The sequence below is a fragment of the Podarcis bocagei genome (genome assembly GCF_964188305.1).
Source record: "Podarcis bocagei genome assembly, chromosome: 17".
NCBI lineage: Eukaryota > Metazoa > Chordata > Lepidosauria > Squamata > Lacertidae > Podarcis > Podarcis bocagei.
Window position 1 is genome coordinate 3,576,946 of NC_138143.1, and position 138,457 is coordinate 3,715,402.

The 138,457-nt window shown below is 48.9% G+C and overlaps 7 protein-coding genes and 3 long non-coding RNA genes across 19 annotated transcripts; 6 read left to right on the forward strand and 4 right to left on the reverse strand.

The window, feature by feature from the left end:
* Positions 1 to 1,626: 1,626 nt before the first annotated feature.
* NAA10 (N-alpha-acetyltransferase 10, NatA catalytic subunit) lies at positions 1,627 to 11,095 on the forward strand. Its single transcript, XM_081175935.1, has 8 exons — positions 1,627 to 1,790; positions 2,457 to 2,555; positions 3,864 to 3,922; positions 6,317 to 6,362; positions 6,955 to 7,070; positions 7,609 to 7,653; positions 9,189 to 9,273; positions 10,746 to 11,095. Exons 1-8 carry the CDS (start codon positions 1,770 to 1,772, stop codon positions 10,995 to 10,997), a joined length of 723 nt encoding a protein of 240 aa, XP_081032061.1. The 5' UTR covers positions 1,627 to 1,769; the 3' UTR covers positions 10,998 to 11,095.
* Positions 11,096 to 13,546: 2,451 nt separating this feature from the next.
* NUDT16 (nudix hydrolase 16) lies at positions 13,547 to 17,646 on the forward strand. Of its 2 annotated transcripts, none has more exons than XM_081177243.1 (3): positions 13,547 to 13,752; positions 15,499 to 15,787; positions 16,350 to 17,646. In XM_081177243.1, exons 1-3 carry the CDS (start codon positions 13,612 to 13,614, stop codon positions 16,418 to 16,420), a joined length of 501 nt encoding a protein of 166 aa, XP_081033369.1. In that variant the 5' UTR covers positions 13,547 to 13,611; the 3' UTR covers positions 16,421 to 17,646. The 2 variants fall into 2 exon arrangements, with proteins under 2 accessions (XP_081033369.1, XP_081033368.1); XM_081177242.1 differs by having other exon boundaries at positions 13,555 to 13,752; positions 15,499 to 15,771.
* Positions 17,647 to 22,968: 5,322 nt separating this feature from the next.
* ARHGAP4 (Rho GTPase activating protein 4) lies at positions 22,969 to 68,073 on the forward strand. Of its 4 annotated transcripts, none has more exons than XM_081175920.1 (23): positions 22,969 to 23,100; positions 38,626 to 38,821; positions 42,984 to 43,146; positions 44,085 to 44,147; positions 45,908 to 46,099; positions 47,764 to 47,892; positions 48,899 to 49,120; positions 49,199 to 49,300; positions 52,005 to 52,199; positions 52,698 to 52,782; positions 53,561 to 53,588; positions 53,829 to 53,916; positions 56,920 to 56,980; positions 57,151 to 57,228; positions 58,836 to 58,970; positions 59,478 to 59,583; positions 59,694 to 59,924; positions 60,114 to 60,190; positions 60,776 to 60,929; positions 63,726 to 63,812; positions 63,996 to 64,151; positions 66,255 to 66,336; positions 66,458 to 68,073. In XM_081175920.1, exons 1-23 carry the CDS (start codon positions 23,034 to 23,036, stop codon positions 66,680 to 66,682), a joined length of 2,922 nt encoding a protein of 973 aa, XP_081032046.1. In that variant the 5' UTR covers positions 22,969 to 23,033; the 3' UTR covers positions 66,683 to 68,073. The 4 variants fall into 4 exon arrangements, with proteins under 4 accessions (XP_081032046.1, XP_081032047.1, XP_081032048.1 ...); XM_081175921.1 differs by lacking the exon at positions 53,829 to 53,916 and adding an exon at positions 54,112 to 54,139; XM_081175922.1 differs by lacking the exon at positions 63,726 to 63,812.
* Positions 68,067 to 79,489, reverse strand: LOC308576532 (caveolin-3-like). The gene is made up of 2 exons (XM_081175936.1): positions 79,240 to 79,489; positions 68,067 to 69,061 (listed from the first exon to the last, which is right to left on the reverse strand). The coding sequence occupies exons 1-2, from the start codon at positions 79,375 to 79,377 to the stop codon at positions 68,711 to 68,713; spliced, it is 489 nt and encodes a 162-aa protein (XP_081032062.1). The 5' UTR covers positions 79,378 to 79,489; the 3' UTR covers positions 68,067 to 68,710.
* A 7,258-nt stretch (positions 79,490 to 86,747) lies between these two features.
* On the reverse strand, positions 86,748 to 89,958 carry LOC308577145 (caveolin-2-like). Its single transcript, XM_081177161.1, has 3 exons — positions 89,477 to 89,958; positions 88,962 to 89,149; positions 86,748 to 87,720 (listed from the first exon to the last, which is right to left on the reverse strand). The coding sequence occupies exons 1-3, from the start codon at positions 89,627 to 89,629 to the stop codon at positions 87,570 to 87,572; spliced, it is 492 nt and encodes a 163-aa protein (XP_081033287.1). The 5' UTR covers positions 89,630 to 89,958; the 3' UTR covers positions 86,748 to 87,569.
* A 5,756-nt stretch (positions 89,959 to 95,714) lies between these two features.
* Positions 95,715 to 102,024, reverse strand: AVPR2 (arginine vasopressin receptor 2). Of its 2 annotated transcripts, none has more exons than XM_081177175.1 (3): positions 101,773 to 102,024; positions 97,852 to 98,707; positions 95,715 to 96,390 (listed from the first exon to the last, which is right to left on the reverse strand). In XM_081177175.1, exons 1-3 carry the CDS (start codon positions 101,782 to 101,784, stop codon positions 96,188 to 96,190), a joined length of 1,071 nt encoding a protein of 356 aa, XP_081033301.1. In that variant the 5' UTR covers positions 101,785 to 102,024; the 3' UTR covers positions 95,715 to 96,187. The 2 variants fall into 2 exon arrangements, with proteins under 2 accessions (XP_081033301.1, XP_081033302.1); XM_081177176.1 differs by having other exon boundaries at positions 101,757 to 102,024.
* Positions 102,025 to 113,448: 11,424 nt separating this feature from the next.
* On the forward strand, positions 113,449 to 115,105 carry LOC308577192. Of its 5 annotated transcripts, none has more exons than XR_014003506.1 (3): positions 113,449 to 113,845; positions 113,939 to 113,996; positions 114,774 to 115,105. It is a non-coding gene; the product is annotated as an uncharacterized lncRNA (long non-coding RNA). The 5 variants fall into 5 exon arrangements; XR_014003507.1 differs by having other exon boundaries at positions 114,783 to 115,105; XR_014003509.1 differs by lacking the exon at positions 114,774 to 115,105 and adding an exon at positions 114,419 to 114,691 and having other exon boundaries at positions 113,939 to 114,013.
* An 875-nt stretch (positions 115,106 to 115,980) lies between these two features.
* Positions 115,981 to 119,689, forward strand: LOC308577190 (EKC/KEOPS complex subunit LAGE3-like). Its single transcript, XM_081177230.1, has 3 exons — positions 115,981 to 116,153; positions 117,229 to 117,357; positions 119,307 to 119,689. The coding sequence occupies exons 1-3, from the start codon at positions 116,092 to 116,094 to the stop codon at positions 119,416 to 119,418; spliced, it is 303 nt and encodes a 100-aa protein (XP_081033356.1). The 5' UTR covers positions 115,981 to 116,091; the 3' UTR covers positions 119,419 to 119,689.
* A 5,788-nt stretch (positions 119,690 to 125,477) lies between these two features.
* Positions 125,478 to 127,221, forward strand: LOC308577194. The gene is made up of 2 exons (XR_014003512.1): positions 125,478 to 126,214; positions 126,471 to 127,221. It is a non-coding gene; the product is annotated as an uncharacterized lncRNA (long non-coding RNA).
* Positions 126,723 to 128,582, reverse strand: LOC308577196. Its single transcript, XR_014003515.1, has 2 exons — positions 127,965 to 128,582; positions 126,723 to 127,108 (listed from the first exon to the last, which is right to left on the reverse strand). It is a non-coding gene; the product is annotated as an uncharacterized lncRNA (long non-coding RNA).
* Positions 128,583 to 138,457: the final 9,875 nt, after the last annotated feature.

Genomic DNA, 138,457 nt, shown 5'->3' on the forward strand with positions numbered 1-138,457 from the left:
TTCGGGTTGAGCAGCGGTCCACGGTCTCTCTCACTAACCGGACCAAGAGAAAGGCAAGAAGGAGCGATAGAGAGGAGGGCAGAGAATTCAGTTGCCAGGAGATTCCACCCCCTTCCCACCAGTGCACTGGATTTTCCTTTTTCCTTATACTCACGCGTCTTCTATGATGATCCCGGGATCGATGAATAATAAGCCGGCTGGATCCCTCTTTTGCTCCCCGGCTGAACTCCTAGGGCTTTCGATTACCGCCCGGAAGATGGCTGGGGGTCCAAAAGGATCTTCCCAGGCAAAATGGCCCGGAGCCGGCTGAAGATTTCGGGGCCCCCAGTCAGCAGCTCGGGAGAACCACAAGCCCCACGTTGGGCGCCAACTGTTACGGAAAAATCTGGGTGCGGGGTTACTCTGCCACCCAGCTCATCGGACTAAGTCCGTGGGTCCCTGCGGAAGAAAATGAGCTCAGCCGGACGCAGGAGCAAACTGCAGAAGATCCAAGTTTATTGCGCAACAGGTTCAAGGCGAGATTGAACCCAGAGAAAGGGGTGACATGAACTTTTGAAATTTCCCTCCATATCCCAGAATACAGTGCATGAAACGTCACGAATACATTATGGGAAGGTTGGGTTTCACAAGTTACATCATGAATATACTTTACACGTCATGAATACATTATGAAAAGGTGGGATTACATTAATTAGCATTTTCGGATGAGGGAGGGGGGGATATGCAGAGCGGGAAATATACATAGATACACATTTATTGAGTACCGGTGGTGGCAAGACAATGGGTCAGAGATATGCATCGTCTGCCACCTAATATTGCCTAGAGGGAAGGTTTGGCAAATTAAGAAGTTCCTGCGTACGTGACCTGCCGCTTCGGGGATTATGGAAGTAGGGATAGCATCATGGAGTCCACGGGGAACTGAGTTGAATGACACTGAGAGCGAAGAAATCGGAGTTACGGTTGATTTTATATCAATTTCTAAAGATTTCAATGATTTCAAACCCATTCTGTACTATAGGGCAAAAGCAGAAACAGAATGGATACATTGTAACAGGAGGTCCTTGGCTAAAGCGGGGCCATAGGAATAAGCGGGGCCTCGGATGTTCTTAGAAGGAAGGGGGAAAGGAGCCCCCCCCTTCCATTCCGTATCAATTATTATTATTATTATTATTATTATTCCACTACAGTACTATATCTCCTCCCTCTACGAAACACTACCATAATTTTAAATATTTTTTTTCACCGGGTTATAACGTTTAGAGCGAATCCCCTGAAGCCTGAGTTGGTCTAAACTTCAATAGTAGTTCCGCCCTTCTCTTAGTTGATTATTGGGCCCTCAACGTGTCACTCAACTCCATCGTGATAAACGATTGACTTACCGGGCCATCAATTAGGGTTCTTCCGAGCGGGAAGGCGTCGCCCCGACAGATCATGAGCCCTCGAGGGGCGGGGATTAGCGTCGCGTCTCCCTTAACTGGTCGCGGGAGGATTCCGCGCATGACCAAAGCAAGATGGAGGAAGCGGCATCGTAATTGGTCGGCGTGACTACTTTCTAGGCGCAGTCTGATTGGGTGCCGAGGAGGGCTTGGGCGGGACCGCGGTGCAAAGCTGTGCGCGGCGATTGGCTAAGCGGCTTCCCCCTCTTCTGGGGGCGGAGATGGACGCGTGCTTTCCGGCGCCGCTCGGGGACCCGCCTGTGCTCCGGCTCTAGAGGGACCGGGGGCTCCGGCCGCGTCGGGGGCTGAAGGAAGAGCGCCGCCGCCGCCGCCATGAACATCCGGAATGCGAGGGTGCGAGCCCCGGGGTGGCCCGGCGGGGGGAGCGGGGGCGGCGCTGGGGCTTCAGGCCTTTCCTAGAATGAGTGGGAAGGGATCCGCCGAGGTCCTCGAGTCCAGCCCCGTCCCACGCAGGAATCCCCGGGGAGGGTCCCTCGCCAGCACCGGGCTTTGCGCGGCCTGCTTTGTCCAGGCAAAACCGCCCTTGCCGCGAGGATCGGGTGGAGCCTCCAGGGGCGGGAGCAGCGCCCTGCTGGGCACCTGGGGGTCGAGGTGGGGCAGCCGCCACCCCCTGGCGGCCCTTTGCTCTGTGAAACAAGAAGAGATCAGCTTCGCCCAGCCTTTGGCATTGGGAAGTATAGGCTGCGGCTGGTAGTCAGCTTTGCGGGTCAGGCTGATTTGGCAAGACAGCCCTTATTAAACCAGGGAGACTTGTTTCCAGTAGGTGAACAGCCAGGTGCTGCTGAGCATGAGGTACTGGAGAGAATAGCTGTCATGTCCTACGTGGTTAGTTTTCCAGATTCGTATCTCTTGTTTCAAGATACGGTGTCTCTGAATAAGGAGGTTCTATTTTGCTATTACACACAGCAAATGTCAGTCCCACTGGGGAGGGGAGGAGCTGTGAAGTGGGTGCATCTCTCTCTGCTCTGCTTCAGTCGTTCTTCCTTTTTTCTCCACCAGCCCGAGGACTTGATGAACATGCAACACTGCAACCTCCTTTGCTTGCCAGAGAACTATCAAATGAAATATTACTTCTATCACGGACTCTCCTGGCCCCAGGTAACTCTGTCTACTTACTAGTGACTTGACAGTTGCAAAGAATAATGGGCAACCTCAATCCTTCAAAAAGACCTTGACTGCAAATCTGCTACTCCCTTTACCACCACCTGCCACCCTCTCTCTCCCTTTGTATTGGCAACTGTGGTGCTACGGTGACCCCTCTGAAAAACTCCTTCTGACCCAAGATCTCCTGGATCTCCTGCTGCCCTCCCACAGCCTTCGTCTGGGAGCTAGGCCTCTAGCTTCTGGGAGACGGCCACGGTGCCTCATAAGTGACAGGGCAAGTTTTACTAGCCTCTCCCAGCTTTAATTAGCAACACTTGAGATTTTGTTGACTCCTCAGGATCTTTTGGTTGCCCTTGGTGGTTTTGTAATGGACCTGGGCCTGTGGCTGAGTGAGCTAATCAACACTTGTTACTCTGGCATGGCATTGCAGGTAGGGAGGTCTGTACTTCAAGCCCGCCATAAACACACCAGGTGGCCTGCCCAGTTGCTCCCCAGACGGTGTCCCCGGGGCTGCAGTGGTTGTTCTTGGCTGTTCTCTTCCCACATAAAGTCAACTCTTAGCTTAGGTGGCGGTTACTTTCTGGGGATAACACGTAAAGATGAAATTGTGCATAGACCAAACACACACTTCAAACACTATCTCAAGGTGAGTGCAATAGTTGGTGGGATTGTCAACATTCAACACCCACTCCCTTAAAAATTTTTAAAGCTGAATTCATGCAAATTAAATGTGCATAAATTGCGAGTCAGCTGTATTTCCATCCTGCCACTTTTCTTCTCCAGCATATGCCTGTTACAGGTGGCAAGGAGAACATGGAGGTAGTGATGAAATGACTAAGCCCAGTGCCTGCCGCTTTGGGGACTGACATACATATTCTCAACATTTCAGCCTGTTAAAGCAGCAGCTTTCTGTCTCAACAGCCACACTCGCTCCCATATGGGGATTATAAAAATGCTGACTTGTCTGACAGAGTTGTTGTAAAGAATAAGATAAAATTCTATGCCCTCCCCAACCAACTAAATAATATATTTGAAGTGCTTTGATTACCCAAAACACTGATCTATAAATGCTAAGTAGTATTTCGGGATGGGCTCAAGCTTTGTGGTGGCTAGATGGATGGGATAATCTGTCTTTCCTTTGGCTTTGCCTGTGGAACAGGCTCCTCTTTGATCCTGCTTGGACAAGAGCCGCGTTTCCTCTCAGGACACTGCTGCCTTCTGCCATGCCTGTGGGTGGCTGTGCTGCTTCTTCCCCAAGAGAGCCCACTATGTCACTCTAACTGCCTCCTTTCTTTCCCCCAGCTCTCCTACATTGCTGAGGATGAGAACGGTAAGATTGTGGGCTACGTGCTGGCTAAAATGTGAGTAGAATCATTTATTTGCGCGGCTTTGGTATGCCTCTGTTTGTATATTTGCACTGTATCTCTTGCACTGCAGCTTCACAGGAGGCTCCAGCATAGGCTAGCAAAACACATATTTTAAGGGGTATATGCCTAAATGCTGTTGGTGCAGACTCTCACTTCTTCCCCTTTGCTGAGTAGTCCCAGCAGTTAGGGGAAGAGGAATTAAGTGGCATAAGGGTGGGCAGTGAAGCCCTCTAAATTCCACTCTGGTGGAGACCTTGAAGATCCCCCAGGTGAAGATGCCTCTCCACCATCTGGCTGGCTGGTGCACAGCAGCATTTTTTTGTTGCTGCCACATTGTGGTGCGAGTCACCTGGCTTGCATTGTAGCTCTTCAGCAAAAGAGCAGAGTCTTCTGCTGCCATGAGCCAGATGACTTGTGCAGTAGCACAGCAGCAGAAGACTCAGCATCTTTTGTAGAGTGTTATATATCACTGTACATCTTTTGTCTCTCTGACTGGGCTCCTGTGGCAAGCAGCTGCGCTGAGGTCAGATTGGATAGATAGCAATGCTATGAATGCATGCAGCCATTGGATGTGTGGCTGCTATTGCAGCTACTAGGGAAAAATAAAAGTTATTTTAAATTTATATTAGGAAATAGTGTCCGGCTACACAGTATTGTAAAATATCATGTTAACTAAAACAGATTTGAATGGATTTTACAATTTTTTTAAAATTTAAGACGGACGTAGGATATTTGATAGGACCAGCAAGCAGGTAGCTCAGCTTTTTGTATATTTCTGATCTTGATGTTTGGACAGGAGTAGCTACTTTTGCTAAAGCTTCCCTGAAGTGTGTGGTATAATTTTATTTTGAAACTGGTATAGCTGAGACCTAAACCTAATGCTGAACTAAACCTAAACTTTTAGTAGTATTTCTTCTCTCTCATCTTGTTTAGTTCTGATTCAGACATTAATTTTAAATGATTTAATAGCTGGCTCAGTTACTTTGAACTTATGCAGATACATATTGTGCAGATTGATATTATCAACTATTATTTCTGCAAAGCAAGCCTGACTGGAGTGAATATAATGATGAGTCAAGAACTTAGCTAGAAAAGTACCCTTTGCAATTGCTCAATAAGAAATAAGCCGTCTCTTGCCTTCTTAAGTTTTCTGGTGTGGCTCCGTGACTGTATTGACTCTTGGGGAAGAACCTTTAACTCGCATGGGGCAGAGGTGGTGGGGTGGCCATCCCAAGGGAAACCCCCTCATGCTCCCTAATTCCATTCAGCTGGCTCCTTCCTTCCCAGTGGGCTTCTGAGTGTGCCAGGAGTAGGCAGGCTAGTCCAGGCTCCCGGCTCCCTCCCAGCTCTGGACAAGATGGCTGGTCTTGGCACTGCCAGGTAGCTGCCGCAGAGCTTCTTCTGTCTGGTGCCTGTCTGGAACAACTGGTTTGGTGAGCTGCAAGCAGGCCAAGTGGCTTCTCATGTTCGCACTGCAACCTCGTGCCTCCCTTGGCTAACTAGTTGGTGTACAGGGATGAGACAGCGTGGCCATGGCAATGACTTCAGGCTTTGCTTCTGTCCTCTGCCTCCCTTATTCTAAGCTTCCTGTAGCCATGTGTACCTTTGGAGCATGTGCACATGGCTGCACCGAGGGGGCAGTCTGGTGGAGGCTGTCTGGACACCAGTCATCAGTGGTGGCTTGTGGGCCTTGGTAGATACCCAACCAAGCTGGGCCACTGTAATAAGGCAGTCTGAGCTAGGCTGACTGGTGAAGATTTGGCATTCTTAATTTTCAAATTTGTCAAATAGCCATAAATATTATGGAAATACTTGTACGTTGACTTACAGTGCCACCACCCTAAAAAATGTTTGGTATCAGGCCTGGAAGAAGCTGCAAGAAAACACTTAATTGCCTGATAGCAGGACACAAAACTATATTCTTTGTGCAGTAAGTAGACCAAAGGAGTCAGAAGGTGACACACAGTTGATTTGCTGAGGAAAAGGCTGAAATGGTGGAAGTGCTCTTGTGAAAACTCTGGCAAGAAATCTGGGAAAAACGAAAGCTCCAGCGTGAGGTTCTGCATTCCACTTTAGCGATATTTCTGCTTCTGCCATTTATTTTCTAAGAGAGCAGGAGTTCTGCATATTTCTGCCAGGGTCTTTTCCTGTATTCTGAGGTGTGTGTTGTTATTGTTTTAGTAAAAATTGAAAAGGGAAGGAAGGAAGGAAGGAAGGAAGGAAGGAAGGAAGGGTACTATATTACAGGTGTTTGGTTTGTGTGATAAAGAGACTGGCATTGTGGAGAAAATAGTGTTGCGGTAGTGTTGGTCTTGATGCTTAGTTCGTTACATTTGTGGGGTGTGCAAGATTGGAGCTGAACTGACATACAGTTTCTTATTTCTCCAGGGAAGAAGACCCTGATGATGTTCCCCATGGTCATATCACATCTTTGGTAATACTTTCACTTTCTATTGTTACAGCCCCCTGGACATGTTTGACAATTGAGATGTAGCAAGTAGAGAGCAGTGGCTTGGAGGGCTGGCTGTGTCTCCTCTCAGCAGGACTCAGCTTTTTGTTAGTGACCCCCCCCCCGGCACTTAAGCTGTATGGATGATGAAATACAAGGGGCAGGAGGGTTGTGAGAACTGCTGAGTGCCTAGGGATTGTTTTGTGAGAGCCTGAGCAGTAATTCTGGAAGCAGAAGCTGGAGGACAGAATTATTTGGTTCCTTCCGTTCAGGTCAATGCCCAGAAGAGCCAGTTGTGCCCCCCATGCCAGACAAAATAGTGGCCATGTGAGGCAGCGGGTTGCCATTTTGTTAAAACTTCCTTTACTGTCAATTCACTGTGATCTACAGACACTTGTGTCCATCACTGGAATTTGTACCACTGCACCAAACAGATTTTTGGCATAACATTAGTGTGGGGCACCCCAGAACTTGTAAGTTCAGAAAGTGGCTTTGTGTGTGTGAGGGAAGGAGTGTCTTAAGGCAGAAAAGTTTATGGAATGCCTCTTCCTTCTGATGGCTTTTTGTCCTTCCCTAGGCGGTCAAGCGTTCCCACCGACGCCTTGGCCTGGCCCAAAAGCTGATGGACCAGGCTTCACGGGCCATGATTGAGAACTTCAACGCCAAGTATGTCTCCCTGCACGTACGCAAGAGGTGAGTCTCTCCTGCTCCCTGTTCATCTCCACTTATGTCGGCTTCCAAATAATGTGCTGTTCTTGTTACGCAGTGGTTCCTGTGGGCATGATGCTAAGGGCAGGGTTGCCACATGCCTACCACCACCACTGTTCCAAACACTTCATGGTTATGCGCAGAGGAAGCACCTGTCCTCCCGTGGAACAGATGTGTGGTTGTCAAGCCAGTGCTGTTTCCTCTTGCCGTCCGTGTCAGAAGCAGCACCCAGTGGTTTTTGTCTTCCTTGCCTTGGATTCCTTATTCCTAGAGAGGAAGCACTGGCTTCCTATCAAGCCCCCACTCCTGCCTTCTCTTGAGCCCAAGTGAAATCACTCTCCGCAGAATCCCTTCCCAGGCTCTACCCCAGAGGCAGATGCAAATCGCAGTTACGCTGTCCTGCTTGAGGGTGTGGGAGGGAGGGACATGCAGGGTTCATTGACCTTCTTGCAGTCCCAGGTCTAGCCCCATGTTCTCTGCTGTCTTGGTTTACCAAAACTACTTTTCTTCTCTTGCTTTGCAGTAACCGAGCAGCGCTGCACCTCTACTCCAACACTCTCAATTTCCAGTGAGTACCAGGAGGGCAAGGTGGTCATGGTGGATGTTTGGTCAGAGTGAGAAGGCGGTTTGGACCCCTGTGTGGTTGGCGGAGGTCACTGGGCAGCTTTGAGCAAGTCATTCTGTCTCAGCAGAGATTGCCTCACCAACTGGTGTGGCCAAGGCTCTCTTCTGAGCTCTGTGAAGCTCTTCCGCTGGCAGGTGTGTGAATGTTGGACCCAGCAAGTAACCTGAAGGCTCCAGAGATGACTTGTGTTCCCCAAAGGTTCAGCTTGCTGTTAACTAGAGGAGGGAAACGCAAGGTTTGCTCCTCTCAGCTTTAGCTGTGTTTGTGGAAGGAGCAAAGGAGAGCCATGGAGAGTCAGACCATAGTTCATCTATCTCAGGTCTGTCCACGTCAACCTTTTTCAGCCAATAGCCTGCATTTTCTTCTGGACATCCATCCAAGGGCCACATGCCTATGATAAGAGGGGCCAGAGGCAAAGTGGGTGGAGCAACAAATGTAAACGTTACCTTTGCACCATAGGCTAGTTTCTGCACACATTCACGTCCCTCCTCCTGCTCCAAGCAGGCAACCGAGGGGTGTTGTCAGAGTTCAAGGATGCACCCCAGCCAGGCCAAAATGCTGACGGCAAGTGTGAAGCAGAGCCAGAGAGGGAGTACAGTCTGGGGACAGTGGGTGTGCCTTGGGAAGAGGTGTAGCCCGGAGAGAGACCCCAGGTAGAGAAGGGCCTTTGGGGTGCATTTGGCACTTAGCCCCAAGTTGCACCTGCTTGGTTTCTGCCGTGTGGCTGTGGCTTCCCAGGGTTCCAGCCAGGAGGCTTCCCAGCCCTTCCTGGAGATGCAAGTTATATGCAACATGTGCTCTGCCTCCGAGATGCAACTGTGTAAACCTGAATGCACAGCTTCGATTGCTGGAAATGGGGTTGAACGATGTTTAAAAACACATCTGATTAAAATAGTTGAATCTCCTTTAGGGAAATTGAACAAATTTCCAAGGCACCAGGGAAATCCCAGTGCTAGATAGGAAAAGCAGGTTAGAAAATACATGGATCTTTGAAGGCTGGTGGGCGTGTTTTTATGATCCCATGAAGGTTTTTCATCCCCATTCTAACCTGCAAATCTTCTCAAAGTCTTATTACCTAAGCATTTATTCCGAGGACAGGAGATGCATTCTTAGATTCATTTGCCATTCATCGCCAGCCGTGGGATGGTGGGAGCCCAATCTATATAGTACTTATTATTTTTTTAAGTGTTCAAAGCACTTCATGTGCACTCTCTTGATAATATTTACAACAGCCCTGTGAGGTAGGCCAGTATTGTTATCCTTATATTACAGGTCGGGGGTCTGAGGCTGAGAGACTAGTGCCCTGCCTCCAGCTGCCTAGTGAATTCATGGCTGAGGAGATTTGAACTGGGACTTCCCAGCTTGCACACCTGCCTCTTCTGCATTAAGACCAACTGTGAACGTGCTTGGGGCAGGCTTCTGGGACTTGACTGTGGTGGTTTTTCCAGTGAGGCCAGCATGCTTGCTCTTCCCACTAGGATCAGTGAAGTGGAGCCCAAATACTATGCCGATGGGGAAGATGCGTACGCCATGAAGCGCGACTTGACACAGATGGCGGAGGAGGTGAGCACGACCCTGCTGGTGCCCTCAGTGCTGGAGTGTGCGAGTCTTTGATACTCCATCTCCGCTAACTGCTCTTAAAAGGCAGTTCAAATTCTTCCACTGGTGTGGATGTTGGGACCCAGCCTGTCTCCTAGCTGTACACCCATTGCATCAAAAGTGACCCACGTAAGCAAGGTGCTTGATGGCTGAATTCCAAACTACCTGGAGACAGACAAGGCAGCCTACAAGAGGGAGTTGGAACCTCCGGCAGCCTTTCTTCATACCTTCTCAACCTGTAAAGCTGAGGGTGAGATGGCGAGTAAAGCAAAACCTAGGCTGTTAAGAAGAGGGAGAATAGGGAATAGGGTGGCTGATGCCCTGTAACCTTGTTTTGCCTATCGGCCCCTTAATGTGATCAAGCACTTCTCTCTAGAGTTTAATTTCCCCCTGCTCTTTACTTTTAAGATGGGTAGGGAGTGAGGGAAAATCACCCAATACACATATAACATGATAACATCAGACGGGTTTGAATGCAGGTATCCTGTGAATCAGCTGTGTTTGGCTGATCCAAGATGCTCATATTTTGACATTTGGATGAAGGGACGTACCTGGCATGTCTTTCCCCTTCCTCCATTGAGGCCATTTTCGTGCACATCTTTTACTAATTAATTTCACTGGTCTTCCTTTTTCATTTCTGTTGCACAGATGTGTTTTTTTAGACTGTTCACCATATTTAGCATCTAGAAAAATGGAGCATTTGCTTTGAATCTGTTGGCATATTCCATTGCTGAGGGGTCTGCTGTCAGTTATTATTGTGTGGTAAGATGATGCTTGTATATTTTTGTGATGAGCAACACAGCTCTTGGTCCTACACACTTGTTTAATTCCTTTAAAAAAAGTAAGTGTGCCCACACCTATTTTGGGACGCTGTGTGTTCCTCCTCTGCTGATGTACACCTACGCAAGAGTTCTCAACCAGATATACTGAGACAGACAAGTGGAAAACTGCAGCAAAGCTAATCTCTGCTTGCAGTTCCCCTCCATTTTGCCAGGTTCTTGTTTGTATCTTTCAAGTTCTTTGGAGGCTGTGTGCCTCCCTCTCCCCTGTGCTGGGGTGCTCATGTAGCCAGGCGGAAAGGGTGGAGGAGGTCAGTATCAATAACCATATACATACATACTCGCATGTTGAGCTGATGGGGTTTCATGCTACTTGGGTTGACAAGGGTCTCGCGGTAGTTTTCTGGATGTGCTTGGCAGGATGTTAGAAATGTGAACAGCGGCAAGCAACATCGAAAACATTTCCTCCCATAGCTGCTTTGCAGATTTTGAGGCTCCTTTTTTTGGAAGGTGGGGCGGTGTCTGACATGACTGGGCTGTCTCCTGGAAAGAATGCGCAAGACCTTTGTAATTCAGCTAAGGGTTTTGTGGATGAAAACTGCTTACCTTCCCAACACGCACACATTCCAGCTAAAACGAGCCCCTGTTCCCCCACAGCTGCGGAGGCAGGTGGACCTGAAAGAGAAGAGCAAGCACTCTGTCCTGGGCTCCATTGAGAACAAGAGTGGGGACCACAAGGCCAACCACGTTGGCGAATCCTGCCGGGATGAGAAATGCCCTGGGGCCGTGGTGGGCAGCGGGCCTGGGGCTGAAGACAGCGGCGACAGCAAAGATGTCAGCGAGGTCAGCGAGGCCACAGAGAGCACAGATGTCAAGGACAGCTCAGAGGCCTCTGACTCGGCCTCCTAGCAAGGGCTTTCGCCAGGCCACTCACTTGAAGTCCAGCCCTTGAAGGATCTGTGTCTTTGCTTGCAGGGGGTTTGGAAATAAAAGTTTATGGAACCCGAGGGGTGCGTGTGCTGGCATGGCTTGTGTGTCCTTTCAGTGAAGCTTGCATAGAGAGGGAGCATGGAGGAGGCCCACAGCTCCTCTGCATGTAACCTAGTTATACAGCCAATCTCCAGTCCTCTGTATTTCAGTTACTTACGTGGTTCTGCACAACTTAGTCTAGGGCTGCCCCCTCTTTTCTGAGACACCAACCTTTCAATTTCCAGTGGAGGTGGGAGAAAGGTGGTGAATCACATTTTAGGGTAACACTTTATCTGTTGTTTATTGCTATGCCACTTCTGGGTTAGCAATGTCAGTGTCTGACATCTTCCCTCATTTGGCGTGGTTCAGCTGTGGTACACTTCCGGGGGGGGGGGGGAGAACGATGCAACACCGACCCCACACAGCCCCTTTGGCAGAAGGCCTGCAGAGAGTGCACACAGTGCCCTTCTGGGTTCAAGGACCCATAGAGGAAAAGACTGGACAAAGCACCCCAACTGGCCAGAACATGCAGCAAAGCGAGTGAGAGGTATAGTGGCTAAAAGGGACAAGATTGGGAAGCAGGGGGAAGGAAGGCGAAAGTTATCAATTTACCTTTTGCATGCCGGGGGAGTGAGGGCTTCCAGTGAGCAGTGACATGTATCATAGGGCATTTGTAGCTCCCCCCAACTTGAAAGCCCACTCAAAGATGTTCGGAGCATAGGGGCTTCAAAGGAGGACTTTCCCTGTGTCTGGAGTTTGAATCCAGGTACAGCCTCAGAGAAGAGGGAGAGGACACCCCCTCCCCAAATCCACCTAAACTAATTGGGAGGACTTCTGTATAGACCAACAGTCTTGGTTCCTCCATTAGCCAACCAGACCTTGTAGCCATCATGGAGAGGCAATCTTTTTCTAATGTGTGAAGTTTTTGCACAGTACACAGGGAATTATAGAGGGAAGTACTTGAAAGTATGACCCTCATTTACAGTTTGCAGTGGTTTGACTGTAGGCTAACTGCCAATTAATTCTGCAGAATGTGCAACTGTTCTGATTTTGAAGCCGTGGTTTCCAAACAGCAGCTTCAGGGAGCCCCTCTCCATATGGCCTTGTCCACTGCTCAGCAACCTCTGTATGTTGCAGAGGATCCTGGGAGATCTAGGCACATGCTCAATCCATGTGGGATCCTGCCCAGGACCACTAGACCATGCCATTGCTCTGTGTGAATGGAGAATGTGTCCTGACTCCTGGGTCACACCCAGTACCTTAAATCCCTGAAGAATGTAGTGTTAGGCAAGCAGTCCTCCAGGAAAGCTCATGCATCACTTCTGATCATATTGAGAACTCCCTTATAAGGGGCCAACGAGCTCAAGTTAGAAAATGGCAGCCTTAATAATAATAAAATAATTCATTATTTACAGTGGTACCTCGGGTTAAGAACTTAATTCGTTCCGGAGGTCCGTTCATAACCTGAAACTGGTCTTAACCTGAAGCACCACTTTAGCTAATGGGGCCTCCCGCTGCCGCCGCGCCGCCGGAGCACAATTTCTGTTCTCATCCTGAAGCAAAGTTCTTAACCTGAAGTACTATTTCTGGGTTAGCGGAGTCTGTAACCTGAAGTGTATGTAACCCGAGGTACCACTGTGTATCCTGCCCATGTGGCTGGGTTTCCCCAGCCACTCTTAACCACAGGGTGACCTGGAGGGCAGGCAGCAGTCCAGATACAGCAGCTATTGGCACATCACCAAATAAAGGGGCATAAGACAGATTTACATAACATTTGTATCAGCTACTATATAGATGCAAATTTTTAAAAAGCAGTGCTATAATTTAAATAGAAATACAATATGTTGCAACGTGGGGGTGTGCGTGGGGGGAGAGACTGCCCTGTGTACCTGCTCAATGTGTCTTTCACTGATTTCCATCAATATTATTATTTATTAAATTTGTATACCAGCCTTCATCCGTATATCTAAAGGTGGTGCACAACATAAAAATGCAAGATAAAAAAACTAAAAACACAACAAAAACAAACCACTAGCCCCCCTCGCCTCAGGCTCGGGACTGGATAACCCTTCAAACATGACTTCTCCAGCCGCACTGCCGGGGTTCCTAGGGGAGCTTGGAGGGCGCAGGCCTCGGTCTGGCGCAACAAAGGGCTTCCTGGCGTGAGTTCGGCCTCGGCCCTTAAGCGATCCTGAGCGTGCACTTTTGCTTTGCGCATTTAAAGCAATGCGGCGGGGCGCAGACCAGAGGGGTTCGTCCTAGCAAGGAGGAGAGGAAAGGCGACGGGCTCCTGCGTCGCCTCGCAAGGTTTCGCAGGAGCGCGGCAAGCGGGCGCCCTCGCGCGGCCAACGCCGCCCAACGGCATGAATGGGGAGACCCCGCGCGCCTCCACGGGTTCCTCCTCCGGAGCCTCTGATTGGCCGCAAGGAAAGTTCGGTGCGCGCTGATTGGAGGCGCGGTGCCTCTGATCTGTATTCTTCTCTTTCCTCTCGGCGGCGTCGGTGGCGCAGCTGGTGGGAATCGGAAGCCGAGAGAGGGACTCTGAGTCCGGGCGATGGGCGAGTCCCGGGCTCTGAGCAGGGCCGAAGCGCTGCAGCTGGCGCCGCCCGACTGGCAGCACGCTTGCCATGCCCTCCTGTACGCGCCTTGCCCCGGACGCCTCTTCGGGAAGTTCCCGCTGCGTTTCGCAGCGCTGGTGAGAAATGAGCTGGGGGGCCGGGCGGGACAGGTGGCGATCTGCCGGTTAGCAGGAAGAGTAAGCCCCCCCCCCCGCATTAAAAAAATGGGCGTTTGCAGACCACGCTTGTCTTGCTCATAGCTCAGCAGTCCCGCGACCCGTTTTTAATGTCAGGGCTGCTTGCCTTGAACGGAAACCGAGGTGTCCTGGATGTTGCCTTTCGTTCACGGGCTGCTTTGGAAGGGAGGGCGGGATAGAAATTAAATCGTGAATGCTTCCTGCGGGTGACAGGCCTATTTTTCAGAGGAACAGCGTTGTAAATCTGTTGCAGCAGGAAGCGACGAAGAGGCTTGAAGACTCACGCATTTATCGTGCCACGACAGATTTGTTAGACTTTAGCGTGTCCATAGTTCTGGTTTACAATGGCTTATGGCTGCAAGCAATATTTATTGAGGCTGCAGTTTGAGGCAGGTGTGAGTGAATCACTGCTGCACTTAGGTAATTTTAGATTCCGGACTTAACCGTCTTCCGTCCCTGCTTCTTAGAAGGCAGCATGTATTATTTAACTTAAACCTGTAGTAAGCCAGTCGTGTTGCTTTTGGGGGCCCCCTGCTCCTTGAGCTGAGCCCTGGACCTTTGGTTCCAGGCCTGATAGTACCACAGGACTGAATGCTCATCTGTTAAAAAAACCACACCATTAAGAATAGTGACCTGGGAGGGGAAATGACTAGCCTAGCCTTCTTTTTGATAGCTCCCCCCCCCCAAGTTTAGCAACTTAGTGATAATTACTGGTAAGCTTTAGGGGGCAAACGTTATGTGCCAGAAGGTGTGATTTTGAGGCATGTATTTTAGAAATTAAACAGTGCTGTCTCTGAACTCCTGGTATAAACACTGGGATTGATTTTGATGAGTTTGAAGTGGGTGGGGAGGTGGGCTGTTATCTTAAGACAGATGAGCCATCAACAAAACGATGGTTATTGTCTGTTGAGAAGAAACCAGGTTGTGCTTGAACTCTGTAAACCTGTGGGCTGCATTAGGGATCCAAGTGAGATCGGCAGGAAAAACTAACAGTTGCCAATAATTTCCTTTCTCAGCCTTTTCTAACCAGGACATGAGGGAGCCCCTCGAGAGCCCTTCTGTGTCAAAGGGAAGGGCAAGCAACCTTGCCAAAAGGGGGCAAGACATAGAATCATAGGGACCCTGAGGGTCATCTAGTCCAACCCCCTGCAATGCAGGAAGAGGCACCTGTCCCCTGTGCTGGGAATGGAGGAGAAAGGCAAAGAGTGTGGAGTTCCTTGATTCACCTTTGTAACAAATGACCTTGGCTGGAGCACACCAGTAAATAAGAGGGCAGGAGAAGACCAGTTCCAACAATTTCAGTGAGCAGAGATGTTGAAAGCCTTCTGCAAAAGGTGAAACTGTACTGGAGACATTTGCAGGTGATGATGAACAGGAGACCCAGAAACTGAAGAAAGTGAAGGTTAAGTGTTACTGAATGGCAGATGAAACTGGGTATGTTTTAGAGCTATCTTAGGGCAGTTCCAGACAACCTACCTCACAGGGTTGTTGTAAGGATAAAATGAGGGTGTGGAGGATGATGTATGCAAACTTGAGCTCCTTGGGGAAAAGATGAGCTATAAATGCAGTAATTAAATAATCAGGGCAGGATCCCAAATCCAACCCACCATTTCATAAATCCAAAGTCATATCCAGTGCTGTTGCTTTAAGAGACCCAAAGCACTGCTTTGTCTCTTCCCTTTGCAGATGCAGATGCGGTTTGATGGGCACCTGGGGTTTCCCGGTGGATTTGTGGACCCGCAGGATGTGTCTCTGGAGGAGGGTCTGAATAGGGAGCTGCATGAAGAGTTGGGCCCTGGCGCTGCCTCGCTGCACGTGGCTGAGGACCACTACTTGAGCTCCCATGTGCCCGAGGGGCCACGGCGAGTCGTGACGCACTTCTACGCCAAGCAGCTTAGCCTGGAGGAGCTCCGGACCCTAGAAGACGGGGCCACTCAGGCAAAAGAACACGGCTTAGAGGTGTGGGAAATACAGGGTAGGGTGCGGCTGGTCTTGTCTGGTTTGGGGACTGCCACACACTGGGCTGGTGTATGTATCCTGCATTAAGTATTATGAACTTCTGGGCCAAGATAATGCCAGTTCCCCCCCAGAATCGGCTGAATTCTACAGCTTGCCTGAATTATGTGAATTAAGAAGAATTATGCTGATTTTCTTAATTTGAACAATTTTCTCATCTATTTCCCCCAGTTTTGCATAATTTATTCTGGCCTTAATAGTCACGGAGTGGAAGAAAGAGCTATGCAGGGAGCTGAAGCCTCATCTCTGATCACTCAGCACCTTCTTTGGTTCCTGAGATTTGACCAGGTTTTGTCCCAAAATATTTGGAAGCCTCGGGGGCTAGAAACTGATGTTGTCATTTAAAGGACGTTGAAATCTTCAGGGAGCTAAATTGTGTGCCCAAATATGATATTCTGTCCTCTTGCTGAACTCACATACTCCTGGTTGCTTCATGGGGGTGGGGGGGCGGGGAGGAGAGGAGGGAGGGAGGGGTTCAGAAGGGCATTTTTGACCTGATTTCCCTTCCTCTGTGGCTTCAGGTGATGGGGCTCATCCGTGTCCCCCTCTATACCCTGCGCGATGGCATTGGGGGGCTCCCCGCTTTCCTTAGCAACACTTTCATTGGCAATTCCCGGGAGCAGCTGATTCACGCCCTGGATACTCTTCAGCTCGTGCCAAGAGAGCAACTTCAGAAGGCAGTTACCATGACTCAGAAGAGACCTTGAGTGTCATTGGCTGTGGCTGCCACGTTCCAGCCTCTGAAGGTTCTGTAACTGAATTCCCCCATGAACTTTGGACTCTTGAATGGAGCAGATGTAACGGAGAAATCCAAGAATGTGGGAAGAGAGTGGCAATGGACCTTTCCCTCCCCCTACCCAAGGTGAATGGCTCAGTTCTGGTGAATCTAGCCCTGAAAAGGATTTAAGCATCCAGATGCCTGTTTAAAATATTGAAGATGGTAGGCAAGGGTTAAGAGAGTGAACCATCTGATCTTCTATGTGTGTAGATATATAAGACACACACACAGGGTTTCTTGCACTTGGAGAATGGCACTACAAATAACACACTGACTCATCTGTGGTTTCTATTTTTCCATCTGTAATTTCAAACCTTCTGTCTCTGAGTTCCAGTATTTGTATATCATGGAAGTCGGGGTTTCCCTCCCCACAAAAGCCCATTGCACACCCCTATTGGTGTATTATTACTTTATCATTTCACAGCTGGAGTCCGCCTTTCTAATCTTTTACTAGGCTTGAAGAATGGCTTAAGACATTTTGTGGCTCTTGACTCCTATAATATTTTTTATTAGCTCATATAGAAGTGGTAAATGGCCACTAGAGACAGTCATTATGTGCCTCCCTCCCACTGGTTTCTCTTTTTCCAATTTTGATGATGTGCTTGTAAGAATTGTCAATTAAAGACTAAGAAGCTGCCATCATTCAGTTCATCAGGAAATAAATAGTTGCATAATTGGTTTTGCTGTATATGGGCCTTGGAAACACAAACTTCTTCTTGGAACAAATTATGCACACTTCATGGCACCAGTGTGATTTACTTTTTGTTAAACCTCTGGTTACAGAATTCTGAATACCTTGTTGAGGACTGGGAGTGGAGTGGAAAAGGAATGGAAGAGCACATAGAGATAAGTGCTGTATGTATCCCATAATAATATCCATGCATCCATATGGCAGTGGGACAGAACTCAGCCTCTGGAAGGTCTCTGCTATCACTTGTTTTTAGAAACCAGTTTGTAAATCTTGTACTGATGAGAAGGGGCTTACAAGTTTTCTTTTTTAAAAATATATTTTTTATTAAAGATTTTCTTGGTTTACAAAAGTGCCTTGTCTCTTTTTTCAGGCTGTTCAGTCTTTTCTACAGATCAGCTACATTTGTTATGAGACATTAGTGTTGAGTACAGTATAAGGCCAGGAAGAAGATGGGGGGAGAGGAGGGATGGTGGTGAAATTTCTATTTTTTTTACAGTGTACATGTGGGGTTTTGTGTCAGTGTCAACTGGGTAGGTTCTCCTTCTATTTGCTTATTACATTTCCTTGGTAGTGAGAGGGATTGGGGGAGCCCAGGGTGTGGATGGTTGTCTGTGATTGTCTGCAGTGAGGTTTGTTTGCATTTGTGAAGTGGGGAGGGGGGCTTGTTGGGTCAAGTAAGCCAGATTGATTCGTTATGCTGTTGTCGTCTTGTTGGGCTGTGTATGAGATAAAGGGAAGCCATACTGGGGTGAAAGAGCCCTCTTCTATTTGTCCCCATGTCACTTTGTCTGTTGGTTAGCTTTTCTCGCAAGGCTGTTTCCCATTTGGTACCAGTGGTCCATGTTTACTCCTGAGAGGTCTCTCCAGTGTCTGGCTATGAGGCTTCAGGCTGCTGAGAGTAGGTGGGTTATAAGCTCTGTATAATGTGAGTGGACATTATTATCTTGGAAGATGTTCGGTAGGGCCGGTTCAAATACCTGTTTAGTTATTTTCCATATCTCTTGTAGGACTGATGTCCAGAAGGGTTGGATTTTGGGGCATTCCCACCACATGTGGAGATATGGGCCTGTGGAGGTGCAGCCTCTTCAACATTTAGGTGAGGTTCCTGGGCATATCAGTGCCAGTTTCCGTGGTGTTAGGTACCATCTGTTGGTGTGTTTGAGTGAGTTCCCATCTTTTGGCTGAGATGGATTTAAAGGGAGGTTTAGATCACATTCTAGTAGGTTTGAAAGTTTTCTGAGTAGTTTTTTGTTGAACTCTCACAATTCATAAAGGACTAATCAGGTGAAGAGGCAGGTGAAGACGGAAGAAGAATTCCTGGTGGTCAGATTGCTTGGCCTTTTCCCATGAATAAGTTAAACACAATCTTAAAATTGCATAAATGGTGAGACCTCTCTAAATTAAATTGTGCAGAATTGTATTGGTATAGGGTCATTTTAAAAAATGGCACAGCATCTCTTAGGATTTTCTGTAAACTCTGTCTCATTGTCAACTTCTCTGCAGTTTTGAGAGCTCGAAAAGAGTTGTGCAATTGTACTCTAACCCAAATTCTAAATTAGCATCTCATTTCAATCTGTTCTCCACTGAAATCCCCATTAGTCGGGAGTCAGGACTATAATGGGCCTTAAGTAGATAGGAGGTTCTGACCACATCATGTGTGTCTGCTTGTTTTCAATTAGCAACCCAGAATCTTTGTAGCAAATTATTGACTGCGTGCAGGTCGGGTCACTAAGCACCCTTAAGCGCAAATACTGTTGAAAGGGTCAGCCTAATCAGCCACTTCACGTGGCCGTAATGTTTCACCTGGCTGCACGCGTGTCACACTGGTGTTTGCTGTGTCCCCAAACATGCAGTGGGCATGCTGCCAATGGTGGCTCTGGCCATGGCTGGCCCAAAACATTTTGGCCCTTGACACGAACCATGAAATAGTGCCCCCCTCGCACCAGGGAAGCGGGGAAGTGAAGATCTACATCAGGAACCAGAGAGGAATAAAGATCTACAACAGGACCTGCAGCCCCTGTGGATCCTGCCATCTGAGGCAGTTGCCTCACCTTGCCTCATGGGTGGGCTGGCCCTGGCTGTGGCTCACCAGCACATGTTTCAGTGTGCCTGGTGACTCATGACTCCCCATCACAGTTTTCCAGGTGTACTGCAACCAAACCAGTTAAGTACAGTTGCTGTCTGATGATGGCACTCCCTTTCAGAAGCACCTAAAAGCTGCAACCGCTTAGTAGCTGTGATTGATATTAATTGATCATACGTCTCCCCACTTGCGTGTGACCACATATATGTGCAGCATTAGTAAGTAAGTAAATAAATAAATAAATAAATAAATAAATAAATAAATAAAATCTGCAAAAAGACATAAAAAGGAGAAAAATGGCCCGAAAAGAGAGGGAATACAGCTAGCTATCCTAGGAGCCTTTGCAACGGCAATCCCATGAATTTTTGGAGGTAGTTTTTGTTTTAGATGGCTCCTAAATGCAAGGAATCATCATCTTCCTCTGGTGCTGAGAAACCCAAGAAGCAGTGTGTGGCTTAGAGGATGTTTACAGGCGTTTTAGATGGTGTTCCCTCCCCACTATGCATGATTTCATGTATATGAGCGGTACCCGGGAACGTAAGGAGGGAGATGTCTGTAGTATTGCTTTTCTAGAGCTCAGATCAGTGCTCAGAAATAGATTTTTAAATGTATAAAACTTATTAAAGAAGGCTACTGCCTCATGGTAGAAACAGCAGCTTGAATAGAAAGAGGAAGACCTATTTCCCCTCCACAATTTCCCCTTCTGCTGAACCCCAGCTGAACTATGCATGTAGGGCTCTTTCTGCCTAATTATGCATGTAAGGGAGGGGCTGGACTGGGCCTTAATGTGAAGGCAGCATCAAAAATTTGACATAGTAAGCACATCTTTGTTTGGTGAAAGCTCTGCAAGGAGGTTGTCAGACAGGACCTTGGTGATGTGGAAGAGAGCCCTGCTCCCGAGCCCCCACTTCATCAGGCGTCCCCAGCTCCTAACTACCTTTTGATTTGCTGCTGCTGAGAGCTTCAAACACCACTTTATTATGAAAAGCCTCTGTTAAGTGTGAACCCTGTGTTTACCTAGTCATTCCCCAGTGGCTCTCCATGTGACCCATTGACTGGATTATACAAAGTGATAGCAGGGGGGCTTTAAGTGTGTGTGATGGGCAAGAAGGAATGGGCTGGATGACCAGGGAGAGGAAAGCCTGTGGTTTGGGGGCCAAAAAGTGAGGTTGTCACCACCCCCCTGTCCCTTCCCCTCTCACTGAGTTCCTCATTTTTCCTCAAGTGCCAGCTATGGTCTGCTTAGCAGCCCTGCCGAGGCCTCCTGGCTCCTGAGCTGCAGGCATTTTGCTGTTGCAGCTTTTGCCAGTGCGCCCCCTCCCTGCCTCTGCCCCACCACCCTGCTGCCTCCCTCCAATCCCTTTTGCCTGTGAGAGGAGTGTGAAAATACTCTCTGAATAGATCTTCTTTGTGTATGTGTTTATATATAAATAAAGCCTCATATATATATATATAATTTGAGATGTGTGGTTTTGCAGGCAGAGGGTAGATAATCTCCACTCTGAGAGTGCCTGTTCAGCTGCTCTGGGGTGGGTGTGCATGCAAGAGGACATCTGAACTCTGCTGAGACAGCGCAGGGTGTGGAATTGTAAGCAAATCAGCTTCCTGTGCTGGGAAGTCCCACTTGCAGTGGACTTCAGAGTGTGGAAGCTCCAGTTGCAGCTTGTGGGTGTTAACTATGGAGAGCTACAGTTATATTGAGTCACACAGCTATCGGTCATAGAGGGCACAAAATCAGGGACATTAGTCTTTTCGTTGAACTGTCTTCCGTTTGTCTTTTCCAAAAAGCAGTGCAAAGTTGTGCATTCTACAATTTAAAGACTTACATAATGTATTGGTTTATTTATTGCATTCTGCCTTTCTGCTATAACCAATCCTCAGGGTGACAATTTCATGTTCAATCATAACGGTTCAAGTAATTAAATATCATAGCTGATTAGTATCTGTACATTTGCATGTTTCTGAAATACTAGATAGAAATACTGAAGGGTAGCTCCAAGCACTTAGCTATATTGCTGTTAGCGATGTCCTGTGAACCCAGATCTGCAGGTGATGGATGCGACACCACTGGCAAATAACCAAGCATTTGATGGATAAGTGAAATGCTGCACAAGGGGCCCAAAGCAAAGAATTCATCCCAGGATAAAGGACCATATACAGTGGTACCTCAGGTTACAGACTCCGCTAACCCAGAAATAGTACCTCGGGTTAAGAACTTTGCTTCAGGATGAGAACAGAAATTGTGTGGTGGCAGCAGGAGGCCCCATTAGCTAAAGTGGTACCTCAGGTTAAGAACAGTGTTAGGTTAAGAATGGACCTCCGGAATGAATTAAGTTCTTAACCTGAGGTGCCACTGTAAACAAGAGCATCCTGGTTCTGGATGTAAGTTCACAGCTCTGTGGAGGTGTAATCTGCCTCTCCAGAGAGCTTCTGGGTTCTTCTGTAACACGCTAGGACCCAATGGAAGGGACAAAACGCCTCATCCAGCCTTTCCCAACCTAGTGCCCTTTCCCAACCTAGAGGAATATTTTTGTCTGGCAATATTCCTCTTTCCCCAGGACTTTGGCTGATTAAACTATCTATATGGCCTTTTAATTTGTGGGGGATTATTTATTTGTTTGTTTGTTTGTTTGTTTGTTTGTTTGTTATGTTATGTATGTTTGTGTTTTTATACTGAAAACTGCCCATGATCCTTGGATGAAGGGCAGTATATACATTTAATAAATGAACAAATAAACATATGGCACTCAATAGACACAATGGTCTGACTCGAGAGCAGGCAAGTTCCTGTGTTGCTGATTCAAACAGTCAGTCGCCCTGGAGTTTGTTCACAGATCCGGCTGTTCACAGATCCCCACAGGATCTCTGCATGTAACAAGGTGGCTGCACCTTTCCCTGACACCTCTACCTCCCAGTGCCCACGCGCATGCTTACTTTGGGGTCCCGATGCCTGCTTAAACGAGCCCAGGCTAACTGACCTAGGTCATGTCTGCCTATGCCTGAACATTTGGGGCAACCCACACATTGCTGCGGCTCGTGCTTCCGAAGAAGAGCCCTGCTGGATCACAGGTCAACCATCTCGCCCAGCCCCCTGCTCCCCCAGCAGCCCGCCAGACGAGTGCAGTTGCCCCAGTGGTTGAAGAGACCCGTGTGAGCTGAGTTTTAACTCGTCGCTAGTAATTGCCAGGAAACGGGGCGGCGGCGGCGGCTTTTCAGTTACTCCAGCTCAATTGATGCGCAGAAGGCGGCGGCGGCGGAGGAGGGTGTGATCTGGTGGTGCAACCCTCGCTCCCGTCTCTGTGGGGCTTGTTGCTGGCCGGGCCTGCGTTGCCACAGGGCTGGACAGGGCGACACAAAGCCTTGGGCTCCAGCCCTGGGAGAGGGAGAGCAGCGAGCGAGCGAGCGAGCGAGTGCGCGCCTGGCACGGGCTGCGCTTGTGGCTGGCACCGCGAGGAGGGGAGCCGGAGCGCAGCGGGTTAACGGCGCCGCTCCAGCCCCAGCTTCTGCCTCTGGGGAAGGGAAGCAGCAGCAGCAGCGGCAGAAGAAGGGAAGGGGGCGGCGCCTCGCCCGGGAGCGCGGCACACCGCGCCGCATCTGCCGGGCGCATCTTGCGGACAAGCTGGCCCTGCTGCGCCCCGGCCCGCACCGCCGGCATGAGCGCGCCGGGGAAAGCGCGCCGCGAGCGGGGCAGCCTGGCCGAGTACGAGACGCAGGTGAAAGGTAAGGCTGGCGGGGGCGGCGGGGGGGGGAACCTGGGGAGGCGGCGGCCGAGGGAGGTGCGCGGGCTGCGGTGGGGGAGCCGGGGGCGCGGGCGAGGCTGCGCGGGGAGAAGGGGGCGGCCGGCGACGCCTGCGGGCCGGACAAGGGGCATCGCTGCGCGGGGAGGGCCGGGGGTGGGGCTGCGGACGCAAGGGCAGGCCAGGGGTGGGGAGGGCATTGTGTGCCAGGGGAGGCATTTGCTGGCCGGGGGTGGGCAGCTGTCGGGTGGCCGCTGCGCCAACGCAGCGCCGAGGGGCGGGCGTCGGGAGCAGCCAGCCGGACATCTGCCTGCAGGTGCAAGTGGCGGCGCGCTCTCCTGGCCCCCCGGGCCTGGCTCGGGGGCGCGGGGGACCAGGGCGCCGTTGCTCCCCCGTCCTCAGCTGCGTGACCGACCTCCAGCCGGCCAGGGGCCTCCCCACCGCCCACACGCCACCCCCTTCGGGTGCTCCCGCGTCAAATAGCAGCCGCGCTGGATTTCACTGCAGCTGCATTTATATGGCTGCGAGAGGGACGCTGTCTCTGTCTCTCTCTCTCTCCCCCCCCACCCAAACCTAGAGAAATGTGACCCAGATTTTGTAGACGGGAGAATATTGTTGCTGGTGGTGGCGAGGCGTGACTGCAAACTCGGGTTCTTAGCGGGAGAGACGTGGTCGAGGGGTTGGAGGCAAGAGGTGAGGCTCTGAAGGTACAGAAAAAAGAAAACCGTGTGCCGTGCCCGCGTGCCGAACTGACAGGAAAAGGACCCGGGCGTCCTCTGCCTCCCTGTAACCTCCCTCGGCTGTAAAACACTAATTTCCACTTCCCCTGTTAAGACACCCTTGCACAGCAAAGCTGTTGATTGTAACGCAACATCCCTTCTTGGGTTCCGGTCGTTCAACTTCCTCTAGGCTGGGTGAGTTGATCAGCCAGCAACGATTCTCTCTCTGCCCCAGCGCTCCTCTGCTGCTCACCTCCTCCTCAGGATCACAGCACCATTCTGGACCTGCCTAGGCTCACTGCTATCTTACAACAAACCTCGACTGCCAACTCAAAGCCCTTCTGGGGCTCAAAATGTTACAAGCACAGGCACCAGCCATCCTGGCACCAAGGCAGTGCCCCTGGTCCCACTAGCAGGGCTGGTTCAAGGCGTTTTGGGTATCGGAGCCAGGAAGGCCAAGTGGTCCCAGCACCACACGCGGCAGTTGGCGTGGGGCACAATTTCGTTGAGATGCTCTTGTGCTCTTGCATGTGCCCTGCGAAACGACAGTTCATCTTAATGGATATTTGCACAGTGCATTGGACCCTAGCTGGTCACATCTGTACATGCACACCATATATTCCCAGAGTGGCTTAAAAACTAGTCCCTCTTCCCAGGGAGTTATGGGAGCTGCAGCTCTGTGAGGGGAAAAGGGGTCTCCTAACAACTCTCAGCAGCACCAGTGACAAACTGCAGTTCCCAGGACGTTTTGCAAGGGGAGAGGAGCCATGGCGGTCAAAGTGGGTTTAATAGGGCTTTAAATGCATGGTGCAGATGTGGCCTTGTCTCCCTTTCTGCCACTGAAAAATATACAAGGCGGAAGGCAGTGGTGGACCTACGCTTCTGGGGCCCCGAAGCTTGAAGTGTCATCGGGGCCCCTTTGCAACCAGCAACAAGGTCCGGGGAACCACTGTTCTCTTCTTCAATGGGGTTGTTCCATGACAGGCCACCACACTTTACAATATCTGTGCTACTAACTCTCAAACTTTGGGATTGTTACAATATATACAACAACAAAAAATTGATCAATTTTACTCAAATCAGTGAGCCTCAAATTAGACCCCAAAATTTTAAGCAAGGGGACTGAAGTCACTTCTGGGGCCCTGAAGCTTAAGCTTCATTAGTTCCATAACAGACTGAAGGAGCTGCTTTGTCTTATGGCAGCAGCCTCTCCCTGCTACTAGGTCTAATTTCCTCTTTGAGTACCTCGCCAGACCTCTTGTTACCACCACTCCTATACCCCCAATGCTTTACAAAGCTGGGCACCATTCCCACGGTTGGTGCCTGCCCCACTCTGCCATTCTGCATCTTAGGTGAGCAAGAATGTTTCAAACTTCATACTGTAGTCAGGTGCTTTGAGCAAGAGAGAAGCTGAGGTTAAATATTCTGGAAAAACAAACCCCTCTCTCTCCTGCTAACAGAAACTGCCCTGCCAGGAAGCAAAATGTGGCGCAGCTGTGCAGGGCCGGCCCAGGATGGTTGCTGCCTGAGGCAGAGCAAGAAATGGCTTAGCCCCCACAACCCACAAGTCAAGCTGCATAGGAGGACCCAGGTCCAGTTCAGTTATTTGGCCCCTGAGGCAGAACCCCCCCCCTCCCAGGCAGCAAAAACACAACGCTCAATAAATGAAAGAGCCAACAACTGCAAACCTTCCTTTCTGCCAGGCAAAGAAATAGTTCTGCTGCCACCTCAGATATTATCTCAGGTTTTGACTGTTTTGATTTGACAAACTCACAGGTTTTTACTAAGATGGTCACTTCAGGGGGCTGTCATCATGGAGAGGAACACCAAGCAAGTTGTGTGTGTGTGTGTGTGTGTGTGTGTGTGTGTGTGTGTGTGTGTGTGTGTAAGAGAGAGAGAGAGAGAGAGAGGCTGCCTTTTAGCTTCAGGAAGAGAAAAGGCTGAACCAGCCTGTTTTTAAATGCTGTGATCTAAATATCAGCTGAGGTGGAAGCTGGCAGGTGAACTTTGGTGGACTTTATGCCCAACAGACATTATTATTATTTCCATACCCTGCCTGTCTGGGTGGGTTGCCCCAACCACTCTGGGTGGCTTCCATAATAAAACCAAACATTAAAACAAAATGGTTGTTTATGGCGTATTTATTAAGATGAGTTATTTCTCATCCTTCTATTGCAATCACAATATTCAAAGTGGCTTACAACTTTATTTTATTCTTTTTAAAAATAAGATTACAAATTTCAAGCAGGGCAATCAGTGAAACCTCTCCCTCTCTTAATAATAAGCCATGTTTTATGAATGAGAGAGCAAATATTGTTTACCTGCGCTGATGCTGTGGGATATGGTGGGCTATGAATCTGACTGCAGGCCCTTGAACTTCTGACCTCTGCACTTGTCAGTGCAATCACACCCCCCCCTTTCCCCCTCCCCTCCTCCGTCACCACCAGGGCTGACTGGCACAGATGCCTCCAAGAGGGGCTCAAAGTGCCTTCTGATCTTGTCTTTGGTACCAAGCCTCCAGCACCTCTACACCATGTTCTCATGCAAGTATTAAGCCATACACAGTGGGGGTTGGACCTAGATCCCCCTAATTCCTCTCTCTCTCTCCAGCCAACTCATTCCCCTTTCCCCATTTTCCCAACTGAGCTTTCTCTCTTCCCTCTTGCTCATTGGGTTGAGTTCAGCTTCCAAGTTGTCAGTTCTGATTTTTCAGAGGCTTTTGTGAAGAGGGTTGGGGGAAGGGCTGCGGACCATTTCTCCATCCCCTCGCTGCTTTGCCTTGGCTTCTGCTGATAAAACTGGCAAGCGAAGGGGTTTCTCTGTGCCCTTGCTTCCTTCTGCTAACCCAGCGGACTCCCAGCTGCCTTGGCCCTGCAGGGCTGCGAGCTTGAACTCTCGTGTCCTGACGAGAGGATTGGGGGAAGTTCAGCCAACCCTCTTCCTTTTGTTCACTTTTGCCGTTTTATTCTTGTTTTGCTGCTTCCTCTACTTCATGGTGGCCCCTTTTCTCTGTCCAGGCTATGAAATACACCATGGGAAGAACATAAATGGGAATTAAGTAAAATCAAAATTCTGCACAATGGCAACCCAAATCCTTCATCACCAAAAGCTGAATCATGTATATAAAGCAGCTGGGATTGCTCAGTGGGTAGAGCATGAGACTCCTAATCTCAGGGTTTGAGCCCCACAGTGGGCAGAAGATTCCTGAATTGCAGGGGGTTGGACGAGATGACCCACATGGTCCCTTCCAACTCTACCATTCTATGATTCCATGTCTCCCAGATAGATTGTGGAAACTGAGAAATTATGCAGTATTACTCTTGTACTAGGGGACGCGGGTGGCGCTGTGGGCTAAAGCCTCAGCGCCTAGGGCTTGCCGATCGATAGGTCGGCGGTTCGAATCCCCGCGGCGGGGTGCGCTCCCGCTGCTCGGTCCCAGCGCCTGCCAACCTAGCAGTTCGAAAGCACCCCCGGGTGCAAGTAGATAAATAGGTACCGCTTACCAGCGGGAAGGTAAACGGCGTTCCGTGTGCTGCGCTGGCTCGCCAGATGCAGCTTTGTCACGCTGGCCACATGACCCGGAAGTGTCTCCGGACAGCGCTGGCCCCCGGCCAATAGATGTGAGATGGGCGCACAAACCCCAGAGTCTGTCAAGACTGGCCCGTTCGGGCAGGGGTACCTTTACCTTTACCTTACTCTTGTACTGCTGAATCCTGCAGTTATATACTGTATATAAAAACATTTTATGTAAATCTACCCTTGTTTTGGTAATCATGTGGAAAAGTGAGAATGATGCCTCTCACTTACTCCCTGACTCCTAGAAATACTATTCAGCCCACACTTTCAGGCACAACTTCACATTTGTGAGGATTAGAAACTTGCTTTAAAAAAGCAGCAGGTCAGATTCCCAGGAAGCTTAATTGCCCCCTGATACCACAATCTGCATTGTTCCTGCTCTCATGCAGAATTGCATCACTTACCCAGTCCCGTTTACAGCACAAACTCTACTCTGTCCAGGCCAGTTCATGCTTTCCCAGGTGTGGGCACAGGTGTATGAATATGGCTGTCCAGAACCAAGGGGAGCCACGTTTTGTAAAGGAACAACTTTCTATGCAGATGAAGCCTTAGGCTGCTATCTCACTGAGATGATGTCAGCAAAACTTACTTGCCCACAAAAGTTTTTACTACTGTTTGATCTCATATACCTGGTTAGCCATCTGCGTCTGAAGTGGGGTATGTCTTCTAAACTATGAAAGCTTCTCTGCCAAGTCACCTGGAGCTAATTCTTACAAGCTGCAGGCAACTAGTAACATGGTTATTTACAAGCCTGCTGCCTCTGAGTAAATCAGTCTATTTCTCAGACCAGCCTTCTCCCACCCACCCTCCAAATATTTTGGACTACAATTCCCATCAGCCCCAGTCAGCAAAGCCAACAATCTGGGCTGATGGGATTTGTGGTCAAAAACATGTAGAGGGCACCAGGGTGGGGAAGCTGCCTTGGACACCATTACCAAGGCCTGTACTGCACCCAGCTTGGATGATCAGCAATTTGCCCATTATCTAGCATGGCTGGAGCACCTGCAAACCCTTTGTGTGAAATGCCTGCTGTCTAACACTTGATGAATCAAACCAGTCATAGCTGTACTGTTTGTCTTAGAGCATCACTTCTTGGGCCCTGCAGTCTTTCAATACAGTGGTACCTCGGGTTACATACGCTTCAGGTTACAGACGCCGCTAACCCAGAAATAATACCTCGGGTTAAGAACTTTGCTTCAGGATGAGAACAGAAATTGTGCTCCGGCGGCGCGGCAGCAGCAGGAGGCCCCATTAGCTAAAGTGGTGCTTCAGCAGGTTAAGAACAGTTTCAGGTTAAGAACAGACCTCCAGAACAAATTAAGTACTTAACCCGAGGTACCAGTGTATTAACTTTCTGCAAGCATGGTGGTTCTTGAGTCTGTTTGCAGCCGGTGATCAATGCCAAAGTACAAACCACATGCATGCTGTGACATTATTTGAGTGGTGCACACTTGCCTGTATAAATTGAACCATTTCTGTTCCCAATGAATACAAATGGCCATGGAGAAATGATTGGATTCCCTTTTGCATACATTTTAATTCCATGATTTATATGCATGTGTGGCTTTCCTACTGTATTTGTGTTTTAATGTCTGGATACATGGGAGTTGCTCTCAGCTGAGCCAGTACAGTAGCGTTATTCATGTTCATATACCTTGGTGGATATATGTATATGCTCAAAGCTATGATTTTTGCTTGGCTTTGCATTTCTGGATACACCAGTGCTGCTACAGCTGTTTTATATGTGTTTATCACACATTTTTGTCTTTCTGTTTGCTGTTGTTTGGTTGGCATTTATGGTTCCTCCTTTGTATCTGTCAAGTTTGAGTGTGTGGATCAACATTTAATGTCCTGCCAGGTATTCTAGAATGCAGTGACTGTCTGACCTGTTGCTAGATGGTTCTTTTAAAAAATACTTGGTATGTGGAAAATGCAAATACAATGATTGGGGTTCCCTATCTACTTTTGTAGGTACTGTATACGTTAATTGTTCTTTTGAAACTTTCCATATTCTGCTCTGGTCAGACCTCACCTGGAGTACTGTGTCCAGTTCTGGGCACCACAATTCAAGAAGGACACTGACAAACTGGAACGTGTCCAGAGGAGGGCAACCAAAATGGTCAAAGGCCTGGAAACGATGCCTTATGAGGAACGGCTAAGGGAGCTGGGCATGTTTAGCCTGGAGAAGAGGAGGTTAAGGGGTGATATGATAGCCATGTTCAAATATATAAAAGGATGTCACATAGAGGAGGGAGAAAGGTTGTTTTCTGCTGCTCCAGAGAAGCGGACACGGAGCAATGGATCCAAACTACAAGAAAGAAGATTCCACCTAAACATTAGGAAGAACTTCCTGACAGTAAGAGCTGTTTGACAGTGGAATTTGCTGCCAAGGAGTGTGGTGGAGTCTCCTTCTTTGGAGGTCTTTCTTGACAACCATATGTCAGGAGTGCTCTGATGGTGTTTCCTGCTTGGCAGGGGGTTGGACTCGATGGCCCTTGTGGTCTCTTCCAACTCTATGATTCTATGATTCTATGCTTTTATGAAGGTGATTCTGCCATGAGGTTAGTGAGGTTTTTGTGAGAGAATTTGCCTGAAACAAAGCAGTAAATCACACACAGAGAGATGCGCGTCATGATGCAGAGTTGATATAGTTTGGTCTGTAGAAGCATATTTTTTAGACCAATGAAAAGTGAGCATGCGATGTTCCCAAGCTGTCCATACACTCAGATAAACAATCAGAGCCTTGGAAAGGATCAGGCACAATGAAATTGTGTATGGGAGGGTTACAACATCATCTATAAAACCAAGGAGTGTGTACACAGAAGTCAGAAAGCTTGAATAAGCATACAGGTTTTAAAGAGCTGTTTAAATGCCATTACTGTCTCTGCTTCTTGAATTACCTGAAGGAGGGCATTCCAGAGGGTGGTAGCTACCACTTTTATCCTAACAAAGGCCCAATATTTTTTTGTGTAAAAACTTGAGTGGGTTTTTCTGTCAGTTTAATGAAATTTATTAGAGAAATTTATTATATCAAATATACCAATACAGAGCAGTTCTATACAGTACATCAACTACACCTGGGGTGGACAAGAGATTTGCTCCTGTGGCTACGCTGGTGGAACTGTCATATCCTATCTTCCCTCTGTCCGGGGGGGGGGGGGGGATGGCACAATCAGAAATCAGAAAACATGAAAGCCATGTAAAAATGGCAGATCTGGTTCTCAGCATCCTTGGAAACATGACCATAGCCCACCAATCAGGGAATGTGCTGGAGACGATGCCCGTGCGTCACCCATATGTGGAGGGAGCCAATTCATTCAGTACTGGGACAGTGAGAGTTTCTTCCCCTTGTAAATAGCAGGCATAGTGTTGGGGTGGGCAGTTCCAGTCAGGACTGTGGCAAGGGCCCCTCCCCATGCTGTGGCCCTGATTCTGCTCCCCCACCCCCAGAGTGTGGTTAGGGAATTTTAGATTCTAGACATAATGTTGCATTAGATGGTAATGTGTATTACTTCATTGACTTAAAATGGGTAAGCCAGCTCTGCTGTGTTCAGGGGGCTGTTCTGCTCAGTGGGGCCCTGGATGTCTGTCCTCAATCCTGTCCTGATGGCACCAAACTGCCCCCCACAACCTGCTGTTAGTTAAAGTATTATGAACTACATAATGCCCAACTGTCCCATTTTATGCAGGACATCCCAGATTGACAGAAGCCTCCCCAGCCTCTGATCCCAATCCCAGATGTCCCATTTTGGCCAGAGCACAGGACCAAAAGATGGGCTTTTTTCTGTCCCACCCTGTGGCATGAGTCAGTTGGCCCACACCAGAGTGTGGAAGAAAATAAGGGAAGCAGTACCTACCTTGGCCCCGGGCATTGCTGCTCTTCCTCCTCCTTCCATCACAGCACTTCTGGAAGCTGATTTCTGGAAGTATGTCTGTGGCACTGGCGGAGGAGGCGGAGGCCATGGACAAAGGTACAGTGGTACCTTGGGTTACATATGCTTCAGGTTACATACGCTTCAGGTTACAGACTCTGCTAACCCAGAAATATTACCTCGGGTTAAGAACTTTGCTTCAGGATGAGAACAGAAATCGTGCTCCGGCGGCACGGCGGCAGCAGGAGGCCCCATTAGCTAAAGTGGTGCTTCAGGTTAAGAACAGTTTCAGGTTAAGAACGGACCTCTGGAACGAATTAAGTACTTAACCCGATGTACCACTGTACAATGGAGGAGGATGGGTGGGCGGTGACAGCAAGCAAGGGAGGCGACAAGTAGGTGAGTGATGGAGGTATCGAGAGGGTGGCGAGGTGCTCCCATTTGCCCTCAATGGCAAACTATAGCCATGACTAATGTCATGCTTAGTCTGATCTTAGTTTAACACAGTGGTGTCTAATTTCTTGCCTGCAAGGAACCCATTTCTTGCCTGACAAGGAATCTCATTGTGTTGAAAAGATTTTTCCAGACACATTCAATGGTGCATTTTCAGATCACGAAGGGAGCCCCTGAAGTTTTGTGGCCTCACATGGGCACAGAATGCTCAGTGCTCTTCTTCCCTGTGTCCATGTGCTGCAGAGAAATTACTAGTGCTAATGGCATGCAAGATTGTCCATCATTACTGATCCATCATTACTGCTCCTTCCCCTGCTCTCCTGGGATTAATATGAACCAGGGATCAGCCCCTGAACATGTATGAAATAATAGTAGAGTATGTAGAAGTCCGTATAGTTAAAGCCATGATTTTCCCAGTAGTGATGTATGGAAGTGAGAGCTGGACCATAAAAAAGGCTGATCGCCGAAGAATTGATGCTTTTGAATTATGGTGCTGGAGGAGACTCTTGAGAGTCCCATGGACAGCAAGAAGATCAAATGTATCCATTCTTAAGGAAATCGGCCCTGAGTTCTCACTGGAAGGACAGATCGTGAAGCTGAGGCTCCAGTACTTTGGCCACCTCATGAGAAGACAAGACTTTCTGGAAAAGACCCTGATGTTGGGAAAGATGGAGGGCACAAGAAGAAGGGGACGACAGAGGATGAGATGGTGGGACAGTGTTCTCGAAGCTACAAACATGAGTCTGACCAAACTGCGGGAGGCAGTGGAAGACAGGAGTGCCTGGCGTGCTCTGGTCCAGGGGGTCACAAAGAGTCGGACACGACTAAACGACTAAACAACAACAATGTAGAAGTATGTTCATAATGCATTTTCCTGGTCACTAAGTAACATAAAATCCCTGCATAAATAACTTGGAATTATGAGAATAGCACTCTTAATCGGTAACATCAACCTGGTAATTAATTGTTGCCTCATTTTCTATTCTCTCCCCTCCCCCACAAAAAAGTTTGCCTTCTCTTTAATCCTTCTGCTGGCAAAAGTTTTAAAACTAGTAGTAGCCATAGGCGCCGACTCCATGGGGCCTGAGGGGGCCCGAGCCCCCTCAAAAATTTGTTTGGGGGGGCTCTGCCCCCCCAATAATCTCAGGCGCCCCTCCAGCAGAGCGCCACCGCCGCCCCTCCCCCAGCCCAAAATGCACAGGGTCGGGCTGCATGCCTCCTGCCCTCCCTCCCGAGCAAAAGCTCCACCCAATTTCCTTCGGAGCTGAATAATAGGCGCAGCACGCTCTCCCCTATTCGCTCACGAGGAGGCGGCGCCACTTTATCTGCATATTCATGAGCTTATTTATTATTCATGAGCTTTCGCGGGCTCCCCCAATGTTTTTTATAAGTCGGCGCCCCTGGTAGTAACATTTCATTTTTTATATTGATGCTATCTCTAAAAATGTAGGTGCCGTCAAGAGAGCTAACATTGTTTTGAAGACGCAAATCGTTAGGAGCTGAACGTGTTTGCAGCTGACTTTCTTTGCACATCATCACTGGGTGTAGTAGCGGAAAGGTTTTGGTGTATGTTTAGCTTAAATTTGCCAACATACATTGAGGTGTTAGAGAACTTTCCTATCTGGTCTGTTTCATTATTTAACTTTCCAACCAAGCTGGCACTTTGGGTAGAGTTAGGAAAGTGAGGGTATGAATATGTGCCTCTGTTTGGAGAGTTGAGTGCCTATGTGAGCGTGGGCAAGAGAGGGAGAATATGAGTGTGAAAGCATGCACACATGTCCTCAGGCCAAATAAAACTGGCAGGGTTCCTCACCTGCATATATGCTTCCTCATGTGAGGTGTGAGCTCTCTTGCCTGGACCTTTTCCCAACCTTGGCTTTTGTACGTGTTCATTTGAGCAAGGAGGGGAACTTCTGATCTGTTCCAGGCCTAAGTCATTAGGAGTCACTCATACCAGATATTATGCAGATGAGAAGCAAATCTCGTTTGCTCTGTTACACTCGGCAGGCAGGTGCAGCAAACCGTGGTGTTTCTATCTTAATCTGAGACGTGATTTTCTAAAAATATGTATGTTAGGTTCATCGATACATGTTTAATAGTTTCATAGCAACCTAAACAAAAGTTGGTGCTAAAATTATAATCATAGTAAAAATATACAGTGGTGCCTCGCAAGACGAAATTAATTCGTTCCGCGAGTTTTTCCGTCTAGTGAATTTTTCGTCTTGCGAATCACGAATTCCCATAGGAATGCATTGAAAATCAATTAATGCGTTCCTATGGTCAAAAAAAGTCCAAACAAAGCCAAATTTGGTACAAAAAGAGTTTATTAAGTGCTCTTTAAAGTCACACATACTGTAAAGAGCATTTCAAAAATTGAAGGAACAATAAATTAAGTTTCTAAACATGACAGAAAAACATTTAAAAATCAACAAAGTGTACAGTACATTTTCTAAGACTCTGGGGGACAACTCGAAGAAGGTTCCTCTTCCACTCTTTGCTTCTTGCTGAAGAACCTGTCCATGGTCTGGTGCTTCATCCGCCTTTTCAGCACCTCCCTGAAAGGCGACATGACCCTCGTATCAAAAGTGTTCACAAGGCCATGCGCCACATGCTTGTCAGGGTGGTGCCGCTGTGCAAAAGCCTGCACATCCTTCCACTTCAGGCAAATGTCCCTCAGTTCTTTGGAGGACAGCCGTTCCTCAGTTGCTTCCTCCTCTTCCACGAGGCCTGCTCCTGCGCAGCCTCTGCCTGCAGTTCGACCAGCTCCTAGGTGGTCAGCTCGTGGTCGTGCTCCTCCACCAGCTCACTGATGTCCTCCTCTGTGACCTCCAGGCCCATGGTCCTCCCCAAGACAACAATGTCCTGCACCACTGTTGACTCTGGTGCATCAGAGTCACTTGGTGCCACACAGTCCGGCCTCAGGCTGCGCCAAGCGCAATTCAAATTTCTCTGGCTGATCCCGTTCCAGGCCGTGGTGATCATCTTCAAGCAGGTGACGATGTTGAAGTGGTCCTTCCAGAATTCCCGTAGGGTGATGGTGGTGCAATCAGCCATCTCGAAGCATCGCCTGAAAAGCTCCTTGGTGTAGAGTTTTTTTAAATTGGCGATGAGCTGCTGATCCATCGGCTGGAGCAGTGGCGTGGTGTTAGGCGGCAGGAACATGATGCTGATGAAGCTGAACTCCTCCAACAAGTCCTCCTCAAGGCCTTTAGGATGAGCAGGAGCATTGTCCATCAGAAGCAAAGCCTTCAGCGGCAGGTCGTTGTCCAGCAGGTACTGTTTGACAGCAGGGCCAAAAGCAAGATTGACCCAGTCCACAAACAGCACACGTGTGACCCAAGCCTTACTGTTGGATCGCCACATGACACTCAGCCGCTCCTTGTTGACCTTGTGTTTCTTGAAGGCCCATGGGTTCTCCGAGTGGTACACCAGCAGGGGCTTGATCTTCAGGTCGCCGCTTGCGTTGGCACAGAAGAGCAGGGTCAGACGGTCCTTCATGGGCTTGTGGCCAGGCAACTTGGCCTCCTCCTGTGTGATGAAAGTACTTTTGGGCATCCTCTTCCAAAACAGCCCAGTCTCGTCGCAGTTGAAGACCTGCTGTGGAACGTAGCCCTCCGTCTTCACAACCTCCAGGAACTCCGCTGCAAAGTCTTCAGCCGCAGAAACATCAGAACTGGCAGCCTCCCCATGCCAGAAAAAAACACACAAGCTTCCAGATTCTTGCAAACCCCTCCCCAACTGTTCCCCCAGCCACCCAGCACACAGAAATTCAAATCCAGATTTTTTTTTATAAAAAAAAACAGCAGAGTGGCCCAATGGTCACAGAAAATCATAAAAATGCAGAAAAAACCACACAAGCTTCCAGATTCTTGCAAACCCCTCCCCAACTGTTCCCCCAGCCACCCACCACACAGAAATTCAAACCCAGAGTTTTTTTTAAAAAAAACAATAGAGTGCCCCAATGGTCACAAAAAATCATAAAAATGCAGAAAAAAACCACACAAGCTTCCAGATTCTTGCAAACCCCTCCCCAACACCAAGTCCTTGAATTCCAAACACCCCAACCCAAAATCCAACCCCCCCCCAAAAAGTTTTAAAAGCTTAACTTACCAAATGGCTGCAAAAGAAGTTTTGGAAAAGCTTCAAAAATCACCAAAGTCTTTAAAAACCTCAAAAAAGGCTACTATATACACTGTGTTCTATGAGTTGCTCCTCGAAGTCAAGTCGCAACTGTATTAACGGTGTTAAGAAAAAGGAAACAAACTTGCAAGACGTTTTCGTCTTGCGAAGCAAGCCCATAGGGAAATTTGTCTTGCGAAGCAACTCAAAAACGGAAAACTCTTTCGTCTAGCAAGTTTTTCGTCTTGCGAGGCATTCGTCTTGCGGGGCACCACTGTATAGGGTTGCCATATTTTGAAGAGCAAAAAAGAGGCCACATTTGCCAGCTTCTACTTAATCCATAATTCAGTTACGCATATACAGCTTAGAACTGGTTATAATCAGATTCTAAACACATTGGTCACAATTCGGCATCTCAGAATCAGAACAGGGCTCTGGAATAAGCTAATACATATTATTATCATTATTATTATTTATATCCTGCCTTTATCCTAGTTCAGGACTCCAAGCAGCTTACACAGATAAAACAGCACAAGCTAAAAGAAAGCTCATGCCCAGGTGTCAGGACTGACATTCTTTGGGAAGCTCATTGACCAGAGACAAACGTCTTTGACAGATAGTTAAAAGAAGAGAAACATAGTGATTCCATTGTTCTCTGCATTTTAAAGGAACAAATATTGACAAAATATCTGAAAAAGGAAACTTTGTTGTTAGATCTGCCTCTAAAAGAAAAGAACAAATAGAAGTTCTTCCCCTAGAGGGAGCCTGTGAAACTGTTATTAAATCTGAATCGGGGAGCTCTACAGCTGCAACAGATTACGATCATGGGAATAGACTTCTGACCTTGCAGAACAATGTATTCAGAAGCTCTGATGAGTGCTTTCTGCAAAACAAGTGCCCTACTGGAACAGCTACATGAGAAGACGGACTTAATGACTGCTGTGATCGGAAATTTCGGACAGGTAGTGGGTAACTATATAGAGCCCACCCAGAAATTAAATCAGGAGTGTGCTCTGATAGATCAGATGAGGGAAGAGGATGTTGATGAACCTCGGGCGCCAGAGATGGAGGGAGCTGTGGCCCAGCAGAAACATGAGTACTTGGAGCTGACAAATGAACTTGGAAAAAGCCAGATTTGGAAAGATAAAGTTTGGTTTGGTTTGGAAATGGGGGGTTGGATAGACCCCCCTATGCAGAGATGTATGGACTTTTCAAGTCTGGCAATGGGCCGTGAGATGTTTGGGGTTGTGGGGGCTCTTAATTCTGGAGGGACTTTGAAACATGTTTTTAAATACCACATGGAGTTTAGTGTGGAGCATGGAAAAGGGATTGATTTGTCGAGAAGGGTCAAAAACACTGTCAAGTTGGAGTTCCCACGAGTGAAAGGAGCAGGAGACAAAGTAAAGTACAGGTATAAATATGAAGAAAAGCCGCGGAAGGGACATGGAAGAGACTTAAGGGCCTCGGACATAAGATTACCAGGTTAATGCGCTAGATTGATGAGATAGAAAGGACTGACAAAACCCGGGACCAGGAGGAAGAGACGCTGGATGAAGATTGGAAGAAAAAAATTTTTTTTATTAGGATTGCCCTATAAAATTGATGAATGTTAGAAAAATGTTGGAATGAAATTATTTGGCTTTAGCAAAAAATGTTAAAAGAATTATGTAAGAACATCTTATGGCTATGAGAAATTGGTATAAATAAGATCTAAGTTTTAAGTTTTAGGGTCTTTTATAGTAAGATAAGGTTAAAATAGATTAAGGTAATGTAATGACAGAATAGTATGAAAAATGGAAAGGATTTGCTGTGACTATTAACAATTAGGATAGAAAAAAAGGGAGGAGTGAGGAGGTCAAAGAAAGAAGGTAATGACAGATAAGGATTTGAGAATATTAGATTTGTTTTTAAATTTTTGTGGCTTATTTTTGCCTTTTGATTGTGTTGTGTTACGTGCTTTGTTTTTATTTTTTTATTTTGATTTTTATCAATCTGTATTGTTTGATTGTGGATTGTTTCTCTTTTGTTTTTTCTCTTTCTTTTTCTTCTCTGTTTTTTCTGTAATTCTAAAACTCATAATAAATATCATTTTTTAAAAAAGAAAGAAAGCTCATGCCATAATTAAAGTGTTAGTCTTCAAGATGCTGTAAAATCATAATCACCCACGTGTCATTAACATAACTGTTACAAACGGTGAATAATTGTTTTATTAATCCCATGTGGGTAATTTTGATTTTTTTAGTGAAATAAATATGAAAAATCATATTTAAATTTGTTAAATTGTAATGATTTTCAGCCCGAAGTTACTGTTAACAAATTTCACTAATGTGATTTTGTGAAATTACGGTGTTTATTGGAGCCTCAATTTAATTAGATTGAAATCACCTCCATAAAACAAGTTATTTCTAACTTTTCTTATTTACGGTAATTCTAATACTGAATCTGTGGTTCTAATTTAAATAGCAATCAATAGCAATAAATAACAATATGGGGGAGGCTTACAAAATGTGGTTCACACTGGGCATAATTATGTTTACTTACAGCATGGTTTCCTATTAACTTTCCAAACTGCAATAAATCTGATTCTTTTGGAAAGTCATGCTAGAGTAACAGAGTGCTTTGACCCATTTTAACTGTGAAAGCGTAAAGTTCCAGGAGGCTTGACTCCTTTCCACAAACCAGCGGCAGTCTGGATGTGCCCAAAGAGCATTTGAGAACCCTGTATCCTAGAGCAGTTCAGATGCTGATAGCTTTGCTCCTCTCTTTCAGAAATGCGCTGGCAGATGGGGGAGCAAGTCCGAGGTCTGGACTCCCAGGCTGAGAGTCGGCAGCAGTTGCTCCAAGATGTGGCCGACTTCTTGCGCCGGAAGGCGGAGGTGGAGCAAGAGTATTCCCGGGGACTGGAGAAGCTGTCAGAGCGCTTCTCGGCTAAGATTCGTGGTTCCAAGGAACACCAGAACTTCAGGTGGAGACGGGTATATGCTGGCAGAGGAGGTCCCAGGACAATGATGGTGGGGGAATTGCGGAGGTGGTTGGGGGGCAGGAGCTGAGGACAGGACTACTGGAATACTAAGTTCTAAGAACTGAAGTTATTATAACCTTCCTTTGAGAAGACATGAGGCATTCTGCACTGACAACACATCAAGGAATGCCTGAATTAGCCTTTGTCTGAGTGATTGTTTTATCATTTTAAAATGCGTTCTTAAAACTGTTTCTGGTGGGGGTGAGCAATGGAGGAAGATACTGGCAAATGCACAGCTTATTTTCACTTCAGTTTCTTAAGCTAATTGTATAGGTGTTCCAGCTTAGGTCTTAATATTTGGGTTCTTAAACAAGGTGGCACTTTTTGTCAGTTTCTCAGCCTTCTATAAATCTCACCTCTTAGGCTCCTCTAGCAGTGTAACAGGCCCAGGAGGTCATCACATCCCTTCCAACTGGTTTGGGATTTTCCTCTTTCTAGAAGACCTCTAGCCTTCTTACTGGATGGAGACCCAAGTAGAGTGTTCCCTCATACCTTTTCTTCTCCTGTCCCCAGTTCAGCTTCCTAGTTTTTCTCTTGTCTTGTCTGTATACTCCACTCATTGTCTTTTGATCTTCCTTCTCTGGATATTGATGTTTTCCTCAGAGTGGATCTTACACAGTTCAGGAGCTAAACTCCTAACCAGCTGAATGCCAAGAATGGCATCTCTCCATTCTCCGCTGGGACTCTTGCTCCCCCCACAGCTAGCTGTACCTGCAGCCAACCAGAGAGAGGCTCCAGACAGCATTTTGGTGGAATTCTGAGGCATTGCATCACCAAACTCTGGTCTGGCTGAGTTTCCCGTCACATCATCATATGAAACACCGTTTCTGTTCCACTGCAGTTCAGTTTCTGCAAAAACCTACAATATTCTTCTCACTGCAGAACTAACTGACATAATAAATTACATAAATTACACAAATTATGTAAATTACATTGTTGTTATGTTACTCTACCCCGTTTGTTACAATGCAAAAGAAATGCAGTGCAAATGGGGGGGGGATAATGTAATCAGTTACAAATCATTTGCACACTGAAGGCAACAACAGCATTTCTGTTTTTGTTGGAATTCCCTGACACCTTATTTTTTATATAGCCATATTTACAACAAAGAACCAAAAGATCACATTCATCACGATACTTCCAGGTTACCCCATTACTGTGCTGGTGCATAACTGGTCCCATGCCACCACAGCAACATCATCCCCACCCTTTGAGAGAGAACTCGGATCCTGCATAGTTAACAAGCAGCTCCTGCAGAGTAGATGGCCAAATCTTTTCACTCTGATGAGGCAACAGAAAGTGGAACAGTAACTCAGCGTTTGGCATTCTGTGAAAAGTTATACTTGTTAACTTCACATGGTATATGGTGGGAGTGAGACGAATTACACTATAAACAAGACAGAACCAAAGGGTGCTCATCAATGGTTCCTCTTCATCCTGGAGAAGAGTGACTAGTGGGGTGCCACAGGGTTCTGTCTTGGGCCCGGTCTTATTCAACATCTTTATCAATGACTTGGATGATGGACTCAAGGGCATCCTGATCAAATTTGCAGATGACACCAAACTGGGAGGGGTGGCTAACACCCCAGAGGACAGGATCACACTTCAAAACGACCTTGACAGATTAGAGAACTGGGCCAAAACAAACAAGATGAACTTTAACAGGGAGAGATGGGTGACACCTGGCTTGAGAGCAGTACATGTGAAAAGGATCTAGGAGTCTTGGTTGACCACAAACTTGACATGAGCCAACAGTGTGACGCGGCAGCTAAAAAAGCCAATGCAATTCTGGGCTGCATCAATAGGAGTATAGCATCTAGATCAAGGGAAGTAATAGTGCCACTGTATTCTGCTCTGGTCAGACCTCACCTGGAGTACTGTGTCCAGTTCTGGGCACCACAGTTCAAGAAGGATACTGACAAACTGGAACGTGTCCAGAGGAGGGCAACCAAAATGGTCAAAGGCCTGGAAACGATGCCTTATGAGGAATGGCTAAGGGAGCTGGGCATGTTTAGCCTGGAGAAGAGGAGGTTAAGGGGTGATATGATAGCCATGTTCAAATATATAAAAGGATGTCACATAGAGGAGGGAGAAAGGTTGTTTTCTGCTGCTCCAGAGAAGCGGACACGGAGCAATGGATCCAAACTACAAAAAAGAAGATTCCACCTAAACATTAGGAAGAACTTCCTGACAGTAAGAGCTGTTCGACAGTGGAATTTGCTGCCAAGGAGTGTGGTGGAGTCTCCTACTTTGGAGGTCTTTAAGCAGAGGCTTGCCAACCATATGTCAGGAGTGCTCTGATGGTGTTTCCTGCTTGGCAGGGGGTTGGACTCGATGGCCCTTGTGGTCTCTTCCATCTCTATGATTCTATGATTCTATATATTAGTTTTACACTTGTTAGACCACTATGGCTGCCGCCAGTGAATCCTGGAAATTGTAATTTAGGAAGGGTGCTGATAATTCTGTTACTGATTTGCAAGTGCCCTGGATTTTGGGACTGACAGCCAAACCAGTTTTTAGCCTGTGGTGTAGGTATGTCTGAGGAGCAGCTGTCACCAGTGAATTGTGTGACATTGTGTGTGCCTCTCCTTATCAGACTTGGAACTTGAACTACAAGTTCATAAGGCACAGCAAAGCGGTAGGATACATGGCTGGCCATAAACTGCAGTTCCAACAATTGACACATGACCTGTGCTTTCTTTTTGAAGAGCAGGGCAGGCTTGACTTGCGACTAGCCAAGCAAGGGGCATTCCTTTGAGTAGGCTGAGCACAGTGTGTCTGTTCACACTGGAACAGTCACCTCTGCATCTTCAGAAACAGCTCACTGTCAGAGCTATCCCCAGGTGCCTCCCCTAAGGAGGAAGGCTCTCGTCTTTATTGACAGTGAGTGGTGCCAGAGACAGGGCCAAAGCCTTGCAAGGTAATGCTTGGGGTATCTGATGGCACTGGGGAGGGCTGTTGTTCTGGCAATACACTTGGTTCTTCCCTCAGGTCTACACCACTGGGACCCTCTTCAGGGTCCAAGTCCTCCTGTGAGTTTTGACCATGGCCTCCTAGCCTGTTGGGCTCCTTCCAGGATCAGAGACCTCCAGCTTCCCAAGCTCCTCCTACACTTCCTCCTCATTGACCAGTCCATCAGGATGTTTGCATGAAGCTCAAGAGTGAAGCTTCGGGGGTGAATCAAGTAGTGATCAGTGGTGACAAAATGAATAGTGATAATCCATTAAAAATATTATTGGAAATACCCTGCTAGGACAACAGGAGACCATTATGTAACTTACAGTTTACAGAGTGTCGTCACTGCACATGAAAGCAGCTATTTATTTAAAACATTTGTATCCAATAAGGCTTTCATAAATATTTTTAAAGCAAAAGACCATGCAAAGACAATCAAAGGGTGGATGGGCCTGTCAATCTGGGAGGGTAGCCCATCTAGGAGCAGGAAAACGCTGATCATAAACCTCTACTGCCTTGCAGGATATCTTTGGGAGAAGAAAAGGCTAAGGAGTAAAACCTACACAGATCTGGAGTAGAGGCCCTAAGATGGTTGGATGGTGCCTTGTACACCTCCTTCCGACAACTCCTGCAGCCAAGCTTCTGCCAAATATATTGCTCTGCTTTCCTTTGGACGATGTCAGCAAGGCCGAGAGGGGAGTCTTGACATCTGGTCAGTTCAGGACTTCCATGCACACTGCCCAGGCTTGTGCCCCGGGGAGGTCACTTTGGTGCTGCTAACACAGTGGTTTGATTTCACCCCTGGAGGCACACTCCATTGTCTCTTGAGGCAGACGGATGCCAACAAGTGAAAAAGGAGACATAAGTAAAAGAGAGGTCACTGCCCTGGAGAGTTTACAACAGGGATGGGAGAGCCCATGGCCCTCCACTTGTTGCTGGACTCCATCCTCCATCATCTCTGACCATCATCTACATCCCTGAAGGGTCACACAAGTTCCCCATCCCTGGCTTACAGTTCAAATTTAGATAGTGGTGGAACAAAACAAAATAAAAAGAATCAGAGGCTTAGGAGAGACCAGGAGAAGGCACAATAGAGGTGGGTAGTTCATCTAGTCAAAGATTAAAAAGCATCTCTGCTTTTTCCCTGCAGGAAGGACCAAAATCTCCCATCCCCTCTGAATTGTTGGTATACGATTCTCAACCAGACGCGGCAGGCAAGCCGGGATCACGGAGCACTGAGTGAAATCTACACAGGCCACTTGGCACTGCGGTTGGTGCACATCAGTGAAGATGTTGGGAGGCTGGCTCGGAAGGTAGGTAGTCTGGATGATAGAAGGGCAGGTTCCTGATAAGGAAAGAAAAAATGAGCTGTTTCCCAGGATGCCAGGCCTAAAATAATGTGCCATGTGGTGGCAGCTGCTGGGAATTTAGCCCCTGCTGAAGCCACACTTTGTCCTCAGCCAGCTATTTTGTTTGCTTTAAAACGGAAATGTCTTAGAAGAAAGCCTCTCTGTGAGTCTTCAGCATCTATGCCACTACATGCTCCCCAATTACTTCCAGGTTAATTTCAGAAGTGGTTGGGAACCATTTTTGTTTGCTAGGCGACTGTGGCAAACACCTCCCTTATTCAGCCCCTAAGCTGGGAAAACAGCAGCTGGGGATCTCAAACATGGATGTAGAAGCAAAGAGCCAATAAAAAGGGGGGCAGGGTGTACTTATGGAGGAAGGGGCGTAGTGTCACGGTTGCCCACCATACCTTCTGGGCCTAGTATGTTGTTTGTATTTAGGCTCTTCTCAAGTTGAGTGTGTGTGTAAACTCTGACTACTGGACAATCACTTGAGTTTGGATATCACTGTCACATAGTGGAAACTATGGTTTACCACTGATCTTTTCTGGACCTGCACCTTAAAAATATGCACCAAGGTAGCCCATGCGCTCAGCAATGAAAAGCTGAATTCTGTAATTTTGGTCAATTATGGTAATATATACACTGAAGTCCTGCCCTTTGACTGCGGGATTGCCTGCTTAGAAAGACTCACACAGCTGATATTTATTAAGCCTTAGTCACACAACTGCAAACTTATTTCACAGCTATAAGGATTAGAAACTTGTTTTTATTAAACATAAAATCTGAGATTCTCAGCATGCTGCAGTCCCAAATTCCATGTTTTTTCCTGTGCTTGTCCAGAATCTCAAGACACACATAGAATACATTGTGTTGACATGCTCACCTTTATATTCCCTGATCAGAGCAAAGAGATGGAGCAGCAGATGCAGGACGAGCTACTGAAGGCAATTTCAGAGTTGCAGATGGTGAGTGTCAAGCGAGATCTCCCACCGGTGACCACTACCCTTCTGGGCTCTTGCAGTACAGGACCAGTGATGGCGGTTCTTGCAGCAATGGGCCAGGAAAGACTTTTGTTTGTGGTTGTCTTTGTATTTGCTAGAAGTGCATTTGAGTTTGGAGGGCAAAATCCCCATCTCTCTTCTAGGGATATTTGGTGCATATTGCAGTTTTTTTAAAGCAGTGAAATGTGTTGATGTTGTTGAGGCCAGACTGTGACCACGGATAGCTTTATCCAAATCTGGAGGGGGAATGTGCATGCTCAGACCCCGGGTCCCCAAGATCAGGACTGTTCCTAATAGAATATTTATCAGTATGAGGAGTTTTGATTGGCCTACTACTATTATTTGGATGACAGTTTACTTCCATTTCGTTGATATATTTTGCCTTTTAAATTTTCTGTTTGCTATGGAAAATCAGCGTACAAATAAGTTAATGATGCTGGTGCTCCACTGACCAGGCTTCAAAGCCCGAGTGAGCGCACTCTCACAGGTAGCTCAACAGGGGCAATCCTAGCCTGCAGACTATAATGGGGTTCCTGATACAAACCACGTCACGTGGCTTCGAAAATGGTCAGGCTAATGGTCTTTTGTACTTGGGTGAGAATGCAGCACCACCTTGATTACCATTTCAACAATATGGCGTGGTTACATGAGTGTTGCAGGCAACTATTATATTATTTATGACTATTTATATAATAGTCATTAGGGACAAGCATTATTGTCCGGCAGAGAGGTCTTTCCTAGTGTAGCCTTATGAGGCTTTGCCCTCGGGTGGGGAAAATATTGTGCTCGGGAAAGGGAGATGGGAGTCAACAGACACTCAAGGAATAGTTTCGGAGAAAAAGCTTTTATTTCTACCATCCATGAACTGGTAGAAGGAGCAAGTGTGATAGTTCACAAAAACATGCACGGGTTCACAGTCATTTGCACAGAGTATATATTCCCCTTCCAGTTCCCTCCCCTTTCTCCTCCCTCAGGAGTCATGCCCATGAGTTCCTCTGAGCATGAACAGAAAGCTGTCTATTCATTAGCTTTTTGAAGCCTTCTCGTAACGGTTTTGCCCTTGCCACAGCATCTTGTGAGAAAAGCAGAGAAGAGCAGAGAAAAGCTGTTCTGGATTTTTAGAAGACAAAAGGAATTTTGGACAGTTTTGAGGCCTGGTTGGGGAGGGGGTGACTTTGGGCCTAGGTGGGGTCACCTGTCCTCACCTCCTTTACTAGCATAGCTGTCAACTTTCCCCCCTTTTTAAGGGAAATTCCCTTATTCCGAATAGGATTCCTCGCAAGAAAAGGGAAAAGTTGACAGCTATGCTTTCCTAGTCCTGCTCCCAAGATCCTTTCACCTGGGGCTGTCGGGGATTTATCCCTGAGCCCTGAGAGCGCAAGGCCTAGGCTCGGCCACGGAGCTCAGGCCCCTTCCCATGAACAGTCCGGCTCCTCCATAGCGGCAGCCACCTCCGGCCACGGATTTTTCAGTGCTGCTGACATTGCAGAAGAAGGCAGTGTGGTAGGCAGGTGACATTGAATGCAGCTAAACAAGGCCACTTGGGGGCTATACAGTGAGGACCTTCTCTGCCCCTGGTCTGCGTCTGCTCCAAAGACTCTTGGCCCTGGGCTGTGGCTGCACAGGGGGCTGGAATGCAGTTTTGCGTGGCCAGACCTGGGGCTCCTGGCTGGACATTCCTGCTGTGAGTCCGTCTGCTTTTGATGCCCACTGTGTCCCTGCAGGCCATGAAGTCTTACCAGACGTACCGCATTGACTGCCTGAACGCAGAGGCGAAGCTGCGTGAGGCTGAGCGGCAAGAGGAGAAGCGCGGTGGCGGGAGGCATTCTGACCCTGGGGGGTCCCCCGGGGGGGCAGGGCTGGATAAGGCCCCCCGTCGCACCTCCCTCAAGAAAGTGGAGCGGCTGCTGGAAAAGGTAGGGGAGGGGGCCTCATGGAGGTGGGGGCCTTTCTCTAAGTATTCCAGAAGGTTCTTGGGGTAACAGTTGGCTATTAATAATGAGGACTACAGATCCATGCACACTTACTTTAGAGTAAGCCCATTAATGTTGTGGAAGTTAATAAGTGTGCATAGGATTGCTCATGTAGGCCAGTCTGTTTATTAAATAGTTTAACTTCATTGTCTGCCTTTTAAACAGATTTAAAATCTAATCTAATGTGTCCTTTTGAGATATTGAGGGACTGTTAGGGACACCCATTCCCTCGGCTTCCCTTTGTCAACAGAGGTCTAGATCCCAGTGCTTCTCCTGTTTTCCGCTGTCACCAATCCACTCTGGAATTTCCTGGTAGCTCGTGGTGGAGAAGACTTCGGTGTCAGATGATGCCAGAGACAGGATGAGCTTTAAATTAAGACTGCTGGCACATTAAAAGGGGTTTATATGTTTTTATTGTTTTTATTTGAAAGCCACCTTGAGTCCTGCCAGGGGAAAAGGCAGGGTATAAAATAAATAAATTAATTTAAAAAATAATAATAAAGATTTATAGCACGGCTACAGGTAACTTACATCTCATGCAATGGTTGGTCCCAGGGGTCCACACGTAAAAGGAAAAGTGCATAAAGCCAGGAACCCCTGGAACCAGCCCCATCCTTCCCCGGCAGCTCTTTCAAGGTGCCTCAGAAGAGCAGGGGGTGGGTGGTAGCTGATCTTCATTCTCTGTTTCACAGGCACAGCAGAAAGTGTGGAGCAAGTCTTCACCCCTTGCGGACTCCTGCTCATTAGTCCTCATGTCAGTCAGTGAGCTCCAGGCCACAGGCCACTTCTCCGTGGGGACTGGCTGATTTAGCTGCTTCGGCCCCACGCTTGCTCTGTGACCTCATGCTCCTTGGCACAGACTGGCTGGGGCCATCTCCCAAGGCTGTTTTTATACAAAATCTAACCCATATCTTAAAAGGATAATAACATGGGTTACATACTCTGCAACTTAAACACAGTTCTTGTAATACACTTAGATAACCAATGAATCATTCTCTGATGTCAGTGCAACTCTGAATCTTTGTAGAAGCAGTGATGGCTTTAGAAGAAGATGAGATAAATCCATCAATGAGTGGCTCTTTACCATGAATCTGTATCTCCTTGTCCTTCCCCTCCATGGTTAGCAGATTTATAGTACAAGTCCTACTGTGTTCAGTGAGGATTACTATTAGGTAACATGCAGCACCCATTGGGGAAGATTATGTGATATTAGGATGTTGGGATGAGAGGATCTTAAAGGGGTTAATTTGAAGCAGGAGGTAGTTAACTGTCTCTTGCATCCTCCCCACCTTGTCTACCTAAACCAATAAAGATAGTGCAAAGCTACTTTTTATCTAGCTCAACAGTTTGTCAAGCTATTGCTATAGGAATGATGCTAGCAAGCAGGTAGACTTATGAGGGGAAATTGCTGCCATTGTCAGAAAAGAACATATCCTGCACAGGAACTGGGTTTCTAACTGGGGAAGGTGGGAGCTGGTGGGAGGGAGGGCTGGCTGCAGTCTGAGCCTAACTGAGTCTCCTACAAATTCCTGCATCGCAGGAGATTGGACTCGATGGCTCTGGGGGTCCTTTCCAACTCTACAATTCTATGATTCTAACCCCTGCAGAGACAGTCCAAGTTCATGGAGAGCAAGCTGAAATGTGCCAAGGCCCGGAACGACTACTTGTTGAGTCTGCACGCTGCCAATGCTGCCATCAGCAACTATTATGTGCGCGATGTTGCTGACCTGATAGACGTGAGTCCGTCCTCCACCCAAGCTGGTGCAAGAACCATAAAATTTGGCATTACAAAAATCAGTGCCATGCATTTAGTTGGGCTATTTCTGTGTTGTGACAAATTTTTACTCTTTCCGTCACTAAGGGGATGTCCACATAACAACTGCATATTGGTTTTATACCAACTATCATGGTCAAATCATGGGAATTGTAGTTTGGTGAGAACATTGAGAGTTCTGTTCGCGCTGCCCAGCTACTGTCATGGAACTACAGTTCCCAGGATTCCTGGGAAGGTGGAGGGAGAAAGGAGTATGACTGTCAAGCGACTTCAAGAGGCGCCAGTGTCTTTGCCATGCCTTCCCCTTGGGTACTTGGCGGGTGTGCTTGAAAAGGCCGTGTCTTTAGCAGGTGATATGCTACCTTAGCAAGTAATTTTCATTCATTTGAAAACACCAGGTTTCTAGCTCTCAGTTTATAATTCTAGCCCAAGTTTCTAGTTCTACAGAGAGGGAGGACCTCTGAAAATATACGGGCAGTTTTTGCTGTCAGGTTAGAAACATAAACTGGGGGAGTAGGCTTGTAAAAGGGTATGACTTCTCTGTTCATCTCAGCTTCCTCTACTGTTATAGGATTCCTAGCCTTTAGAACATGAGAAAGAAAAAAGCTAGACCAAAAAGATTCCAGATCCTGTCCTGCAAATCAGGCATAATGCCTAATTTGCACTGTGTTATCAATGTCATTGTGTGTTATGTTACATATATTATCAGACTCTGATAAAGACGTTTTGGTTGTAAACAGCTGCATAGCATAGAGAAATTCAACAGGTGCAGCTTTCCTTCATCATGGAGCTATCAGGACAGGTAAAGCTGTGCCTGCTGTATGTTGCTGTCCTTCCTGCATTAGGCAGCTATTTAAGGTACAGGAACATCTTTCAGAAACAGAGTTGACCAACCCATTCGACAATTCGCTTTAGGGATGAGGGCAAATGTGGTTTTAAGGGTGTCTCTTTTGTCTCATTCTTCCCAGTGTTTTGACCTTGGCTTCCACCTTTCCCTGGGCAAAGTGCTGAGGACTTACCTAGCAGCTGAGTCCCGGGCCCAAGCGGCTTGGCAGCAGGGCCTGTGCACCATTGAAGGAGCCATTGATGCCCTGGACCCGCTGGGGGACAAGTCCAGGTTGATGGAGGCCAACCCTGCAGCTTACTGTCCTCCCCTGTGCTTTGACTACCAGCCTCATGAGGGCGACGAGGTAAGGGGCTGCTCATTCCTGGCTCCCTATAGAACATACCCTTTTGTCTGGTACTTATTCTCTCCTTGCCATCTTCAGGTGTCTGAGGTCCGGGCCGAGGGTCCCCTGAGAAATGAACTAGTTTCCCGCTTCCAGCATCTCCAGTCCCGTCTCAATGCCATCACCCTGGAGACAGATGAGGTGAGTGTCAGCAGAGAACAAAGTCAAGCCCCCTCCCCTCTCCTCTGACTTGCTTGAGCCCAGAAATTTCCAAATGGTAGCCATGGATTCTGGTGGCGACGAACTGGGATTAATATTGTGCAAGACATAGGCCTAGTGTCTTCAGATTGTAGGCTGGGGTTCAGCTGACTGAATGCTCCTCCACACAAAGACAAAACATTAAATCATGGCTTCACATTTTAAAGAAAACACATTTAGGCTGAATTCCTTGCTGGGGAGTAGCAGTCTCAGACAGAGTGGCAGAGCCGCCACCACAACCCTGCTGCTCACTCAGGCTGCAGTAGTGATCTGGAAACACTCTGCATGTCTTCAGAAGCATTAAGGACAAACCACAGGGCTGAGTACTGGCTCAAACTAAGCGCAAATGAGCACATAACCATAAGCAGAGGGCCTGCAACTTACATCCACTTTACACCCACTACCACAACCTTTTGCAAGGGGTGGAGAAATAAATGAATGAATGAAGGGGGGGGGGGGACTTGAGATTCCTCTGTCTCCATTTATTTATTTCCCCACCACCTGCGCACCCAGTGGGTTTTCCTTGTTTACCAGGCTCTGGGAAGGTCAAGTCAAGTCATTTTATTACGGTCAATGACCCGTATCAAGATAAAAACACCAATTACAAAATTTTAAAGCTCAGCTAGATAAAACTAGCTAAAATGATATAAAATCACATATACATTTTTAAAAAGCAGTTGTGCGTGGTCATTTACCTGTCAGAAAAGAAACTCTGGGATGCTCCCAGAGCCCTTGCTCATATTTGGGAAGGCATCGCAAGGGTTCTGGGAATATCCCAGGGTTTCCTTTCTGTAAGGTACAGTAAGTTTCCCTCTGCCTTACGGGGGGAGGAGGGGGCAGTTTTGGGGGTTCCTGATTTTGCATGATTTTGCCTTTGTGCGTGGACCCCCAGAACAGACCCTGGTGGGCCAACTGTATTTGATTTTTTTTTAATGCAGTAGTGAAAGGTATCCTTTTGTATTACGCAGCTTTTCCTGCCTTTCATGTTGCTTTCTAGTGCTTTTCTAGTCCTGGGGCTATCTCCTTTCTTTTTGGTGAGGTGAAGGAAGTGGCTTCAGGTCAATAGCTAGAAATTTCACAGTTGGCGTTCCGTTTGGTTGAATGGATGAGAGCCAGGGATGCTTCATGATTTCGCCCTCACCAGCCATGCAACGCTTTGCTTCCCCCAAGCGTGCTCCTCTTGGAGTGAGTGGCAGTTTCTCATTAGTGTGGGAGAAAGTGAGCCATGTCTGTGCAGGCACCAGTGGATTTCAAGGGGTGGGGAGTCTTCTCCCTTGGTGACCTCACTTTCTGTTTTGCTTCCCCTCTGCTCTTGATTCCTCTATGGCAGCAGAGATCAGTGGGAAGAAGCGCTAGGGGGAGGTTGTCACTCACCCATCTAGGCAAATACTGTGTACAAACAGCTGCAAACTACACTCAGAATCACTGCTGTACAGGGTGCTTTGTGGGGCTTTGTGGAATATTTAGGAAAATCCAAGCCCTTTGGTTTTTATTTTAGGAACACAGGAAGCTGCCTTATATCAAGTCAGACCTCATCCACCTCCAGTAAGGAGGCCGTGGCTCTCCAGGGTTTCAGGCAGGGTCCTGCACAGCCCAGCCTGGAGACCCCATTGGGGTCTGAACCAGGGCCATTCTGCATGCAAGTCAGGTGCTCTGCCACTAAGCCTCCTCACCCCCAATATTTGAGATGAATCTTATTCAGATAGAGCAGGATATAGAGCATATGAATGAACCATGTCCCACATTCCATAGGAGTCAGTGGGATTTGCTGAGAACTAAGCCCGCTGGTTTCTGCCTTCTGCCTGCTACAGCCCTGCTCCTTTTTAGCAGGAAGCAATGTACACATTTAATAAGCCTGGAGCTTAACCTGGACTGCACCACCCAAGACCCAGGGGATGTGTGTGTAGACTAATATGTCACTTAAGACGTTTCTAGGTAGGCAGCATGGGGGCAGATGCTTGGTCCCAACTCCACATTTGCTGTGATAAAACAGGGTAGCGGGGAGGCACATGCAGTAGTTAGCTAGTTTATAGTTTGCCAAATTTATGAATATATTATCATAACTAAAAGTCTCAGCAATTTAAAACAAGAAAGGAGAGGATTAGCAAATGGGAGCCCTCCTATCAGATGTTAAAGAAATAAATAGCTATATGACATCTGAAGGCAGCCCTGTTTAGGGAAGTTTTTAATGACTGATGTTTTAATGTATTTTTAATCTTTTGTTGGAAGCTGCCCAGAGTGGCTGGGGAAGCCCAGCCAGATGGGTGGTGTAGTAGTAGTAGTAGTAGTAGTAGTAGTAGTAATAATAATAATAATAATAATAATAATAATAATAATAATAATAATAATAATAATTTACTGGAGTATAGCACTTCCTGATCTCACTGATTTGCCAATGTCAGGTGCCCCCATGACTTTACTTGGGTTTTGGTTCCTTCTTGTTGCTTTTTTCCTTTGAGAAAAGAATAGCTGGGGGTCAATTATTGGGCAGGGGAAAGATAACCATTCACCTTCCATCCGCCCTCCCAGCTCCTTCATTAGTATTATAAGGGGAACATTGCATTCCCTTTGTTAAGTGCCAGCAGTCCATTAGGTACCTTCCACTGTCAATGGCTCTCAGTGTAGAGTTTTCTGCTTCCTTCCACAGGTAAACAAGACTCTGAAGGCCACCCTGCAAAGCCTGGTGGACCTGTTGGCAGCGGAGGAGCCAGAAGCACTGGATGCCTTTCAGAGCTGTCAGTCGACGGAGTCGCTCAAGTCTACCGGCTCTGACGCTGGTGGGAAGCAGGCCTTGGCAAAGCGCCGGGCCAACCAGCAGGAGACGGAGAGCTTCTACATCATGGTACACAGCCAAAGATTCTTAGAACCATGAACGTTCAAAGCCGTTTTGATAGATGGTGTGCTAAAGGTGAATCCCCATGACCCAAAATGTGGGCCTGGCTCCTCATCAGCCTCTTGCAAGTCCCACCTATGCAGTCCAGACCACTACGTCCTGTGATGGAAAGTGGTGCCTAAGTGAAAAGAGCAAGAGAGCGAAGCACAGGACCCCTTGCATTTGACATGGGAGCAGATACCTTTCCAGGCTGCGGTCATGCAGGGGATCCTGCTCTGGAGATCTCTCCCCGCCCCCACTTTGGATTAGGCCACCAGAACTTATGCCCCTGTTGGCCACGGCAAGGCTGTCCCAAGTGAGGTCCCTTTCTCTTCCTCTTGCCTCCGGAAGGCTTCTCCAGGTCTTCCCAGGGACAGAGCTGTAATCCCAGCCCCTCTTTCTGTCTTAGAGCCTGAGGTCTCCCTGCTGTCTTCTCTGATAACAGACTTCTTGGTGTCTCTTGTGCAGAAATTCAAAGAATATCTCTCCGGACGAAGCATTCAAACCAAACTACAAGCAAAGCATGACCAGATGAAGGAGGCGATAGAGAAGGGTGAGAACATGGGGAGTAGATTGCCAGTCTGGGCACTGTAGCCTTGGGCTAGATGAGGCATGGGAATTTGGGATGGCTTGGAGTACAAAAGTTATCTGTAGTTTTATACCTGTTTTAATTGCCAGCCTTTCTTGCAAATAAACCCAAGAGTTTGTGAAGTACTGAGGATCTGAGCTAAGAATCCTCCAGGCTCCCCACAAAACTGCTGTCTCCAGGGTTTCTTATAGGAAAAGTGATTGCAGGTATTCCAGCGTCAGGGTGAAGACAGAGGTGCCTTTTTAGAGGAGCTTTGTTCCCTCACCTCCACTCATTTCAAAGACACACCCAGTGCGTGCATCAAATCATACTTTAGGAAGGCTGCCTGTTTTTCTTACCCTTCTCAAACTCCTAGCAGCTGGCACATTTAAATTCAGCATTTTAAACTTATTTAGGATTTTACATTGTTTTAGAACACTATAAAAACTATTCCAAGAAGTGAAGAATTTGGCTTTTATAGTTGAAACAAGTGCTGGCCAATCAGCACTGTGCACAGTCTTGCTTAAAAAAGCAGGAGAGGAAGAAGCCTCGTTTCATTGGCTAGCTCTTGTGTCAATCTGTGCAATTCCACTTTCTGATAATGAGCAGGCTGTAAATGGCAAGTGGAGGTGCTTCCATCACATGTTTGCTGATGAAGCTGTGTACATTTGTCTTCACCATAAATTTGAGGTGTAGATATGGCCACAGAGATCCAGGACTCCAGGTGCTAACTTCCCTGTCTTCTATTTCCTTGCTCTCCCAGGTGCTGCTGTGGACCGAGAACTGGCCAGGTAAAAGGAAACCGAAGGGGTCATGAAAATGGTGGATACTCACATGGCAGTGTTGGGGGTGGAGAGATGGGCACTCTGCGTGTTGCCCCTTCCCCTGTGCCCAGTGGGGCAGTGAAGGCTTCCACTGTGTATTCTGTGGTTGAGGAACCAAGCAGAACTATGGGAAGGAGTCCAGTTCCAGCTCTGGGGGAGTCTCTGACATCTTCCTTCCTCCCCACCCTACACAAACCTTGGTTCTAGGCCACAGTCCCAGCGCGTCCGGCGTTCCCGCCCGCCCTCGTGCTGCCACCACAAGCTCTTCGGGGGTGACCTGCAGGCCTTTTTGGAGGTACTGGCTGCTGCCCTGAGCTATGCCCTCCTGCCCAGCTCCTTCTAGCCCCGCTTTCTTGCCCTCTGCCTAGTACAAGAACTCTCTGCCTCCCTGGCCCTGCTTTTGCCTCTGGCTCTTCCCAGTCGCACCCGCTGCTCCCACTGCTTGTAATGTGCTTGCTGACTCTGTCTCTCCTGTCCGTGCTGCCCCAAGGAGGAGGAGGCTGCAGACACGGAAGCAGGTACATGACTGGGGGGTGGGCAGGCAGGGGTGGGCAGGCAGAGCAGATGGGACCAGCAATGCGACAGGCACGGAGAGGATGCTTCGCTAGTTTTTGTGAAGAGAGCTTGCACATATTTGTTGTGTGTAACTTGTGCACAAGTGTTTGTGGGAAGATGAAGTGCTGCCTTTGCATGTGTGCATGCTTTGCACACCGAGGTGTGTGAAGCTGCATCCCTGCGGGTGCATGTGTGTGACACTCCTCCCTGCTTGTGTGTTTTGGACATGCTGCTTCCAATCTCCTTTTGTTGTTCTTCTTTGTTTGCTTGTAACAGGGAGCTCTCGGCCTGCGCTTGTGATGAATAGTGACTGCATGTTGCAACCACATGTTACCCTGAGTGGATGGCCCCTTCCAATCCACTGACTGAAATGGAAGGAGGAGAGTGTGCTTCAGATTGCGGCGGGGGGGGGGGGGAGAGCTTTAGTCGGGTGGGAAAGGCTGGCCAGGACGGTCGGGGACATTTTCCCCAGCCCTCAGAATGGCTTGGGGAAATCACCTAAGCTCCACCTCTGATTTCTGGTACCTAAAGCCAAGTCCTTCCCATGGAGGTGAGCTTGAGAGAGCATGTACAATGTGCAACATGTGTGACATCACTTCAGGGATAGAAGTGCACAGCATGAGGGCATCTCTTCACACAGACATTACCAGGAAGAGGGGAGCAAGACACACAGTGGGGGCAGCTCTGTGGCTCTTTGAACCCGCAGCCCCACCCATGCACACCTGCAAACAATATTTAATACTACTACTACTACTACTACTAATAATAATAATACTAATAACAATATATTATTTATACCCCAGCCACTCTGGGTGACTTCCAACTGAATATTAAAAACAATACAGCATCAGACATTAAAAACTTCCCTAAACAGGGCTGCCTTCAGTTGCCTTTTAAAAGTAAAATAGTTGTTTATTGCCTTGACATCTGCTGGGAGGGCATTCCACAGGGAGGGCACCACAACAGAGAAGGCCCTCTGCCAGGTTCCTTGTAACCTCGCTTCTTGCAGGGAGGGAACCGCCAGAAGGCCCTCGGAGCTGGACCTCAGTGTCTGGGCTGAACGATGGGGGTGGAGACACTCCTTCAGGTATACAGGACTGAATCTCACATGTAAAGAGCAGACAATAGTGTGTCAGCCCCATGACCTATTCTTGTGAAAAAATAAAAAGGGCACCAACTTCCTATCCCTCATGGTGGTCCAGTATCTTGTTTGGAAACCCCTAAGTGGCCTGACAGGACTGAGGGAAGTTAATGTTTGACATCCTGTTGTGCCATGGTTCATGCCCTGGTCCTCTCCAGATCACCCCTGCCTTAGAGGGAGAATTGCATTCACTCTGGCACCATCTAGTGGGATTTCTAGGCCATAACACTGTTCTTTGCTTTGTCAGTGCCAATAAGCTTGAGTTTGACATGACTGTAAAGACTCTTCCTCATTATTCAGAGGTCTCTCTCATTTGCAGCGCAGGGGAATGACATGTAAATGAGAGATTCCACTTATGCCTGCTTAGCATTTATTTTTTGCACATCTGTAAGAGTTGCTTCTTCATTGTTGTAGGGTGCATAACAACAATAACAATAATAGGAGTGGGTATGTATTCATAACCTGGAGCTATATAATAATATTCTGGACAGGGTGGAGCCATTTTCCTATGTGGGACATGGTCAGAGCTGTGTATACTGCTCTGAAAATAATAATAATTCTTCATTTGGCCTGTGGAAGTCATGAAGGCAAAGGGAAATTGTGCACAATTCATTCTGGTCTTGCTAACCTTGGGGAGGCAAGGAGCTGCATAAGGCACTGAAGACCAGCCCCAGCCACTAGGAATCTGATGATTTGCATTTAAATCCCACCCTTTTGTCAGGAAACCTAGGGTAGTGCACATGGTGGCTCTCCTCTCTTTCCTCCGCTTTCCATTTTGCCTTCACAGCAACACTGTAAGGCAGCTTAGGTTGAGAGACAGCAGCTGGCCCATGGCGACCCACCAAGCATCATGGCAGGGTAAAGGGGAGGGATTTGAACCCAGGTCTTCCCAGCAGTCTGATTCTACACTGCACTAGCTGGTAGTCTCTCTCTCTCTCTCTCTCTCTCTCTCTCTCTCTCTCTCTCTCTCTCTCTCCATAAGACAGAGAGAGAGAACCCTTGCTTTTTATAGAGCTGAAGGTGAGAGATCACCTGCTTGTGCCTTTGCATCTCTGGGAAATAGGTTTAGGGCTTGAACACTATGGAAATTAATAATAATAATAATAATAATAATAATAATAATAATAATAATAATAATACTCACAATAGTAATAATCATATATATAGCATTTCCATTATTTCATTTCTTATCTCTTATCCTAGTATTCCTAACATCAGCCCTGTAAAGTAGGTCAGCGTTACTCTTCCCATATTGAGGATGGGGGGCTGAGACTGGAGAGTGGTTGGCCTAAGGCCAAGTAATGAATCCAAGGCTAAGATAAACGCTGAACTGGCAATGTCCCTTCCACACTATACTGACCAAGGGAGAAAATAAATGTAATTACTGTATTAATATGGTAAATAAGTATATTCACAATCAAGAGAGCTGGAAACTTTTTTTAAAAAAATGAAAGCTGGGATTATCAGGAAGCTGAATTCTGCCCCCCAAATTACGCTCTATGCTTTTGATGGGCTCCTGTGGAAAGGGAGCGTCCACACAGTCCTGGTTGTTCTGTGATGAAGCTGCTCTGTGACATTTTCCTTTCCTTTCCGTAACTCCAGAGCTCAGGCCAGGCTGTCCCCCTTGTCGTGGAGAGCTGCATCCGCTTCATCAATCTCCACGGTAAGCTGAGCCCCTCTTCCCTGTGGGGATGTGGACCAGACTCCCAGGTTTCAAAAGGATCTCCAACTTGTGCAGAGCAGTGAGTGGATCCCAGCAGTAAGGGGAAATTTCCTTGCTGGAAATGTGACTGGGTTCTCTCCCCTGACCTGTCTTCTTCTTCTTCTCCCCAGGGCTCCAGCATGAAGGTATTTTTCGAGTGCCAGGGTCCCAAGCACAGGTATCAGAGATCCGGAATGCCTTTGAGAAAGGTGAGTGAGGCTTCTTCTTCATCATCATCATCATCATCATCATAATCATCATCTCATTTGTATTCTGCCCTTCACCTGAAGATTCCAGGGTGGTTCACAACAAAAACAAAATACAAAAGGAGCATGCAAAATGCGTAATAAAACAAAGACAAACCAATAACCCCACGTCCCCAAGGACATTTAAAAAGCTGTAGAATGCTAATCGGCCAAACACCTGGTGGAAGAGGAATGTTTTGGCCTGGTGCCTAAAGGTATGCAATGAAGGCGCCAGGGGAGCCTCGCTGGGGAGAGCCTTCTGCAAGTGGGGAGCCACCGTGAAAGGTGATGAGGTGTGCAGCGGAGAGAGAAGAGTAGGGGGCAAATTTGATGAGCCTGAGAGTTTGCCAGAAGGAGGGGAAAGGGCAGTGGTGGGGTCACAGTTTCCCATGGGGCACAAAATAATGAGCAGACGATGTACAGCAGCCAGGAGTCAGGGGAGAAAGGCCTTGGAAGGATGTTGCGCCAAGGGAGGAAGGCGTAGCTGATGTGCAGGGGAAGAGCGAAGTCAGTGTGCTGGCTCTGAAAGGAGCTTGGGCGTTTAACCTGAGCCATGGAGCAAGTGCAAGGAGGCCATTTCTTCATTGTCTAGTTCTCAATTTATTTTGTTTACAGTATTTATATGATGCCCAATAGCTAAGGTTCTCTGGGTGGCTAACAGTAAAAGTTTACACCATAGCTATCCTGCAGATAAATGGGATTATTAGTGGGAGGTGATTCTAGGCTAAAGGGAATGCAAGACATTACCTCATAGCAAGTCCAACTGTTGGTCCACCAACCCCCCCTATTGTCAACATTGACTGGCAGGGGCTCTCCAGGGATTCAAACAGCCTGGGGTCTTTCCCAACCCTGCATGAAAATTCCAGCAGTTGAGTTTGCATGTATGTGCCTATGAAGCCTGGGTTCTACGCACTGATCCATCGCTCTTCCCCTAGGATGACTTCCTCTGCAGGCGCTTCCTCTGAAAGACACCCACCTTTCTCTCCAAATCAGTCACTCTGCTTTGACACAATTATGTATTTATTGCTTCTATAGCATTTTCTTTTTAAATATCATACCCCAAAGGAATCTCAATACAATTTCCATGCACAATACTTTCTTCATTTATGCTCACAACAGCCCTTTGAGGTAGGTTAGTGGGAGAGGCTAGTTTGTCCAAGTTCATCCAGGAAGTTTCATGGCTGAGGAGGAGGGATTGTAAAGACATTCTCCTGCGTCCAAATGCTTTTGCTCCTGCAACACAGCGGTCCAAAGATGACCAGTAAACAGATTTATATCCCGCTCTTCAAGAGAAAAAAATTGTACTCACAAAATTATGTCACGACATAATAAAATATAAATTAGAGTCGTTTAAAACGTCAAAGTATTACTTTAAAAAGTGCAAATGTAACAATAATTCAGAACAGCCTAAACATACAAAACTAGACCATAGCAATGTTTCTGGAACTCACTGTACCATCAACCACTGAAGGCCAAAGTAAAAAGATGGGAGAAAGATCTTTGGGCTCATGAGAGACCATGTGATAAGGTTAAGAAAGGGACTGCTGTAATGACTGCTCCCTCTTCACCAGGCGAGGACCCACTGGCAGATGGCTACATGCACCATGACTTGGATTCCGTAGCTGGAGTGCTGAAACTGTATTTTCGGGGATTGGAGAAGCCACTCTTTCCTTGTGACATTGTCCCTGAGCTGCTGGCAACAGCCCGTAAGTTTGTGCGCAGATGTGCAGACCCCTGTTTCATTATTCTTGTTTGTTTGTTGATATATAGTGCCTATAGTAACTAGCGTGCATAGGATTGACATTATGGCACACACACACTCGATCCTAGTACAGCTTATAGTCCCCAATGTTGGCAGTGTTGTACAGAAGTGACAAACGGAAGTGAGGGGAAAGGAAAGAGGAGCAGCTTTTGAGCTGCTGAGACTCTCAGCTGGGCAGAATGGAAAAGGCTGTAGGTCTCAGCTGCTGGAACAATGGCATGACTTAATCATGGAAACATTTCAGATACTTCTGAAGGTTAAAGCACAAATAACACACCAAGAAGCAAGAGGAGGCAGACCAAGAACTGGAGACTTCTGCTGTGTGTTTGTTTGCTCAGCAAGCTTACAAATCCCGACTCAAGTGCGGGACCTCCTGGCCTCTTTCTTTGTGCCTGTGTTTATGTGAATCCAAGTCCAATATGTGCTGCCCCCTCTGATGGTCTCTTCTCAGAGCTCGAATCTTCGGCCGAGCGTATCTCCCACCTCCGGGCTCTCCTTTCCCAGCTCCCCCCTGCTGTGTTGGTGGTCCTGCGGTACCTCTTTGCTTTCCTCAACCAGTGAGTATCTAGGTGCTGGGTGGCCAGATGGAGACGGCAAGAGAGAGAGAGAGCGCTCCCTGGGGCTAGGAGGCCCCTCCCCTGTAACACACACCTTCTTCCTCCCTCAGCTTGTCTCACTATAGCGATGAGAACATGATGGATCCCCACAACCTAGCTGTGTGCTTTGGCCCTACCTTGGTGACCGTCCCTGCAGGCCAGGACGCTGTGTCGGTGCAGCCCCACATCAACGAGGTGGTGAAGTGCCTGATCGTGCACCACGAGGCCATCTTCCCTGGGACTAGCCAACTGCCCGGACCCCAGTATGAGAAGGTCATGGCCCTGGCTGAGGAGGAGTACTGGTATGAAGGGGCGACGGGGAGAGGGTGGGCGCTGTGAGCAAAGGAGCAGTGAGGCGTTGTTGTGTGTGTGAGAAATTTGCATGTGGTTCAGTGCAGCTGGTAATGCTCATTCCTCCGTCCCACTGGAAAGACCCCTGCAAGGAAATGGTAACTGTCACACTCTCTTATTTCCCTCCTTCTTGCTGACAGTGATGTGTTGCCACTGGAGGCCACAGCAGAGGAGCCTGAGACGGAGGGGACCCCCGAAACACCAGCTAGCGAAGATGGTGAGTGGTGGGGAGTTATGTGCAGCTGGGGTTACCATATGCCCCAGATTGCAGCCCAGGTGGTAGGACCAAATCTGCCCATCATCCCAGTTACTGAAGGCAGCGCTACTGGAAGGACTTGGCCTGGGTCACAAATGCACCCACAGAGAGTACTGATACATACAGTGACCAGCCCACCTCCAGGTTGTCACAATAATATTAGGTGAGCACCCCTACACTATACATTATTCCAACCCATAAAATAACAGTGGCCATTTCAGAAGCCACTTGAAATAATATTTGACCTCCTGTTTAATAATGTGTTATGGATGCCCCCTCTTTTTTTATGGACACGCAAGTACCAAAATTGGCTAGATCTGCTTTGTCACCAAGAATTCTCTGGGATCATAGTCTAGCTCAGGCTTTGCCTTGGCATCTATCACAAGCAACTGACAACTACCCTGAGGTGGGCGAGATCCTTGGGAAGAGCCCTCAGTCCTCCGTTTAAGCCACCATGTTTCCTTTTGGGATCTGCAGAAACATCTTGCCCAGACCCAAATTGAGAATATGTCCAGCTTCTGGTCTTGTGCCTTCTTGCCCTCCCAGAGTGTGACTCCCAGTCCGAGACGGTGCCTCGCTCTGTTTCTGCGGTTCAACATGAGGAGCGCTTTACGCCACAGCGAGTGGGCCCAGTTGGCTGGCGGCGAGGTGAGCGTGGCAACAACCGGGGACTAGTGCCTCCCATTGTCCTGCCTGACAGGTGAGTTGCACACCTTGAAGGGAAGACCTGGGGAAGAGAGTGGCAATTGGCCCGTGTGAAGAGAGTTACTTACTCCTAAACTGTTAAGCTAGGTTTAATGAAATAAGCTGGAGAAGTGGAAGCATCAAGGTAGCTGGGGGTGAAGTCTTCCCAAAGTCCCCTCTGCTAATCAACCAAAGCACTGGATGAGTGCACTCCCTGGGTTGAGTGCTAGTGGGTCCCTAACCCTTCATCTCCCACTGCAGCCCCAGTTCATATCACTATATAGATATGGTAGCTCAGTGACAGAACTTTGCATGCAGAAAGAACCTGGTTGGATCCCTGGTCTCTCCAGGTCCCACCCAGAAGAGAACCATGTCTGTAATCTAGACAGCGGCGGTCAGTCCATGTAGACAATACTGACTGAGGTGGACCTTTGGTCTGATTCATTAAAAGGCAGCTCCCCTGTGTTCCTATGCTGTTGACACTGGGAATGCAAGGGAGGAGCTCCTTCTCAAAAGCCAGCAGAAGCCATGCGGGGCCTGGTCGAGATGAGGGATGTGGCTGGGGGGCAAAGAACTAAAGCTACATCCCCCCCCCGCCTAATATGCCACATTCTGGAATCCTCTCCCCTTTGACTGCAATTTACTTTATAAAAAGCCACTTGCTAATTGCATGAATGGCGTCCTGCCTGAATGTTGGAGTGTCTCCACTCTTGGGCTGTTGTTGATGCCCCCCAGCAACTGCAGTTCACTTGTCTTATTTGGAAGAAGGGTTCATTCCCTCTCTCTTGGGGGCGGGTTTGCCAAAAGAAGTTTATGGAAACCTCTGGCACCATCAACTGTCCTATTACCACAGCCTTTGTCTTTATCGTTTCTTTGGGGCTGTCCTACTATATATACAGCTCCTCATTGTTCCAGGCAGTTGGTTGTGACACCTTGTAAATGCTTTCCTGTTTTGGAAGGGAAACACTTTCCTTTGCTGAGGTGGCTCTTTTTACTGCTTTTGACAAAGAACGGCTGAAGCCACACAAGCAGGCTGCCAGTCACTAGCTAATATGCTGGACCACAGTATGCGGGTTCCTGTGGGTCACTTGTGGGATGAGAAGTGGCGCAAAACGTATGAGTCGTCTCAGCGGGACTATGCAGGGCCTCCCCTGCAGCACTGAAGCCATGCCTGGACTCAACTGCAGAATAAAAAGGAGCTGTTTACAAGACAGGCCACGTTTACCACTGACCAATAACCACAGCCTGTGGGGAAGGAAAAGGGTCTGTGGCTTCCCTCAGCCCAATTAAGGCTGATATGGATTTCCTGGGCCAGATTACTTTGCGGGTGAGTGGGAGCTGGGTTGCATTCTCCTCTCTGTATCATCGGAGTTCTGCATTTTGCCCAGAACCCACAAGTGCAGTTGTGAGTTAAAATGTGCCTGTCTCTTTAAGGAACCTTTTGACCTTGTTCCAAGAAGCAGCCTTTTACAGAGCTGAAGAGCTGTGATGTTCTGTGATGGTGCTGTGCCTGCCCTAGGCATGCAGGAGCCTGAGGTCATAGAGTTCTTAGGTGGCAGATTGGGCTGCATTGGTTCAGGCTGGGGGTGGGAAATGACATGAAGAAGAGGAAGAAGAAGAGGAAGAGGAAGAGATTGCAAGTAGAAAACTAACACAGAAGGCTGAGCTAGAACCTTTCTGCCTGCGGTCCTAGATTTTCCCGTGCATGGAGTTCTTTTATGTGAGAGAATGTTTTTTAAAAGGCAAGTTCCTCCATTTGCAGCCTGAAGAAGCACAATCCAGTCTACCACACTGGGACTCTAGGGCCCTTATTCTGCTGCCTCTATTTATTTAAAAAGTATACTGCCCTTAAATAATAAATTTCCTGGGTAGATCAACTAACAGAAACACTGAAAAGCAGTGCTTGATATGTTTGTGGCCCAGGGAGCAAGGAGGAGAAATAGATTGGAGGTTAAAAGCCTGGTAAAAGCATAAAGGGGTTTGATATAGAAATATATTAGTGTAGGCGCCAGGCGAGCCTCCCTGGGGTGAGAATTCCACCAGTGAGATGCTGCTATGAAAAAGATGCTCTCCTCAGGGGCCCTTGGTGGGTTTACCTGATACATTACCTCTGAGGCTGCTTGATGTGAGAGAAGGCAATCCCTCAAGTTTCCAGGTCCCAAGCCATGTGGGGCTTTGAAGGTAAGCACCAGCACTCAGCTGCATGTGTAGACCAAGATTCAGGAGGAAAGTCCATGGATATTTAGAACTAATGGGCAACAGAGAGTCATAAAGGTACTGGAAACAGGTGCCCCGTGATGCTCCTATCTAGTGACCTTTTATTTCCAAGATTTATGTGCCATAATGAGGACTAGAAACTTAGGGTGCATACACAACATGCATGGAAAGTGCACAATTTCCTCCAAATAATTGTGGGAACTGTAGTTTGTTAAGGCTATTGGGAATTGTGGCTGTTGGCAGGGTAAACTACAGTTCCCATGATTCTTTGCAGGAAGCAATGGGCTTTAAATATATGATGTGTATGCTGTGTCAGAAGCTTGTTTGTTTTAAGAAAAATAAAAGGGCAGGGTCCTTACAGCAGTGGGAGTGCTGGGTAGATGCCCCTCTGTCCTGAATAGTTACTTCAGGACTCCCTGTTCCTCGTGGGTGGGCTAAGCAAAGTTAGTGTTTGCAGCTCCCCACTGTGGCCATGCTCTGAGGACCTCTAGAAAGGTGACTGTGGGGAAGCACCGTAGGCTACCTCGGGAGGAAAATTCCTCCCACCGGCTTTTTTTAACAAGTTTCTATTTCCCCCTGTCGCTTACCCTGGCAGCGAGAAACAATCTAGCCCCCGGAGTTCCAGGTTAGAGATTGACACGGGACCCTCTGTGGATGAGCCGCTCCCTGAACCCGCCAGCAGGTAGGAGAAGGTGTGGCAGACAGACCTCTTCCCAGGAAGTGGCAGCATCTCAGCGCTGGCTGCGTGGTGGAGGATGACGGCACCTGTAGGAACGGTTGCATTCCACCCCAGAGATGGCTGTGCCTGGGCACCTTGGGGCAGGATCCGTCTTATAAGCAGATGCTCTTTCTCTCTCTTTCCCAGGCTGCGGATGAATTCGGATGCGGGTGGTGGGGGTCGCCAGCGTGGTGGAGGGAGCAGCCCCATCCGCAAGCTGGCATCGCCCTTCATGGATGGGGGCCGCCTGTCCTTCCCCCTCCTGCAGCCTGCCCACTCCAGGACCTTTCACCCAACTGAAAGGTGAGAGCAATGAAGAAGAAAGCATGGGTAGGTGGGTGAAATTCCCCGTGGTTGCAAGTGTACGTTAGATGGATAGCCATCTCTCCATGTATGATCTAGTTGAGATTCCTGCATTGCAGGGGGCTGAACCTTCCAACTCTACAATTCTATGACTCTTGTATTACCAGATGTCAGGGACTGGCAGGGCTCTGAGGAGTGTGTAGCAGAGGCAGGGGAAGGGCTCAGCCATTTGTGGGCTTTTGTGCCTCCCACGAGGCAGCAGGAGTCGGGGCTGGAGGAAGGGGAAGAGGCCGAGCAGTTGGAGACAGGGGAGGAGGTGCAGAACACGCCAGGAGCAGAGGAAGAGACAGTTCCTGAGAGAGGTGGCTGGTAGAATCCCCAATCCCCTCCGTCTTCTTCCCTGCTGTCTCCAAGGACCAGGAGGGGTTCGAAGAGGCAGGCACAGTGGCAACATCCATGTAGGAGAAGCCGCAGGCTGTTTGCACACATCCTGTCAGGCAAGAGTACCTAAGTTTGGGTGGAGATGTGGCCACCATTCTGCTCAACAGCTTGGAGCACTAGCCTGGGGAGGGGATGCCAGCTGCTTAGCCACCAGAAGCGTACGTGAGTGTTTGGTGCACCTTAGGAGATACCACAAGTTCATGCTTTGTAATAAAGAATTAAACTGCTGTCTGTCTGTCCTCCTTCAGCTGGGTGTGCTCAGGGCATCAGAGCAGTGTGTGAGGCTGCTCTAGTAAGGTCCATGGGAAGCCCTTGCCCAGGGCAGAAGAGAAGGAGGTGGGTTGCTTCTCATTAGAATCATAGAATTGTAGAGCTGGATGGGACCCGAGGCTCACCTAGTCTAGCTTCCTGCAATGCCAGAATTGCCACTAAAGAATCCCTGATAGATGGCCATCCGAACTCTCTTTTGAACCTCTGTTTAGAATGCATTGATGATACCAGAGTGGCCTGGGATCTGGCCATGCAGAAGTGACTCCACCACTCTGGCAATGTAATAGTCAGGCCTTTGGTTAGATCTACAACCTATGCAGCAGGTGAGGTGGCAGAGTCTTGGAGTGGTAAAGTGACCGTAGGCATGAGATTCTCATTTTAGAATCAAACATAGGAAGAAGGCTTATAACAAGGAACACCACTGGTCCATCGAGTTCAGTATTGGCTACACTGACCTGCAGAAGCATTGCAGGATCCCTGGCGATGCTGAGGATTGCACCGGGAATTGCATGCAAAGCAGTTGCTCTGCCACCTAGCTGTGTCGCTGCCCCATGAATGCTTCCTTACACTAAAAAACAACAAAGCTCACTGCAAGTCGAAATCTAATATATATATATATATATGGGAGAGCGTTCAAAAATGGTTTTCCTCTGTAGGCAGATTGAAATGGAACAGTCCATTCTGCCATCTCATTCTGCCACTGCTTGAGCGGATCCAGCCATAGGGATCCATTAGTAGGGAAAGAAGAATCAAATGAGCAGCAGAGGTGCAGGTAAGATGGTGCTGGAAAGATCAGGGAGAATTTAGCAAAGTGAGTTTTATGCTGAAGAGAAACAGCTTGCTGAAAACATAAGGAATGCTGGTACAGACATCATAAGCCTTGTCAGAGCAGTGTCAGGAAAAAAGCAAAGGAGGTAGGCAGTATTTGAGTTTGTATGGAACAGTGATCCAGAATAGAAGTAAAGGCATCTTACCTCTGTTAATCTGTTCCTGTATTGCACAAAGATAAGGAATGTCCCTCCATAGATTTATAGTGTAGCCTGATAGTGCTTGCGCGCTCTCTCTCTCTCTCTCTCTCTCTCGCTCTCGCTCTCGCTCTCGCTCTCGCTCTCGCTCTCTCTTACACTTGTCATTGTGGTTAGAGAAGTAATGTGCAAAATTCAAAGGCACCTTAAGTCTCTAGCATACTCTTCCCCCAAGGAAATGTGCCCTGTGACCCTGCCCATAACTTCCCATCACTCTGGGAAACAGAAGCGCAGAACAACATAGCTGAGAGGCAAGCAGAGAAGTGCAGAGATTTAACTATGTGGACTAGAATCCTGATGATGCAGTTAGGGACAATAGGAGGTCTTAAATTTAATACTCTCTTCTGTTCTGTTTGCTCTGCCCCAGGCCAGAAGTTAGCCCACGGCCCTGGGGAGTCAACAGCTCAGAGAGGCAGGGGCCAATGGAGAAACGGGTGGAAATAGATAAGGTAAAGTGCCAATCATTTTCTCTCTTTCTCCTCATAGAACATTTCTGCTGCCTCTGCAGTTCCTCCCCCCCCACCTGCCCTGCTCCCTCACCAGTCTTTTTCTCTATTTCTCAATTTTCAGGAGGTTGCCAGAAATATGGATTCTGTGTTCAAGGAACTTCTTGGAAAAACTTCTGGCTTGAAGCAGATGGGGGCTGACGATGCCCTCACCCACCCTGAGCAGCCACAGCCCCCCAAGGGCACCCCCGCTGGCAAGAAGGGAGCCATCCCTGCCAAAACAGTCTCTTCGAACAGGGTGCTCCTGCGGGGCAGAGGGGTCTTCAAATCCTCTGGGAACGGAGAGTGAGCCAGACTTGGGGTGGGGGGAAGTGTCCCCAACATGTCTTGCCCAATACTGTGATAATCTTCCCCTTCCCCTTCATCTTCTGAATACCAACTCAGGGCAGATGTGTGAGTGTCTCTCTCTCTCTCCTGTTACAAAACAATTTGGGAGGGGGGCGATCTGATTTTTATGGGAGTTTAATTTCAAGCCAAATGCGTTAAGCGGAATTTGCTATCCAGTGTCCTTGTGCACCCTGGAGGCGAGTCTGGAAGTTTTAATGTTGTGGATTTGGGTGGGGGTGTGTCGGGGGTGGGGGTGGGGAGCTGCTTTAAACATATGGCAACTTTTAGGACTGTCTGCCCCCACCCGTTCCGCCTCTCCTCTGCTACCCATGGTTTGCACTTGGATTTGCATGTGAAAGTGGTGAGGTGGGGGACCAGGATTCCTTTGGATCTGTTCTTGGCTAAGGGCGGGTGGGGGGGGGGCTAATAGTGACTAGTGTGGGTTACAGTGCAAGGGGTTGAAAAGGAGGATTCTCTCTCTTGTATGTGTGTTCTGTTCCTGACATGATTCACACAAGCCCTCGCCAGCTGTGTTCTCTTCTTCCCTCGCTTCCCAAACCCCGAAATGTATCCCTTGGTGCTTCTCACATTTGTCTGGATTTGTAAAACTCTTCCCCCCCCCCCGCTGTCCCCGGTGCAACCTCATCCCTGTGCGCATCACCCTTTTACATTGGGGCAATAAGTAAGGGGACATAGTTGGGGGAGCGCATCCATGTGCCAATGTTTCCCTTGCATTCAAGGAAGGTCTACTTTGTTCCTCTCTCTCCTTTTTTAAAATAAAAAGTCTGAGCTGCTCAGTATTAATCAGGGCTGTGTGTAACTCTAGGCTTTAAAATTCTGTGCCAAGAAAAGCTGAATTCTTCAACCTGTATAAATTATGCAAATCAAGCAAACTTGCGTGGAGTCTCTTTCATAACTTATTCTGCTTGGGCTAGTCAAAAAGAGGGGGAAGCATCAGTACAGCGCTCTGAGATTCCACCCCATGGAAATCTTACTAAGCCACTCCTGTGGCTTCTAAAATATCAACAGGCTTTGGACCACACACTTTCAAACATATCTTTGCAGCCATTAAGGCTAGAAACCTGCTTTAATATTTTTTTTATTAAAAATACAGCTGAGATTCTCAGGAAGTGGAATTTGGTGCCCAGTACCACATCCTGTGCCTTTTTGGTTCTCTCACAGAATCACAGCATACACACAGCCCTGGTATTGATTCTCTTCTCCATTACCAGAAACAATTCTGTACTGTGATCTCCCCCTGCTGTCTCTTGCAATAAACTGGATTTGTAAACTCTCCGCAGATAGCACCCTCCAGCCGGAATTTTTTTATGGAATAAACACGGCACTGAAGGATCTCTTGGGCTTTATTTTCATACAATCCAATTTCGTTTTTGTTTCTTTTAACAAAAGAAAAATAGTCACCTTTCTTTTCAAAGCAGGAATTGACACTAGTGGCTGAACTTGGGTTTTTGTAACTGTGCAGTTGCCACAGTGCTGCTGTTTCCCCTGTTTGGAAAAAGAAGTGTTGAAAGGCTGTCCCTGACAGCACACCGCAGCTTCAAAGGGACGAGAGAATAGATGGATGAAACCTTATGTCTTGTGACTGTCGGTCCTAGGAGAGGATGGAGCTAATCACAACATGAGACATGATGCTTTAATTCTGTACACAAAGGAATTCATACTGTGGCACACTGTGAGACAGAGGGCTGCTTCGTGGGGGCAGAAATAGAAGACAGACAGATGCATGACCCATAGGGCATATCCTACTCAGAACGCCTGCCATGCCAGCCTAATTGATGAGGTTTCTGTCGTGTGTGTGTGTTTAGGGGCTATTATTTGGATTTCCCATTCCAGACCACCACTTTGTCTTGGCATGTGGAGGACAGGGAATTAGAGGAATAGCTCCACCAGCTGGAAGCTCCCACCTAGATCAGGCCTCTAGCTGGAGGAAGGCAAACCCCGGAGTCCTGTCCTGGTCCCAAACAGAGCCTCAGTCCTTGGCACGTTCCTTGCGCAGGGCCACTCGAAGGTCACCGCAGACCTTCCCCACAGCTTCGAAGAGCGGGTCGCAGAAGGTGCGTATGCAGAGGGCATAGCAGCGCCCACAGCACTGCACCTCTATAAAGTAGCTCTTGATGCAAGGCATGGCTCCCCAGATGTGGCAGAAGGAAATGCAGGCAAAGAGGAAGCCCCAGAGCAGGGCGAGGGGCACGCCCAGGGCCCCCGACAGAATCCGGTAACACCAATACTTGCTGACAGTAAAAGTGGTGTTGCTCGCCTTCCACACCCCGTCAAAACTGTGCGTGCCCTCTGGCTCAGCAATCACATCTTCAAAGTCCACCTGACAAAGTAGGGAAAAAAGCCATGAGTCAGGCAGGGCTTAATTTTAACCAGGATATGAATTTTAGAAAGTCTTGTTGAGCATCTCTGCCTCTGGGGGAGCTGCAACCAGCCTTGCACATCTGGGTCCTAGCGTGTGATGGATGAGTGCTCTTTGCCCTTAGCTAGACATTTCACACAGCTGCATGTCACAAAATGGCCAGGCCAAAGCAGCTTCTGGTATGGAATGGCTATGAGCAGAGAGACAGCAAGAGACGGTGCTTGCTGAAAATCCCCTCCCCAAAGCCGTTGCTCCTCTTGGTGAAGCTCTAAGCCTGTGCTCACCCTCACAGACATTTGTCTTCTACCCTATGTGGGGAGTTGCAGTTGTCAGGATAGAGTTACGCAACCTCCCATCCCAGCTGCTTCAGTACCCCAAGCTGTTCCACACAGGAAGCTGCCTTTCCCCCCGACAAGTGGCCAACTATGCTTTGTCACACACATTTGCATCATGAACATCTGAAGAGTCAAAAGGAAGCTCTTCATAGTTAAACTATGGAATCCGCTCCCATGAGAAGTGATGACCACCAACTTGGATGGCTTTAAAAGAGAATTAGACAAATTCATGACGGACATGGCTAGCAGGAGCTACTTGCCATGATAGTGCCTCTGAAGACCATGAGGAGAGGGCTCTTCTATTCAGGTTCTGCTCACAGACACCTTTTGGGCCCCTGTGAGAACTCGACGGGATCTTTTGTTCTTAGGTGGCCTGTCATTCTGCCCTGGTTCTGCACCCACTTCTAGAAGAGCCAGGAGGTCCACAATCAATGGTCAGAAATGTACATGAGGATGAAACACCTTTGGGGAAGATTCTGTCCCAAACAGGATATGTGCCAGCCGACTGGCCTTTCTTGTATGTTATTCTGGCTATGTTCTCATGTTTCATTCTTTCTATTTTCCTCAATCATTTCCTCGGATTACATGGGCAAATTTTTAACATACTGCAATGTAGTGAATTTTAAGGCTCTCTGTGGCCTTGGGTCCAGCTTACCTCAAGGATCTCTCCTAACCATATGAATCCTTTGGGCTGTTCAGGTAATCAGGAGAAAATATTTGCTTTGGATGGCAATTTCCTGTGTAGAAACCTCAGTTGGCTCCTTTGGCTGGTTCTGTGAAACCTCCTTCCTTGGGAAACTTGCCTTTACTGGCTCTACAGAGCCTTTACAGAGCTATGACTGTTGTTTAAGCACACCTATTTAATCTCCTTGCAGAGGCAGACCTCTCATGCACCAGGAAGAGGCACCTGCCTCAGTCAAAAGAGTTGAAATCCACCATTAGAGGCGGCAGACAGATCAGACTGATGAGACCAAACCCAGAGGAACTTCTGGTAGAACCTCCTGGTGCATTGCACACACCCCCACCCATGTTCATTTGTGGCAGAAGGGTTGTCATGTAGGTTTTCTGCCCCCAGCACTAAAATAGTCCCTGGACTTCTGTGCAAATTGATCATAATCCATCCTAGATTAGAGAAAGTGTGAATTTACAGACTGCTTTTAATGGTTGGGAGCTGTCCAGGTTCTGCCAAGAAGGGCAGGGTTGGTGTGCAATTGTACCTTGGAAGCTGAACGGAATCCGTTCCAGAAATCCGATTGACTTTCAAAACATTCGGAAACCAAAGTGCAGCTTCTAATTGGCTGCAGGAAGCTCCTGCAGCCAATCAGAAGGCTGGTTGGACGTTGGGGTTCCAAAGAACGTTTGCTAACCGGAACACTCACTTCCAGGTTTGTGGCGTTCAGGAGTCAAAACGTTTGAGTACCAAGGCGTTCGGGATCCAAGGTACGACTGTATTTTAAATCCTGAGCAAAAGTCAGATTAAAATGTAAAGAGATGAGAGCAGACCTCCCAAATGTAGAGCAACATGATCAGCATTAAGTGGATTAAACATGAGCATTATCCTTCCAGCGCCATTTTCTTTCTTCTTCTTTTCAATCTGTCCTTTTTATAGCCTTGTTAGCTTCCTTGCACGGTGGGATAACCACCCGTTGACAGAGTCATAAAGCTAAAACGAGAACTGCATCCAGTTCTACTTCTGAGGGCCAAACATGGAACACAGAGAGAGGAGGCTTTGCTTCCCCACTGCAGCTGGAATGAACAGACACACACAAACACACACAGCTTGGAGCCTTGGGCAGTACAATAAAAAAACACCACACCACTTGCCTGGTCACCTATGGGGAGTAAGAATTCCCATGAGGTGACCTGTAAGACTGGAAGCACTTGCATATGGAAAGAGATTGCTTCCTTCTCTTTTCCAGGCTATACATGGGCTAGTAAAATTCATGAACCCACAGCATTACTGACCATGTCCTTGTCAGTGCACACCACACATTAAAGCACATGGTTTTCCCTGCAAAGCAGTGCTTTTTTCTGGAGGTACTCAAAGGTATGCAATACTGGCACCTCTTTTTTCTAGAAGAAAAGCACTGCCCAGAACAATCCTGGCCACCAATTGCCAGTTCCTCCCTGTGAACTCCCATGAGCCTCTGGTGCTTGGGAGAAATGAACGCGGATGTGGGTCTGAGTTACAGAAATAGCCACCACTCTGAATTTTTGGGTGGTGACCAATTCTTTCTAAAGATGAACTAGGAGGAAGCGACTGCCACTATGGGCTGAAGGACTGTTCCAGCTGCCTTTGAGATCTCCCATTCACTCTCCTGTTTTAATTCTATTCCACAAAAACATTATTTCATGTTTATGGAAATTTTAGCTGTAGGTAGCTTTGCAGTCCTGCACCTGAGGCTCATGTCTTTGAAATAAATGCAGTGAGGGTGTCAGCTAAGGCATCTGCGTCCTGTTTCTGGCTCGGTGAGAGGTCCAGTACATTGGCCATTTTCTCTCACTGCCCTTAGGCCACAAACTGCCTCCTACCTCTTTCTCCCTCCCTCTTCAAATCCTTTTCACAGCCCAACCTTTTCTGCGAAGACCTAGCTGACTCTTCCTCCCCTGCCGTGCCACCTTCACTCCAGCTGCCCCAAAGCCATCCCTTGGCGACTAAGGGCTCATCCACACTTCGGCTTGTCCTGTGCCGAGAAAGCAATGGGTCTGGGTGGTTGCCCTGCTCCTTTCCCAGGGAAAGCCACTCTAAATCGGAGCAAATGGCAATCCGCAGAAAACCCAAGCTTCCTTTTGCTCCAATTGAGTGCTAAAGAGCAGGGGAAAGCAGTGGCACAAGAGGAAGTATGGATCAGCCCTAACTGTCCACAAGGACGTTGTTCTGAAACAAATATAAGCATTGAACGGACAGCAGCATTCGCTCAATGGCCATATCCACCCAGACGCAGGGCTCAGCCACACCTCTGAGGTCCTAAACCTGCCCTTTACTGCTGTAACCTGATTGACGTTTGTTCCAATTCAGCAGTAAAGAGTGGGCTTTCCCGGGAAAAGCAGCAGAACAAAAGAAAAACCTCTCGGATCAAGGGAAGTGTGGGTGAGCCCACAGACGAAAGGATTCTTGGAGAAACTACTCTCTTTCCCTGTAGCAAATTGCAACAGACGTTGGGCTTTTGTTTGTATCTCAGTTGGTGAAGTGCTTCATGGATCGAGTGCAGAAGAGCTTCTGCTGTTTATACTGGAAGGAGAAAGGGCTTTAAAGAGACTTTTGCCTGGGTCTCTCCTGAGGAGAAGGAGGGAAAGGGTGGGTCAGTGCTGGGACCCAAATGGGAAGCAGCCGAGGGCCACATTTGGCCCTAAACAGCCACTGACCTATTCTTCATCTAAGTAACTGCATTTGCTGCTCATCACTACCCATCTCTATTCTTATGTTCTTGCCTTGCTATATATATATATATATATATATATATATATATATATATATATATATATATATGCAGGTTTTGGTGTCTTCGGGTGTCTTCCCGTGTAAGAGTTGGGGTGTCTAGGCGACGTTTCGACGAGGTCTCACTCGTCATCTTCAGGCTGGTGCTTTCGGCTTCCTGTTACTAGAACAGAGCAGGATCTCAGTGTTTGAGTTCCTATAAATACTGTTGAGGGGGTGTGGTGTATAGCCTCCAACGTTCTGGGCAGAGAGGGAGTTCCCAGGTTAGTGTGCCTTTTCTTCTTTTGTTCCTTAATTACTTGAGGGATATCTTGAGTGATTTCTTGAGTGATATTCTGAGTACCACTTAGGAGGGTCATTAGGTGTGGATTAGTTGCTAAAGCTTTCGTGTCTTGACCTCTTGAGCTTGTGAAAAGTTTTTCTGAGAAGATGGCTGTACTGCACTTAGTTGTGCTCTGGCTTGACTTCGTGTATAGGGGCGAGCTGTGGTTTTGTGCCCTGTGCCAGCCAGATCTGTGTAGGGATTGCAGGGGGGTGCAGCATCCGGAGGTGCCACTATGGTTTGGCTACTGGATGGTGTCTGTACTTTATCTGTGGAGAGGGTCTGGGTTTGGGTCTGGTGTGGTTGATTGGAGATGGCGTTCTGTGTGTCTCTGGTTCTGGTGTCGGTTTTTGTGGGGAGGGCTAATTTCCAGATGTCTGGCAGGCGGGACGTGTCGTCACGCTTGTTCATGTTGTGAGGGTGTTTCTCTATCTCGATGGCTTCCATGATTATTCTCTTGTGGTGATGTTCCATGTTAAAGAGCAATTTGGAATCTGCAAAATTAATTTCGTGTCCTGTTTCTTTCATGTGTTGGTAAAGAGAGGAAGTTTTTTCTTCTTTTTTGACGGCATTCTTGTGTTCTGCGATACGTGCATTTATTCGTCTGTTTGTTTGTCCAATGTACGTGGCTGGGCAGACTTTGCAGGGTATTTCATAGACCCCTTGGTTTTCTAACTGGATTTTATCTTTTGGGTTTCTGAGGATATTGGCTATTTTTTGGTTGGTGCAAAAGGCTGTTTTGATATTGTGTTTATGGAGGATTTTGCTAATTTTATCTGTAGTGCCCTTGATATAAGGAAGGAGGGCCATGCCATTGTTTTCTTCTGTGTCTTGGTTTTTGGGGGGTGTTTCTTTTTGGATTAGCTTCGTAACCCTGTTTTGTTGGTATCCGTTGGCGATTAACACATTTGAGAGATTCTGTAACTCAGTTGTCAAGTGGTCCTTGTCAGCCAGGCGTTTGGTTCTGGAGATGAGAGTCTTGGCTACGGAGTTTATTTGTGCAGGGTGGTGGTGTGATTGTGCATGTAAGTAGCGGTTGGTGTGTGTTTTTTCCCGGTAGATAGTGTGTCCTAGGGAGCCATCAGGTTTTTTGTAGATTAGGACGTCAAGGAAGGGAAGTTGGTTGTTGGCTTCTATTTCCATAGTGAATTGTATTTTGGGGTGTAGGCTGTTGAGATGTGTGAGGAAGCTATCTAGTTTTTCCTTCCCGTGTGGCCAAATTACAAAGGTGTCGTCAACATATCTGAGCCAAAGTTTGGGTTTGTGTTCTGACTTGTCTAAAGCATTGGTTTCAAAGTGTTCCATGTACAGATTTGCGATGACCGGTGAGAGGGGTGATCCCATAGGTGCTCCTTCTATCTGTTTATATCTTTGTCCATTGTGGATGAAGTACGTGTTGGTTAGGCAGTGGTTGGTCAGGTCCAGGATGTATTCGGGGGGATTGTATTTGTTTTGAATGGCTGTCAAGGCTTCATTAATGGGCACTTGTGTGAAGAGAGATACAACATCGAAGCTCACAAGTAGGTCGTCGGGATGTAGGTTTTGCTTCTTTATTGTTTCTATGAACTGGAAGGAGTTTGTAACGTGTGAAGCGATAGATTCTGCATAGGGCTGAAGTTGCTTAGCGAGAAATTTAGCGAGATTTTGTAGAGGTGAGCCTATGGAGCTGACTATTGGTCTGAGTGGTGTTCCTTCTTTGTGTATCTTGGGGAGACCGTAGAGTTTGGGGCATCTGGATGATTTTTCTCTGGGGATGATTCTTAGCTGGATTTCTTCACTGATAGGAGAGGCTTTTATTTTGGATTTGGTGGTTTTTTCCAGATAGGTGGTGGGATCTGTTTTTATAGGTTGGTAGGTAGGGTCTTGGAGTAGATTTGATAGTTTTGCTTGGTAGTCCGATGTGTTCATCACAACAGTGGCATTACCTTTGTCTGCTGGGAGAATGATTATGTTGTTGTCTTTCCTCAGGTTGGTGAGTGCTTTCTGTTCTTCTTTGTGTAAATTGCTTCTGGGTGGTTTGCTGGAGCAGAGGATGTTGGTGACTTCAAGTCTGATTTTATTGGCTTCATCTGGGTTGATTTTGGTTAGGCTAGCTTCGACTCCGCATATGATGTTTTCCGTGGGGATGCGTCTCGGGGCGACTGCAAAGTTGAAACCTTTGGAGAGTACTTTGGTTTCAGTTGAGGTGAGGATCCTGTCTGATATGTTATGTACTGTTTGTTTCATGGGTTGTTGTGGAGGGTGGCTGGGCTTCTGGCGTTTCTCTAGTTTGTGGAGTTTGTTGGTGTGTGTGTCTGTCTTATGTGAGGACTCTGTTTCAGCTCTCCAAACGGCTAGTTGTTTGCATTTGTCCCAGAGTGCAGGGTGGATTTTGTTACAGAGTTTGAGGTGAAGAGTGAGCAGATCTTTGTTGGTTTGGTTTAGTAGGTATCTTTTCTTATGAAGTTCGTTTCTGATTAGGGATAGTTCAGTTCGTTTCAGGATCCTTTCGGTAGCTGGGGTTTTAGAGTGGAATTTAAGTTGGAAGCATGTGGGAATTAAGTTGTTGTCTCGGCAGTTGCGTAGGAACAAGAGATCACATAAGATGGTGGCTCTTCGGATTTCTAGTTTCTCGTAGGTTCTTGTCAGCTGGAAGGTTTCCTCCCCGTAGAGGTGAGATATTTGCTTTCGTAGATTTTCACGGGTACAGGAATGCAGGTTTTGGTGTCTTCGGGTGTCTTCCCGTGTAAGAGTTGGGGTGTCTAGGCGACGTTTCGACGAGGTCTCACTCGTCATCTTCAGGCTGGTGCTTTCGGCTTCTTGTTACTAGAACAGAGCAGGATCTCAGTGTTTGAGTTCCTATAAATACTGTTGAGGGGGTGTGGTGTATAGCCTCCAACGTTCTGGGCAGAGAGGGAGTTCCCAGGTTAGTGTGCCTTTTCTTCTTTTGTTCCTTAATTACTTGAGGGATATCTTGAGTGATTTCTTGAGTGATATTCTGAGTACCACTTAGGAGGGTCATTAGGTGTGGATTAGTTGCTAAAGCTTTCGTGTCTTGACCTCTTGAGCTTGTGAAAAGTTTTTCTGAGAAGATGGCTGTACTGCACTTAGTTGTGCTCTGGCTTGACTTCGTGTATAGGGGCGAGCTGTGGTTTTGTGCCCTGTGCCAGCCAGATCTGTGTAGGGATTGCAGGGGGGTGCAGCATCCGGAGGTGCCACTATGGTTTGGCTACTGGATGGTGTCTGTACTTTATCTGTGGAGAGGGTCTGGGTTTGGGTCTGGTGTGGTTGATTGGAGATGGCGTTCTGTGTGTCTCTGGTTCTGGTGTCGGTTTTTGTGGGGAGGGCTAATTTCCAGATGTCTGGCAGGCGGGACGTGTCGTCACGCTTGTTCATGTTGTGAGGGTGTTTCTCTATCTCGATGGCTTCCATGATTATTCTCTTGTGGTGATGTTCCATGTTAAAGAGCAATTTGGAATCTGCAAAATTAATTTCGTGTCCTGTTTCTTTCATGTGTTGGTAAAGAGAGGAAGTTTTTTCTTCTTTTTTGACGGCATTCTTGTGTTCTGCGATACGTGCATTTATTCGTCTGTTTGTTTGTCCAATGTACGTGGCTGGGCAGACTTTGCAGGGTATTTCATAGACCCCTTGGTTTTCTAACTGGATTTTATCTTTTGGGTTTCTGAGGATATTGGCTATTTTTTGGTTGCACGTATCGCAGAACACAAGAATGCCGTCAAAAAAGAAGAAAAAACTTCCTCTCTTTACCAACACATGAAAGAAACAGGACACGAAATTAATTTTGCAGATTCCAAATTGCTCTTTAACATGGAACATCACCACAAGAGAATAATCATGGAAGCCATCGAGATAGAGAAACACCCTCACAACATGAACAAGCGTGACGACACGTCCCGCCTGCCAGACATCTGGAAATTAGCCCTCCCCACAAAAACCGACACCAGAACCAGAGACACACAGAACGCCATCTCCAATCAACCACACCAGACCCAAACCCAGACCCTCTCCACAGATAAAGTACAGACACCATCCAGTAGCCAAACCATAGTGGCACCTCCGGATGCTGCACCCCCCTGCAATCCCTACACAGATCTGGCTGGCACAGGGCACAAAACCACAGCTCGCCCCTATACACGAAGTCAAGCCAGAGCACAACTAAGTGCAGTACAGCCATCTTCTCAGAAAAACTTTTCACAAGCTCAAGAGGTCAAGACACGAAAGCTTTAGCAACTAATCCACACCTAATGACCCTCCTAAGTGGTACTCAGAATATCACTCAAGAAATCACTCAAGATATCCCTCAAGTAATTAAGGAACAAAAGAAGAAAAGGCACACTAACCTGGGAACTCCCTCTCTGCCCAGAACGTTGGAGGCTATACACCACACCCCCTCAACAGTATTTATAGGAACTCAAACACTGAGATCCTGCTCTGTTCTAGTAACAAGAAGCCGAAAGCACCAGCCTGAAGATGACGAGTGAGACCTCGTCGAAACGTCGCCTAGACACCCCAACTCTTACACGGGAAGACACCCGAAGACACCAAAACCTGCATTCCTGTACCCGTGAAAATCTACGAAAGCATATATATATATATATATATATATTTGCTTTCGAGATAGAGAAACACCCTCACAACATGAACAAGCGTGACGACACGTCCCGCCTGCCAGACATCTGGAAATTAGCCCTCCCCACAAAAACCGACACCAGAACCAGAGGCACACAGAACGCCATCTCCAATCAACCACACCAGACCCAAACCCAGACCCTCTCCACAGATAAATTACAGATACCATCCAGTAGCCAAACCATAGTGGCACCTCCGGATGCTGCACCCCCCTGCAATCCCTACACAGATCTGGCTGGCACAGGGCACAAAACCACAGCTCGCCCCTATACACGAAGCCAAGCCAGAGCTCAACTAAGTGCAGTACAGCCATCTTCTCAGAAAAACTCTTCTCAGAAAAACTCAGAAAAACTCTTCACAAGCTCAAGAGGTCAAGACACGAAAGCTTTAGCAACTAATCCACACCTAATGACCCTCCTAAGTGGTACTCAGAATATCACTCAAGAAATCACTCAAGATATCCCTCAAGTAATTAATGAACAAAAGAAGAAAAGGCACAATAACCAGGGAACTTCCTCTCTGCCCAGAACGTTGGAGGCTATACACCACACCCCCTCAACAGTATTTATAGGAACTCAAACACTGAGATCCTGCTCTGTTCTAGTAACAAGAAGCCGAAAGCACCAGCCTGAAGATGACGAGTGAGACCTCGTCGAAACGTCGCCTAGACACCCCAACTCTTACACGGGAAGATACCCGAAAACACCAAAACCTGCATGTATATATATATATATATATATTGAACAACAACATTAAAGTCCTGCCTTTCTGCCACAATACGAGATGCTCAAGGCTCTTTTAGATTGTATGTTCCGTGGGGCACATATCCCACTCTCCCTTTTTTAAGGAGAGTTTGCCATAGCAGAGATGAGCAGAAGGTTGATCCGGATCTGCAGGTATTACAGTAGGTCCCAATTGTTTTCACAACAGCAGCAACCCACCCACCCACCCCAGAGAGGCTGGTGAAACGAAGAAAGCTTGCCAAGGAAAGGAGGGATGGGATCTTCTGCCTGAAAGGGCTGTGAGCTCAATTCTGGCACTGAAAACAAGCTCCTCAGAGGAGCACTGTCCCTTAATCTCCCCCTCTCTTCACAACTTTTGCACCCGGCTCCCGCTTGTGGACTTTAGGGTTCTGGGGAGGTGGATGGGGGACAAGTTTTAGGTCTCACTTGGTGCACAAATGAATATCGTAAGGGGGAGAGTAGAGAGCACACTCTGCTTTCTTTAAGTTACTGCAAAGGAGCATTGGTGCTATCTGCAGAAGGAATTTTCTCTTTTGTTCTTGGGCTATTTTTGAAAGCTTTGCCCACCCCCCACCTCCTCACTCCATCTGCTCTCAGTCTAAAGGGAACTTCATCATTTTGCATCCTCAGAAGTGTGCTTCTTTCTGCCATTAAAATAGGAATGCTCTCACCTTTACCACTTCTTGGTTGATCTGCTTGGGGTCTCTTTCCACCAGATCTATCTCTTTGGTGAGGGGGTCCCGGGAGTCTATCTTCCCCAGGGTCACTTCTTCTTCTTCTTCCTCTCTTCCTCCTCCTTGCTGGGCCATGGCTCCAGGCCGTTCCCTGCTTAGCTCCTTTCCCTCTGAAGAGCGCCAGCCAGTTGTCACTGGCTGTCAGGATGGAGCTCCCTCTCCCCACCTGCTGACTCCGTCTGGACTGCCAGCCACAGATAGGGGAGTCTGTTCTGAAAATAGTCTGCTTCAAAGCCAGAATGCATCTGCCTCTAGGGTAGGGCAGAAGGTTTTTTTGGTAAGGCTTAGTATAGTTTATGGTATAGTTAATGGCTCTATCCCTTTTTTATTTCATAGCATAAAATAATTGCAATAGAATGTTGCTATGAAGGGTCTCTGTCCAGGGTCCATCCAGCCGAAAAGAACTATCCAGGTGGCAGCCAGGATTTCAGAAAAAAATTAAAGGCTATCTGTCATTTCTGGGTCACCTATATCTTGTTAAAATGGAAAATATCTCTCCTCCCTTTTTATTTTGCTCCTGATTACAGCACAGGGAAACTAATCACCTTAAATGTTAAAGGACAGAGGACCCATAGATTAGATTACTGCACTGCATTAAACACGGGGCTGCCTCTGAAGAAAGTTCAGAAACTTCAGCTGGTGCTTAATTCAGCAGCCTGGTTGCTCTGGACAGGATGGTTTGAGCATATAAGGTTGATCCTGGTCTGATTGCACTGATTGCCAGTTAGTTTCCGGGTTCAATTCAAAATGCTGATTTTGACCTATAAAGCCTTAAAAGTCTTAGGATTGCAATATCTCAAGGGCCAACTCTCCCCATATGAACTGACTAGGATCCTGCGGTCATCATGTGAGGCCCTTTTTTGTGTGCCTCCCCTGTGAGAGGTCCAGAGGGTTGCAGCACGAGACGGGTCTTTTCTGTGGTGGCTCCTTGCTGACACCATCATTATATATCTTTAGGTGCAAAGCAGCTGCTTGCTTCTGCAACCAGGCCTTTGGCCTTTGAGAAGTGAAGTAATTGAAGAGAATTTAAAGTAAGAAGGTGGAAGCCTTGTTGTCCATGGTGTGCTCTCTGCAATGCATTAAACACGGGGCTGCCTCAGAAACTTCAGCTGGTGCTGAATTCAGCTACAGCAAAGGCAGCATTTTTCCACCTCTGCCGTGCTAAGCAGTTGGCCCTTTACCTTTCCCGCCCTGATCTTCCCACTCTGATCCATGCGACTGTCACCTCCAGGCTTGATTATTGTAATTCGCTCTACATGGGGCTGCCCTTGAGACTGACCCAGAAACTCCAGCGGGTGCAGAATGCCGTGGCGAGGCTCCTTATGGGGGGTCCTTGCCACAGGACCACATTCATCCAGTGCTTTACCAGCTGCACTGGCTCCCGGTGGAGTACAGGGTCAGGTTTAAGATGCTGGTTTTAACCTTTAAAGCCCTATGCGGCCTCTTACTTATGGGACTACCTTTCCTGGTATGTCCCGTGGAGGACCTTATGGTCCACAAATAATAGCACCTTGGAGATCCCGGGCATCAAGGAGGTTAGGCTGGCCTTGACCAGGCCTGGTGGAACGCTCTGTCGCAAGAGACCAGGGCCCTGCGGGACTTGACATCTCTCCGCAGGGCCTGCAAGACGGAGCTGTTCGGCTGGGCCTTTGGTTGGGTCCCAGTCTGACCCCCCTCTTTCTACAAGACCTTCATGGAAGTGGCCTCTCTAACTCTTCCCACTGGCCCATATAAGACCAGCACAACATTCAACATTTCCCCTGCGGTTCATTATTGTGGAACAAAAACATAAAGCATATTTTTTACATGTCTTTCATGTGTAACCTTTGGAAGTGCTTTGGTAAAAATGTCCGCAATTTGATTGTCACCTGGAACATATAGGTAAAGGTACCCCTGCCCGTACGGGCCAGTCATGTCCGACTCTAGGGTTGTGCGCCCATCTCACTTAAAAGGCCGGAGGCCAGCGCTGTCCGGAGACACTTCCGGGTCATGTGGCCAGCGTGACGAAGCTGCTCTGGCAAGCCAGCACCAGCGCAGCACACGGAACGCCGTTTACCTTCCCGCTATAAAGCGGTACTTATTTATCTACTTGCACTTAAGAGTGCTTTCGAACTGCTAGGTGGGCAGGAGCTGGGACCAAACGACGGGAGCTCACCCCGCCACGGGGATTCGAACCACTGACCATACGATCGGCAAGTCCTAGGCACTGAGGTTTTACCCACAGCGCCACCCGCGTCCCCACCTGGAACATATTGAAATACAATTATTTTGTCAGCAATTAGTTTCTTTACAAACTGTAAATGTAATCTTAAGACTAGTGCACTGCGTATTGGTCTCTGAACACAGGATAGCGAGTCTGCTATGGGAATCAAGGTAACTTTTTACTGGTAGTGTTACTTGCATCTGTAGATCTGCAAATACTTGCAGATACCATTTTACATCACAAATGGCCTGAATGCATGCACATAATTCACTCTCTGTTGTGGAGAGACAAATAATAGTTTGTGTCTGGGACTTCCATTCAAATGGACATCCGTTATAACAGAACACCATACCAGACACACCCCTGCAATTATTTTGTTCCACTGCATGAGATGCATCGCAGAAAATTTCAAAACCTTTGTCAATACTTGACGTAAACTGCAATCTATAATGTTTACAATGTTGAAGGTATGTTACAACGCTCTTAAGAGCAGAGAAGCATTGCGTAGTGGGCTTTTCCACAAATTTTGCTAGAAAGTGAAAAGCATAAGTTATATCTGGTCTCGAGATTCTTTGAATGAAATTTAGCTTGCCTATAGCAGAATGATACAAAGTTTTGTTAGGAAACCACACACCATAGGTGTTTTCTTCCCATTTGCATTTTTTAAACATAACATTTCAATAAGGTCATCAATTTTTACAGTTTGATGAACCAGAAAAGATCCATTTTTGCCTTTCTCAATTTGCATGGATAAGTAATTTTTAGCTATGCCTAATTCTACCACATCAAATTTGTTCTGTAACTGTGATACTGCCTGTTCATATTCCTGTTTAGTTTTTGTAGAAATTAACACATCATCTACATACACACATATTTTTGTTACAGTTTGCCCTTTCCTTTATAAACACACAATTGTATGCTTTTCCTTGTGAAAAACCAATATCCAGCAATTCTTTTGCTAAAGTTTGGTGCTAATTCCTTCCACTTTGGTGCAGACCATAAAGGCTGTGTACACAATACATTTAAAGCTCATTATTTCCCCCACAGAATCTTGGGAACCGTAGTTTAAGGGTGCTGGGAATTGTATCTTTGTGAGGGGTAAACTACAGATCCCAAGATTCTGTGGGGGAAATAATGGGCTTTCAATGTGCTATAAATGTATGGGGTGCCTGCAGCCTTACATTGTGGACAGTGACCATTCCCCAAAACCACTTGTGTTGATTACACACCTTGGCACCTTGGCATCTGTAAGGCAATTTTCACATAGTGTGATAAAAATCTATCATGCTGGTTCAGTTCACAAGTGATAGAACCAAGTGGCGTGAGACTCTCAATGAACTGTAATTCAACAGTGTCGGCGCAGTCTCTTTTAAAAGTTGTTTTCTTCTATTATGACCAACTTAAGATCAGCTTGTAGATAGTGTCCTAGGAGACACCTACAAGTACCTCGTACTTCACAGGGTTACTGTGAGGTCAGGTGTGTCGGAGATCATACAGCCAATCTAAAGTCAGTGGACCAAAACAGTAACAGATGACCTGATGGGGGGGGGGGGAGCTGCTCTAAGAACTGCTGCCAAAGCCGCTACCAGCAGTGTTAAAAGTCTGCATCACTAGAGATGGGGGAGAAATCTGATTCTGTTCACATTTAAAGGTGAACTTAAAAAATCTGTACTTTTTGAAACATCTGAACCAAATCCTTTGAAATTCACACTTCTCTGGATTTTGGAATGCAGTGCTGCTGTCAATATTGTTGTTGACATCCGTCTGTCTTGAGAGACAATGGAGTGTGCCTCCGGGGGTGAAGAGGAACCGCTGTGTTGGCAGCACTGAAGTGACCTCCCTGGGGCACAAGCCTGGGCAGTGTCTGGAGGTCCCAGGCTGCCCAGGACACGCCTCCCTGGTGTGGTCCAAAAGAAAGCAGAGCAAGACGTTTGGCACCAGCTTGACCGCAGGAGTTGCTGGAAGGAGGCGTACAAGGCACCATCCAGCCAGTCCAGATTTGTCCTACAGCTGAGGGGGAGGCAGTGAAGAGGCCCCACGCAGTGTGCCCCAGACCCATGGGTGGCTCGCCCTGCCCCTGGCTGCAAGACGCGCGCACCACACCAGGCACCCGAACGGCTAGCTACGGTATGTTACTGGTGAGAGGCTGCCAGCTCTGCAGGCAAGGGGTGGCATAACTGGGCTCCTGAGCCCCACAGGGGTGCCGCAGAAAGAATGTTGTTGGTTAAGAAGAAGAGAAGAAGAGTTTGGATTTGATATCCCGCTTTATCACTACCCGAAGGAGTCTCACAGCGGCTAACCATCTCCTTTCCCTTCCTCCCCCACAACAAACACTCTGTGAGGCGAGTGAGGCTGAGAGACTTCAGAGAAGTGTGACTGGCCCAAGGTCACCCAGCAGCTGCATGTGGAGGAGCGGAGACGTGAACCCGGTTCACCAGATTATGAATCTATCGCTCTTAACCACTTCATCACACTGGCTCTCCAGTTAAGGGAGCTGTGGACTCAAAAAGGTTGAAAACCTCTGCTCTATGTTATGAAAACTATTCCTATGAGAAAATTGATAGAGAGATGTTTTTCTCCCTCTCTCATTGTATACAATGAAACTGAATGTTGGAAGATTCAGGCAGAGAAAGAAAGCACTTTTTCATACACCACATAGTTAAACTATGGAACTCACACCCACAAGAAGTAGTGATGGCCACCAATTTGGATGGCTTTAAAAGAGGATTAGACAAATACATGGATAAGGCTATTGTCTACCTCCACTGCCAGTTAAGCCTTTGATTTCCAGTTGCTGGGAATCGCAATTTGGGAGTGGGCTGTGGCATTTGGTCCTGCCACTGTGAAAGCAGGACACTAGACTAGATAGGCCATTGGTCGGATCCAGCAGCCTCTTTTTATAACAAAACCACAGTGGTGGGCAGCTGCTGCTGGCATTGAGTGCAACTATACAGAGCTATAGAAGGGCCCCCAGCCAAGTCCGAGACATGGCTGGGAAAGGGAGGTATGTGCTCGTAATGCGACCCTTGGTCCATAAGTGCACGCAACAGGCTTGCTGCCAGCCAGCGTTTCCAGGGGTACCACGGTGATGGGCATCAGCAGCTGAAGCATGCAGTGTTCCTGGCAGCAGCGTGGCATTTTGAGGTGTGGTTCCTGGCACTATCTCTGTCATCTGCCTGTGGGTATTAGAATAGCGAGGGGCTGTCGGAGAAGACAAACAGACTCCTACTGCAGTTTTATGCACACTGGAATCTAGCGGGTCTTACATCTGAGTAAACTCAAGACTGAATTGGGCTCCGTCTCACACAAGTTGGAGAGGGGTGTGAATTGCAATCTCCACATTATTGTTAACTTCCATCCGCCCACCAGCCATTCCTCCAATACCCTCCAACTGCCCTGTTTTAAGCAGGACACTCCCGGATTCACAGAGGCATTCCCTGCTTCTGTTTGGATCTGGGAATGTCTTGCTTTCCCCCTCCAGCACCACCACCACTGAGCTCAGGGAGGCCGAGCCTCTCCATGGCCGCCACTGCCAGCCTTCTCCCTCGGCAGCTCCTAGCGGCCGCTGGACAGCGACTGCTGCCACTGAAGCCCAGCTCCAAGTGACGCACCAGCGGACGAGAGGTGTGCCGCCGCCGCCACCACTTTTCCTCCCTGCCACTTCTGTCTCCAGGTCAGGACTGACCCGGGAGTGGAGCTGCAGGATGTTGTGGCCTCCACAGCTCCCTGGCATGCTGGAGCCCAGTAGAGGAGAGGCCGGGTGCTGCTGCCACTCCTTTTCCCTGTCCCTTCTGCCCCCAGCGTTTTGATGTTGGAGGGCAAATGTTGTCCCTATTTTCAAAAAGGGGAAAAGAGAGGACCCAAATAATTACCGCCCAGTCAGTCTGACATCAATACCAGGGAAGATTCTGGAGCAGATCATTAAGCAAACAGTCTGTGAGCACCTAAAAAGGAATGCTGTGATCACCAATAGTCAGCATGGATTTCTGAAAAATAAGTCATGTCAGACTAACCTGATCTTGTTTTTTGACAGAATTACAAGCCTGGTAGATGAAGGGAACGCAGTGGATGTAGCCTACCTTGATTTCAGCAAGGCATTTGACAAGGTGCCCCATGATATTCTTGTAAAGAAGCTGGTAAAATGCGGTCTTGACTATGCTACCACTCAGTGGATTTGTAACTGGCTGACTGACCGAACCCAAAGGGTGCTCATCAATGGTTCCTCTTCATCCTGGAGAAGAGTGACTAGTGGGGTGCCACAGGGTTCTGTCTTGGGCCCGGTCTTATTCAACATCATTATCAACGACTTGGATGATGGACTCAAGGGCATCCTGATCAAATTTGCAGATGACACCAAACTGGGAGGGGTGGCTAACACCCCAGAGGACAGGATCACACTTCAAAACGACCTCGACAGATTAGAGAACTGGGCCAAAACAAACAAGATGAACTTTAACAGGGAGAAATGTAAAGTATTGCACTTGGGCAAAAAAAAATGAGAGGCACAAATACAAGATGGGTGACACCTGGCTTGAGAGCAGTACACGTGAAAAGGATCTAGGAGTCTTGGTTGACCACAAACTTGACATGAGCCAACAGTGTGACGCGGCAGCTAAAAAAGCCAATGCAATTCTGGGCTGCATCAATAGGAGTATAGCATCTAGATCAAGGGAAGTAATAGTGCCACTGTATTCTGCTCTGGTCAGACCTCACCTGGAGTACTGTGTCCAGTTCTGGGCACCACAGTTCAAGAAGGACACTGACAAACTGGAACGTGTCCAGAGGAGGGCAACCAAAATGGTCAAAGGCCTGGAAACGATGCCTTATGAGGTACGGCTAAGGGAGCTGGGCATGTTTAGCCTGGAGAAGAGGAGGTTAAGGGGTGATATGATAGCCATGTTCAAATATATAAAAGGATGTCATATAGAGGAGGGAGAAAGGTTGTTTTCTGCTGCTCCAGAGAAGCGGACACGGAGCAATGGATCCAAACTACAAGAAAGAAGATTCCACCTAAACATTAGGAAGAACTTCCTGACAGTAAGAGCTGTTTGACAGTGGAATTTGTTGCCAAGGAGTGTGGTGGAGTCTATGATGTCCCAAATCCAAAGTTAAGGCTGTTGGGGGATATGTCCTCTGCAACCCCTCTGTGAGGCACAGAACCTTTTCCTCCTTCATCCCGTCCCTTTAACACCCGTTTGTGCCTGGTTTGCCAGAACAGAATCAAAAGAATTCAAACACAAGGGGAAGCAAATCAACTTTTTTTGTTTTATTAAATAAAGGGGGAGACGACGACGGAGCTTTACATCTCAGCTATTGCTGTGGGAGAAGGGGCTGGAGGGAGTGGGGACTGCTTCCCACAGAAATGAACATATCTTCTGCCAGAGCCCAGCACTGAGTCTGGAGTTGCCCTAGTCCCCCTCCTGCCCCCCCCCCCATGTGCAAAATTTAAGAAGGCTAATCCCAGTGTTACTTTTCCTGGAGGAGATTCTTACGTGGGCTGTCAGTCGGGGTTAGGCCAGAGCTCCCATCAGCCCCAGACAGCATGGCCAGTAGCCAGAGACCGTCTTGTGTACAAAGCCAGGTGGATCCCCATCCCAGTCTCTGAGATACTAACCGACAGATGAGCCAGCTAGAATCTCAGGGACGGAGGAGGGTAGTTTTGAAAGTCCCTCACCTATTATTATTATTATTATTATTAAAAAATGTAGACCACCCTTCATCCAAGGATCACAGGGAGGACTATGGAGAGCCCACTCCTAGAATAATGTGGAATTCTTTCTGCAGGTCTGGACAAAGCAGTGGCATGACAATAAGAGAACAGAATACGGATGTTTCATTTTGAGACTTCTCTCTGAAGCGCCATTCCCCTCGTCCTCTGGCCTCCTTGTTTTCCTTCCCTCTGACCTGCTCCCTCACCCACAATTCCCCATTTCTGACCCAAGGCTAAAAGCTCCCTGTGAGTTCTACTCTCTGCTGTGAAATCCAGCCTGTTTAGTGGATCTGAGTGAAATGGGAAGGAAAGTCTTTGGCACGTGGGTCTGGGGGGGGGGGAGGCATCTCTGTGTCACTTCTGAGTAACGGTGAGGTAGATGGCGCTGCAGCAGCGGCCCAGACTGGTGAAAAGTGGGGCCACCACAACATCCAGGATGCTGGCCCAGAGGGTGCGAACCGGAGGCATTGCCATTGTGCAGAGCTGGATACAGGGCATCACACACCTGAGGGAGGAAGAGGGGAGAGATGTGGCTGGCAGCCTCCAGGAAGCAACAAAGCACCCCAACATTTAGACTCCAATTAGGCAGCCTAAGGGCCAATATATACTCACCTACAGCATTGTTAATAAGAATGTCTTCGATTGCAGGTAGGCAACCTGCGACCCAGAGACCATAGGTTGTAGCCAACACTAGTCCTACTCAGAGTAGAAATGTTTTATATTTGTTTTATGGTTCTCTTTTGTAAGCAATATTGATAATCTTGATCTAGATTTAAAATACACATTTTCAAATAAATAATTTTTTAAAAGAATAATAAAAAAGAGTAGAAATGCATGGACATGGCTAACTTAGGTTCATAACTTTCAATGGGTCTACTTTGTGTAGGCCTAGCACTGGATACAACCCTGTGTGCAGCCCCAGACACCTCCAGAAGATGCCTACCATTCTTCCAACTTTTTTGAAAGAAGGAAAGCTCCTTTCTGGTTCATGTCCTTGTTTTCCTGGGACCCACCAAGTGACCAATTTATTTAGCATTTCTGTCTTCAGATTCCTCCATTCCTCACATCAGTGTTAGGCAGACAGTACTTATCTGCTCCCCCAACTAGCAGAACAAGGACATCACACAAACAGTAGGTGCTTCCAGATCTAGTGTATTGCTATTTTGCAGATCAGGTTCAGTCACATCCTGGCAAATTCAGGTTGTGCAATTAAAAGTGGATTTGGCAGTCTTGTGCAACAAACTCACTTCGCCCGCACACAAATGAAGACCCCAAACCTCTCACTGGTGTGTGTATGAATACATGTGAGTGCTGGACATGCATGTGGGTTGCGACACATACTTTAACACCAACTCCCTCTGGGATAAGTGTTTGGTAAAGTGTCTTTTAAGAGATTAGTTTGCCATTACTAGTCTACTCCCTGAAGCACCCACAAAACTACAGGACAAGTCAAAAGTCAAAGTGCCAGAAGAGCCTCTGCCCTCCACACATTTTGGACTACACCCCCTATCACCCAAGCCAGCAATGAGGCTGATGGGAGTTGTAGTCCAAAGGGCTTGGAGCTTGGCAAAGTCTGTGTTAGAGTAACACAGCCTCCTCCTGTTGGTAGTTCCCCCAAGTAACCACTAGAATTAGCCTTGCTAATGGTCAATGAATGTGCAACCAACTGGAAGCAAGAGCGTGAGCCAAGGGCCTTGGCAGAGCCAAGGGGCAAGAGGAGGCAGAGCAAAGGGGGCAGACCCTCACCAGATGTGCAGGCAGCCTAGGCAGGCAAAGAGAAAGCCCGAGAACAGGGAGACGGGCACAGCACACAGCAGCGAGATGATGCGGTAGCACCAGAGGCGCGAACTCTCAAAGACGATGTCACTCCAGGTCCAAACCCGGTCAAAGCTGCGAAACGAGGAAGGTTCAGCAAGAATGTCGGAGAATTCCAGCTGCCGGGAAGAACAAGGGAATCTGGTCACTGAAAATTCTCCAGCGAAGAGAGAGAATGTTGTAAGGCAGAGCAAAGCATCTTGGGACCAGGAGGACCCATGCCCTCTCCTTCTGTGTGGTTCTGGGGCATGTAAGGAGCAGCAATCAGCAAAGGGGGTGGAGAAGAATCGGTTGTGCTGCAGGTGAAGGGCTGGGAGGAGTTTGGGGGTGAACAAGGATACAACTCCCACCTTGGGTGGGTAGGAGAGAGCTGCACCCTTAGAGTTTAGGAAGTCAGAATTTAGGCATCCCCACCCCAAGGCAGGCAGGTAAGCTCCCTCTGTTACCTTAAGGTGCTGGTTGATTCCACGCGGGTCCCGAGGGTCTGCTTTGGGTGGTGTGTTGATAGCGGACTGCAGGAACATGGGAGATCCCGGCTCCTGCAAATGAGGGTCTTCTGGATCCAACTTGCACTCAATCAGATAATCGTTATTGATCATCCTGCCAGGAGGGAGAAGATCAGCACTCGCAGGCGCTGCTGCTGCTCTCTCAGAAGGGGGGGATCCAGTAACGCTATCAAGAACCTCTTTATAATTCTGCCTCTAACACTTCCTTTTGTTGCATAGGCTTCGTGTTTTACTGAAACTGCCTTGTCTGTTCTTATTTAGCCTGCCTGTCCACTCTTCACTTGCACAGTATTTCTCTCCATCTGTGTGCAGGAACTTGACTCCAGTTCTATTCTCAGCCTTGGCCAACATAGATTGGAGGGCGAGGGGAGTCGAGGAGGGAGGATCTCAGCAGTTGCACGCCTCCGCCTGGTATTTGCAGCCATGGGGCCAGCGAGATGCATTGGGACAAGGGGTATAAATATGCCACCGTCCCAGAGCTCCTTTGCTGAGGAGCGGAAATGGGGAATGGCGGCCCAGCTAAATATATGCAAGCACAGGGCATTCTTGGAACTGGGAGAAGAATGGGGTGTAGTGGGTCGCAGCAGCAGGGCTCAGAGCCAGGTGAACGAAAGAGGGTGTATACCAATGGCAGCTAAATGGGACTTACAGCAGCAGGGCACCATCTAGTGGCTCTGAGCTACCATTCAACAGGTCAAGAGAGCACACCGGGCACAATCTTGCCAACTTTCAGCAACACTCATGGGACCAAAACTGCAGGAATCAGAGGCATTTTGTGGCATCTGAAACTTTCCTTGGGTTCTGTAGGACTGGGATAAAATGCTGGCATTTTCAAGGCTTCTGCTGGGTTCTGGGAAACCCAAATAAAGCTGATGATGAACTGCATTACTTTCCCCAAACCCGTAGGTTGTATTGGACTCACAGAGGGCTTCCCGATTCAGGGTCCACACAGTCAGAGAATTCTCATTCTCATAGGAAAGTTCAGTCAGTAGAGTGTGAGACTTTCAATCTCAAGGTTGTGGGTTCAAGCCCCACGCTGGGCAAAAGATTCCTGCATTGCAGGGGGTTGGACTAAATGACCCTTGGGATCTCTTCCAACTCTACAATTCTCTGATTTCATGATTCTATGAATTGTAGAGTTGGAAGGGTTCCTGAGGGTCATCTAGTCCATCCCCCTGCAGCGTGGGAATCTCAACTAAAGCATCTGTGACAGATCTAACATCTGCTGAAACACTTCCAAGGTAGGAGAGTCCACGACCTTATGAGGGAGTCCATTCCACTCTTGAACAGCTTTTACCATCAGAAAGCTCTTCCTGGTGTTTAGGTGGAATCTCCTTTCTTGTAATTTGAAACCTTTGGCTCCTTCCAGAGCAGGAGAGAACAAGCTTACACCACCTTCCAGGTGACAGCCATTTAGATATTGGAAAATGGCTCTCACATCTCCTCTCAGTCTCCTCTTATCCAGGCCAGTGTTTTTTTTTCTGGGTTACTCAAGGGTACGGGCACCCTTTTTTCTAGAAGAAAAGCACTGATTCAGACTAAACATACCAAACTCTCTCAGCCATTCCTCATAAGGCTTGGTTTCTAGACCCTTGACCATCTTGGCCACCCCCCTCTGCACATGTTCCAACTTGCCAATATCCTTCTTAACTTGTGGCGCCCAGAGCTGGCACCTGTATTCCAGGTGTGGTCTGACCAAGGCAGAATAGAGTGAGACTATTGGCAGGGCCCTTCATTGGCATCTGGACTGCACGTGGGGAGATACAGTGAACAGGGAAACCTTTCCTTACGCGGGTGTTCCTCCTGCGCAACAGAGTTCCACAGAGTTTTGGGTAGACCAGTTATACTCACTGTGTATTCTTCCTGGGAATCTGAAGAATGTGAGAAGCTGGAGCCCACACCCAGGCTCCCTCCAGACATCCTTTGGATTCTGCATTCGTGATGATTCTTGACGGTATCAGGCCAGGGATGCCAACTTGAACGAAGTATTTGGGGGGGCAGGTAAGCCGCGCCCTGCATAATCAATCACGTAAGGCGGTGCACTCACACCATTTGAACGGCAACGCCCATCAACTTTGGGGAGGGCTGCCCCCCTCAAGTATTTTATTGCGCATGCAAAGGGACCTCAGCCCCTAGGAGCTGCCTCCAATATATCAGGTGGCTATTCGTGACCCTGCTTTTAATACTATTTGTGCCTGCCAAAGCTTTGGGGAGGACATACAGCTTCATTTCCTGCAACTTCCAGCTAAAATTCTGCTTTTGTTGTGATGTGTTGTTCGTTGGTTGTACCCTCTGGATAATAATGTGGTAGCATCAGGGAAACGTCACAGAATAAAGCAGAATAAATTCACCACCATTATTGGGGTCAATAACATGTTGCAGAATGAATGCACCTGCAATAAAGCACCTGTCTTTGGGCAAGGCTACCCAACGCTGTGTAAGTAATTCATTCAACTAGCAACTTGTTTTTGTTGCTGTTCTTTTTAAATGAATTTTATTGAAAATGCTTAACAGAAATAAAGAACAGTTATTTGGGTCAAGTCTGCAGCAGCAAATATAGTCGCCATCTGCAACCGGGTAATGCAGCCACCTCAATAAAACTAGAAATTATTATCAGAGGGAGGGAGGGAGGGAGGGAAGGAGGGAGGGCTGTGGGAAGTAGGGATGAGGAAGAAATTTGATTCAGTTTGCATTTAAAGGTGGATTTACCTATTTCACACTTCCTGAAACAATACATGACCCGAAATGCAGCCATCCTTCAAAATCCACACTTCTCCAAATTTTGCAGGGCTGTTCTCCAAGTTGATTTCTGGTCTCCCCTTCATATGCCCTATAGGCATTGTCAATATTGACTTGCTACCTCTGTGGTTGCTCGTTTGCCTTTAAGACAGTTTGTTCTCTGAAGAGGAAGGAAACCCAGCTCCTCACCAGTTTAATATGGGGCACCATCCAGTGATAGGTTCTTCTGCAGAAGCCACATTGGAATAAAATAGGGTTGCCATACGCCTGGAATTTCCAGGACATAGCCAGCAATCAGCCCTCGTCAACAGCTTCCGGCCATATGGCAACCTGGCCACCAGTGCTGGAAGTGTAGCTCAAAAAGCTCAAGAACTTTGTGTCTGGATTTTCAGCTTTTGAAATATGGCAATCCTAGAATAAAGGGCAAGCGCCTGTTGGGCCCTTGGATCAAATCAATGGCTGATAGCTAATGCTAGTCCTACTCAGAGTAGACCCACTGAAGCTGATAAACATGACCAAGGGCTCGTCCACACTTCTACCTGTTCTGCCGCTTTCCCAGAGAAACCTGCTGTTTATTGTTGAATCAGAACAAATGTCCATTGGTTTTTCTGTGGATTGACCATTTGTTCGGATTCTGTGGTAAACAGCATGTTTCCTGGGCAAAGCTGTGGGACAAATGCAAAACTATTTGGACCTGTGCCTCCAAAGCACAAGAGAAATGGGAAGCCGCTCAGACCTGTGTCTTCTCAGCATGAAACAAGCAGAAGTGTGGATGGGCCCTTAGTCAGGTTCCTTAACTTCAGCAGGTAGGAACTAGCTCTGGATACTAGCTGCCTCCTCACCTTCATGGTGTCCAGGAGGCAGCTGCCTTCTTTTCGACTGACTTCAAGTCCAGTATTGGACCATTTCGATCGGATACTCCCTGCTGATGTGGATAGATTCCTCTAAGTTGGTAGGCCCACCACCTGCCTCCTTGATCCGTGCCCATCTTGGCTGATTAGGGAGTGTCCAGATGTTGCGCGGACCCCCCTGGTTGAAATTATCAATTTGTCCCTTGACACGGGGACATTCCCAGGGAACTGAAGGAAGCAGTAGTGTGTCCACTCTTAAAGAAAACTTCATTAAATCCCTTAGACCTATCCAATTACTGCCCAGTTTCAAATCTTCCATATCTGGGTAAGGTAATTGAGAGAGCGGTTGCTGAACAGCTTGGTAGATTTCTGGAGGAAACATCGGCTTTAGATCCATTTCAGTCCAGTTTCTGTCCTGGTTTTGGGACCGCAACGGCTCTGGTTGCCCTAACAGATGATCTCTGTAGAAAACTGGATCGAGGCGGGTCAGGACTGCTGATCCTTTTAGATTTGTCAGCGGCCTTTGACATGGTCGATCATAATCTTCTGGACCACCGCCTCGCAGACGTGGGGATACAGGGCATAGCCTGTAACTGGCTGTGCACTTTTATCTCTGGTCGGGGACAGAGGGTGGCACTAGGGAGGGAAATGTCATCGTGCCACTCCTTGGTGTGTGGAGTGCCGCAGGGTGCAATTCTCTCCCCAATGCTTTTTAACATCTTTATGCGCCCCCTTGCCCAGATTATCCGGAGCTTTGGGCTGGGCTGTCACCAATATGCTGATGACACTCAGCTCTATCTGCTGATGGATGGCCACACCGACTTGGCCCCGGACACACTGACCAGATGCTTGGAAGCTGTGGCTGGATGGTTTCGTGGGAGCCGATTGAAACTAAATCCTTCAAAGACAGAGGTCCTATGGCTGGGTCGGGATGGCATGGGGATGAGGGACCAACTCCCTTCTCTTGCGGGGGCCCAATTAGTGCCATTGCCTTCCGTTAAGAGTTTGGGTATAATCCTTGATGCCTCCCTTTCCATGGAGGCGCAATGTGCTGGTCCCGGGGGTAAGGTACCGTGAGTGTAGCAGAGTCCACACGAAGCGGGGCGAGGTTCGATGCAGAGAGACGGGCGGGGAACAGGAACGCTGGAACAGAAGGCTGAGCAGGTAACAGGAACACCGGATGGTCGGGAACAGGAGGCCGAGCAGGGAACAGGAGTACCGGTTAGTCAGGAACAGGAGGCCGAGCAAGGATCAGGATCACAGGAAGGTCCGAAGCCAACAACGACGTTGCTCCCGCAACCTGGGGCCGGGATGAGTGGGCTTTTATCCTCTTCTAAGGTCAGGGGCGGTCCTGACCCCCAGGAGCCCCGCCTACTCTGGCCTTAAGGCGAGCACTCCTCCTGGGGGCAACTAGCTCCCTTCGCCTCTCTGCCCTAAGCCTCTGCAGATCAGGAGAGGCCGAAGGGTTACTGGGCCCTGGAGGAGGCTCACCTGTGGCCACTGAGTCATCAGGCCCCTCTGGGGCCAGGAGGACTTCACCTGGGGCCAGCTCCTGCTGCACTGCCACAGGTGCAGGCTCTTCAGCCTCTAGGCCTTGCCCCAGTTCAGCCGGCCCTGGAGGCGGGGACTCCTGTGCAGGCTGGGATTCCTCTGTTTCATCCTCCGAATCGGAATCCCAGGCCATCACACGCAAGTTACAGCAACAGCCAAGGCGACATTTTTCCACCTTCGCCGCATCAAGCAGTTGGTCCCTTACCTTTCCCGCCCCGACCTGGCCACAGTGATCCATGCGACGGTCACCTCCAGGCTTGACTACTGTAATTCGCTCTACGCGGGGCTGCCCTTGAAGCTGTCCCAGAAACTCCAGCGGGTGCAGAATGCTGCAGAGAGGCTCCTCACGGGGTCTCTGCCATGGGAGCATATTCACCCAGTGCTTTTCAAACTGCACTGGCTCCCGGTAGAGTACAGGGTCAGATTTAAGGTGCTGGTTTTGACCTTTAAAGCCCTTCACGGCCTAGGACCCTCATACCTACGGGACCGCCTCTCCCGGTATGCCCCACGGAGAGCCTCAAGGTCCATAAATAGCAACACCCTAGTGGTCCCGGGCCCTAAGGAAGTTAGATTAGCCTCAACCAGAGCCAGGGCCTTCTCAGCATTGGCTCTGGCCTGGTGGAACGCTCTGCCTCATGAGACCAGGGCCCTGCAGGATCTGATTTCTTTCCGCTGGGCCTGTAAGACAGAGTTGTTCCGCCTGGCCTTTGGCTTGGAGCCAATTTGATTCCCTCCCTCCCTCTTTCTTTTTTTCTTTCCTTCTCCTCCTGCGTTGAGGCTACATTTTATTTTAATGTTGTAATATTCTAATGTTGTATTTTAATTTTGTTTTTAAGCTGTAATCATTCAACTTGTTTTTATTATTGCTTGTAAGCTGCTCTGAGCCCGGCCTTGGCTGGCTGGGGAGGGCGGGGTATAAATAAAAATTATTATTATTGTTGTTGTTGTTGTTGTTGTTGTTATTATTATTATTATTATTATTATTATTATTATTATTATTATTATTATTATGCTCTATGCTAGGGCTGCCTCTCATCTTGCGCCTGCCCCTTCTAAGCATGAAAAAGAGCAAATCCTACAAAAGATTAGGATGTTTCACTTCAAAAGGCTGCAGTGTTTAATAAGGTGGTTTGGTCTAGCCCAGCCTCCCCCAACCTGGTGCCTTCCAGATGTTTTAGGCTGCAACTCCTACCTGCCCATCCAGCACAGCTGGGGTTGTAGCCTAAAACATCTGGATGACACCAGGGTTGGGAAAGGCATTGCTTTACAGGTTCCAGAGGGCACTGAAAACAATGGTCTTCCGGCTGTCCTAAGTGCCCCTGTGTCCTTCTCTGTTAAGCTGGGCATCCTTCCACCCTATTGAGCTGGCTGGTGAGAGAGTGGCGCTCCTCTTTGGGGGTTTCTTTTGCATCCACCTTTCTGGCCAAGCCCCAGTGCCTTTGAAGCCACCGTTCAGCAGAAGGAACATATTCCTTGCTAGGTGCACCCTTGGTGTTAGTGGCGGTCTGGCTCAGGAAAGGGCATCCCGTCCCAGGGAGAAGCTGGCAGTGAAGGTGGAGTCCTCATGCAGGGAACCAATCTGCTGACGGGCCAGTCTGGGACAAAAGATTTGTCGCAGCTCACCCGAAATACTGCTGCTAAAGGTGGCGTAGACCCAGGGGTTGGTGCAGCTGTTGAGACTGGCGAGGAGCATCAGGAGGGTGAAAGCTGGACCTGGAGAGGAGAAAAGGAGCAAGGGTCAGCCTGGGAATTGCAAGAGCTTAGCCATGGGACGTGCTCTGGAAGACAAAAAATAAAGGCAAGGGCACCTCTGAGAATAGATAGAGTGCAGTTCTCCCAACACTGGGTAACCACAGCCTGCTCACATGTTTTGGGGCTTCCAGGGGAGGCGATGTCGTTCCCAAAGAGACCTCATATATCCCTAGCTGAAAACCATTGTTCTCCTATAAGGAAGAAATGTGATCCTGTGTGGGATTATCTCCACCCATCTCTCCACTGGCAGGAAGTAAAATCTTTAAGAGAAGACGCCTTGGGGGCTGAGACAACCCCCTCCAGTTCTATTCCCTGCCGGCTCCACTGCAGGTTGCATTGCACTTGCCCCATTGTTTTGCTGGTGGCTTGAACTGGCTTGTGAACCATCTAGCTATTTCTTCTCAAAATGAAAAGCAGTATATAAATTCCTTTTAATCCTTCTCCCCCTCCTTATCCTTGCTTGTCCCGCACTTCCAATGGAGGGCGCAGTAGGACTGTCTGTATTAGGCATAGAATGGAAGTAATATGAGTCCATATGCTGTGCTTAAATTTCATTCACAGATAATGGAATTCAATACAGTGCATGCAAAGTGCCCACCCTGCCACCCACCTTTTGCCATGTCAGTGAGATAAGAGAATAGGAGGCAGCAGGTAGTTTCTAGACCACAAATGGGATCCAGCTGGCCAGGTTGAAACTCTGGAACTTGTTTCAGGCCCCAGCCGCACGCTGACAGTCATCTCAGCCCCCTACCGTTTTTCCGATCATTTCCCAAAGCTGGAGGAAAGTGCAGGGGGGGGGGGAGGCATTGAAGTCCCTCCCTGCCATGCTGTGGTCTGGATTGGCAGGGTGTGTAGCTGTGTGTGTGCTTATTTCTTTTAAAGAGTAAACAATGCTTTTATATATGTGAAACATAGCCTGTAGTTTGTATCCACAGTTGTAAACAGAAGGAAGTAAAGAAGTGGCAGACCTTTTTAAAAAAGCAAGAGAAATAGTGTCCTAGCTGTAACCTTGAACTTTTTCATGTGCCCTTGTTCTGCTGCTCAGCATACAATAAGGAGGAAGGAGGAAGGTGCTTTTGAGGGCTCTTCCACACTTACCATTTGCTTTCTAGGCACAGCTGCGCACTTTCCTGCTCCTGGTCCAACTGCTTTCTTTTTTTGCCCTGGCATTTCCCCCAGGAAAACACACTCTTTAATGCTGAATTGAAAGAAACAGCAATTCAGGTTTGGGGTGGATTGCAGTTTGTTCCAATACAATGGTAAAGAGGGGTTTTTTGTGGAGGAGGGGAAGCACTTGGATACCTGAAAAGCCCAGATCTGTGCCCAGAAATGCAGGGCAAATGTGTGTGTGGATTGAAATGCTGCGGTGGATGCCAGTTTTGTAGTCTGGAACCTGACACCCTATGCTGCTGCACGACTCACCGTCTAGCGGGGCCTGAGGATCCCACACAGACCACAGCTGGACTAGGAAAAAGGGGGCCCAGCAGAACACGTAGATAAGCACAATGGCTAGGGTCATCTTTGCAGTCTTGGACACAGCCCCGGAAATGGGGGAGGGCCCCTGCCGGCTGTCCCGGCCCCGCAATGCTCCTTCTGGCCCCAGGCGCAGGCTGCGGTGGACCTCACGGAAAATCATGGCCTGGCAGGTAGCAATGAAGAAAGTGGGGAAGACGAAGACCATCAGAGTCACCCACGTGACGTAAGCCCGAACTCCCCAGGGCTCTGCAAAGTGAGCCCAGCACTCGTGGGCTCCGCTGGGCAGCTTGGTTTTGGAGAAGATGAAGAGCTGTGGGAGGCTGAGGAGGAAGGATGCGGTCCATGCCGCCACCACCAGGCGATGCCAGCTGGCTGGGCCCTTCCGGAAAGCCAGCATGGGCCGGCAGATGGCTCGGTGGCGGTCATAAGTCATGGCCACAATGACGTAGGAAGAGGCAAACATGCCAACCACCTGCAAGTACTTGATGGCGCGGCACAAGACATCCGGGCCCTGGAAGCGGTCGGTGATGTCCCAGATGAGCTGCGGCAGCACCTGGAAGAGCGCCACGGTCAGGTCGGCCAGGCAGAGGTGGCAGATGAAGCGGTGCATGGGGCTGGCCCGGTGAGTGCGGCGGAAGAGGGCTCCCAGCACCAGCCCATTGCTCAGAGTGGCTAGCAGGAAGATGGAGGCCAAGATGGCGATTTCCACTTGGGCTAGAGCGTCGTCCCGGTCGTCAGATAGAGGGAGGGAGGTGTTGGAGGTGGGGACAGGCAGCGTGGAAGAGGCGTTGAGCATTTGCTTCTGCAGAAGGTAAGAGGGCGAATGGGAGGGGAGAACACCCAAACAACGTTATGGTATACACCCATTAATCCAACTCAGCACTTCAAAGGCAAACACAGGGATGAAACACAGACGCGTGATTAAATGATGCACTGCTGCAACTCAAGGGTACACAGGGATGGAATCCAGGGCAGGCTATTAGTCTAGTTTATTGCAATATAAGGTTCTTTAGAGACAGCACTTACTTCGCCAACATAGTGCCCTCTAGAAGTTTTGGACTACAAGTCCCATCATCCTTTGCCAAGATGATGGGTGTTGTGGTGCATGCAGAATCTGAATTCATCAGCTCAGAAGCATAAACAGAGAGCAAGTATAACAATCCCTAAATAGGAAAGGGCAAATCTGCCAACTTCAGGTTCCCTCTACTTTTCATTTTCTCAGTTTTAGCAGTCTGCTACATTTCCACATCAATGTGTGATTTTTTTAAAGGTCCTTGTGAAAATTCATTGGCATTTTAATGTGAATTTCTCTTAAGATATAGAGTCTTGTATGCAACTTAGCCTAGTATACACATTTCAGCAAAGCAATTTCCCCTAATGCAACAGATTTCTGCATGTTATTTTAATATCTGCACTTGTATGCACACTTTGCCCTAGCATGCACATTTTTGTACCCAGAACATGGCCAGAGAATAGCACTGCAAAATTTGAGGAAGTGTGAATTTTGAAGGGTGGCTGTGTTTTGGTTCAGAAAATGTGAAGTAGGCAAGTCCACCTTAAATGGGAACTGAATCAAATGCCTCCCCCATTGCTACCCCAAAATCAGTGCTGCCCCATAGCAGCTGAGCTAGCCTGTCTCCATGCCTGCCTGGGCCCTCAGCCCAGTCTCCCATATCGGCTCTCCTGCAGGCCAGGGACAGAATGTTTGGACACTCATAGTGGTCCAGCAACCATTCTCTTCTTTCACTTCAGGCTTCCGACACCAACTGCCTTGACCTCCTCAACTGGGAATGGCATGCTTTTCATATCTGACAGATTGAAAAAAACAATAAAAACCCAGCTCAGGTGTTTTACTGAAAGTTTGTATTGTAACGGCTGCCATGTTTTGTTTGCATGGGTTGTTTGCTAACAATCAGGGATGGTTGACTGATGTTTCCTCAGCGGGAGCTAATGGCTGGGGATGTTTCCTGAATGCGCAATTGATCAGCAGGGTGGGAACGGAGCCCAATGCACTCTCTCTCTCTCTCTGTGTTTGACTATGACCAGAGAAAATCAGAACTGGCCCTGACTGGAATTCAACTGTTGCTCTTGGGAAATCTGACACAGGATTAGCCTGCTGTTTAACACTGTGTGAACACTAAGAGTCTGAAGTGCATGGGGCTTGTTCTCCACCCTAGAATTCCTCTGTTCACATCACTTTGCGATACTGGCACGCTACCCCAAGAGTGCAAAGGGAAGCTCCATGCCTGATCTCCATACACAGCACAGGGGGGGGGGGTTACAGAGAGTGAACTTTACAAGGAGTGGGGGTCTTGACTGCCTCCCCTCCTCAATGTCTCCACGCCCCATTGTGGGGCATTTGTTTACCTGTGTGTGCACTATTTTTTATCAATATTTGGGATGAACATTTTCTGAGATACAAAACTTCCACAAAAGTAGAATTTTTAAAAAGTGTGTGGCCCTAAGCCCTACCATTTGCCCATTGGTAAAGCATAAAGGGACAAAAATCTGCATTTTTAAATAATACGTCCCCCCAGCTCAGCATTTTGGCACAAATGTCTCCTAATTTTTCCATGCGATTTTGCCTAAGAAACACATTTTTTTGCAAACCAACTGCATTTTATATGTAATTTTAACTAATAAATGTTTTTTGGTGAGCACATTATACTAAAATATGCATGGCTGTAGACATTACTTGGCTGCAGAACTGCACTGCAAAATTCATAGAAGCCTGCATTTCAAAGGACGGTTGTGTTTTGGAACACACAAACTTTAGCTTTGGAAGGTTTAACTTTGAAAGATAACATAAATTGAATTCCCCCTGCCCGTTACAAGCCACCTTCGAGGCCGCTGGGCCAGGGGTGCCAACTTGAATAAAATGGGGAGGGGCTAAGTAAGCCCTGTCTTGCATAATTGATCACTTGATGTGGTTCACACACAACTGCTGAATGGCAATACCCATCAAATATTTTATTGGCCCCTAAGAGTTGGATCCTATGCACTGGGCAATGTGAACAGGTGGTTTTCCCTGGCAAGTGTTCATAATTTCCTAGGGAAATGGCAGCAGCGTATGAATGGACACGGCTAAGTTGGAGACAGCAAGTGATGGCATTTCTCCCCCAGCCCTTCACCTTGCAGATACATAGATCAACTGCTTCCTTCAAGTCTGATGGTACCCCCATGTCAAAGAGGATACCATGTAGCTGCTGCCTTGCAAGGAGTCATTGTCATTGGACATTGTCAGCCCATCCAGCCCAGTCCTGCCTATCCAACTGGTAGCTCTCCAAGGTCACAGGCAGCGCAGATATCCATCAACCAGAGAAGTCAAGGATTGAGCCTGGGAGACTCTGCATGCAACACAATTGCATTATCCCCCTCTTTTCCCCACAAGCAACCGGCTCCTCCACAACTTTCCCCAGATGTAGTTATAATTCATTTGCACTTGGGGGTGGAGAGTTCACCAAACACCTAATTCTACAGATGCTGATGAAGAGATCCTGCTCCCAAGGCAGTCAGCATCAGGCCAGCCAGACATGTGACAAAGTCCTGGTTTATCATGCCCCACAAGTCAGGTCTCGCCATTGCCTGCTATACTGTTAACTTGCCTCACAGTAAGGTTGTTTCTGTAGCAGAGTAAAAGTGGTTTGAGGTTTTCTCTACAATCAAGCAATATAGAAATTTTATGAAATTAATAATGAATAAATAAAAGCAGAGGACGGGGTGTGAAGAGGTAGGGGCATTGCAGGAGTGCCCAGTGGAATAAAATGAGGGTGCGTGGGGCAGACAGTGGGGCTGGACTCTCACCGAGAACAAGAATGCAAGAGCAAACTTGGGCCACCTTGGTGCGTTACCTGTTCAAGCAGTTACCTGGTCATCCATGGTCAGAGCATCAGCTGGCAAGTAGCTTCAGAGGTGAAACCTCACCATGTTTGCTGCCCACAGCTTGTTTGTAGAACCCACCAGGGAAAGAGAAGCTGTGGTCCATTCAAAGAGATGCTGGATACATCCCTCTGAGAGCCATCTCCTGAAGCCCTCCGAGCTCTCTCTCCTGAATCTTGGCAGTGAGGATGCTGCAGTGCTCCTCTCAGGGAGAAAGTTGGTGAGAAAGTCCGTGCCTGAGTGTTGGGTAGCTAGGAGGGAGGGAGGGAGGGAGGGGCAGAGGAAGGGAGGGGGCCAGTGAAGGGGAGAGGGCCAGTTGAGCTGCCCTTTTCCCACCCCCTGGGCAACACAGCTGACAGAACTTGACCCAGTGCCAAACACACTGACTCTGCAATGGGTGGATTCTCTCTAGAGGGAAGGAGACCCTACAGGAAACAGGAGGAGCAGCAGGAGAAGAAGTGCTGGTGGATGATGACGCCACCAAATGTGTGAACGGTTGGATCACAACATGGACCTCAGTGCCAACTTCACCCCAATTCTGTGCTTGGAAACCTCAACATCCAGAAGGGTTTGACTTTTGTGTGAATGTATTGGGCCTCCTAGGACCAAAGCATTCTACCTCCAAGCCCCTCATGCTCTAACCAGTAAGACTCCACTTTCCCTCCAGGGGAGGCCTGTGCATCTTATGACCCACACATTGTGTAGGCCTGAACGAAGGCCATCACCTTCTTTTCTGGCAAGCCTTGGTGTGTGCATGCTTTGGCTTTTAGCGGCTCCATGACAGACAGGAAATCAGAGGGGCCGGGGTAAAGCCACACCTGCTGAATGCTCTGCCTGCTCCATGCAGCTATTAAAGGCAAAGGAGTCCAGAGTAGGAACCGAATGCTAACTTGGATAGAAGCAAGAAGCCCTGGATTACCAATCCCACGTGTGCACATGTGCTGCTCCCCAAGCTTTACTTTAAAGGAATGAAGTTCCTTCCTTTCTTTTCCACATCAGTTGGCACCTTATCGGACAAGGGGTTATGGGGCAGAGAGATTGTATCACCACTCCAGGCCTGAAAATCTCACTTTGGGTAACATGGGAGAGAAATATGAATGCCCACCTCCCTACCCTACTTCCCATCCTCCTCTCCAGGCCCAGGGATTCCAGTTGCACCTTCTAAGCCACAGCTTGGTTCATAGTGTTATTTATGTGTATGGCGGTGGGGGGGGGGAGGGGAGCTCCCTAAACCCAAGAAATAAATAAATGACAGAATCTAGATAATATCTGGCATACTGTGTACCCTCCAACATTCCTCAGGTGAAAATAGGGACATTTCTTCCACCACTACACCAACGGGACATCACACGTAAGTCCTCCAACATTCTGAGAAAACCCCTTAACCCCAATTGTATTTTATTTTATTCTTTGGTAGATTTACAAAAAGAAAAACACACACCATTAAATACATTTCAGAAAGGAGCAAGATTATATGCAGGTGCACAAAGCATTTTCAGGGGGCCCTCCCTTCTGCCTGCCCCTCAGAGCCAGCGTGTCGTGTGAGGCTGGGCTCAGGGGTGGCAGCCTCTCCTCTTCCTCCTCGCCTGCTCTCCCACGGGACAAGAGGAAGTAGTAGTAGAAGAAGAAGAGTTTGGATTTGATATCCCGCTTTATCACTATCCAAAGGAGTCTAAAAGTGGCTAACAATCTCTTTTCCCTTCCTCCCCAACAACAAACACTCTGTGAGGTGAGTGGGGCTGAGAGGCTTCAGAGAAGTGTGACTGACCCAAGGTCACCCAGCAGCTGCATGTGGAGGAGTGGAGACGCGAACCCAGTTCACCAGATTACGAGTCCACTGCTCTTAACCACTACACCACACTGGCTCTGGCACTATACCACTGGTACAGATAAGCCCTTTGTCTCCTGAGGTTGCCACCTTGGCCTTTTGGACTACAACTCCCAAGACATCTGGAGAGCCCCAAGTTGAAGACTGTCCTAAGTCAAGAATGGAGAACCAGCTGCTGTTGGACTACAGGACCCAATCCATTGCCCCATGACCATTGGCCATGCTGGCATGGACTGATGGTAGTTGGGGTCCAGCAACATCCAGAGGGTCCCCTGCTCTAAGCACCTCCTGAAATTCTGCCCTTCCCTTGCTCCCCACCCCCAGCATTCCCCCAACCCTCTTCTCAGTCCTATCCCTTTTATGGCCTTGTTGAGAGCCGGGAGGGGCAGGGTTGAGAGGAGTGGGCAGCCGGCCAGGGTCCTGTGTGTATGTTCCCACTTTATCTGCAGAACATAATTTATGCAACTCAGGGTAGGTCCTGGCCAACTGGCAGAGGAGAAGCAATTCAGAAAATTGGACAGCACACTAGCCTCCCGGTCCTCAGCCCTTGACCCTTGATGTACCAGAGTCCTCCTGCCCTGATCTGCTTCATTCTAGAGGCCTGAAACAAGCTCCTTCGCCTCCCCAACCTCCCCCTCCTTAGAAGTACTAGGGGGCTTCCAGATGTTCTGTTTTCATTTGTCCAAAGCTGGCATGGGAGTGATGCCATGCCTGCTGTTCACCGGGCATCCTATCTGCTTTGTTTGGATTCAGGGCCCCTGTGTGCTTATGATTCTACTCCCAAGAAGTGAGGTGACCTCTCCTGCCTCAGTTAGTCATGCTTGATGCAGTTCATACGTCTATGTTTGTGTTATGTTTTTGCTTTTATTGTATTGCCCTGCTTTTGGGAGCCCATGGCCACCTTTACAAATGGGCACCACACACTCATGTTGCAACTGAGCCCACACACAGCCTGACTGGCTACCATACAAATGCTTTTTTTCAGCAGAAGGAGGGGCAGGGGCGCCAGGTGCCCTTACAGGTGCCATATTGGCAGTCCTTGATATTTGTTGTATATATATGGTGCATTTGGGCTGTATGGAGTGTAAGGGGAGGGGCCGTACGTCTGGTGGGGGGAGATGTCATGCTCCTTCTGAGGCAATTCATCCACCTTTGGTCCCACTCTGCATTCAGCTCTCACCTGTGGCTCCTGGAAGCTCCACATCCTGGGAAACAGCTTTGACTGGCTGGTAAATCCAGGTGAGGGTAGCCAATGGGTCTCAAACCCTTGGTGAGGAGACAGGCTCCGGCAGAATGAGTGGACAAGACCACTAGTGGGTTCAATGGTCAAGAAGGCAGTTTCTGTACGTGCTGTAAAGGGAAGTGAGGGGTAGATGGGGTTCGTCCACCAGGGAAGGGAGCCTTGTGGGATATCTCCGGGGGAAGAAAAGGCTCAGGACAAACCCGACACATATCTGGAGTGGAGTCCCTAAGATGGCTGGATGGCGCTTTGTACGCCTCCTTCTGGCAACTCCTTCAGCCACGCTGGTGCCAAATGTTTTGCTCTGCTTTCCTTTGGACCACATCAGCCAGGCCAAGAGGGGGTCTTGTTGTCTGGGCAGCCCAGGACCACCAGACACACGGCTCAGGCTTGTGCCCTGGAAATATCATTTCAGTGCTGCTGATGCAGTGTTTTGGCTTCACCCGCAGAGGTGCACTCCATTGTCTATTGAGACAGATGGATGCCAGCATCAAACACACACACACACACACACACACACACAGAGAGAGAGAGAGAGAGAGAGAGAGAGAGAGAGCTTAAGTTCCTTCCAATGAGCCCGGCCTTGGCTGGGGAGGGCGGGGTATAAATAAAAATTATTATTATTATTATTAATGATGTAATGGGCATCACAGAGCAACTAATAAAGCAGAATTCATGTGTGGAAGGTCCAGTATAAATCCACCATCATTGCTATCATTCGTCAGTGATATGTGGCAGAATAAAAAGGTAAAGGTAAAGGACCCCTGACAGTTAAGTCCAGTCGCAGACGACTCTGGGGTTGCGGCGCTCATCTCGCTTTACAGGCTGAGGCAGATGGTGTTTGTCCGCAGACAGTTTTTCCGGGTCATGTTGCCAGCATGTGGTGCAACGGAACACCGAAACCAGAGCAGCGCACGGAAACGCCGTTTACCTTCCCACTGGAGCGACACCTATTTATCTACTTGCACTTTTTTTTTGGCGTGCTTTCGAACTGCTAGGTTGGCAGGAGCTGGGACCAAGCAATGGAAGCTCACCCCATCGCAGGGATTCAAACAGCCGACCTTCTGATCAGCAAGCCCAAGAAGCTCAGTGGTTTAGACTACAGCACCACCCGTGTCCCCATGTGGCAGAATACACCTGCAGAAAAACAAAACAACCCCCCCAGCAGTCTGGAAGTGCCCGAAAAGACAGTTCTGGTATTAAGTGGTATATAAATATATGAAATAGATAAATAAATGCTGGTTAATGAGGACTCGCTGCCTCAGTCCCCCAATACTCATTTTCCTCCTGAATTGTGAGGTAGGGCTTTTTGGGGAGAGCTGGAAGGCAAAAGGAAGGCTGAACAGTCCTCTCTCCTGCTCAGAAGTTCTCCCTTGGAGTTGCACCACCATTGGCAATAGGACATAGCGTGACAAATGCAGGGTGAGGAGGAAACCAGCAAGTGCCGTGTTGCTCTGCCTTTAGTTGCAATGCGGAAACTCAAGCAGTAGATTTCCAAAATGTTAAGGAGGCTTTTAAAGTTTGAGAGCCCTGTAGGAGATCTGTATATTTCAGGCTGCCCTCTCCCAGGGACCCTGGCTGCTGGCTGTCTCCGGCTTCACTGAACACATGGAATCCCCATTAAAACAATTTCCTCATCTTTCACCTGCTTAATCTCTCATTCACCGCACTCAGTAGATACAGATCACCCTGAGGCGTTATCCATTTTCTCACAGCGTACTCCTGGGACAGCCTTGAAGGTTCCTAGCAAGGCGCAGCCTCCTGTAGCATGGCTCAGTCCTCAATTTAAGTTTAAATAAAAAACCAAAAATAGACAGATACACAGAGAAGAGCTAGCAGCGGTCTCAGTTATGAAAACTAAAGGGAACCTCCAGGTGCAGGCGCAGTATACCTTGGAACAGGGTTGGTTCAAAGTCTTAGGGGGTCCTCAGCAAAGGTTTTGCTCTATGTCAGTGGGTCCTGCCACAGACAGCGGGAGGCAGCACCTTTGCAATCCATGATGTGCAGCTTAAAGCAGTCTGCATTTAAATTTCCCACCACGTCCCTGGCATGCGTTAGTAGACCAAGGGTTGCCTGCTACTGCAAAAGAGGAATGTCCTCTGTAAAGCAGGGCACATGGCCACAGTAGCCCAAGGACCAGAATGGTTTATTTCAAGGTTTGGCAACTGGTGGCAACAAGATGTCTTGGGTCTACTCTCATTCACACACACACACACACACACACACACACACACACACACACACAGTGCCTCCAGACTGCCAGTATTTTGGTGAAGGGATTCAAGCACATCCCTGAGAACTTTAGGTTTGAACCCTTAAATTGGATTAAAGGCTCTGTCGATCTAGCATAAGAAATCTACTTTTTCCAAAACAAACAAACACCCACAGATAGGCTTTTCACAGTTTAGATTGAAAGGAACATGAAAATGCATTGAAAAGTGTTGAGTGAGCAAACGACTAACAGAAAGAGATGTAAACACCCTCAAGCAAATCAGGATAAATGCAGAACAAATATTCATTGTCATATAATCAGCCAACATCCTGAGTGTTGTTCTTTGCCTGCTTCATTCTCAAGCTTGTAACCAGTGAGACGCTTGTCTGGGAGCCTCACCCTGCAATAGCCCACTCCCTGGAGCGCTTGCCCAGCCGGCAGCTCATCATGCCTGCCTCCTGCTGATTCCTTACTGAACTTTGCAGCCTGCTTTGGTGGGGACACTTTGCCAAAGTCCCCCTAAGAAATGGAGCCAGCCTTGTTCCAAAGAATACCTGGAGGATCCATTCAGTCTTCATGTCCAGTGCCATTAATAGACTCTCTTCTCCATGAATCTGTCTCTTTAAAAAAAGCAGGTGGGGGTTATCACCACACCTGGGCACTTATTGGCTGGACGGACTAACACTCAGCATCTCCTCATTCTTCCAACCCCAACTTTCCTTTTCCATTCACTGTTCACTGTGGAAGATGGTGCAGCAATAAAACTGTTAGCACATTTGCAAAGCTAAGCACTGTCTGGTATGGTTTCAGATTGGATGGGGGAGCGTGTGTTAAGATCCCTGCATTGCAGGGGGTTGGGTCACCTCAGGCATAGCTGTCAACTTTTCCCTTTTCTTGTGAGGAATGCTATTCGGAATAAGGGAATTCCCCTCTAAAAAAGGGAAACGTTGACAGCTATGCCCTCAGGGTCCCTTCCAACTCGACAGTTCCAGGGTTCTATGATTCTAAGTGGTGCCCCTGGAAAACTGCACTTGGCTGGAGCAGCACAATGGTCCAAGCAAGGACTGCAAATGGTTTGGTTCCCTGGGGGGCCAGTAAACAGGGAGCGATAATCATTCCCTGATGCCGATGATAGGAGGAGGCGTGAAATTTCCTGGCATAAAGCTATTATCTCACCGCAAAAGTTTCTGAACTTCAGAAAGATTGGAGGAAAGCTCTAGAGTAGCAACAAACAGTTGCAGCTATGGGAAAGTCCTATGTCTGTGCCTTGCGGGTGGCCACTGTCAGAAATTGTGTAGGATCATAAAATGTTAGGGTTGGGAGGGACCTTAGAGGTCGTTTAGTCAACCCTTCTGCTTAATGCTGGATCTGCAATGCCTGCAACGCAGGATGCAACTACAGCATCCCTGGCAGCTTCCCCCAAAGAATCCTGGGAGCTGCAGTTTCTTAAGGGTGCTGAGAGTTGTTAGGAGCTCCCCATACTTGTCACAGAGCTACAATTCCCAGAGTTTCCTGGGAAGAGAGGTTGACTGTTAAACCACTCTGGGCATTGTAACCCTGTGAAGGAAATAGGGGTCTACTAACTATTCTCAGCACCCTTAACAAACTACAGCTCCCAGGTTTCTTTGAGGGAAGCCATGACTGCTTAAAGTAATGCAATAATGCTTTAAATGTATAGTGCCGATGTAGGGCTACTGTAAGTCTGTAATTTCTTGGACATATCTAGAATACCGCAGTGAGCAGCAGAAATCAGTTAAATGTTCAGGGGAAATCTGGATGTATGGGAAACTAAAGAAAGCTCGACAACTTTTCTGTCTGGATTTTCACTGTTTGAAATATGGCAACCCTATGGCCTAAATGGTCTGAGCAGACTCAGCAGTTTCTAGTAAGGCGAGGCAAGGGGACCACTACTCTACATCTTTTGTTGTTGTTTAGTCGTTTAGTCGATCTTACGCCATAATAAATTGGTGAATCCTTAGGACGCCACTTCACAAGGCTCTTTACTCACTTCCAGGCAAGCTGTTTATTGAGCACACATCCTGATTTGTTTGTAAAAAAAAAAATATGTGGGGAATTTCTATGACAACCACTGTTTATCACACATTCATTCTGATTTCTTTGTGCAGCAGTTATAAAACATCACATCAAACGTTATTATCCCACACTTTCCAGGACATTTGCCTGTTATGTTCCTTGCTGCAAAAGGTGGGCTAGGCAGGCTGCAGAGGAACAGGAAGGACAGGGCAGGGCAGCTCCCCAGGAACCATCCTGATCCGCTGCTGCCTCCCTCCTTCTCAGGGGCCAGCACTGCTGAGGCCAAAATGGCAGTGTTGGTGTGAGGTGCATGGTGGCAGCGGAGCTACCTCAGCCTGTCCTTGCTGTTCATCTGTGGCTTCCCTGGGCTGCTTGCCTGCTGCTCCACCATCCCATTGTACTGTGCGTGGCCATCTATTGGTGGCAATGTGAACTGCAGGGTGACAACAGTTTTACATTTCTATGTATACAGCAGGCATGTCAAACAGGTTGATCGCAGGTTGATCACTCCCCCCTCCCCCAGTCAAAAAAGCTCTTGGCAATGACAATGGGTAGATCACTGCCATTTGTTTTAATACTGGGAGTAGATCACGCTTGCTTGGGAGTTGGACATGCCTGGTATACAGGAATAGAGAGTGGTCTGCACCAGTAACAGGAAAGACATAAGAGCCAAGACCAAGAAGAAGCATTTTTAATTTATTCAGATAGATAGATAGCTTTAACAGTTTCTTAGGATTTTCTTAAAGCGATAGGCCATTTTGGGGCCCTTGGGGCCCCTCCCACAAGGAGAACCTCCAAAAAGGCACACTGTGGAGGAGAGTTTCCTGGCTCCCACTCAAAGAAGAATTCAAACTCAGGCTGCAATGTCTACCAAAATCTTTAATGCTCAGATCAGTGTGATACAGGGGCAAAATGCCATTAAAAGGCACTGCAGGTGCTACACACAGCCAAGCAAGAAAAACCTTGATCCAGGAATGATACATACCCTGGCTTAGGAGTTAACACCTCTTAAGCCCGCCCACCCACTCCCAAATATTTGAGGAGGCCGCCCCCCCCAAAAGTCCAGGGGAATTCCCATTTAATTGTGTGTCATGTCATGTGACTATGTAGGACAGGGCTTACTGCCCCCCCGCCCCCATATTTAATTCAAGTTGGCACCCCAGCAACCCTGTTATTAGGGAGTGGGGCCGGTACTAATTTCTCACCCATGCGCAGTGATCCCATGTTGAAAACAATCTCATTTGTATCCACTGTATTAATGCGCCAAGGGACTATTTTATGTGTCCTTATGACTGACAAGTGGTGGAAGGAGCGAGCCAGAGTCTAGTGAGTGAGACTGTCCCTGGTAACAATACTGGTTTTAGCCCTCTCACTGGTCAGAACTGAAGTTGTTATTTACAACTTTAAAAAGAGATACAACAAATGTTCCCTTGTGATCTCCATAGTTGGCAATTTTAATAAAACAGGGAGAGTACATTGTGGACAGATGATGGACTTTGAGAAAGCCCCCAAAAGAGAGCTTAGCAAAATTTAAACTGAAAACTCATAAAAATACCAAGAAGAAGATTTTAAAGAGAATAAAGAAAGGCAGATACACCTGATGACTAGAAAAACCAAGGGAAAACTAAGACAAAGGAAGAAACGGGAGGGACAAAAACCATTTATTTCCCTTTCGACCAACAAGTCTTTGGATGTAAAAAGGAACCAGGGAGAGGGTAGGTGGATATGAAGTCTACTTCAAGCAGAGTGAAGAATAATTGCAGAAAATAAAAGGCTTTTCTATAATTTCTATACCGCCCCATACCCGAAGGTCTAAGGGCAGTTCACATAAAATATCAACTACACCAAATCAAAACAAAAAGAACGACCCAAGAAGGGGTTCCCAGAGCAGAGACAGCAGGAGTCAGGCTATCCCCGTCCAGAGAGGGGCGTAGCCGGGCCAGCAGCCGAAGCTGATGGAAGGCACTGGGGGTCACTGAGCGCCTCCCCTTGTCTCTCGACAGGTGCAGGGCGACCAAGGCCCTTTCCGTGCCAAAAGCAGGCCTAAACCCTGATGGAAATGGATCCAGAAAACCAGCTTCTTCCAAGAGCACCTGGATCTGGTCTGCAACCACTCGCTCCAGAACCTCGCTCCAGAAGTTGGAAAAACCAAGACGGGTAAGATTTTAAGACAGGTAAGACTTAGAAGTGAGAAGGGTAGGGGGATCTAGGGGGATCCAGGGGGAAAGAAAGCTGTGCATGTGCTAAAGGGCAAAGCAGAGGCGCAGAAGACAACATAGTTCCGTTTAATTTCATGTTAGCTCAGGTTGCCTTGTTGACAAAAATGCTTTGCAGCCATTTTGTGATAGCTTCTTGGGGACTATAGATAAGCTCCTTCGCTAACGGGAAGAACTTCCTTTCATTTATAATGTGGCTTCCCAGGAGTAGAATAACAAACCCTCTTGAGCAGCTGCTTAAAAGTGGTGGCATTTGGCATCTGAAGCCAAATGAATTGTACTTACTGGGCAACTGCAGAAGAGGGTCTCCAGAATACTGAGTTTTTGTTCCTTCAGATGTGTATAAATCCAGAAGGTTCCAAACATGCCAGCATTTTGGATCCTCGCCAGTAATTCTGTTCCTAAGTGTATTTAGAATACCCATTTTAAAAGCTGATGCATCAAACTGCTTCCTTTGTAACAGTTGCCTTGCTGATTTCAGTGTGAAAAAGCAAATAAGGCATTTTGAGGGTGAATCTACTGATGGCAATGGCAGAGGCGGCCTGGTAGAGGCCTTGGAGTGAGTAGAGGTTTTCACCATTTTGCCAGCCATTTCTAAGCAAAAAAAGTCCAGCAAACATTTAAGCACAAACATATTCACAATTAGGAAGGATGAGCCGTAACCATTTTTTCCTGTACATAAAGGGCAGAAAATGTTGTCTGCTAATGGTAAATGACTGAGAAAATATTTGAAATCTTATGAATCCCGACTCTCTGGCCATTTTCACTCATACATAAGGGGGTGGCTGATTGTTCCACTAATGACCAGAGCGGGGCCACACATAATAACCCACATTTGTGAAATATTTTAGAATAGAGGTCTGTACCCTTCAATCCTGTAGATAAAAGAGGCATGTAGCTCCCAATTTTCTTGGCCTGGGGTACATGTATGATTGTTGAATGCAGGGAACATGATCCATAAATGCTGAGACTTTATTCAAAATTTAATTTGACCCAAATGATATTACTGGCTTTTTGGTGAAAACTTGCATGATAGGGTTGCGTATTTTTCGCCCTATAGGACGCACTTTCCCCCCTCCAAAAATGAAGGGGAAATGTGTGTGTGTCCTATGGGGTGAATGCAGGCTTCAGGAAGCTCTGCGCAACCCTTGGGAGACCGGCGCTCCCGAGGGCTGCGCAGGGCTGCCTGCAGTTCCGGGCTTCGCGCAGCTCTGCGCAGCCCTCGGGAGCCCGGCGCGAAGTCGCGCTGGTCTCCCAAGGGTTGCGCAGAGCTGCTTGCATTCTGAAGCCTGGGGCGCGCTGAAGAGCGCGCCCAGGTTTTGTGCAGCTCTCCGCAAGCCTGGGGAGACCAGCACGACTTCCTGCTGGGCTCCCTAGGCTTGCGGATAGCAGGCTGTTCTGGGGGCTGGGGTCGGGGGAAGCTCGAGGGAATTTTTTTTCTTTATTCCCCCCCCCAAAAAAAACTAGGTGCGTCCTATGGGGCGAAAAATACGGTACTAAAATCTGGATCCTCGCCAGTTCTTCTGTTCCTAAGGTAACATATTTAAAAACCAGGTGTAGCAAACTGCTTCCTTTGCCTGTAACCTCTCACTTGGTTACCTTCAACTGCAATCGTAGCTTCTATTAAAAAAACCTTTTGAATTCTCAGAGGTAGCGATAGCCAACAAGTAATCTCTAAATGCTCCATCGTAATTATAGCAGCAATGCAGTTGTGGCTCTTCTGGCTGAAGGTCAACTAGGTGAGTATCTTGTGCTTGGCTGAGGGGGAAATCTCTGTTGTGTTCTGCCTGCAACTCTTTGTACAAAGATTCTTTCAGGTCGCAGTGAGGGGACCATTCAAGCACCCTGAGCCTGTTGGAGAAAAGGTAGGCTCTAAATGGAATCATACATCAAATATGCAAACTAAATCTTCCAAAGAGCTTGTATTGAGCAATGTTGGTTATTCAATCCCTTTTTCAGAAGAGCTGCAAACTTGAAAGCCAAATGCGGTCGTTCTCCGTACTTTTACCTGGAGGGGCTTCTCGTGTCGGGACACCACTGCAGGGGAGGCCCTTTCCTGTGCCATCACCACACAATAAGGTACATCTTTGGGTGGGGCGGTCATCCTTGTTTCGTTCCAGCTCTTTTCCAGAGCTACCTGTGCCAGAAGCAGATCTGCTCCATTGACAAGTAAGAGGCAGTTTCAGAGCTCTTGATCCATCAAGTGAACATCTGCAGTGAAGGATTGAGAGACACCTGCGTCTTGACTGCGCTGCTTTAGGTAACCGGCTGTTTTTGCTCCTGTGTCTGGAGGGGAGGGCTGCTGAAGACCCTAGTCTCTTCCAGGTGCATCTCAGGGACGCAAGAAATAGAATTTTGCAAGCCTTCAGGAAACTTAACGGCAAGTGAACTTCACATTCCACAATTCAGTGATCTTTTTCAGCACAATCCTTTTGTGCTGGCTTCTCCATTTCCCCCCGCTTGATCTCTTCACAGTTCTGTCCAAAAGCCCACCACACTCAGGTGAAGCCAGCTCTTCCTGCAGAAGTCAGGTCAGTAAGAACAGCTGGGTTCCAAAAACATTTCTCTGGAATTGGCAGGAAAAGGCCAGGGACAAACTAATGAGTCCAGATAGCTTTTCACAGACAGGCAGAAGGAACTTCCAGGCCCATGAATTCACACTTCAGAGGGACAGACAAAAAGGTGAGCATAAAGGCAGAGTTTGAAGACTGGAACCAGTCTCTCTGTTCTGCCCTGCAAATTAATGGCAGTCAACATGGCACTCTGTGACGTAAACACATCTAGTTAAATATCCCTTGCTAATGGCAAGGGATAAAACCTCGATTGTGTTCTGTCTGCAACTTCATAATTCTTAAGGGTTTTCTTTTTTCCTGAGAGAACATTCTGTATTCAGAGTGTTCTCTCAGGTTTTGCTTTTCACCTTGTTGCATTGGCCAAAAAAAAGCAAAAGACGCTGGTGGTTGGCGCTCCTGGTTTCCAGGACGGGGTTCAAGCCCCTGCGGTGTCCCTGCTTACTTCCAATGCAACCTCTCTCTCTCTCTCTCTTTCTCTCTCTCTCTTTCTCTCTCTCTCTCTCCCCCTTAAGAACTAAGTGAAGCGCAAAGTGCTCCTCTGATGCATCACTGGTGCGTGTCTAAGACAAGGTGGATTACATGGATGCTTCCCATCCTAGCACTCCTTATCATAGGGAGCAAACTGACTTCAAATTTACAGATTGTTCCCTATTGAAGGAGATTTACATGAAGATGATGTACAGATGGTACACAACACCAGTGCAGTGAGGGAAAATGTACAAAACTAGTTCAAATATACGTTGGAAGTGTAAGGAAAAGGAGGGGACATTTTATCATATGTGGTGGGATTGTAAGGTAATTAAATTTTTTTGGGAAATGATATACAATGAATTGAAGATAATGTTCCATTTAACATTTATTAAAAAGCCTGAAGCATTTTTATTAGGGATTGTAGGGAATGATCTGCCAAAAAAGCTGAAAAACATCTTCATGTATGCGACAACGGCTGCGAGAGTTCTGGTAGCACAAGGATGGAAGACTGAAGAAACCCCAGCTAAAGAATCATGGCAAGAAAAATTGATGGACTATGCAGAACTGGCAAAACTGACATATGAGCTACGGGGCAAGGATAACTGTGACTTTAAAGATAATGGGAACCCTTTACAAAGTATTTGAAGACACAACAAAGCGAACTGGACTCCTTGGCTGGTTTTGAATAAACATTCACAAATCTTTTATTGATAATAATCAGCTAAATAGTTTGAGGATTTATACAACTGTGTAACATGCAGAAAACAGCATTTTTAGAGAAATCAAAGACTGGAACTGAGGGAAGTCGGGGTGGAGGTGAGTGGGTTCTGTGGGGGGAGGGAGGGAAAGGGAGGAAAAATGGGGGGGAATAAGGATGATATATTTCTGGATAATATGTTTTGTTTTAATTTTGAATAAAGAGTTGTTTTTTAAAAAAAGACTACAGTTCCCAGAATCCTCTGGGGAAGCCATGTGTTTGAAATGTATAGGCCTAAATCAGCAACAACTTAATTACCATTGTGTGACCCCCTTCTCCTGCTGTGCACTGGAAGACTCTCCCCTTGCCCAGCTCAGCCAGAGGAGGGAGCCTTCCACAAGGTGGCAGAAGGGGTGGGCAGAGCGCTGCCTCTTGCTTTTTCGCCGCCTGAAGCGGGTGCTTTGCCCGGTCTCCTCAGTGGGCCGGCTCTGGTTATGTGGACCAGAAAGCCCGCGACTTACCTGGGTCTTGCATTCTGGGAATCGCACCTAAAGCCAAAATCGCGTGTAGTCAAAACACATTGGGTGCAATGGTGTGCCAGATTGCCAAAGTCTTTTCCCCGCAATCCTTTCAACCCCATTCTTTTAATTTTAAAAAACCACACACTAAAACCACCGCTGAGCGTAGAAAGCTGAAAGCGTGCAAGTTAAATGCACTTAAATCGCGGGATTGCTGTACTTGATACCAAAAGGGATTGGCCGATTGGCAAGCTATGCTTCCGAGTTTTGCTTTTGTGTTGCTTTTGCTCTTCTGCGGGAAAACCAACAGAATAGATTAAAAACAAAAGCAAACCCCAACCCTCCACACATTGCGTCTCTTGCCCTCTAACATTCATAAGCGCCTGTTTCTCGCCGCCGCCTCCTCTCCGACGCCGCTGCAGCTAAGGCGGGTGGATTCCGAAGGATCCCCCCACGTGGGCCGGCCGCTCCCTGGGATCCGCCCCCGGGGGGAGGAGGGGGAGGCGGCGGCGGCGGCGATGGAAGGAGCGGCGGCGGCGGCGGCCGGAGGGAGCGCTGTGTCCCGGCCAGGCCTCGCCTTGTATCCGGCGGAAAAGAAGCAGCATTGCGCCCGCGGAGGAGGGGGCGGGCTGGGCTCTCGGACGCCTGGGTCCCTTGGAGGCAGGCATCGCGGTCCCCCCCCCTTCCCTGTTTCCAAGAGGGGTGGGAATCCCTGCTCGGGGCCTCCTTTCGGGGGGGGGGGGAGGGCAGCGCCGGGATCGCGGGCGAGAGCGAGGGGGGGGGGTCAGGCCCCGGCTGCCCCGGACTCGCTTCTGCGTCCAGGCGCCTCTGGCAAGCGCCTTTCCGGAAAGAGGCAGGAGGGGCAAAGGCGCTGGAAATGGGTTTCCCCGCTTGCAGATCGAAACGGGATTTAAATTAAAAAGTGCGATTAGGATCCGGCAGGTTGAGCCCTCTTGCTGGGAGGGGGGGGGCGGGGGCCGGAGTCCCTGGTCACTTGCCCGGGTGTTGCTGAAGGGACTCTAAGCGCAGACCCACCACATGCATTTGAATGAATGGCGCGTGTGCTAAGTTGCATTTCCAGAGCTGCTGGGAAATCAAGGTGGTGGGTTGCTAGGGTTTCACCCGCAAAGTATTAGGGGCACTTTGTAGCTTTGTGAGGGGTAAGCTGCAGGGCCCAGGATTCTTTGGGGAGAGAAATGGGGATAAGTTGCCCTTTAATGCAAATAGGGCAGAATGGTGACTGAGTGGGGTGAAGGGAAAGAGGTAGGAAGGCCTTGAATGAAATCCACATGCCCTGGGCCCCCTCCTGTTCTAGTTATAACACATCTCCCCCTGTTTCCCTGATGCAAACCCCCCTCTAAAGATAGTAAGCGAAAGAGATCGGCACAAAATTGCCCCCCCCTACCCTCCACCCTGCAATTTGAACATTGGTCTTGAGTTTTCTCCCATCCACAGTCATGGAGAAGCAGAGATTCCAATCCGTATCAGAGCTCCGCAGTAAAAAACCAGGGACTAGAAGCTCTCCCAGAAATATTAAACACAGAATACAATGTGACCTTGAATAGAGAGTCTCTTGTTGGAAAGGTAGGCTGTGTGGGCCTGTGGGGGGATTTTCTTGTACGTTTTATGCTCCTTATCACTACCCCCAACATCAGTGAGTTGAGGATCCCTTTCCCATCGTCATCATTGGCCCAGATTGCGCTGGGCTCCCTGGCCCCTGACCCCGAGCCCCGCAAAGAAGGGATCAGCAAGGAACTGGATGTGACGGAGGACATCTTGCATGTGTGAGTATTGGCCAGGCGCCCCCTTCTACAAGAGGCAAGGTGTGGCGGCAGTCGGGGCAGATGGTGGGCTCTGAGTCCTGGGTGCAGCCTGCAGGAAGGTCTCCTAAACAAGCTGCAGGAGGATGAGAGACAAGGCGGCGCCGTAATGGATGGCATGTTGGACTTGAACCAGGGTTTAAACAACAACAACTGTTTTATTATTTGTACCCCGCCCATCTGACCAGGTTGCCCCAGCCACTCTGGGCAGCTTCCAATAGATATAAAAACATAAAACATTTAAAACTTCCCTATACAGGGCTGATTTTAGATATCTTCTAGAAGTTGTTTACAGTGGTGCCCTGCGAGATGAATGCCTCGCAAGACGAAAAACCCGCTAGAAGAAAGGGTTTTCCGTTTTTCGATGCGCTTTGCAAGACGAATTTCCCTATGGGCTTGCTTCGCAAGACGAACACGTCTTGCAAGTCTTGCGATTTGTTTCGCTCCCCCCCTTTTTCTAAGCCGCTAAACCGCTAATAGCCTTTTAGCTGCTAAGCCGCTAAGCCTTTAATAGCTGCTAAACCGCTAATAGCGCTAATCCACTAAGCCGCTAATAGGGTTGCTTTGCAAGACGAAAAAACCGCTAGATGAAGAGACTCGCGGAACGGATTATTTTCGTCTTGCGAGGCACCACTGTATTATCTTCTTGACATCTGATGGGAGGACGTTCCACAGGGTGGGTGCCACCACCAAGGAGGCCCTCTGCCGGGATCTCTGTAACCTCATTTCTCACAGGAGGGAACTGCCAGGAGGCCCTTGGAGCTGAACCCTTTCGAATGAGTCTGTTTCTTGGCCTGGCCTACCCTGCAGGGCTGTTTTGAGCATAACTTGGAGGAAGAGTGGGGTGCAAGTAAAATAAAGAGGTGTGCTGAGCAAGACCTGCGTTTGGATCCTTGTGCTTCTGCCCACAGGACAACTTCCTGGCGACGTAGGAATCTGCCTACCATCCATTTAGCACAGGACCATCTGCAGTTTTTCAGGTGGCCAGACAGACGTAGCTCCCAGACCTACCAGGGATTGACCATCTGCATGCAAAGTGGCTGCTCTCCCACTGAGCTGGGGCCCTTCTGCACTCCGACCTTCTGTTGTCTCCCCTTGCTGACTTAGCTGCCAAAATCACTCATCTCTCACACCACTCCCATAACATGATGCTCCTCCCTGCCTGCTCCCGGATGCATCACAAACGCCTTGCTCTTTCCTTCAGAGCCCTCTGTGGCCAATGCTCTCCCATCCTTAGTCTTGTATCCCGAGACATCTCTGCCTGTGATCTTCGCTCCTCAACCTCTAGACGTCTCCTGTTCCCCAAAACAACTCTGCCTTTTCCTCCCTGGGGCCCCATATGCCTGGTACTTCTCAGAACCCCTGGGCATCCTCCTCACTTATTTCCTTCAAGCCCTCCCTCCCATCACCTTTCCCATGAAGCCCTTGGAGCAGGGACACTGCAGCAGCCAGGCCCCTAACTAAAGCTCAGCACTTGTCAGTCAATTCATCGCCTCCTTCGCCTGCCCCCACGTCCCTCTCCTTCCCCGTTTTAGCCAAATTTTAAACTGTAAGCCTGTCAGGGCAGAGATCTATCGCCTTGTATTTTCTGCAAAGTGCTATACAAGCTGATGATACTATATAGAGGAGGAGGATAATAAGAATAATTCCTCCCTCTCTGTTGAGTACTTTGCATTCAGGTGGTGGTATGATAAGAATAAATTAATTAAGTGGAACAGTATATTCCCTGGCATCCAAATGTATTGGATCAGGTGCCCAGTGTCTGCCAAGAGTAAAAGGGAAGCTCAAGGACTGGAATAGAATGAGGATATTGGCAGAAGGAGTGGCATGTTCATTGGACTCTTAAGTGTAGTGCAAGTGTTGAAGTTTTATGTTTCAGTCTACACAAAATACATTTTTTTATTTTTTTGCAGTCGATGGAGAGCAGATGAAGCCCGGATTCTGCGTGTGTCCATCAGCTCCTTCCTGGAGCATCTCTCCTTGGTGGTGGAAACGATGGACCTCTTTGGGCCTCCTGTGGCTTGATAGATGGTTGCAACAGGAAGCTTCCCCATAGTCTTGGCTGGACTCTGGACTTGCCCATGGGCTACTGATGTCAGAGGAGGCGCTGAACATGCCATCCTTAGAGCCAAGATGTTGCTTTGTGTTCTGGAGCCAGCGGAGAACTCTTTGGTCTTGGATACTCTTGGACATTGATAGATTTTGGGTGCTGAGAAGCAGGCAAGCCTGGGACTGCCTTGATATAAGACAAAGTACATAGAATCTGGAGCTTTAATAAATTGTCCAGTGTGCTTTACTTTATAGTCTGTATGTGTTAACTGATTATATATATTTGAGCCGGCTCACCATATTGATTAATCAATTACACAAACCCCAGCAAAATCTTAATCAGAGTGTTTCTCCAGGTGTTGCTGGACTCCAATTCTCTCCAGCCCCATCCAGCATGGCCGAGGGTCAGGGCTAATGGGAGTTGTAGTCGTTGCAGCACCGGGAGAGACACGGGTTCCCCATCCCCATTGCTGCATCTCGCTGTCTCTCTTGCCACTGGGGAGAAAGCAGCTAATAGCTGGCAGTGAGGAAAGGAGGGGGCCAAGTGGCAGAGGAGCCAAAACGGATGGCGTGGCCTTGAAGTCCTATTTATATAGCAAGATTTGCCTTTTTTCCTTTCTTTCTTTCTTTCTGGCAGGGCTCCTACTTGTTAAACAGCAAGCAAAACTTCCCTACCTCTGTCACCACCTTTACATTCTGGTGAAAGAGGAAACAAAAATGACTGATTACTTGTCTCTCCATTGCTCCAATGGTTTGTAAAGCCCCATCCCGGTGAGGAACAAATGGTGCAAAAACACTTGTGTACCATTTTGGCTAGCTAAATAAATAAATCCTGAAATCTCCATCGTAATTGCTTATAAACAGGGACCCGTGGCTCACATTTTTTGGTTTTTGGGGGGATCTGAACCCCAATATTTGATCTTTGACCATGGTCTCTTTTTTGACAGCCACTGCCAGAATGGAAATAGCTGTCAGGTAGGAAATGGGGGGAGGCTCTACCTTTACGATCTTGGTTTTACCCAGGTATGGGACATGGCATTATCTGGGAGTTTAAATCAACACAGCAGCATGGTGATAAATGGGCAGGGTAAGAAGGATAAATTTCTGAGTACATCTGAGTACTACTCCCCCCTCCCCCCTTCTGAAGTCCAGAATTTCCGTGACCTCGTTGAGTGTCGTGGCCCTCGGTGACTTCCCCCCCCTCTGGTGACTTTCTGCGTGGGTCTGGTGCCGTCCCTGGCTCCTGAAATCTGTGTGGGGCCTCCAGTTCCCTTGCGGGTCTTCCTGCAAAAGGACGGCCCCCACCGCTCTGTCTGACGCGTCAGTCTCAACCCGCAGGGGCCTGCTGGGATTCACATGTAGCAGTTGTTCTTCGGACGCGAAGAGGCTCTTAAGTTTCCGAAAGGACTGCTCCGCCTGGTCCGTCCAGGTGAACTTCTTCTTGGAACTGAGGGTGTCCGTGATAGCTGCCGTCTCTTTCGCGAAACCCCTGATGAACTTGCGGTAAAAGTTGGCGAAGCCGACGAACCTCTGGACCTCCTTCCGATTGCGCAGGCTCTTCCAGTCCAACACCGCGCGGACCTTGGCGCTGTCCATGGCTAGCCCCTTGTCGGACAGCCTGTAGCCCAGGAAATCCACCTCCGTCACGTCGAACTGGCACTTCTCCAGTTTGGCATAGAGCCTGTGCTCCCGTAGCCTCTGCAGTACCTCCTTTACGTCCCTCTCGTGAGCCTCCTGCGATTCCAAGAAGATCAGGATGTCGTCGAGGAAGCATACGCACTTCTTGTAGAGGAGTCCCGCTAGCACGTGGTGCATGAATGCCTGGAAACAGTGGGAGCCATTTTGGAGACCAAACGGCATAACTCTGTACTCATAGGTGCCCAACGGCGTGAACATGGCCGTCTTCCACTCATCACCCTCCCGCATGCGTATGAGATTGTATGCGCCGCGTAGATCCAACTTGGTGAAGATCCTCCCCTTCCTCACCGTCGCGAGCAGGTCGTTAATCTTGGGCATGGGAAAGGCCTTGGGCTTTGTCATTGAGTTTATGGCCCTATAGTCCACAATGAGCCTTTTTTGGGGCGTGTCCTTCACGAAAAAAACAGGACTGCCCCACACTGCCTTGGATTCTTGGATGAATCCCCGCTTCAAATTGTGTTCTATGAACTCCCTGAGTTCCTGCATCTCATCCTTGGACATGGAATACAACTTTGCAGTCGGCAGCGTCGCCCCTGGCAAAAGGTCAATTGCGCAGTCGTAGGGCCGGTGGGGTGGCAACTGGTCAGCTTCCTTCTCGCAGAAGACCTCCAAAAACCCCTTGTACTTGTGGGGCACCGTCTGCACCATGCCGAGATGCAACTGCTGCCCTTCCTCCTGGCCCTCCGCCTCCTGGCCGGTCTGGATGCAATGTTGTGCGCAGTAGGATGAGCCAAAGGTGAGTTGTCGCTGGTACCACGCTAATGATGGGCTGTGTCTATCCAGCCAACTCATGCCTAACACTATAGGCGTGTCTGACAGGCGGGTGACGTTGAAACTGATGACCTCGCGGTGATTTCCAATCTGCATCACCATGGGTGGCGTTTGTTGTACCACCTGCCCGCCCAGCAGCTTCCTGCCATCTACTGTGATGATGTTTAAGGGCAGCGTGGCTGGTAGAAGTGCTATGCGATGCTGCTTGATGAACTGCACCCCCACGAAGTCTGCGTTGCTCCCAGAGTCAATTGTAATGGGGACTTCCAGGGTGAGTCCATTAGGTAGCTGGAGAGTTGCAGTGAGCTGCACCACTGGCTTGGGTGGTAGTGGGTCTGTAGGCTGCAAAAGCGCTGGGGACTGCTTTACTGACTCGCCTGGCTGAGCCCCAGCATCTCTGCTTCCAGCCAGGCATTGTCGTTTCCCTGAAACTGCTCTCTGTGGTGTGCTGTTTCTGTTACTGTTGCTAAGGCTGCAGTGTGCTTCTGGAGCCTCTGGGGACACTCTTTGGCCATGTGTTTCACACTGTCACAGATGTAACACTTCCTGTTCCCTCTAGGAGGCTTCGTCTTGACTGCTCCGGAGGCTGGGGCTCCGGCAGCTGCCTGAGCCTTGGCACCACCAAGCTCCATTGGTTCCTCCCCCTCCCTCAGCAGAGGTGAGGGATGCGGACGTCCCAGGTCCCTGGGAAGAAAAGGAGGCGCTCTAGCTGGTGTGCGTACCTGGCGACCCTCCTCACTGTGCCAAGGGCGTCCTTCGTGGCGCACTCCTATTGAGAGCGCCCTCTGCACGACGTCTGCAAGGGTTTGAGGTCTGTCCCCCCTTGCCAGCTCATCCTTTACAGAGCCATTGAGTCCCTCCCAGAACAAGTCTCTCACTGCCAGGGAGTCCTTATGCCAGCCCAGCACATTCAGCAATGCAAAAAATCGTGAATGGTACTGTCGTACTGTAGCCTTGCCCTGCTGCAATCCATGCATGTCCCTTCGCGCCACATCAATGTCTACGGTGGATTGGAAGCAAGCGTCCATGGCCGCGATAAATGCGTCAGAATTCCTGCGGGCAGGACCATCTTCGCGCCACAAATTGCGCAGCCAGGCTCTAGCTTCCCCATGCAAGTGGGACACAATGAAGCCTACTTTCTCCTCCTCATCTTTAAAGTCTTTCCGAAGCAAATGCAGCGCATATACAACGTCTGCTCTGAAACTGGGATAATGCTTCAGGTTCCCATCGAAGTGGGGTACTAAACTGCCCCCCCGCCGGCTGAGTCCAATTCCTTCTGATCTGGACCCCGGGAACCCCTCCTTGCATGCACGCTCCCACCTGTCTTGCAGATCCAGGCATTGCGCTTCTGCTTCTTCTCCCTTCTGTTTGGAGACCACTACTGCAGTGGAAAGCTCTGCGACTGCGTTTTGCAGGGCAATCAGTTGCTCCTCAGTAGTCATGTCTGCCAACCTTCATGAGCTTGCAAATTTTTTTTTGCGGTTTTTGGGAGGGGACTTACTGTCAGGGCTGCCTCAGGTCCTAGCTCACAAAGGACCAACGCCAGGTTTCCTTTATATACAAAGAAGTTTATTGCAGTTCATTTTCCGCTCCACAGCCGAGGCGCGCAGCCCCCACGTCTGTTACGCTTAGACCGTTGAAGTCCCCTCTGAATCAGTCCCTCCCCTGCACCAGTTTAAGATGCTTGCTTTGCTCCACCTCCTCCTGTCTTTCCTTTTCCGCAGGGTCTTTCTGCCCGCTGGAGTTCCGCCCCTCCTGGATTCCTCTGACGCTGAATCTCCCGATGGCTCTCCCTCCCTCCTGCGGGCTTTGGGACCTGGCTCCTCCCCCGGGCTCTCCGTTTCCCCGCGCGCTTGCACATTTGAACTTGGCGCGCGCGCCCAGCTTCCAACCTTTCTCCTGATCGTTACATCACTCCTCTCACTGCTCCCCTCCCCTTCCGGGAGGATAGCTTGTTCTGACCTCCCCTCCGTTCCAGCCGACGGAGCTGCTTCCCCTGACACACTGGAACTCTCCCCCCCCCCCGCTACGCTCTGGAGGGGAAGTCGGCCCTGATTTCCAGCTGCTGCTTCAGGATTCCCTGTTGGCTCTTTCCCCCTGATGAGTCCCCCCTGGGGCTCCTCTCCCCCTGGCTACAGGCGCCCCCTCCTGGGAATCCCCCGATTCGCTGGAAAAGCTCATGGAGTCCCTTGGGCCACAGTCCTCCTCCTCCTCGCTGTCCTCGGACTCCTCCCAATAGTTCTCCCTCTCCTGCCTCCCATGTGCCTCTGCCCCTGAACCCCTGACAACATGGTAATAGTTCATTGATTATATCAACAAATTGGCACTGTCGCTATGACCACCTGCCATGGGTGTAGCCAGGATTTATTTTAGGGGAGGCAAGTGAGGGTTGCCATACAGTGGTACCTCGGGTTAAGTACTTAATTCGTTCCGGAGGCCCGTACTTAACCTGAAACTGTTCTTAACCTGAAGCACCATTTTAGCTAATGGGGCCTCCTGCTGCTGCCATGCTGCTGGAGCATGATTTCTGTTCTCATCCTGAAGCAAAGTTCCAGGGTGTACTATTTCTGGGTTAGCGGAGTCTGTAACCTGAAGCGTATGTAACCCGAGGTACCACTGTATTTCAAAGAACAAAAAAGAGGACGCCATGAAGATTCTCATTTTAAATACTCCTACTATACGTAGGCTATAGAAGCTGTGATATATTGCTGAGGGGGGCACGAGAAGAGATGGGGAAAGCAAGTTTTCAATCACCAGTCTTGTCTAGGACTCATCCAGAAAGTATAGCCAGAGACATTTGGGCAAATTTTAAAAATGTTACCCCTGAAAAAGAGGATGTGTCCTGGAAAAAGAGGACACACGGCAACCGGGGGGGGGGGGCAGAAATGAGTTACCTGCGACACAATTGGTCAGTTAAGTATATTTTTATTTACTTGATTGAGGCAGCAGTTCCCCCCTCCAAACCCCCGGCCACACCACCTGCAACCAGGGGCGGAGGAAGGGGGTGCAGTACGTATGGGGCTGTCCCGGGTGTCCCCACTGAGGGTGGTGACTGCCGGGTGGCACTCACCACGGGGCCTGCAAAGTGCCCAAGGCTCTGCGCTGCCCAGTTTGCCTGCTGCCTCCCCCCCCCCCCAAACTGTAGGGCGACTGAGTGGGAGGAGGCAGGCAGACTCTGGAGGCCCCACGGTGCGCCCCACACCTATGGGCTGCTCACCCCACCCTTGTCCCACCCCTATGGGCAGCTTGCGCCACTGACTGTCCCTGGCAATAATACTGGTTTTAGCCCTCTCACTGGTCAGAGCTGAAGTTGTTATTTACAACTTTAAAAAGAGATACAACAAATTTTCACTTGTGTTCCTTGCTGCAAAAGGTGGGCTAGGCACCTGTGAGCTGAAGATCCCTTTCCCATCGTCATCATTGGCCCAGATTGCGCTGGGCTCCCTGGCGCCTGACCCTGAGCCCCGCAAAGAAGGGATCAGCAAGGAACTGGATGTGACAGAGGACATTTTGCTTGTGTATTGGCCAGGCGCCCCCTTCTACAAGAGGCAAGGTGTGTTGGCAATCGGGACACATTTTGGGCTCTGAGTCCAGCCTGCTGGAAGGTCTCCTGCACAAGCATGGGTCCTCCAGAGTCTGCCTGCCTCCTCCCACTCAGTCGCCCTACAGCTGGGGGGGGGAGGCAGTGGGTGGACCCTTTGGACAGCACAGAGCCTTGGGCATGCTGCAGGCCCTGTGCTGAGTGTCGCCCGATAATTCCCCCCCCCAGTGGTGACACCTGGGGCAGCCCCATACCTAGCACACCCCCTTTCCTCCATCCCTGGTTGCAGGTGGGGTGGCCGGGGGTTCGGAGGGGGGACTGCCGCCCCAATCAAATAAATAAACAAACTTAACTGACCAATTGTGTCGCAGGTAACTCATTCCTGCCCCCTCCCCCAGTTGCCGTTTGTCCTCTTTTTCCAGGACACATCCTCTTTTTCAGGGGTAACATTTTTAAAATTTGCCCAAATGTCTCTGGCTATACTTTCTGGATGAGTCCTAGACAAGACTGGTGATTGAAGACTTGCTTACCCCTTCTCTTCCCCTGCCCCCCTGAGCAATATATCACGGCTTCTATAGCCTACATATAGTAGGAGTATTTAAAATGAGAATCTTCATAGTGTCCTCTTTTTTGCTCTTCAAAATATGGCAACCCTAATTCCCCCCCCCCCAATAAATAAATCCTGGCTACACCCATGGCAGGTGGTCATAGCGACAGTGCCAATTTGTTGATATAATCAATGAACAATTATCATGTACAGTGGTAGACGAATGCCTCGCAAGACGAAAAACGCGCAAGACGAAAGAGTTTTCTGTTTTTTGAGTCGTTCCGCAAGACGAATTTCCCTATGGGCTTGCTTCACAAGACGAAACGTCTTGCGAGTTTGTTTCCTTTTTCTTAAAGCCGCTAAGCCGTTAATAGCCGTTAATAGCCGTGCTTCGCAAGACGAAAAAAACCGCAAGACGAAGAGACTCGCGGAACGGATTAATTTCGTCTTGCGAGGCACTACTGTACTTAGAAATCTATCCTTTTTACCCTGCCCATTTATCATCACACTGCTGTGCTGATTTAAACTCCCAGATAGTGCCATGTCCCATACCTGGGGAAAACCAAGATCGTAAAGTGAGGGCCTCCCCCCATTTCCCACCTGACAGCTATTTCCATTCTGGCAGTGGCTGTCAAAAAAGAGACATGGTCAAAGAAGGAATATTGGGGTGTTTTTATCCCCGCCCCCCACCAAGAACCAAAAAATGTGAGCCACGGATCCCTGTTTATAACCAATTACGATGGAGATTTATTTATTTATTTATTTGTTTGTTTAGCTAGCTCGCTAGCCAAAATGGTACACAAGTGTTTTTACACCATTTGTTCCCTACTGGGATGGGGATTTGCAAATGCAATAGAGAGACAAGTAACAAGTCATTTTTATTTCCTCTTATTGGCAGGCCTGTTCACACAACATGTGCATGGTTGGTCCTTAATGCAGGAGCCGGGAAGCTGTGACCCTCCAGACGTTGGAGGCCAACTCCCATCATCAGCCCCAGGCAGCAGGGATGTGGTTTTGTTCCCACAATGTTCGTCGCTGGACACTGTAACATGAGAGGATGAATTGCTTGTGTGAATCAGCTGTCTGGGGTTTAAGTTCCTATATGAGACCTGCTAAAACAAAGGAAAGACTGTTAATTATGTAAGCAAGCCCTGTATTGTTTTAGAAAATGTTAAAGAGAAAACATTAGACACTTTATAATGAAAATAAAAACCCTCTCCATGAGCATGGTCGCCAAACTGTTACCGGAAAAATCCGAGGGCTCCCTTGGACAAAATCAAAGACACCAACCAGGATAACTTGGAGCAAAACAGCAGCCTGTAGGCTTGGCCTTTATTGAACTGTTGCAACAGGGTGTTCCCCTCACTTGCAGGAGAGAGGAAAGACCCAGAAAGATGGTGTGCAAGACCTTATAAAAACTTTTGAAATTCCCATCCTCTAGGTCAAGCCCACCCCCAGAAACATCATGCATACATTGCAGAAAGGAGGGGTTGAGGGAGGAGTTGTGGTGGTAACCTGAGTGTCCTGTCACCTGGCTTTCCCCCTCCCCATGAGTCACTTCCAGGAGACAAAGGGGAGTTTGCAGTTTCCTGCCCCAGAGGGAAGATCTAATCATTGTCCTTTGTTTCAGTCCATGCTGAATCCACTCCCATATGCAAGTTCTTTGTGATCTTGATGGTCTTCTGTCTGGGATCATCAGGGTTGGCATAGCAACTGGGCAGGGCTCCTGTGGATGTGCTGGGATGGTGAAGGGATTATGGCTGACCAGAACCAAGCCACCCCCCTTTGATAGTCCTTGTCATCTGGAGTAAAATAAAAATGGAACCGTGCAAATCCGATGTATGGTTGATTTTTCTATGAATTTATAACAGAAATGTGGCATATGTAATGTGTGAGTGTGTGTGAGGTTTGTACAAACAGAATGATTGGGGTGGGGGGGTTCCTGCTACACTTCTCTGCATTTACCTGTTGAATGTGCAAACAGATTTCATTGAGGGGAAACTATTGCATTTGAGGTGTGGTAAAAGTCCGTTCACAGGTGAAACTTATTGCTGGGCGTTTCAGTGATCTGGTGATGAATATTTGTGTGTGTACCAAAAGACGCTGGTGGTTGGCGCTCCTGGTTTCCAGGACGGCGTTCAAGCCTGGTGCGCAGCGTAGATTAATAATGCAGAGTTTTTAAGTGAAAGAATAAGAGCTTTACTGAGTTAAAATAAACTTCTTCATAAACAACATGCTTCCAAACAGTTTGACTGAGATTCCATACTGACTCTGCTCACCACTGAGGAGGACAGACTCTGACTGAAATCTTACAGAGAGCAGAGAGAGAAAATGGCTGCTCTTATAAGGAGAATGAGTCACATGGCAGAGTGACTCCACAGTTAGCAGTTAGGCCTGAATAGCTTGACTAGGCCCAAATGACTGTGCAGTCCCAGCACTTCCCAGCCTGCTTGGCTGCTTCTGCTCTCCTGTGTCTTTGGCACATGACAAAGCCCCTGCCATGTCCCTGCTTACTTCCAATGCAACCTCTCTCTCTCCCCCCCCCCCGAACCAAATCAAGCAAAGTGCTCCCCTCTGATGCATCACTGGTTTGCGTCTAAGACAAGGTGGATTACATGGATGCTTCCCATCCTAGCACTCCTTGCCATAGGGAACAAAATATTTACTTCCGTCTCTTAATTTTGCATTGTTTGTTTAGGAAGTAACCTAAACATACAAACAAACAGGTCCTGCTTAATTTAATAAGACATCTGCAATGCATTTCGGCTGCTGTCAGCTGAGGAAGGCTTTCCGAAGTTAGCTAGATTGCTTCTCCCTCTAAATATCTAATTTATATAGGTGGTGTGACTTCAGACGTGACTTCCATGCCACCATAGAGCCAAATGCACTGGGAATGACAAATTATAACTGGACCTTACTGGCTTTGCTTCTCTACAGTTTATTAAATCTCTCCTTGATTAAAATGTGACAGGGCTGCTGAGAGTGTGGAGCAATCAAAGATGCTTTGCGGACAGCCTCCAGCCTATAGGTCAACACCACTTGTGCCATCCCAGTTCTCAAGGAACTATAGGAATCAGGGCTGCTGCAATCTTTCATCAGCCTTGTAGCAGATTAATCAACTAAAGCATTAGTTGAACAATAGCTGGGAGCATGATTTTAACTGAAGGAGGCAAATTTCAACTGGGCTGAGATGGGAGGGCAGATTATTTATTTTTTGAGGCCATTTTGGCTTTGTTGTGGCCTTTGTGCAAAGAGGTACCGGTACTTTCTGCAAAGAGCCTATCTCTAAAACATACATGGGAACTTGAGCACACATCTTCACCCAGGATCCTAAGCACCTCATTTTGGCCCTGGATGTAAACACACACCGACCACAGGTGGTGCCAGGACAGAGCTCTTCCCATGGGGGAGGGGGAGAAGCGCAGGCTGCAATGCCAGAGTGGGAAACTGCTCTGAGTCTGGCACCATGGACCCAAAAGTGGCCAGGCCATTTTTGCCAGGTAGCTGAGTCCACCCACTGCCCACCTGTCAATCACCTGTTTCAGCCTGCGTAGATTGGCTCTCTCTGTGTTATGTGAATACCAGCACCAGCACCATGCCTGATGGGTGGGCACTGGTGATGTTTCAAGGGTCCCTGAGGATGTGTCTCCAGTTTCTATGACACTTGGGGGCTTTTCTAAGTAATGTTTTTTCTCCTAGCCTCCTGAGCTGCTCTTGAGTGTGTCCTGGATCAAGTGGCCATTCCAGGTGCAGTGGGAAAGTATCCCTCACCTCCCCACTCCGAACCCCCCAGTGCAAAGTTACTCGAGAGCAGTATAGGATGGTTTGCCAAGTTTCCTTACTTTCCTCAGTGCCTCAAAGGGACAGTAATACTGAGATTTCAGCAATATGCATATCAAAGAAATGTAGATTAATGTTTTAAAAGGCAGACAACTACCCAACTAAGAAATCTCCAAGGGTTTGATAACTAACAAAAATGGCAACATTGTTAGATAATATCACCATGCTTGTTTGTTTGCTGTAGACCTGCTACCTGGCGTGCCCACCCCACCCCTCAAGAATTAATATCTAACTTCCTCACATAAAGGGCACCCTGACCTGACCTGTTCTCTGCTTTCCCATAGTTCTAGGAGACCTGAAAGGCTTTGCAGATACAGATGTACCTTTGCTCTTGTTTGCCAGATTTTCAGAGGAAATGGTGGTTGGTTTTTTTCCTTTTCTTTTCATTTAATGCTTTGTCCCTGGAGGGAGTTTTTGTTCACTGAATATTACCAACATGGCTATTTGGTAACCTAATTAGCAGTATCTGCATTCAGCTAACTTCCTGCTTCATTGTTTTCAAAAGCACCAGATATCTGCCTAACAATGCAACATTGATTTCTCTTCTTTTCTTCCCCTCCCCATCTTCCTTCTGAACATCAATACAGGATGAAGAGTTATTTAAGATCTGAAAGATCACACCCAGCATTTTAAATTCTGTAGGGGACTATCACACAGTATCCAGTATTTCAGGGATGAAAATGAGACACCCTTTTAAGTCCCCCCCCCCAAAAAAAACTCCCTTCACTGTCTGAGCACCCCATTGCCAAAGATTGGATACAGCTTTTCATTAAAAAAAGTTCAAGACTGCTTGCACTTCCCTCCCGCTTTCTTCCCGCCTAGGGCAGCCTTGTCCTCTGCCTGCCCCTCAGAGCCGGCTTGTCCTGTGGGGCTGGGCTTTGGTGGCTATGGCCTCCTCGCCTGCTCTCCAGCAGCCACGACAAGCTGCCCAAGGGAGGAGGCCAGCAGGGGCGGAGGGGCCAAAGGATGCTCCCTCACAGCTGTCACTGCCACTGCTTGGGACAAGCACCGTCTCAGCCTTCTCCTCCAGCTCAGCAGCGACAACACTGGCAGGGGAAACAGCGGCATTCTGGGATCAGATCGGAAGCCAGGATGGCTTTTGTAATTTCGGGACTGTCCCTGGAAAATAGGGACACTTGGATGGAAAGCTACTGCATTGGGCTGTTGCTTGTTCTAGGCCAGCCCCTCGCGTCCCTGATAGTATGTTCTTCTTCACCTGTTGGTTGCCTGCCTGTAGCAAGTGGAGTTTGAGGACTTGTTTATAGGGCGACAAAGAAATAAATGCTTCTAAGGAATGAACGGCTGCCCTGCATGCACAAACAGGCATGGCACAGATGCCTTGCCACAGACAAAACCATAATGCCAACCCAACCTGATGCGCGTGTCTTTCCCTCCACAAGACGTGGAGCCTCATCTTGCATTCAGCTGAGAGACATCAAGCGGCGCGAATCCGCCTGAATGAACTGAGCTGCGGTCACTGCCTGCTTCTGGCCTGGAGACACTCTGTTTGGGGGGCCGGGGGGGGGGGAAAGGGTTATCAAGGACACCCAGGTGAACGACCACCGGGCGGAAAACACGTTCTGGTGGCCTTGTTCTGAGAGCTCGAACCTATGCAACATTTCTTGGCCTGAGCACTAGGAAGAATAGTCCGCGTGTTGCACGAGGGAGGGAGGGAGGGAGGGGAGTCACCAGGATCACCCCGTGGAATTACTCGCCCCCCGCCCGCTTTTCTGAATGTGCAACAACCCGGATTCCCACTAGATGGCAGCAGACAGCAGCACAAATGGGCCTAGAAAGGGCGTGGTGAGGCTGAATTCTCAGCAAGGCTGGCGATGGGCGATGGGGGGGGGGGAGCAGTTCATCTGTCCTTCCTACCCGCCTCTTTCATTTCACCCGCGCCCTCCTCTGCGTCTCTCGTCCGGCCTGTCGCTTCCCGAAGCTCGTTCACAAAGAATGAAATAATTCAATCTGCGAGCAGCTGAGAGAGAGATGGAGATGGAGAGGGCGAGCAGGAGCTGAGGGAGATTTGCAAATCTAGGGGAGAAGCAAGAGAGACAGAAAAGGGAGGGGGGAAGAAAGAAGGCACCGGTGCAGTGTGGGCGGAATTGGGCGCAGAGGATCGCGGGGTTGCTATGTTATGCTGCAGCCAACGCTAGTGGCGCCTGCTGCCTCCTGGGGTGGCGTGGCGGGAGGCCAACAGTAGGTGGCGCCAGAGACTGGCAGGCAGAGCCAACTCGTTCTAGCTTTGCCCCCACTGTCCTGCCTACTGAGTAAAGGTAAAGGGACCCCTGACCATTAGGTCCAGTTGCAGACGACTCTGGGGTTGCGGCGCTCATCTCGCTTTACTGGCTGAGGGAGCCAGTACAGCTTCCGGGTCATGTGGCCAGCATGACTAAGCTGCTTCTGGCGAACCAGAGCAGTGCACAGAAATGCCGTTTACCTTCCCGCCGGAGCGGTACCTATTTATCTACTTGCACTTTGACGTTGTGATGGCCTGGGATTCCGATTCGGAGGATGAAACAGAGGAATCCCAGCCTGCACAGGAGTCCCCGCCTCCAGGGCCGGCTGAACTGGGGCAAGGCCTAGAGGCTGAAGAGCCTGCACCTGTGGCAGTGCAGCAGGAGCTGGCCCCAGGTGAAGTCCTCCTGGCCCCAGAGGGGCCTGATGACTCAGTGGCCACAGGTGAGCCTCCTCCAGGGCCCAGTAACCCTTCGGCCTCTCCTGATCTGCAGAGGCTTAGGGCAGAGAGGCGAAGGGAACTAGTTGCCCCCAGGAGGAGTGCTCGCCTTAAGGCCAGAGTAGGCGGGGCTCCTGGGGGTCGGGACCGCCCCTGACCTTAGAAGAGGATAAAAGCCCACTCATCCCGGCCCCAGGTTGCGGGAGCAACGTCGTTGTTGGCTTCGGACCTTCCTGTGATCCTGATCCTTGCTCGGCCTCCTGTTCCTGATTAACCGGTACTCCTGTTCCCTGCTCGGCTTCCTGTTCCTGACTATCCAGTACTCCTGTTCCCTGCTCAGCCTCCTGTTCCCGACCATCCGGTGTTCCTGTTACCTGCTCAGCCTCCTGTTCCAGCGTTCCTGTTCCCCGCCCGTCTCTCTGCATCGGACCTCGCCCCGCTTCGTGTGGACTCTGCTACACTCACGGTACCTTACCCCCGGGACCAGCACAGTTTGCTCCCGCCACACCCGCACTCCCCCTTCGTAGGGGTGCGTTCGGGAAGAGCCAGAGGCCATGGAGGACCAGGCGGCTGCACTGGTGACTTTGGCCCAGGAGAACCAGGCCTTAACTCACACCGTGCAGCAGCTCAATGACGCGGTCGTGGCACTTCAGCAACGCTTAGAAGCCCTACCGGCTCCTGGAGCCGACGCCCCGACTCCTGGCAAGTACCCAGTGGCTTTGCCTGAGAAATTTGATGGAGCCCCGGCCAGCTTTCCTATGTTCCTGGCCCAGGCCAAGCTATATATTCAGGGGCGAGCCCGGAACTTTCCTGACGACCGCACCAAGGTGCACTTTTTGATTAGTTTGTTAAAGGACCAGGCGGCCAAGTGGGCGTTGCCGCTACTCAGGCAAGACTCCCCCTTGCTGGCAGACTATACGGGGTTTTGCAATCGTTTGGAGGCCGCGTTCGGCAACCCCCAGAAAGGGAGTCAAGCCAACCGGGCGATTCGGCGGTTGAGACAGGGAAAGTCCACGGTGGCCGCATACACCACAGAATTCCGGCTGCTGGCACAGGACTTGGCCTGGAACGACTCGGCTCTCCGGGACCAGTATCTCGAGGGGCTTTCAGATGAGATACTGGACCAGCTGGCCACGATGGAACGCCCCACCACGCTAGACACCCTTATCCAATGGAGTCTACAGATTGACGATCGGCTAGAGGACCGGCGTCAGGCTCGGGACCGCCGGCACCTCCAGTTCTTGGCCCCAGTGTCGACCAGCAGCCCCACGGGTCCAGCTAAGTCATTGGAGGAACCTATGCAGCTTGGGGCAGTGCGGCCACGCCTCTCCCCAGCAGAGAAGTCGCGGCGTCGGGAGGGGAACCTTTGTCTCTATTGTGGCGGAAGCGGACACTATGCAAGGTCCTGTCCTGAGAAACGCCAGCCGCAGGGAAACCACCAAACCCCAGTAGCTGATGGCCCTGGCTACCTGGGGTCCCAAACAGCACAGAATGGGGCCGCACCAATTGAATTACAACACCTTATGGTTCCGGTACATCTATACCCTCCAGGGGGGCCATGGATTCTTACCCATGCGCTGGTGGATTCGGGCGCAACCCGCTCTTATATGGACGCTGCTTTTGCTGCCCAGCATCGGGTGCCACTTCGGAACAAGCCAGAACCGGTGCAGGTGGAGGCAATCGACGGACGGCCCCTGCGTTCGGGTGCCGTCACTCAGGAGACCCAGCCCCTGGTCCTGTGCCTCCAGCAGCACCGTGAGATGCGAACTCTGGATATTGCCTCCATGCCCCGGTTCCCCCTGGTGCTTGGGATGGACTGGCTGGAGGCTCACAATGTGCGGATTGACTGGGTCAAACGGACTGTACACTTCCCAGACCCCAGTTCTCCTGCCGAGACTGAGATGCTAGCAGCTGCGCCCACTGAGGAGGTTGCGGCAACGCTCCCCGCTGAATACCGGGACTATCACGACGTGTTTGAGGAACAGGGGGCAGACCAGCTGCCGCCGCATCGGTCCTTTGACTGTGGCATAGACCTCCAGCCCGGAGCGCCTCTACCGGTGAGTCGCTTATACTCGTTAACCGAGCCAGAGCGCGAGGCTTTACAGGACTTCTTGCGCAAGAACCTGGAACGTGGGTTCATTAGGCCTTCTACCTCGCCCACTGCTGCACCAGTGCTCTTTGTTAAAAAGAAATGTGGGGAGCTCCGCCTTTGCCATGATTACCGGGCCCTGAACAAAATCACCATCCCGGACCGGTACCCTTTGCCCCTTATTTCGGAGTTACTGGAGCGGGTGCAAGGGGCGCAGGTGTTCACCAAGCTAGACCTCCGGGGTGCCTACAATTTGATTCGGATCCGCGCCGGGGATGAGTGGAAGACCGCATTTGGGACCCGGTACGGACAGTTCGAATACCTGGTTATGCCCTTTGGTTTGTGCAACGCGCCTGCTGTGTTCCAACGGTACATCAACCACGTGTTCCAGGACTTGCTAGACAAGTACGTGGTGGTGTACTTGGATGACATTCTGGTTTACTCCCGTGACCCGGCGTGCCACGAAGGCCATGTCCGGACCGTGCTGCAGCGCTTGCGCGAGCATCGTCTGTATGCAAAGCTCAGCAAGTGCGAGTTTCATCAGCGGTCAGTGGACTTCCTGGGTCACCGACTCTCACCAGGTGGGGTGCAGATGGATCCTGGGAAGGTGGCAGCGGTTCGAGAATGGGCGGCACCTCGGAACCGCAAGGACCTACAGCGTTTCCTGGGGTTCGCCAACTATTACCGAACCTTCATTGCGGACTATGCTCACCGCACCACCCCGTTGACCCGACTACTGCGCCCCAAGACGCCGTTTTCCTGGGACAAGGAGGCGGAGGAGGCGTTTCAAGGGTTGAAGGCCTGTTTCCAGAGAGCGCCAATCTTGCAACATCCGGATCCTTCTCGACTCTTTGTGGTAGAGACTGACGCCTCCAGTACGGCTCTCGGTGCCGTCTTGTCTCAGCAGCACGGACCGGAAGCGCCACTTTTACCTTGCGCCTTCTATTCCCGCCAGCTCCTCCCAGCGGAGCGTAACTATACTGTGTGGGAGCGGGAACTACTGGCCATCAAGGTAGCCTTTGAGGTCTGGCGCCACCATCTTGAGGGGGCACGACATCCGGTGGAGGTGAGAACCGACCACCGGAACCTGGAGTACCTCCAGACCACCCGCAAGCTGAACCAAAGACAGATCCGGTGGGCGTTGTTCTTTTCCCGGTTCCAGTTTCGGATCCGCTACATCCCTAGCTCTCAGAATCAGAAGGCGGATGCTCTGTCCCGGAAACCTGAAGACAACGCAGACACGGTACAGCAAGCAGAACCCACCACGATTCTACCTCCGGCTGCATTCCTGGCCACCCAGGAGGCGCAGCCACTGCAGGTTCGGGTGCGGGAACAGCAGCGGGTCAACGCTTGGGCCCAGGATCGTCTTCGGGAGCTGGCTGAAGGGTCCAGTCCACAATATCCGGGGCTGGTCCTGCATCAGGGCCTGCTGCTGCACCACGGTCGTCTGTACGTCCCGCCAGGGCCACTACGGCTGGAGGTTCTCCGGATGGCCCATGATGCCCCAGCAGCGGGGCACTTTGGACGGTATCGGACCACCCATTTGGTCAGTCGGGAGTTTTGGTGGCCCCGCCTGAAGGCTGACGTGGCTTGCTACGTTGCTGGTTGTGACGTCTGCAGGCGGGCCAAGGGGCCTACGGGGCGACCCTCCGGCCTTCTTCAGCCGTTGCCGGTTCCACCACGCCCTTGGCACACAGTTTCTTTGGACTTTGTAGTGGAGTTACCCCCGTCTCGTGGCTGCACCTGCCTTCTAGTTTTCTCCGACCACTTCACGAAGATGGTACACTGCGTTCCCTGTCCATCTGTACCCACAGCCAAGGAAACTGCGCAGCTGTACCTTCAGCATGTCTTCCGCCTGCATGGACTACCTGAGCGCGTGGTGTCCGACCGGGGCGTTCAGTTCACATCCCGGTTCTGGCGAGCATTACACCAGACCCTCGGGACAGAGGTCTGCCTCTCGTCAGCCTATCACCCACAGACCGACGGCCAGACGGAACGGGCGAACGCGGTGCTAGAGCAGTACCTCCGGTGTTACTGCAGCTACCAGCAGGATGACTGGGTCGACCACCTGGCTTTGGCGGAGTTCGCCTATAACAACGCGGTGAATGCGTCCACCCAGCAGACCCCGTTCCAGGCCAGCTATGGTTATCATCCACGGCTGTTTCCAGAGGTGCTGCCGGCATCCGCGGTCCCGGCAGTGACGGAGTGGCTTCAAGAGCTCCAGTCCCAGCAACAGCTTTTGGTGGAGCAACTGCACCAGGCCAAGGAAGCGTACAAAGCCCAGGCCGACCGCCACCGCCAGGTGGGGCCGGAACTTCGCGTCGGTGACCTGGTTTGGCTCTCCACTCGCCATCTCCACCCCTCTCGACCTTCGCGGAAGTTGGACGCCCGCTTCACCGGCCCGTTCCCTATCGTGGACCAAGTCTCTCCTGTGGCATTCCGTCTCCGGTTACCCGCAACCCTGAAGGTTCACCCGGTCTTCCACAGGTCCCTTTTGAGTCCTGTGGCCCCACCCGACGAGTTCCACCCGAACCGTCCCCAACCGCAGCCAGTGCTGGTTCGGGGAGAGCCTGAGTACGAGGTGGAACGCATCCTGGACTCCCGATACCGCAGGGGAAAGCTACAGTATCTCATTGACTGGAAGGGGTACGGACCGGAGGACCGTTCCTGGGAACCAGCGGCCAACGTCCACGCACCTGCCTGCCTCCGAGAGTTCCATGCGACGTACCCCGGCAAGCCGGGTCCGGACCCTCGGTTGAGGGGGGGGGCCTGGGAGGGGGGATGGTGTGATGGCCTGGGATTCCGATTCGGAGGATGAAACAGAGGAATCCCAGCCTGCACAGGAGTCCCCGCCTCCAGGGCCGGCTGAACTGGGGCAAGGCCTAGAGGCTGAAGAGCCTGCACCTGTGGCAGTGCAGCAGGAGCTGGCCCCAGGTGAAGTCCTCCTGGCCCCAGAGGGGCCTGATGACTCAGTGGCCACAGGTGAGCCTCCTCCAGGGCCCAGTAACCCTTCGGCCTCTCCTGATCTGCAGAGGCTTAGGGCAGAGAGGCGAAGGGAACTAGTTGCCCCCAGGAGGAGTGCTCGCCTTAAGGCCAGAGTAGGCGGGGCTCCTGGGGGTCGGGACCGCCCCTGACCTTAGAAGAGGATAAAAGCCCACTCATCCCGGCCCCAGGTTGCGGGAGCAACGTCGTTGTTGGCTTCGGACCTTCCTGTGATCCTGATCCTTGCTCGGCCTCCTGTTCCTGATTAACCGGTACTCCTGTTCCCTGCTCGGCTTCCTGTTCCTGACTATCCAGTACTCCTGTTCCCTGCTCAGCCTCCTGTTCCCGACCATCCGGTGTTCCTGTTACCTGCTCAGCCTCCTGTTCCAGCGTTCCTGTTCCCCGCCCGTCTCTCTGCATCGGACCTCGCCCCGCTTCGTGTGGACTCTGCTACACTCACGGTACCTTACCCCTGGGACCAGCACAGACGTGCTTTCGAACTGCTAAGTTGGCAGGAGCTGGGACTGAGCAACGGGAGCTCACCCCGTTGCGGGGATTCGAACCGCTGACCTTCTGATCGGCAAGTCCTAGGCTCTGTGGTTTAACCCACAGCGCCACCCGCGTCCCTACTGAGTACCGCAAGGGAAATCTTGAGATGGAGGAGGGGTGTTGGTCCACTGGTGTGGGCTGACCCCACGCATACAAAATGCAAAAAAAAAGGCGCGGAGTGCAGAGCTGATGGAGGGCCAAGGACTGCTCCCTCCTGCCGCCTCCTCCAGCATCTTTCCCTGTTTGCTGCCGCCTTGACTAGCACTGGGGCAGGCTGAGAAAACGTGCTCGTGGTTTCCCCAACCCAAGTCCCAGGATATT

What these genes read in the sequence shown, in the direction of transcription:
- LOC308577145 (XM_081177161.1), bottom strand. Translation starts at nt 89,629, where the DNA reads ATGATCAATAACGATTATCTGATTGAGTGCAAGTTGGATCCAGAAGAC. An exon ending in GAATCAACCAGCACCTTAAG is followed by an intron (nt 89,150 to 89,476) that starts GTAACAGAGGGA and finishes TCTTCCCGGCAG; the next exon opens with CTGGAATTCTCCGACATTCT. An exon ending in CTAGGCTGCCTGCACATCTG is followed by an intron (nt 87,721 to 88,961) that starts GTGAGGGTCTGC and finishes TTCCTCCCTCAG; the next exon opens with GTGTGTGATGCCCTGTATCC.
- NUDT16 (XM_081177242.1), top strand. Translation starts at nt 13,612, where the DNA reads ATGGGCGAGTCCCGGGCTCTGAGCAGGGCCGAAGCGCTGCAGCTGGCG. An exon ending in CGCTGCGTTTCGCAGCGCTG is followed by an intron (nt 13,753 to 15,498) that starts GTGAGAAATGAG and finishes TTCCCTTTGCAG; the next exon opens with ATGCAGATGCGGTTTGATGG. An exon ending in CAAAAGAACACGGCTTAGAG is followed by an intron (nt 15,772 to 16,349) that starts GTGTGGGAAATA and finishes CTGTGGCTTCAG; the next exon opens with GTGATGGGGCTCATCCGTGT.
- NAA10 (XM_081175935.1), top strand. Translation starts at nt 1,770, where the DNA reads ATGAACATCCGGAATGCGAGG. An exon ending in GGCTACGTGCTGGCTAAAAT is followed by an intron (nt 3,923 to 6,316) that starts GTGAGTAGAATC and finishes TTATTTCTCCAG; the next exon opens with GGAAGAAGACCCTGATGATG. An exon ending in ATGGTCATATCACATCTTTG is followed by an intron (nt 6,363 to 6,954) that starts GTAATACTTTCA and finishes GTCCTTCCCTAG; the next exon opens with GCGGTCAAGCGTTCCCACCG.
- LOC308577190 (XM_081177230.1), top strand. Translation starts at nt 116,092, where the DNA reads ATGGAAGGAGCGGCGGCGGCGGCGGCCGGAGGGAGCGCTGTGTCCCGG. An exon ending in TCCCGGCCAGGCCTCGCCTT is followed by an intron (nt 116,154 to 117,228) that starts GTATCCGGCGGA and finishes CCCCAACATCAG; the next exon opens with TGAGTTGAGGATCCCTTTCC. An exon ending in ACGGAGGACATCTTGCATGT is followed by an intron (nt 117,358 to 119,306) that starts GTGAGTATTGGC and finishes ATTTTTTTGCAG; the next exon opens with TCGATGGAGAGCAGATGAAG.
- ARHGAP4 (XM_081175920.1), top strand. Translation starts at nt 23,034, where the DNA reads ATGAGCGCGCCGGGGAAAGCGCGCCGCGAGCGGGGCAGCCTGGCCGAG. An exon ending in TGGAGCGGCTGCTGGAAAAG is followed by an intron (nt 46,100 to 47,763) that starts GTAGGGGAGGGG and finishes TAACCCCTGCAG; the next exon opens with AGACAGTCCAAGTTCATGGA. An exon ending in TGAGCTGCTGGCAACAGCCC is followed by an intron (nt 58,971 to 59,477) that starts GTAAGTTTGTGC and finishes GTCTCTTCTCAG; the next exon opens with AGCTCGAATCTTCGGCCGAG.
- AVPR2 (XM_081177175.1), bottom strand. An exon ending in TCCTCAGGCCCCGCTAGACG is followed by an intron (nt 96,391 to 97,851) that starts GTGAGTCGTGCA and finishes TCTCCTCTCCAG; the next exon opens with GTCCAGCTTTCACCCTCCTG.
- LOC308576532 (XM_081175936.1), bottom strand. Translation starts at nt 79,377, where the DNA reads ATGGCCCAGCAAGGAGGAGGAAGAGAGGAAGAAGAAGAAGAAGTGACC. An exon ending in TCAACCAAGAAGTGGTAAAG is followed by an intron (nt 69,062 to 79,239) that starts GTGAGAGCATTC and finishes CTACTTTGTCAG; the next exon opens with GTGGACTTTGAAGATGTGAT.